The sequence below is a fragment of the Adiantum capillus-veneris genome, chromosome 12 (assembly GCF_014529385.1).
Source record: "Adiantum capillus-veneris isolate H3 chromosome 12, ASM1452938v2, whole genome shotgun sequence".
NCBI lineage: Eukaryota > Viridiplantae > Streptophyta > Polypodiopsida > Polypodiales > Pteridaceae > Adiantum > Adiantum capillus-veneris.
The window spans coordinates 37,279,239-37,415,087 of NC_140942.1; the positions used below are offsets into that span (position 1 = coordinate 37,279,239).

General features: G+C 43.0%; 2 protein-coding genes and 1 pseudogene across 2 annotated transcripts; 1 reads left to right on the forward strand and 2 right to left on the reverse strand.

Annotated features, from left to right (window-relative positions):
- The first annotated feature begins 35,513 nt into the window (after positions 1-35,513).
- Positions 35,514-39,611, forward strand: LOC147445589 (uncharacterized). Its single transcript, XM_086525052.1, has one exon. It carries the CDS (start codon positions 36,002-36,004, stop codon positions 38,930-38,932), a length of 2,931 nt encoding a protein of 976 aa, XP_086381178.1. The 5' UTR covers positions 35,514-36,001; the 3' UTR covers positions 38,933-39,611.
- Positions 39,612-43,305: 3,694 nt separating this feature from the next.
- LOC147445590 (Chaperone DnaJ-domain superfamily protein) lies at positions 43,306-101,411 on the reverse strand. The gene is made up of 6 exons (XM_086525053.1): positions 100,904-101,411; positions 45,146-46,006; positions 44,960-45,045; positions 44,726-44,860; positions 43,863-43,997; positions 43,306-43,743 (listed from the first exon to the last, which is right to left on the reverse strand). Exons 1-6 carry the CDS (start codon positions 101,240-101,242, stop codon positions 43,566-43,568), a joined length of 1,734 nt encoding a protein of 577 aa, XP_086381179.1. The 5' UTR covers positions 101,243-101,411; the 3' UTR covers positions 43,306-43,565.
- A 721-nt stretch (positions 101,412-102,132) lies between these two features.
- Positions 102,133-104,219, reverse strand: LOC147445591 (uncharacterized; annotated as a pseudogene).
- Positions 104,220-135,849: the final 31,630 nt, after the last annotated feature.

Here is a 135,849-nt window from a genome sequence, read left to right on the forward strand (position 1 = left end):
CCATTGAAACGTTGTTCCATACCATTCATTTGGTGGCAACTCTAAAGTAATATACCAATCATATTGCAATGGAAGCTCAGAGACTTGCACAACCTTCTAAACTTGACTCAAGGCCAGAACAAGATTAGTTTGCAGTGGAAGGTTTCTAATGATGTCAATGGCACTCGCCCATGGACATCTTGAGTCATTATTTTTCTCTTTGAGTGTTTCTTCTACCCCCACCCTTCTTATCGATCGGTCTCTTGCTTCTGCCTGTCCTTGTGAGCGCACCTATTGTCCCCGCCCCCCCTCGACCGTCCATTCTCCTTTGCCTTTCCCTGTTGCCTTGATTTTGTTCAAAACAAGAATTTCCTATAATTGTAGGGATATACTGTAGCTGGTAGACTAAATCTTTCATTGTCAATCTGCAAAACTGATTCAGCGCTCAGTATTGTGTATCTTTGACGTCGCCTGGAGCTGCCAAGTTGCCGCCAATTGTGGGTACGTAGGAAATGTCACCAATGCCTCCAACTCTGTTGTCTATGCCTATTGCAACGTGGATGGTTTGCTGCTGCAACCAGTCCGCGCCGATGCGGATTGGTTACAGCAGCAAACCATCCACGTTGCTAGGTGGCCTAAGCACCAGAGTTGGAGGCATTGGGTTTTTTTAAAATAAACTTTTGAAGTTAAATTCGATAGTATTGAGCTGCAAAATGTTTTTTGACGCCGCCAAACTCCAACAAGCTGCCCAAACTTGTCTGTGTTGCTTGGTTTGCTAAGCCCACTACAGTTCCTGCCCTGTTCTCTCACGCGTCCTACACATAGCCCTGGCCTCACCTTCGGCTTTGCCTGCTGCAGCCTACCTTCAACCCGTTTTCACCCCTCCTGATCACCAACCTGGCTGAACCTGCTTGTTTTTTCTCTCTGTGGCCACCCTCCTCCTATGAGATGTTGCCCGCTTGAAGCTGCTACCTGTCTCTTGTCCCTGGCCACCACAAAGCATCGCAGGCAATCCTTTAGCTGCCTTGGCTGGCCTCGCTTGGAACTGATTACCTGCATTGTTGCCACCCTGTCAACCCCGTCATCCATAGGCTTAGGCAACCTCAAACAAGCTGAAGATCAACAAATATCAACCATCTATGATTGTTGCCACTCGTCCTTGTCCCCACATCATCGCCTCTTGTCTAGGTATGCCAAATTAAAAGGCTCCACCTCCTGCTCTTGCGATTTTCCCGCGTCTTGGAACATTATATAATGTTGCTTCTGCAACCAGTCCGCGCAAGAGCAGGAGGTGGAGCCGGCGCGGACTCGTTGCAGAAGCAAACCATATAATGTTCCAAGATGTGGGAAAATCGCAAGAGCAGGAGGTGGAGCTTTTTCTTTAAAAATTTGCTTTGAATTCTTTATGTTTGGTGCGATGGGATTTATACTTAATGGCCAATGCTTCATGAAGTTTCTCCTGCCTTATGTGAGATGTTTTTCATTTTATCTTAATGCCTAAGACTATCAATCCCCAAAAAGAAAGCGGCCCTCCCTTGGCCTTGGTGCTGGACAATTGTCGAAACCGTTCCACCGGCGCGGAAGAGTTTCCACGGCCGTCAAGAAACAAGGGCAAGCCAAGGCCGCTTTTTTCATATATTTTTGTTTTGCTTCTTTAAATTACATTATCTTAATGATTTACTCTATGGAAGGTTTGTCGAATTCCAATACTCCTCAAATGTTTCCAGAATATGAGACACTTATTGCTGTGTGGGTGGGTGCTATGAGGTTGTGATATTAACTGAGTTAATATTAGTGCAGTTCCATGCATTATTATGCTAACTCACAGTTTATAGTAAGATGACATATTAAGATTTAAATGGTGACATTGGATATGGTTTTGTAATAAAAAGAGGCAGTTTAAAGCAATTATTATTCATAATTACTTCATGATCACGAGAATTAGCATTTTGAGAGTTTAGGTTTTTACTCTTGTGCATTGTAAGCACGGTATGGTTTTCTATAAACTGATGCTCGAGGAAATTCAATGCTTTGTTCTGCATTAAGGTGTGACTCATTTGGTGGCATTGGGGAATTTAGAGGGACATGGTTTATATGTGTGTGCGACCTTACCTCAAGGTCATTTTTTAAAAGAAGGTTCTCATTTACTTGTCTTTAACTCAAACAGATACACGTTTGGAGTGATTGATTGGGTGAAGTCATTTGTAGTTTAGTGATATAAGGGGTTATTTATTTCTTGTTTGAAAACTTGTGTGTAATCCTGCAAATGGTAGATGTTCTCGTTGAAAGAGTAGAGGGTTTGTGGCTCCTAATCATATTTGTAGTGATCAAGTGAGCTCTATGATAGTCACAAAGGACTTCAATGACAATTATCTTCATGTTGATGACAGTGAGAGCACAGACATTGGCTTGGGGTCAATGAATGAAGTAGATGCTCAAATAGCTAGACAAGTTAAGAGGTAGCTTTGGAATTGGTTCCATTTCATATTACCCGTGAAGTTGGGACATCTATCGATGATGGGGATGATAGTCATTTGCATATGGATAGAGGAGAGGACATTTTCAAAACTACAAGGGTTTTTAGTTGTTTTGAGTTTCCTCAAGTGCCTTTGTGTAGACTCATTCCATATGCACCCGTACGTGGACTTCAATCGGATGTTTCTGGCTTGAAAGCTGCATTTTCTAGAGAAGGTTATATGACGGAAAAAGGTGCCTTTATAGTTTCACTGCAAACATGTCAAAAGGAAGAGGTGTTAGTGACATGTAATTTGTTGTTTCAAAGTACTTTTGCAAACTTTCAATATTTCTTTTGCTTTCAAGTGTTTATCAATGTTTTGGGGCTTAGCTTGTTCATAAAAATAGACAACTTTGTTGACAGATGGGACCCACTTTGGATGAATGTGCAGTTTTTAAATTTTATTTTTTGCTTCTTTGTAGTGTGACACTTTTATTATGCTCTTGGTCCCTAGACATGGACCACCACTGCCACTTTACATTGCAAGGAGTGCTCCCTTGTTTCATGCACTAGGGATGAGTGCCATGGGTAGCACTATGTGCCACTATTTGCCAAATTCAGGTCGAGCCCTTATGGATTCCGGATTGCCATGAAGAGGGTCTTTACAGAAGATCCATACTTCTATGGAATGTTGTATTGAGTTGTTGTGTTGTTCCAGGGGGTTGTGTCTTGAGTTTGGATAACCACCCTCTTGCACTTTTGCAATTCTCTCTAAGAAGTAAAGATCGTCTTAAGAGACTTGCTCAGTTATTTTAAAGCTCGGAAATACTCCCACGCCAATTTGTAAGACTCTGTGCTTGATGTGTGCTTGTCTCTTGAAGCTCTTGAATTTGATTTTGAAGATCTTGCAACATCGCTCCCAAGATTAAGTGTTGCCTTGCTTGAAGTTGAGCATTACTCTTGCGAAGTTTTTGTAACTGAGCTTGGATGCTTTGCAATGCGTTGATGACACCTTCCATTATCGGCTCCATGATGGCTTGGCAAGATTAAGAGATGGGACTCTTGCCAAACTATTATGAGCACGTCTAGAGCTAGAAGAGAGTAAGAGGAGGTGCTCAGAATGTACAAGAACTTGGGACTTGACTATAAGCTTAATCTTGATTACAAGACTTATTACTTTATCAAGAGAACTTGATACAAGACTTGGATTACATGACTTGAGTACAAGACAGGGCTTGATTGCAAGGACAAGACTTGAACATAAGACAAGGAATAGAAGCGGTATTTCTTCATAGGAGCCTCACAACTGGTGCTGGCAAGACTGAGGGGCTTGTAGCCCAAGACCCCTACTTATACTAGTGCTTGAGGAGGTTGGAACTTTCTAGGTTCTTCTTGAGGAGGTCAGAATCTTTTAGAACCCTCTTGATCGTTCTAGCTACTTCTAGAATCTTCTTGATCCTTTTAGAACCTTCTAGAATCTTTTGGATCCTTCTAGATTTTTTCTAGAACCTTCTAGGATGATGCAGATGATGACATAGGCAATGATGCAGGCAATCATATAAGTGATGATGTGGGCAATGACATAAGTGATGATGTATTCAATGACATAAGTGATGATGCAAGCCATCTTTTAGAACCTTCTAGCACTTTTCTTAATCTTCTACTATCTTCCACACCATTCTTTAAGAAGGCTCTAGAAACTTTTGGAATCTTCTAGTGCTTTCTTGTAGGAGACTCGAGAAGACTGACTCTCAAGCATCCATGGCAGGATCATCATGTTCGGAAGTGGATGTGCTTACTCAGGTTTTCTCGTGCATGTTTAGGGTCCTACCTCTTGGGGACGTGTTTTGTCAACGGCTTTGTTGACACTATGGTCCTTTTCTAGATATGGGTGCATGAGGAGGATCATGCGACTATGGCAGAGTTGTTCCAGTCTATGGTAGCCTTATACACTACTGCCTTGATTTTTGTAGGTGCAAGGCTCACCTCATCAGCTTGGTTTTTGGTGGTTTTTATATTCAGCTTGCTTCTGGTCTGATGGTTTGGGGTGGCTTTTTGTGCTTGTGGCTTCTTGGTTCTTACTAAGGGTGTCTCCATGGCTTCCTCAAGATTTCATTTTGCTTCAATCTGGATGCACCTCTCCTGGGGCATGTGGATGGAAGTGGTAGGGTCATTGGCATGGTGGCACCATAAGGACTATGGGCCCCACTTGCTCGTCGCTATGTATGATATGTTTGTATCTGCGGAGTTGTATTTGGTTTTGTCTTGTTGTATGAAAGGTTGTGGCTCCTTGTAAAAGCCAAGATTTTGGACTCTTGTTGTATTCTTTTGGCCATGGCTAGATTGGAGCATGGTTTTGTTGTAATGGGGTATTTTTATTAATATAACCTCACATCTATTCTATATATATTGGAGCTTAGGAAGGAGAGACCCTCCATGTGTCACACTCTCCGCTTCTCTTCAAAGATTCAAAGAGAACCTTAAAAAACATTTAATTTAAAATCCAAAAGTGAAGGATTAGTACTAAGATGAAAATGAAAAGACTTTTGAATCCTTACAATGTAAAGTTAAAAATTTAGTACTCTTATTCATAGTATTTAAAGTATTTATAGTCTTTGAGAAGGCCATGGAGTCTCACTCTAGCCCTCAAAAATTCAAGGCTTTCAATGTCCGCTCAGTACTTTTTTTTAAGAAAAACAATTCAAAGGGTGCCTTTACTTTGCGTTTTTGAAGGCCATAAAGAGCTTCTCTAAATTTCCCTCCATGTGTCGCCACCCAATGAACCTCCCTTTGAGGTTTCCACAGACTTTCTATATTGTAAATGAAATTTGATCATAATATTTATAATCTATACTAATAGATAAAAGGGGAGGGGATTCCCCCCCCCCCCCCCCCCCCCCCCCCCCCCCCCCAACCACGTGTCACTGTTTAATTGCTTCATCCGGCACCCTCGCGGCAGTGACGTCTGAGCCAAACGCTGAGACAGCGGGATGCGCGCAGGCGGAGAGAGAGAGAGAGAGAGAGAGAGAGGCGGCGAAGCCGTCGGCCACACTAGTATATATAATGGAGCTTAACATTTTTAAAAAAGGAGAGAGCCTCCACGTGGTGAGTTTTTTGTGCATTGCATAGATTGCATCTTTGCCAATTTTGAGCCTTCGTCATTGTGGTGTCGTCCTGCTTCCTTTTTGAAATCCAACATTTGAATCGTCGTTGTGGTCTCATCCTGTCTCCTTTTGTAGGGTTCATTCGAGCACGATGTGCCTTTTGTGTGTGTGTGTGTGTGTGTGTGTGTGTGTGTGTGTGGTTCTGATGAAAATATCCTTTGATATAAAAACTACATAATTAAATTATATTAAACACCAACAAACCACAAAACACTTGTGATGTGTGTCAAACCATTTTTATTAATAATGATTCAAATACAACAATTTGGTAAAAAGGTTGTGGCGATGAATCCTCTAAGGAACAAGACTAAAGTTTATACATGGCACCATCCAGCTAAACAAATGTATTTGAACACACTCTAGCATTGTGGGAAGGCAAGTACGATACAACCTCAATCGCTTGTTATCACTGTCAATCCCCAAAAAAAAAATCGCACACTATATTGACATCACATTTTATTCAGGAAATTGTACATCATTTTTGGAATTTCGGGCAAGATATGATCTGGTCCTAGCCAATGGTACTTTTTGAGTATCTACAAGGGTGTCTTGATCCTGTTTTTTACGCTCTAAGATCAATTTTTCATTGATAGCTTCCCTCTTGGCTGGGTCTGTACAAACATGCATCCTTGCTGTGAGTTTGTAACTGAAATCCGTGGTATTAGCTTTTTCCTGAAACACATACTGCTCATGAGATATTGGTTATCATTGGAAAGTGTTCTAAAGGAAAAAATTACCATAAAGTTACTAACCTATCCTACGTTCATTGCAGACATCAAAAGAAAAATGATTTGTATGATTAAAAGGAAAAAACTGGTGAAATACTTTCATCTTGCTGTTTTTTCACAAAAAATTAGTAACCATGTACATCACTATCAATGCAAGATTACATTCCTCTATTTAAGTCAATATACGGGACCAATTCCATTACCATAAGATGGCATAATATTCCTGGCTTTCGAAGTATGTTATCGCAAAACCCAAACAAATTTTAACAACATTTTGTTTGTATTTAGCATATATTGTAAAAAAAACATGTATCATCGATATGTTCATTTTTCCAATCCAACTTGGACTGTGCTTTAATCCAGTAAAAAGTGTCACTATTCAACTATGATTATAGATCCTTTTTTATATACAATTGTCCACTCACATTGGGAGACATATAGCACTTATTGATATTAATACCAAAAACTATTACATCTCATCCATATATCCAAACATGAGGCTTTTTTTGTGCTGTCGGTAGTATTATCTGAGAGCAAGTAAATATATCACAAATGCATCTTATTTTTACATGCTGCTCTATGTATATTCATTCAGCCTGCAAAACAGTCCATGTAGTGCTTGAAAAAAGACAAAAATTGTCATATCCTACATTGGAATTAAAACTAGTGTTTGATACCATTGTCATCAAGAACATGCAAGTGATAACCATTGTATCCCATTACCATCATCCCCAGTTATTTATTCGTGTAAAAAGACCAGATATATTCACCACATGCTAATCCCAAAGCAAAGGTTAATGTCATTTTATATAAAACATCCGTTTTTTTATGCTGTTATGTGACAATCAGTCAGAGTGAAAATGTTTCAAACAATTCATAAGTCATCTTTTATGCTTCTACATACAAAATGATAATTTGGAGATAGAAACAAGTAGCAAAAAGAACCAACTTTAATTTATTTAGATCTCAATATGCACAAAGACCCACCTTAATGCTTATACCAATCATTTGGTTATACCAATCCATCAGAAATCCAAAATATCTCAATAGGTATAAAAACCTACATGATGATTGAAATCAATATCCATATGTGTGTGTGAAAACGTATGCAGCAGGAGCCAGTAGTTATTACACCAAATACAGCAAGGGATTCCACTGTTCTTGCCAAGTAGATTTGTAGTATGTGCTGAGAACAAACGATGATGGGAACACCTCTGTGTGAGTGTGTGTGTGTGTGTGTGTGTGTGTGTGTGTGTGTGTGTGTGTGTGTGTGTGTGTGTGTGTGTGTGTGTGTGTGTGTGTGTGTGTGTGTGTACTCTCTTGCAGGTGTGTGTGTGTGGGCGTGTGTGAATAGGTGTGTGTGTGTTTACTCTCTCTTGCAGGTGTGTGTGTGTGTGTGGGCGTGTGTGAATAGGTGTGTGTGTGTGTTGCTATCACAATGATGCGGTCAAATCATAAGAGCAAAACCCTCTGCAAAGGTAGGTGTGTGAGTGTGTACCCTTTGCAAGGAGCTGTGCATGCAAAAAACCCCCATTATGCAGGTGTTTAGATAACAAGAACCAGAATACAGGTCTTGAGGTACCATAAGTATCGACGAAATGGGTAGTATTAAACATATTATGCTATATTTAAGTTGGACACCCACTACACACAATAAGCCATCCAACTTAGAAAAACTGAGCACAAGGAGTATGGTAAGCATTAAATAATCCAAGATATATTAAGTTAGAGACCTCCACAAAGGTAAGCCAGCTAAATAGCCAAAGTCCTCTCAAGTAAGTTACAAGCCAAGTAGGGAACAAAAATTTAGGGATGTAATTTAAAACCACTTATTTTATTGGACTGCACACCTTGAACTTTATTTACAAGGTAGGTGCAAATTTGCAAATAAGTAACCACTTCTCGTGATTTATCGTGTCCCCCATCACGGTAATTGTTTGATCATATGCTGCCCAAAGGATTTCTAGTGGACCCAGTACTTCCTGAAGCAATTTTTGTTTGGATTTGCAATTAATCGATCATGTTAGAGTTAGACTCTATTATGAATACAAGGTATCCAAAATAATCCAGCATAATATATTATATTTGTATCTGGGTTGTCATAAAATCTAATATCTAACCAACCCAAATGATTTTCTCATATTAAATTGATCACTTAATGTGGGAGAATAAACGGGAACAAGTGTTAAGATATAGACATGTGCTTATAGATCTATCTCAATACGGGGACAATGGTAAAAGGGCCCAAATGACAGATGGTCTATCAAAGAGCAAGGCTAACAAATGGAGCATAAGACCTTAGGGTTAGCTTCATTGAAGACCTCCAATAATGTGTGTAAAAGGCCTTTGACCATAGTCAAGCTAGGTCTGAGCTTGAGGTGGGAACCCAGCCCAAGCTCGAGGTGCTTGTCCTGCTTGAAGTGCTTGTCGTGCTTGAGGTGCTTGATTAGGGTGCTTGAGGTACTTGACCTATTGCATGATTAAGGTGTTTGAGGTGCTTGACCTGTTGCATGATTAAGGTGCTTGAGGTGCTTTGACATGCTTGCGTGAGATGCTTGTGGGAACACCCCTAGTCCAAGTGCTTAGTCATGCTTGATGACTAAGGTGCTTGAGCACCCAAGGTCAGCAAGATCCCTACAAAGAGGGGGGCGAGCCCTTTTCTTAGGGGCTAGAAAGAGAACACACACACACACACTCTCAATGAAATCCCAAGCTTAAAGAGGCAGCAGGGACACATGGCAAGCCCCTACCCATGTTACCTCCATGAGGTGCTTGAACCCTATTGGCTAGGATTAAAAGGGGTCCAATGATAATTTACAACAATTATCTGATTGTTTTTGCATTTATCAAGTCCTCTCTCTCTCTCTAAGGGGAAAGGGGGACACTTGTCCCAAGACTACACCTATTGCTAGAAATGGCCCAAGCTTGTGATTGGCTAGGCTTGGCATGAGCCAATGAGCTTCAATGATGAGCTAGAAGAGGGGGTCAACCTAGCAAGGAGGGGGGTTGCTTGCAAGTTATAATCACCCACACACACTCACAAACACTCTCATTGTGTGTTATGCAAAGTGCAAGAGCTCCCTCTCCTTCTCCAAGCGAGTAGAGGTTGAGAGCCTACACCAACACTCTTGGATATGGAGTGCAAATCCAACCAAGAGTCATGCTTCAATGCTTAAGCTTGCCATCTCCTTCTTCTTCATTACTATGCTATTATGTATGCTAGCAACAAGAGTTATGATAAGTGAGGAACTAATTCTTTCTCCTACGAAATGTTTCTTCTTCCTCTTCCCTACCCTCGTTCCCTGCTAGCTCTCTCCACCTTCGAAGGTGTTTGAGGTCTTGGGACTGAGGCTTGGGATAGTTAAAGATTTCTTCAAGTTTATGTTATGTTTTGTGATGCATGAAGCTTTCCATCTTCATTGCATCACCTAGGTCACAACGAACACAAAGATTGTATTGTAACAAGTCTCTCTTAATGGGAGAAATCATAATACAAATGCCTTTTGGAGGGGGGACCGGCTCCACATAAATCCGGTCCTCAACTGTTGTCATGTTCTCTAAATTCTCTCTCTTGCAAAAGTATTGTTCATGCCAAGTTAACTAATTGCTATGATTATGTTGCTATCTTCAACTATGTTCACCCGCTATGCTCACAAAGTCATTTCTCAAAAGTACTTTCATTAATTTCCGCTACTAGGCCAATTCCATTACATTGGTATCAGAGCATTTGGTTTCTCTTTTCTTGCTTAAGAAGAGAGGTCCTTAAGTAGCCTATAAATGGTTGATGTTGTTAATTATATTAGGGTAAGTGGAAGTGGGATCTATTATCAGTTTTGTTGAGCCCACTATGTGGGGGATGGTGCACACCTCGGGAGCTTTGGACTTAATAATGGAGTCTTTTTAGACTTGCCTACGGCTTTGCCATTATTGAGCCATAAGAAGTCCGAAAGGAGCTAGCCCTTGGCAACTCTGCTATGTTAGACCTCTCCTCTACTCTCTATAATTAACCACTTCGAGCCGTGGGTGTAGATACTTAAGAGACGATTTTCAAAGGCTAAGAGGAGTGGCAACTAAGGTTTTGAATTGCCAAAGCATACACTAAGTACATACATAAATTTTGTTAACATGGCTGACAATAATCAAGAGAGTAGAATGAACATTGATAGCTTTGATTTTGCACATGAAGGTGCTAATGATGATGCTCCCATGTTTGTGAATTATCTCGTCACTAGGTTACAGCAAGCTATGGGCAACCCTGCTTTGCAAGCCGAAGTTACTCAACAACTTCGTGCTTATGGAATTTCCCTTCCTCTCCAAGAGGAGAGAGAGCTTAGGAGGCCTCTTGAAGAGACCCCCAAAAGAAGACTCTCTCCCATTCAAGAGGAGGAATCCAAAGAGCAAGAAAGCAATGAAAGTTTAAGTTCCTGTGAAGATGTGGCTCCACGAAGACGGCGGTCTAGACGATCGCCCACTCCTCCCAAGAGGAAAAGATCAACACATAGTCCTTCTCCTCATCACTCTGAAAGGCAAGAGAGGAAACAAAGGAAGAAAAGGGCTAGGAAGAGGTCACCCTCTTCTCCTTCTTCTTCAGCTTCCTCCTCTTCTGACGAAAGTTATGGTTATTCTCCTAGAGAATACAAGAGGGGAGGACATCGCAAATCATTTCCTGCATGGCGAAGGTCACAAAAGCTAAAGAAGTTCAAGGAGGGAGGAAAGAGTATCTCTTTTCTCACCTATGATGGCACCTTCGGTGCTACCGACAAAGTGTTGGCCTTCATCCAGCAATTTGATGCGGCCTTTGGAGATGAGGGCTTCACAGAGTCCTATAAGCTACGCCATGTAGCGATGCACTTCCAAAAATCAGCTCGTCAATGGTGGACTAGCCTTCGTGGAAATGGTGAAGCCCCAAAGACGTGGAAAACTCTACGAGTTTCCATCATGAAGCAATTCCTTGCAAGCGATGCAAAGGACAAAGTGCTTACCGAATGGCGTAGCTTGAAGCTCCTCTCCCATGAGTCTATCCACAAATATGTAGACAAGTTTTGGGATTTACATCTCAAGGCTAGTGTCTTTCAAAAGATAGACTTTGTCGAGCAAAGGCAGCAATTCTGTGCGGGATTACCTGAAGAGATGGCCGAATACATCAACTCTCAACGGCCTGGTACAATTAGCGAAGTAATCCATCACACCATGGTTGCTTCACGCATCAATTTCCATCAAGGGGCTAGATGTAATGTCAAGGCCATGGAAAACAAAGACAAAAATGATGCAAAGGGGAAAACCAATGTTCAAAATACTTCCCAAGTCAATCCCAACAACAACAACAATCAGTCCAAGGAGAAGGGAGTTTACAAAGGTAAAAACAAACTCTCTCCTGAAGAGCTTGAAGCTTTTCGCAAGGACCATAAGTGTTTCAAGTGTGGGGAGCAAGGACGTGGCTATCGTTCTTGCCCCAAGAAGAATACTCGCAATGAGACTCCTAGGGCTTCCACCATCAAAGCTCCAAAAGAGGATGCTCATTGCAAAGGATCATCACTTTCCTATGCTTGGGGAAAGGTAAGAGAGCATGATGCGTTCATCTTGTTTGACCCTGGCTCTACTCTTAACTTCATATCAATGGAGTTGGCCACCAAGTTGGGCATTCAAGCTTTTGAGATGGGAGATATAGTAGTGGCTGATACAGCTTTCAAGGGACAACAAGCCTCCGTTACTCCCTTGATTGGGAAGTTGAGGCTTCATGTCCAAAGCTATGTCGACAAAGAAGACTTCTTCATCTCTCCTCTCCAACATGAGGATGTTATCCTAGGGGCACCATGGTTTGATCGCATGGCTGCCAACATGAAGTTCCCTGAAAGGAGAATCTACTTCACCTACAGGGCAAAGAACATGTATATAGATGCTAGTGAGCGGGGTCGCACTATTCCACTTGTAAATCCTCTTGCTTTTGATAAGTCAATGAAGAGCTCAGTTTTTGCGTACATGATTTTTGTAAAAGAGTCTCTAAAAGATACTAATGTTTCATCAAATGTAAGTGGTAGGAATCAAGAAGAGTTAGACTTGTCTAATTTTCTAAAAGGATTCCAAGATGTGTTCATCGATGATATCCCTATGGACTTACCTCTAAAACGAGGGGATGATGACCATCGTATTGAGCTCCTTCCTGGAAGCTCACCACCTAACAAGCCTCCTTATCGAGTCTCACAAGCCCAACAAGAGGAGATCATGAGGCAAGTACAAGAGCTGGTAGACAAAGGGATGGTGAGGCCTAGTTCCTCTCCCTTTTGTTCTCCAGTCCTTTTAGTGCAAAAGAAAGATGGTACATACCGTATGTGTGTGGACTATCGAGCACTAAACCATATCACTATCAAAAAAAGATTTCCCGTACCTCGGGTAGAAGATCTGTTTGATAAGCTACAAGGCTCTATCTACTTCAGTAGGATTGACCTTAAGAGTGGCTATTGAAGGAGTACGAGCGGAAGTGCGACGCAAGAGAGAGTGCGAGAAGAAGAGCACGACAATATGGTGAACTCGCTCTACTGTAATGTGTAGAGCATAGTGAGTTCTTATTAGGTTTTTACAAAAGAATATGTGTACATACCTGGCGGCCCGCCCACTTACCTGGGCGACCACATTGGACTTTATACCCCAACAACCTCCCACTTAAAGTCCAATGTGGTACTTTAAGTGTGAGAGAAGCTACTATACAAGCTAATATACAAGAGATGTAGAGAAGTGATGTACTACCCTACACCTAACTGCTTGCGAAAATGCGCAAAGCTCTCTGAGGGAAGTCCTTTTGTAAGTAGATCAGCAGGATTTTCTGTGGTGTGAACTTTGACAAGCTGAAGTTGCTTATCCTCGAGCATTTCCCTAATGAAATGATACTTCACATCCACATGCTTTGTCTTTGAGTGATAAACTGGATTGCGAGCCAATTGTATAGCACTTTGACTATCACAATATAACACAGGCATCTCTTCTTTGATTCCCAAATCTGTTATTAGTCGATTAAGCCAAATTGATTCTTTGCATGCCTCTGATGCTGCAACATATTCAGCCTCTGTAGTAGACTGAGTAACACAATCTTGTAATCTAGAACGCCATGATACTGCTCCACCAGCCAATGTAAAGACATACCCTGACGTAGACCTTCGGTTGTCTAAGTCACCTGCATAATCTGAGTCTGTAAAACCCTTTACACTTAGCTCCTGACTCCCATAGCATATACGCATACTCTTTGTAGCTTTCAGGTATCTCAATATTCCTTTCACTGCCTCCCAATGTTTCTTGCCTGGGTTTGACATGTATCGACTTACTACTCCCACTGCAAATGCAATGTCTGGGCGAGTAGCAATCATTGCATACATCAAAATACCCACTACAGACGCATATGGAATCTTATCCATTTCAGCCTGTTCTTCCTCAGACACGGGACAATCTTGTTTGCTAAGTTTCACATATGGTGGCAATGGAACACTCAATGCCTTTCCCTTCTCCATATTGAAACGTTGCAAAACCTTGTCAATATACTCTGTTTGAGATAACCAAATCAACTTCTTTGATCTGTCTCTCTCAATGCGCATACCAAGTATATGACTTGCCTCACCCATGTCTTTCATGTCAAACGATTTTGTCATCTTTGACTTCAAAGCTGAAATTTCTTCCAAGTGCTTGCCAGCAATCAACATGTCATCCACATACAAAATAAGGATCAGCCAACTGCCATCCTTAGCCTTCTTTGTATATAGACAGTGATCGAACTCACTACGTTTGTAGCCTTGAGAAAGCATAAACTTGTGGAATTTATGGTACCATGCCCTCGGTGATTGTTTTAAGCCATAAAGACTCTTTAACAACTGGCATACCCAATCTTCCTTGCCTTTCTCAACAAACCCTTCTGGCTGCTGCATGTAAATTTCCACATATAAATCACCATGCAAGAACGCTGTCTTGACATCCATTTGGTGCAACACCAAATCTAATATGGCAACCAATGCAAGAAAGCATCTCAATGTAGTCATCTTGACCACCGGAGAGAAGACTTCATCAAAGTCAATGCCTTGTTCTTGCTTAAAGCCCTTGGCAACAAGCCTTGCTTTGTACTTTGGCTGACTATCATGAGCGGTGATCTTATACCTGTAAACCCATTTACAAGGTAGAGCCTTTTTGCCCTGTGGTAATTTAACTAGCTTCCATGTCTTGTTTTTATGCAGAGCTATCATCTCTGACTGCATGGCCAATTGCCAATTCCCGGAGTCCTTCATTTGCATTGCTTCCTTGTAACATGAAGGCTCATTGCAATCAGTCAACATGACATATTTCATAGATGGAACAAACCTATCAGGAGGTCGCGTGACACGTCCAGATCTATGCACAATAGGTGGCTCAGGCTCAGCCACAACCTATGGTTCCACTCTATCCTGTCCTTGCTCCTCTTGAGCCCTGACATTTTGTCTTGCACGTGCAGGTCCATCTTCTTGGAAGACAACTCTTCTAATCTCCTCAACCCTCTCTGGTTTAGAATGATATTTGGATTCATTAAAGTGAACATCATTGCTGCGGACAACCTTTCTGGATTCGGGATCCCAAAGTCTGTACCCCATCTCACCAGAATTACCATAGCCTAGAAAGATGCACTTCCTACTCTTTGGCTCAAGTTTGTTCCTAAATTCCTTTGGAACGTGAGTATATGCCTCACAGCCAAAGACTCTGAGATGCTTGTATGAGGGCATTTTGCCTGACCATACCATCTCTGGCACTGAATCCTTCTGCAAAACCTTGCTAGGAGATCTATTTACAAGATGAACAGCTGTTGATACAGCTTCAGCCCAAAACCCATTTGGCAGCTGTGCATTAGACAACATACTTCTGACCTTCTCTTGTATGGTCCTATTCATCCTCTCAGCAACACCATTTTGAGGAGGATTGTAAGGAGCAGTAAGTTCATGTTTTATACCTTTTGACTCACAAAAGTCCTGAAAGGCCTTTGAAATATACTCTCCACCATTGTCAGTGCGTAAGCATTTAAGCTTCTTGCCACTCTGATTCTCCACAAGTGTCACAAACGTTTTGAAAACACTAAACGCTTCATCCTTGTGCTTGAGAAAGTAAACCCATACTTTCCTCGAGAAATCATCTATAAACGTCATAAAGTAAGAAGCTCCCCCTAGAGATAGGTTAGGCATAGGTCCACACAAATCACTATGAACAAGTGCCAACTGTGTATCTCTTCTACTGCTTCTATGCTTATGTGGTTGCTGTGTTTGCTTACCATACAGACAATGTTCACAAAATTCAAAATCATTAAATGAAAAGCCACGCAAATAACCAGAACGAGACAAGATTTCCATTCCCTTCTTGGACATATGTCCTAACCGGCTATGCCACAAAGAAACGTTCGGCTGCTCGGTTACATTGATTACATTTTTAGAGACAATTGATACATAAATCATGTAAAGTCCTCCAGACTTTACTCCATGTGCTACTGTCATAGAACCCTTGGATATCTTCCACATGTTCTGTCCAAAAGTGGTGACGTAGCCAGCATCATCAAGTAAACCTGTGCTGATCAAGCTCTTTGTAATTGCGGGAACATATCTCACATTCTTCAGCGTGAAAGAAGAGCCATTCTGAAACTTCAATTGTACATCTCCAACACCTAAGATCTCACATGTCTGCCCATTTCCTAGCCGAACATGATCTTTAGTGGTCACATAAGAGGTAAACCACTCCTTGTTTGGAGACACATGAAGTGATGCCCCTGAGTCTATAATCCAGTCACTCAGTGCATTTCCATCAGATGCTGTAAGAAGAGCTGAGTCCATTGTATTCTTCAAGAAGTAGATGTCTCCTGACACTAGACTGTCATCCTCTGCAACAGTGTTTGTCACATTTATTTCTTGAATCTTCACTGAGGACTTGTTCTTCTCACCATGGTCTTCAGCTTTCTCTTTTCCTTTTTCTGCTTTCCATTCTCTGCAGTCTCTTTTCATGTGACCCTTCTTGCCACAATGGTAGCATTCTATGTCACTCTTGCCTTTAGCACTGCGGGACTTGCTACGAGACTGATTCCTCTTTCCACCTTTGTACTTTTCTTTGGTCCTTCCCCTGACAACTAAGGCTGTTCCTTTGCCTTTGTCCATTGTCTTTCTATTGGTTTCTTCAGTAAGCAAACTTCCTTCTACACCTGCTATGTTCAAACCATCTGGAGGTGCAAAATTACTCAAAGCTGTGCGAAAAGTGTCCCAACTTTTCGGCAATGTGATCAACAGGAACATAGCTCTAACAGGTTCATCAAACTTGACACCTTGAGCTAACAACTGACTATAGATTGTGTTGAATTCATTCAGATGATTGGACATAGGTGTCCCTTCTTTCATCTTCAAGTCAACAAGCTTCTTAAGCCAGTATACTTGTGAAGCTGCACTCTGCTTCTCATAAAGATCGCTCAGCTTTAACCATGCTTGATAAGCCGACATCTCGTCTGCTACATTGAAGTAAACGCTTTCTGCCAAAGTCACCATAATGATAGAAAGTGCCAATCTACCTCATAGTCGAGGACGACTATGATTTCAAGACAGAGGTAATGTCATAAAATCTAATATCTAATATCTAACCAACCCAAATGATTTTCTCATATTAAATTGATCACTTAATGTGGGAGAATAAACGGGAACAAGTGTTAAGATATAGACATGTGCTTATAGATCTATCTCAACACGTGGCCAATGGTAAAGGGGCCCCAAATGAGAGATGGTCTATCAAAGAGCAAGGCTAACAAATGGAGCATAAGACCTTAGGGTTAGCTTCATTGAAGACCTCCAATAATGTGTGTAAAAGGCCTTTGACCATAGCTAGGTCTGAGCTTGAGGTGGGAACCCGGCCCAAGCTCGAGGTGCTTGTCCTGCTTGAAGTGCTTGTCGTGCTTGAGGTGCTTGATTAAGGTGCTTGAGGTACTTGACCTATTGCATGATTAAGGTGTTTGATGTGCTTGACGTGTTGCATGATTAAGGTGCTTGAGGTGCTTTGACATGCTTGCGTGAGATGCTTGTGGAAACACCCCTAGTCCAAGTGCTTAGTCATGCTTGATGACTAAGGTGCTTGAGCACCCAAGGTCAGAAAGATCCCTACAAAGACGCGGGCGAGCCCTTTTCTTAGGGGTTAGAAAGAGAACACACACACTCTCTCTCAAGGAAATCCCAAGCTTGCGTGAGATGCTTGTGGAAACACCCCTAGTCCAAGTGCTTAGTCATGCTTGATGACTAAGGTGCTTGAGCACCCAAGGTCAGAAAGATCCCTACAAAGACGCGGGCGAGCCCTTTTCTTAGGGGTTAGAAAGAGAACACACACACTCTCTCTCAAGGAAATCCCAAGCTTAAAGGGGCAGCAGGGACACATGGCAAGCCCCTACCCATGTTACCTCCATGAGGTGCTTGAACCCTATTGGATAGGATTAAAAGGGGTCCAATGATAATTTACAACAATTATCTAATTGTTTTTGCATTTATCAAGTCCTCTCTCTCTCTCTAAGGGGAAAGGGGGACACTTTTCCCAAGACTACACCTATTGCTAGAAATGGCTCAAGCTTGTGATTGGCTAGGCTTGGCATGAGCCAATGAGCTTCAATGATGAGCTAGAAGAGGGGGTCGACCTAGCAAGGAGGGGGGTTGCTTGCAAGGTATACTCACCCACACACACTCACAAACACTCTCATTGTGTGCTATGCAAAGTGCAAGAGCTCCCTCTCCTTCTCCAAGCAAGTAGAGGTTGAGAGCCTACACCAACACTCTTGGATATGGAGTGCAAATCCAACCAAGAGCCATGCTTCAATGCTTAAGCTTGCCATCTCCTTCTTCTTCATTACTATGCTAGCAACAAGAGTTATGATAAGTGAGGAACTGATTCTTTCTCCTACGAAATGTTAAAGATTATGTTAAACCTACGAAATGTTAAAGATTATGTTAATCCTACGAAATGTTAAAGATTATGTTAAAGCTTTCTTCAAGTTTATGTTATGTTTGTGATGCATGAAGCTTTCCATCTTCATTGCATCACCTAGGTCACAAGGAACACAAAGATTGTATTGTAACAAGTCTCTCTTAATGGGAGAAATCATAATACAAATGTCTATTGGAGGGGGGACCGGCTCCACATGATTCCGGTCCTCAATTGTTGTCATGTTCTCTAAATTCTCTCTCTTGCAAAATTATTGTTCATGCCAAGTTAACTAATTGCTATGATTATGTTGCTATCTTCAACTATGTTCACCCGCTATGCTCACAAAGTCATTTCTCAAAAGTACTTTCATTAATTTCCGCTACTCTCAAGTTAAATAGGCCAATTCCATTACATGGCTTTAAAGGGCAAAACGTGTACGATAATGAGTGCTTAAGGAGTTGTTATTCCTCTAAACATTCAAAATCCACCAACGTTATGAGAGAGAGAGAGAGAGAGAGAGAGAGAGAGAGAGAGTGTGTGTGTGTGTGTGTGTGTGTGTGTGTGTGTGTGTGTGTGTGTGTGGTTGTTTTAACATAAATAATAAGACATAATTGAACTTTTACATTCAAAATGCAGCTGGCTCCAGAGAAAGGGAAATGATAGAGCATGGTCACGCGAGGCTTAGTTCTCACTAAGCTTCGACAACTACTGACAGCAGCGCAGAGCGTCCACCGCCGACAACAGAGGTAGAGAGAGAAAGGGCAAGGCGCAGGTAGGAGAGAGAGACAAAGAGTTGACCGGGAGTACACCAGCATAATTTTGTGACTATGCCTAAATAGGCATAGTTGGCGTACTAAGCCGGTGAGAAGTGTTGGAAGCTGCCATGCGTTAGAGCCTATCGGCTGATCTACAAAGAACTAAGCCTCGCGTGACCATAGCCTAAGTACAAAAACAACTCAGTCTTAGGATAATTTTTGTACAATCGTTATAAGAATGAAGCCTCATTCCAGTATACAGATATCAAAAGTACTTCCCCTGCAGTATGTGTATGTGTAATCATGTGTTGACAACTGCTTTAAGCCAAAAAAACTTCCAAGATAAGATAGAGTCCTTACCTGCATCCATCCAAACAAGACAACAGATATGTTATCCTTGGATGTGTTTTACATGTACCAATGGACTATACCCGTTGTTATCCATGTCCATCTCATAACTTTTTTTAACTTACAAGCTTAGTCCAAAGCATTTATGTTGTATTTCTATACCATTTGTTATCCATGTCCATCTTTTTTAACTTACAAGCTTAGTCCAAAGTATTTATGTAGTATTTCTAAAAAAATATTTTATTACCCCAAATTTTATTTAGTATTTTATTCTTATCAGAAGGCCATAACCCCTGCTAATCCAAGTGGCTTGCTCCCCCTTTTTTAAAAAAACAATTTTTTGAGTTTTTATCTACCAGATTAATGAGGCTCCATCACATGAAAACATACAGAAGCCTAAAAAATTCCATTATGAGTTCAAACTTGTTTTTGTTTATTTAGAACTGATACCCTTTATGTTCATATGGAATTCAATCCTTCCCAAGTTTATATGTCACAATCTCTTAGCAACCCAAGTGGCAGAGAACCTTTGTGGTATCCTAGCCAGTCCAACTGTCAAACCAAAAAAAGGATTATATGTTTATACTGATTTTTTTTACTCGACCATGTGAATGCAAAATAGTGTATTGCATCATCTTGTCCGAAAAACTAATATCAAACAGGTTCAGCAATGGTATGTAATCGGGCCATACTCCCCCAAAGTCCCAAACATTTACTAAAAACATGCAACATGAGCGTGCAAATGAGCAAAAAAGCAATATTCACTAAGCCAACCCAAACGATGGGTTTTACCAGGTTTTTAAAGCTACATTCATCATGATGCCAGGTTTAAGCGATAGTACCAAGTGTAAGAAACAATATACATCCGGGGTAAACCCCCCATCCCAAAGCTCTTTTGATGACCATTATGTATCAACAGGTTACTTACCAATAGAGTTTTGCATTATCAAGCCCAGTGGCAATAACATATATTTCTCTCCAACATCAGTGCACAAATGGGACAAAACCCCTTTAAATATACTTAGCCAACCCAAAATGGCGGGCTTTACCAGGCTTAAAGCTACAATGGTCAAGATGCCATGCTTAAGTGACAGTTCCCAATCAAAAAATCAGTACACACCGGGGGTATACCCCCCATCCCAAAGCTTTTTTATGAACAGTATATGCCATCATGTTACTTACCACCAAAATTTGCCAAGCCAAGCAACTTAAATATATATATATATATATATATTCTATTCAGAAAAACCAGTGAACCAGTTAATGCAAAGTAACTTCGCATCAAAATTTTATTGTGTAAAGCAACCATTATTATTATGCCAAACCCCAAATTTTAAGGATCACCTTCATTCAAACCATATAACTATGCAGCGTTTACTGAAAAAACCAAAACCTAGTAGAGGGGTCAAAGCTTGTCAAAAAATCATTCATCCTAATGTACTGTCATGTATAGAAAACCCATTTGGTGGGCCTTACCAGGCATTCAGTGATATTGATCAAGATACCATAGCCAAGTTAGTTTGCAATTTTTTTTTAAAAGCAAGAAAACCAAGTTCAATAAATAGTGACAAACCTAGGTTGGTTGAGCTACAAGCTCCATGTTTGGTGCAGCAGTGATGAGTAACGAAAACTAACACACAGTCCTAACTCTCAAGTAAAAACACACACAAAGCTAAGTGAGGGGTAGAATGCACCCTCACCTCTTTAAATAGAGGAGGGAAGACCACCATTACCCCTAGCGTGAGCAGAATCTTTTCAAGTACTGAGTATAGCATGCCCCTCTTCTGGGGAATCGATGATATGTAGCCGACTCAGTAGTGGTCCAGCACAGTGGAGCAAATTTACCATAGCGCCTCACGACAGGGTAGGTGAGGTCGAGTAGAGAGACCCATGTTTTTTACTTGCCAGCTAATGCTTAAGCGATAGTTATTAGCCTGTAAGGGCTCCATCCCATGGTAGATTTCAACTTAGTGTATCTTTAAAAAGTGTAGGTTTTAAAGTGTAGCTATCTACCCAGGGTGACAACATTAGGGTTTAGGAAAGAAATTTTTAATATGCTAAAAACCTAAAAGAAAGTAACAAAGTGTGTGTGTGTGTGTGTGTGTGTGTGTGTGTGTGTGTGTGTGTGTGTGTGTGTGTGTGTGTGTGTGTGTGTGTGTGTGTGGCGCCCTCCCCCATCCCAGAGGAAAGGTCCACTTGGTGGGAGATAGGCCACCAAGTGGACCTATCCTCCACCATAAGCTTAACAAGTAGTGATACATCAATTCTAATGTTGGGGAATTGATTAATTTCTAGAAAATGTTTAATATGTCGAGTGATCCTATTTGGACAAGCTGTTGTTTTCAAACATGTTGATAAAATGTGATAGATCAATAAATGCTAACGATGTTTTTGATGCATTGTAAATGATAGGAAGCTGTCAGGCCAAGGGCAGGGCCAAGGGCCAGGACGGACATGCGGTCAAGGGGCGCTATATTTAGGGGCTATGAGTCTATATATGGCACGGTTGGGTGGAGAGTTGCATGGTCCAGTCCCCCGCAGTCTAACATTGGTATCAGAGCAAGGTGGAGAGGAGGAAGGAGGGTGGAGCCATGGCGGAGAAAGATGGCATGGTTCTCTTTTCAAGGCATGTACTCTCTCTCTCTATCCCTCTCTCCCGGAATCTCTCTCTTTCACGATTATGGAGGGCTACTGTCCCAAGCCGGGAAGGAAGAAGGAGATGGGCGTCATGCATGAGGAATGCAAGAGGAGGGCCGTGGAAGTGGCAGCCTGCACAAGCCGGGGACGAGGCACACAGGTGTGCATGAACCCCTGTCAAGCCGAGGCGATGAGGAAGTAGAACCCGTGTGCAGGACCTCTTGAGGCGAGGGGACCGGGTGTGTCGACTGGCTCCAAATCAGCCAAAGTATGGCTTGACAGGAGCGTGTCGGCGAGCCAGGGAGTTTACGTATCTGCAGCAACCTCAAAAACGGACCTCAGCGCGCGCTGGCTCAGCCTTTTTGCTCGCGCAAGGCCGCCATCGCTGTTGCCTGCAGGGAGGTTTTTTTTCGAATTTTTTTTTAAACTTTACTTTAAGGTTATCAACTCATCCCCTTGGGAGGGGCAAGGCCCCACGTCCGCTCAGGCATGCAAAGCTCCGATTGGGCATGCAAAGGAACCATGGCTCCGGACGGACATGCGATTCAAGCTCGCGTGCAGGAAATTTACAAGCTACCTCTCGAAACCTCTCCATGTTGGGATTGAAAGCGGAGTCCAAGGCAAGCAGTGCTTGGGAAGCAGGGCGTTTAATTGGCCATGATGCAAGGTTTCTAACTTTGACATGGATTGGAAATCACATGCAAGGCATCACTAGCGGCGGACGCCGATTGTTTTGAAAGGAATCCGGCCGACTCCCAGATTCAAGCAGTACCAAGTCTAGTACAGATTTGGACTCCAGACTCGAGAATTTATGGATCCCACGGGAGAGATTCAACACCATGCACGACAAGGTCGTGGGTTGGCATCTTGGCAAGGCTTCAAGGTGCATCTGTTAACGCTCCATGTATTTTTGTCTATGTTTCGGCATTACTTTTTGCATTCTTTACAATCATCTGCACTTTGTTTGGTTTTGTGAATTCCGACTGGTGCAATAGTTGCCGCCCAAGAGATAGGTAGAATTTATCAAGCAAGGCTTGAATGCTTCTACGGCAACGCTATGGAAGTTCTCACAAGATTCCAAATTGGTTGCGCATTGGGCAAGGCCCTTGGCAGCAAGAAGTAAAGTAGTATTGAGCATGTGTTTGATAACTCTAGTATGCACTAGCATGGATGATCACGCCTATCATTCATAGAGCCAAGCAGGTATGCGCGGCATAATTTTCACGTGTTCTATTTTTTTTCCATTACATTACACTTTGCCACGGTCAATTGTTTGTGCATGATCGACAAGGTTGACTCTCTTTGCTATGACATCTGTCCTCGTTGATAGCATTTATTGGCAATGAGAGCCGGACATAGTTATCTGAGGCATGGATTCTCTGGAGTACCTTGATAGAGCACGCTCGTCATAGGTTACATGTTGCTTCAAAGGCACGACCAAGGACCAATTTTTCAGTATCTCAAGGAGATCGGCATGGCCTATTATTAGATTTGTTGTGGGCAGCAAGTTGCTCGCCATGGCTGACTCCTTGTCATTGTTTCTACAAACTGACAGAGGATGCTTGCCACACAATACTGGTTAATTTCACTTGAAATTGCTCGACAAGGTTGATTCTTTTTGTTATGATATCTGCAGCCACATTCGTTGACTGTCAGCACAAACATATTTCTATGAAGCAAGGCTTCACATCAGGCTTCTTGCATTGACACTCCCCATGTTTGGCATATGCTATGAGCATACAACTTGGGAAGGATATGGCAAACTGTCTGCATGATATTTCATTCCGTATACTAGTTACAACAACAACCAGGTTCGCCCAGTTTAAGTTTTCCTTGTTTTTTCCATGTTTACACTTTCCTTGGCAATTACTATCATTGTGCAAAGCAAAGTGCTTTGGCAATTTTACACGAAGCAAGGCTTCTCCCTTGTGCCGCGTTACTGCCCATTGACCTCGAATCACGGGCGTTGGCACACAAGTTTGGGAAACTGGTAGGACTAGCAGTTTGCTCCCATTTTAGGTGTGGTGATATCCCATTATGATGTACCACTACCAATGCAGATTGTGCAAGGCACTTTTGGTTTCCGCTCTCACGCTTGAGGCCGTCATATTAGCCAAGGGCTTATGCTTTTTCATGCAAGGCATGCTAAGCAAGTGGCATGGAATCCACCACTTCATAGATTACGCTTCCGCTATCACACTCGCAACTTTGTCAAGGACAGACTAAGTGATGGATTGTTGAACCTGATGGTTGGTTGCTATTACCACCCAACAATACTCAAAGGAACCTCAATCTAGCACTTATTTTCCAGGCAAAGTGCCAAAGCTATTTCGTACTCATACAATCACGACCCCTACACGGTAGGTGAGTTTTGAGTTTTGTGGTTATCACAGCAAGAATAACCATCTACTTAATGGAACCATCTTCCTTCCCCTCATAGGTATGGTTACTTTCTTTTTCCCTTTTTTCAATATGACAACATTTTCTCCCAGTCCTGTCTTACTTTAGCCAATCTGAACCAAGGCCTTCCTAATAGCATTTCATATGCAGCTGCTGAGTCTGACATTCTGAGTACCACAAAATTAACAAAAAAGGATAATCCTGACACCTGAATTTCCTGTGCTTTGAGAATTCCCAAAGGTTGTACCCTAGATTGGTCTGCCATTTTCACCTGAAAAGGTGCTGGAGCCATAGCTCCCAACTCCATTCTTTTGTACACTGCCTCTGGTAAAATATTCACCCCAGAGCCTCCATCCAATAACACATCATCAAAATTTTCTCCAAGAAAGTGTACTTTAATAACTGGTACCACAAAGTCCACATCTGCTGGATCAATTCTATTTGCTACTGCTGGATAAAACTGCCTGTCCATTGTGCCAAGTCCATTCAGGTTCTGCAGCTTTCTGAACAATCTGTCTTTGAAAGCTGGAACCAATTGCAACAACTGATCCAAAGATAATTGAAGAGGTGAGCTAATAAGTATTTCAAACCAATCCTTATCCTGTTTATTTTCCATCTCCTTACTCCCTTTATTCTGCTCTTCCTTTTCTTTTGGGTCATCCTCAATATCCACCTGCTTTGCCTGGTGTTTGGCAATCCTTTTTGTAACCTGGTCTCTTACCCCTTTTTGCTCCTTCCAATCCAAAGGTGCTTTATCCTTAGACCTAGTCACTGCTAGAACTTCAACATTATCCTCCTGCACACATTGGTTGCAGTCACAAGCCCATTGATGTTCCTCTTCATTCCCTTGCTGCTCCTGTTCTTGGTCAGTATCTTGCATCTGCTTATCCTGAGAAAACACATCAAACAAGATTACATTTGCCTGAGCTGCTGGCTGATTTTGCTGCTGCTGCTGTTGCTGATTTTCAGGTTGATTGGGCTGATTATATCTCACAATGGGCATTCCCCTTTCTTCCCTATGCTTCACCCATAAAGCACAATTGGGACCTACCCAGTGATCTGGTGCACCACAGTACACACAGGGTCTCCTATTATTATTGTTCTCCTGCTCTCTCCAAGGAGGTCTAGGAGGTCTTGCCCTCTGAAATGGTGGTCTTCCCCTAAATGGTACTGCTTGATTTGCTCCAATTTCTGGTCTTCCTCTTCCTATGTTAGGTGCTGTCTGCCCTCTATTCTTTGGATTATACCAACAGCTAGCAGTACTATGTCCATCCCTTTCACAAATGTGACAATACAATTTTTCTTTAGGTGCTACAACAGAATAACCAAACTTTTTAAGTTTGCCTACCAAATCTTGCTCAATACTCTACTTTTGCTTGACTTTCTTCTTCTTGCTGCTCTGTTTCTTCTTTCTTTTTTCTGTTTCCTCATCACTGTCTGATGGTGAGTCTGAATCTGAGTTCCCACTGGAATCTGTGTCTTCAGATGCTTCTTCTGAATCTGAGTCACTGTCTTCTTTTCCTTTTGCTTTGGTCATGCCAAGCCTCTTCTCCACCCTTGCAGCAGCAGTAACAAGGTCATCCAGACCTCCAGCAATATCAATGCTAGCTACTGCTCCCTTTAAGCTGCTTCTCAATCCTTTCAAAAAATAACCTGCTAACATTTCATTAGTGGGTCTTTCATTCCCCTGCAATCTTTCTACTAAAATTCTGAACTTCTGTGCATAGTCTTCAACCAGCATCTTATTTTGCTTAATGTCTCTGAGTTTTCTCAGGACATCAGTCGGAGTCTTCTCCTTTCTAAATCTCTGCAGAAATGCCTGCTTCAAAGCATTATAAGTAGCAAAATGTGCAATGCCATATTGGCTGAACCAACTCATGGCCTTTCCTTCCAATGTGGCAGCAAACTGTTCCATCTTTACTCCATCAGCATACATCACCTGATAGCCACTTGCCTGCCACTTAGTTTCAAACTGTGCCACATGACAGTCCCCATCTTCCTTACTCCCTGCTCTAAACTTGGCTGCCTTGACCTTTGGTTTGGGTGGTGGTTGAGCCATTGGAATGGGTTGTGGTGGTCTCCTAGGTCTTTGCCTGGTAGCCCCCTGAAGTGGGTCAAACTGGATCCTTCTCCTGGTGGTTCTTCTTGCCAGGAATAAAGCTCCAATAAATTGCCTCACTCTCTCTTCTCCTGTTGCTCCTGATCCTAGCCCTCCTTGGTCTACAGGTTGCTGCCCCTGAGCATCGGGTGATTGCTGATTGTCATGATCATAGTTAAATGGATCAATGTTTCCAGCCTGTGCTTGAGCCCTTGTGTAGTACACTCTTCCTACTCTCCTGTCTCCCTCTGACATGCATCATTACTTGAAAATAAACGTTAACCCAGCGGATCGCCAAATGTGTTGTGGGTTAGGTCAACACATGAACATCATACACAGCAAGAATAACCATCTACTCCACCATACTTCATTAACAACAATTCAGACACAGTAAACATGACTACTCTAAATATCAGAGTAAGCAGAAAATACACTGAATAGTTGCTGCATTGCACCATCATCATCACATTCATATCAGAGAACAGATACCTCGTGCGCAGATACATTCCCCACTTATATAGATAAATCCGACTTAACTACCCAGTCACAAGACATTCAGCAGACTGCAACTGAAAGACAGTTACATCCGACTTAGCAAAATACCGCTCAGTAAATATCCGATAAGTCAAAATCCGACTTAGCGATTCAGAGTTAGTTTCTAACATGTGCCTCTCAACAGGCAGTATAGATGCAGCAATCAGTTGAGATAGCATGGTTGTCCACTAGAGCTAGGTAGTTCACTTGTGTGGATTTCCTGCTCTCTCTATAGCACTACAGAGTGTCTATGGACATATTGTTTTGGGGTACGACCCGACGGGTGACTGCTACATCACCCCATAGGCATTGAGGATCATAGTTGATCTGCATTGAGGATCACAGTTGATCTGCATTGAGGATCACAGTTTGATCTCTCTCAATTAGACTTTCAAGGAAAGAATTCCGCAATCTACCACGTGGTAGCGGACAAACCCAACTTTTCAAGTTGATTCCAATCATTATGTACACGGTTAAGTATGTTGGTTGCCGTTACCTGCTAGTTGAGCAGTTTCTACAAAGGGTCTTACCAAGGGGTTCGACTACGTAGATTTTAACCAAAGGGGTTGGATTGCGAAGGCAACACCCACGGTTTCCAGTGCAATGCTGTTTGTTTTTCAGGTAGGAGATGTGCTCCTCTCCGTTTGAATACTGGTAAGTGAACATTACGTTCAAACCTCCAGGTACGCATCTATTGATTTGGTGTTATTCCATTTTTTGTATGCTTTGCTTGTTTTTTTTCAAGACGTATAAGTACGCTTGAATGTTGCAGAGCCATGCCAAGGGCATGTCGGCACAAAGTATTTTGGGCCAAGTGTCCAGTCTACCTTTCTGCCTTATGCTGTTACGAACCTACTTGTAGGGTTCGATTTGGCACATGTTGTCACATGGGATACAACATGGTCTAGGAACTCAAGGAGTTTGGTTTAGCCAGTGTGGAGCATGATAATGAGGGTCCCTCTCACTCGCGTCGCAGAGTGTTCGTAGTTACCTCCACACACAAGTACAGCTCGTACTTGATGGATGTCACTTTTCCTGGCATCCTTACTTGAGACATATTCCACATGTGGAGAATATGAGTCTCTGGGACTGACACTGGCGCCCAATTCGAAATGATGTGTCGCAACGAAGTCCCTAGGTGCTAGTCGCATCTGTTCATTAGACCAATTGACGCACACAGTATCAGGAACAATTTCAGTGGCCAAAAATTGTTGGGTACTAAGTACAGACTTGTTGTGATTACAAGTGTTGTGAAACCACCTTAACGGAGGGTTGTTTCTACATATAGCAAAGTATGCTACGTTCATGAGAATGTCTCATGGTTGGTTCCTAGGTGTGACCGGGTTGTCACATTCTATTATGGTCCAACTTTTGCTGCAAAGTATGCTACGTTCATGAGAAGGTCTCATGGTTGGTTCCTAGGTGTGACCGGGTTGTCACATTTTATTTTGTTGCAAGATTTTCACGTAAGTATCGTGGAAAGTCTCGTCATGGAATTGCGGTTTGGATATGTTTGTGTTAAATGCATGCACACTAGGTGTTATGGGCCCTAGTGTTTAACACAAATTTATTTGGAGCGGCATGCAAATCCATGGACTTTATTCTTTCTGCACCCTTTTGCATTGCTAGTGCAATCTCTCTTGCAGATTTCGTATGAGTTTACACCCTGCCATACAAGGTGATGGTTGAGTATGGATGTTAGTGATTGGTTGTTGGAACCTCCAATCTACCTTCAACCTAGTTGGTTGTCTCCATTCCATATCGAGTATATGGCTAGATACTCAATGGTTGAGTCATAGTTTGTCGTCAATCGTGGAAGACTGTCTGTAAGTGGTTGGGGAAAGTACCTCACTCTTACTGCTGTTATTCATCCCATGGGCAGCTTACAAGTATTCTATTTAGTACTAAAGGATATGCTAAGCGCATACGTTAGTAAACCGTGCTAAAGGATCTACTAAGAGCATACGTTAGCACAATGCATTCTGAATAGGTGATTCTCTCCTTATTCTAGAATTTGCTTAGGTTAGGTTTTCAACTTTGAACACCTATTGTGGTGGGGTTGGATACCGATAGTTTCATAAGTCAAGGACTTAGTAGGTGTGCCAAAGTTTTGCATTTGAAACAAATTTTGAATCCACAACTGCATTTGCAAAAAAATTTCCACACTTGTCATACAAAGTGAGCTTATATAGCTAGTGACACAAAATGCTAAATGCGACAATTTCATCACGAGAACTGAGACATGAATTGTACATCTGTCATCCACAAATGTGACAACAAGACTAAGTCTTGCAAGTACATGTACAAACAAAAGATTCTTTTTTACCCTTGGTATATAAAGTGCATCAACAAGTGTGAAAGAAATGTCATTTGCAAGAGTTAACACAATCTTTTTAACTCCCTTTATGAGATAAGAGGCATTGTTGACACAAGTGACCATATTTCCATGAGGGATAGCTTCACAAGAGATGAATAGGTTACGATGATGCTATCAAAATACCAAACATGTGACTCTATAGTAATTGACATACATGCATCATGGATAGAAGGATCATAAGTACACTACATTGAATGCCCATTCTACATCTACATCATTATCACAATCTCTTCTTATAGAATATTCTACAATAGCTGCATTGGTAGAGGATCCGTCCTTTTTGCCTTCACATTGGGAAATTCCTTTATCAAGTGATCATTAGCCTTGCAATAATGGCAATATATCTACTTCTTACCTTTTTCACCAAAATTCCCAAACGAGTTGCTACAAACAGAAGCACTAGACACAGGTGATATGCTACTCATTGAAGAACCATGAGAAATGGCTGCATTGTTGTTATCACCTCTTCTTTGAGCAAAAACAAAAGCCTATTCAATTGCATGTTGTTTAGCTTTGTTCTTTCTTAAAAGTGACTCATGTAACAATAATGCTCATAATACATTAAGCTTGACAACTTGGGGGTTTCCTTGGGTCATAAGTGTCCAAGTACTAGTAAAAGTCTGGTAAGAGTTTGGCAAGCATCTCGAACAGTTTGTACAGAAAAATGTCCATGTCATCTTCCTCTTTGTGCACAACCTTAGACTCCATCTCTTTGCAATTTTGGCCTCATTGTGACTTGCATAAAGACCTGCCAGAGTATCCTAAGCCTGTTTTGTTGACTTTGTTGAGCGAAAGTGAGGAGTAATAGTGTGCTTCACAGATAATGCAATCAATGCATAAGCTTGTGCATCTCTATCATCCCAACAAGATTACTCATCTACATTCAAAATAACTCTAGCAACAATAGATCTACTAGAATCTGCAACATTCTCAACGAAGCATGTATCCATATAAGGCAGACGTACAGCAATGCTATGTATAACATTCTCAGTACCCTTTGAAATAGAAGCATGCATAATCATGTAAGCCCACATTGGGTAACTATTCCCATACAATTTATCCTCACCAACAAAAAGTTTGAAAACATCTGGGTTGTCGTTAGCCATGGCGAGTGACCACACTTGATGTAAACAATGCCCCAAGAGAGGAAAAACAGAGTAGCACTAACACGTGCTATATATAGAACCCGAAGAGGAGTGTAAGAAACCTATTGTGAAAAAAATGCACTGACAAAAATTTTGCACAAAACAATGAAATTGTTTGTGCAATACTACATATAGTGGAAACATAGGCCAGAATGATTTTGAATAAAAAATATGAGCACACCAACCTCTACAAGCTTGCCCAAAGTATTAGTCGACCTACTGATGCTCGCCAAAGCTCACAAAAATTTATGCACATGAGCGAAGGGGTGTTGGCAATAGTCTTAGGAGGACGTGACCTACTTTGATACCAATTATTGGAGTTAGGGTTGCAAGGATGTACACGTAGCTTGGAAAAGATAAAGAAGCCCAAGGCACACGATAGAGAGTATGTTGCTTAGTGTGCAAAATAGAAAGATAAGATAGCCCTAGAGTGATGGGCAACAATGCACAAGGGGAAAAACCTTCTAGTGAGGGAAAAAGAGATTCAACGGTCCTAAGTGTGTTCGCATACATCACTACCACATATATGGTAACAACATTGAAAGTAGAGCATTGCTATTGCCATTTCTTCTTTTTGCAACAACGAAAGCCTAATCAACAACACGTTACTTAGACCTATTTTTCTTAACATAGCCTCTTGCAATAGCAAAGTGACAAATGCATCAAACTTAGCAGTATCATTGCCGTATGCAACAAGCCTCCAAGTAAAAGCAAAAGTCTGATATAACTTTGGTAATGCATCTAGGACTGTGAGCACAAGTGAATGGTAGGGATTGACTTTACTTACATCACCGAGTTGCTCATTGATAACTTTGATTTCAGCAAGAAAAATTTCCATTTCATCTTCCTCATGCATGACCTTTGAATCTAGCTATTTACACAAAAATTATATGTTTGTCTCATTGCTACTTGCATACAAGCCAGCTAGAAATTCCTAAGCATATTTTGTTGTTTTGGCTAAATGAATGTGATGTGATTCACAAACAATGTACTCAATGTCGGTTCTTGTGCATCTGTACTATCCCAACGAGCATGTTTAGCTGTAGGTAAAACAACACTGGCAGTAGGAGCAGAGCTGCTAGAACTTGGAACATCCTCCATAGAAATTGAAGCTAGTGTGTTGGGCATCTAGGAAGGGAGAGAAGAGAAGAGGGTGGTGGGACTTGGGGTACTAGACACCAGGGAAGGAGGAGAATGAGAAGAAGAAAAGGGAGAGAAGAGGAGGATTATGCTATCAAAGAATCCTATAGTGCTCATAAAAAACTTAGGTTTAGTGTAATCCGACCGACAAATTTAGACAATAAGCTCCAAAATTGAAGGTTAGATAACCTACAAAATTTAGCATAATTAATGTTTAAAAAACTCCAAGTATAGTCAATTCACCTCTAAATTTTCTCATTAAAAGGTGTCCTGAGTTTTTGGATAAGAGCTTTTTCCAGCACAAGAAGGTTTACCATTGAAGGTCCTATTGGAAGGATCAATAGCAATCGGATGATTGCTCATGTACGACCAATGAAGAGTCCAATTAGGCTCTACAACCTTTACATCCCCTCTGAATGTGTATTTCCATTATTGTCTATGCCTCCTATGCATGTGTTTAGGTTTATGTAATCCAACCTACAAATTTTAACATTTACCTCAAAATTAAATTTGAATGTGAGAAAACCTATAAAATTTAGTGAAATTCAATGTTAAAATCTTTAGATATATAAATTGGCCTTCGATCTTTTTTTTTTTTTTTTTTTGCAGACCTCATAAATCTCGTGCGGAATGACAAACACGTCCGTGAGCGCTACCAAGGTTGCTTGGCCGCATTTGAACCCATGACCCGAGTCACGGCAATCGAGTGCTCAACCAACCAAGCTAGAGGTTTCCTAAGTTTTTGGATAAATTTTTTTCAGGCTCTCAAAGATTTAACATTGAAGGGTCCTCTTGAAGCTTCCATAGCAATTGATAATTGCTCATGTAAGTGAGATGAGAAGGTAGAAGGATATCAGGCAAGGGCCCAATAAATAGAAGAGGATGAATGAATCAAATATAGGCGGAGAAGATACGAGGATCCAAAAGTAGAGTACAAGAATAGACCAAGGCTTTGGCCATACTCTTTCTTTACCTCTTTTTTTAAATTACTTTTTGGTGGTTTTTTTTGGGTGTTTTGGGTGTGGGGTTGGGGGGGGGGGGGGGGGGGGGAAATACCTCCACCAACGAGTGGAGGTTACAGATAGACTAACAAAAGTATTACAAGTAAACCTATAAACCTTGCACCCACAATAGACATGTACCATCATACAATGACACACAAGACAAAACATATCCAATAAATCACCAAGCTTTACAGGGAGCCCTTACCCATACAAAATCAAGGCTAACAAGGGAGCCACCCTACATAATCGATCAAGTAGACACGGGGCAAACTCTTCCTCAACTGCCACGGAAGAGCTCCCATCTGCCACATGCAAGCTCTTCCTTTGAAGTAGAGTGCCAATGCAAGTTGTAGACTGGGCAAGGCATGAATTTCCCTCATTGGCCCTTGTGGGCCATAAAACTTCAAACACCAACCTCAAAGAAACAAAGCAATAGACTGGAGAGAATTAGGTTATCAAGGTGAGCCAGACACCTTTGAATGGTGGACCCAAGGCTGTCACGAGAGGGGTTAGTGCTACCACCACAACACCCTTCCTCCTTCAGTCCAACACCCCAAGCACAATAGGAAATCGGAATACGGCTGAGCCGCCATTATTGTCCTTCGCAGGGCATGGAGAGGCGACCTCCACCAGCTCCAAAAGAGGGGGACTGGTTCAAGAAGCCCACAAAAGAAAAGGATGGATCCGCCCCATGGCTCACAATAGAGACCACCACCCTCCACAATCTCCATGTCCCCAACCTCGAGCAAGCACCACTAGGCCCTATTGCAACACCATGCTTACGTCTCTCGACGTCATTTTTTTGCAAGTTGCAAAGGGGGTGATGGGGCCACTCATGCTAGCCCTAGGAGTCTCTAATGATCTTTCTTACCTTTATGAAATTTGTTAACATTAAAAGTTCTCTTTAGGTAGCACAAGGTGATATCATTTGTCCTTTGCAAGGTTTCTCACAAGCCACTTAGTTTTTGTTGGCACAATTATGATGTCTGTGATTCACACCTTCAAATTAATAGTGTATTTGAAAAGCCAATTGCACCACTCCCTTCTTAATCGATTTCCCAATTAAGCACACTACAAAAAATGAATCTACGGTGGAAATTTTCACGAGAATCATATTGGACTTTTCTTGAATCGAGGTCTCAGACATTTGGGACCCTATATCAAGCAACCTCATCTCACTCTCTCTCTCTCTCTCTCTCTCTCTCCCTATATATATATATATGTATATATGTATGTATGGAGAGAGAGAGAGAGAGAGAGAGAGAGAGAGAGAATTTATGAGGTAACAATTTTTTTTTCTTGTGTGGTATTCAAGGAGAATGTTTTGTGCTTTCAAGAAAGATGTTGCCTCTAGAAAGTTGTGCAGCCAAGCCCTAAAGAAAAGAATGTGCATGATAACATATAAGAGTGCTCTTTTGGGCTTAGAATTACTAATAAAATAATTGCTAAGTCACAAAGTTTGACAATGTTGTACAAATCCCCACTACTTTTTTTTTGGCATTTCTACCATTCACAACTAGCTTCTTGACAACTTCACCCTTGTGAGATGAAACATCTTTTCTAAGGGTCCCTCCCAAGTAGAAACATAATGGTCCCTCTAGTAGAAACATAAGGCTCCCATAGCTATCTCATCAAAGTTGGTAGAGAATGTTGATCAAAGGGTCCTTTTAGTGCATATACCAAACTAGCATAGGACATTGGCATACTCAAGTTGGTAGCAAGTGTTGCTAGCAAAGGGTCCTTGTATTAAACACACCAAACTTTTCTATGCATATCACATGTTACTATCAAGTGAATGGAAAGGACTCGATTCAACAACATAAAGAGCCACTTCAATCATGGGGTTAAGGTTGATTTTTGACAATGACAAGTGAACATTTTACCATGTTAAACATCGGTATAACTTCTATCGCATGTCAAGATGCAGAGTAGAACAGCTACAAAAACATGACCTTCTTGGAGCTAAGAAAGTACAATAAGAACATACTGTTGAGCCTCGATCCAGGACTTATTACACCATTGATTGCTTGTTTTCTTTTACATGTGTTTCTAGGTTCAAGGTTTGATGATGTGAGGGATTGAGCTTGCGACCTTGCGACCCATCATCAACCCACGACGAACTTTGATTGTTTTTTTTGCACTTTGTTCTTTTCTATGAAACCTAGATAGGGCACACACACACATACCCTTAGCACTATCTCACACAAGCATGGGCAGAAGGGGATTAATGGTCCGCACCTATTTCACGGAGCGCAGCAGGGAGGGGGTACACATACGTGCTCATCCACTCACACATACATCACTTCCTCCCAAGTTGGCATTAATGGAGATAGCATAGTAAGAAGAGTGCTCGAGAACATTCAATGCGAGGAAACAATTCAAGCACCTTGCAAAATGAGAGCTATCCTTTACGTGATTGTTGCTTAGGAGACAATTCAAGCACCTTCCAAAATGAGATCTATCCTTTTCCTGATTGTTTCTTCATTGTCTTGGGTGTTATGGCATGGATGAGATCATGAGAAGACTTTTTGAGAGAATGGAAAAGCTGTTTTGTTTTCTTCCCTTTGAGAAAGCGGAGTTGGAAAAATTAGAAGCCTTTTTTACTCCTTTTTAAGTTTTGGGTGAGACTCTTTCTTTCCATGCAAATAAAGTCTTAATCGCATTTTCAAAATGGGGAATCTTAGGGAGGAGGAGCAAATGTGTGCCTCGTTTTCTTCTTCAAGTCTCTGCGCGGGGCTGCTGTCGTAATTGAGCTTCCTGTTGCCTGCCATAGCCAGAGGTCGACCTGTGGGCGGTTTCTCGACCCTCTACTGCTTCTCCAGAGGTAAGATCGCCCACGTTTTCTTCTTCAACACTGTCCTCGGAGTAGCTCTCTTAATTGTTACTCGTCAGACGAGCTTTTGAACAGTTTCTCGCCCCTCTGCTACTGGCCCCAAGGTAAGATCGCCCATTATTTTGAACGTTTTCTTCTTCAACTCTCTTCTCGGGGGCAGCTGTCGTATTTGAGCATCCTGCTACCCGATATAGCCAGAGTTCGAGCTCTTGTGCAGCTCCTCGTACCTTTGTTCTTGCCCAGAAGTAAGATCGTTCACCATTCCTAAAGTTTTCATTTCTTCGATCACTGTCAATCCTCCCACTTTTTGTATACTCTGTTCCCCCCATCAATGCTTTGCACGGGATCCTCGCTGGACCGACCCCATGCCAGCCACTTTTCAAGCTTTCCATTGAAGCTCCAGAGGCTGTTTCTTCCCTGTCGAGAAGCTGGAGGAGCGCAAGCGAGTTCATATAGCTGGTCTTTTGATGCGCTCCTTCTTGTGCAAGCCTTTGAAGCTCTGTTCTTCTGTATTGTCCGAGGTAAAGGAGGTCTCACCCAAGCAGGAGCAAACTGCCATGCCTTCTCTGCTTACACAGCTTCAAAGAGCTCGGGAAGCAGAGAAATCTGTGGACAAAAAATCAAAGAAGAAGGCTGAGTCGAGCTCTGCACACAGCACCCAAATTGAGAAGGGCACCCTGCAGGAACAGGTAGACTCATCTGTGCTCTCAAACGAGAGAGAAACAGTGAAACCTCATAAAGCTCCACATCGCCAAAAGAAAGCAAGCTCAAGACGACGTCACAATGCTCAGCAGGAGTTTCAACGGGCCATTGCTATGGCGCGAGGCAAGGTGTACACAGACCATGAGAGTCTCCCTAGCTATGAAAATGCCTTTGCATTTTTCAAGGACATGTACCCAAGATACTTAGAAACGGCTGCCATGGACACCTTGAGGTCAGAAGAATACAGACATCTACGTGATAGTGGTCGTGTATGTCTTGATTACTGTGGTTTTGGGCTTTTTTCTCATTTGCAGCAGGTTGAACAATGGGATTCTGCTTCCTTCGCCCTTTCAAACATCTCAGTAAATCTCTGTTCGCATGCTCTTTTCGGCATTGCTGAAGAAGGCACTGTGGAATGCGATATTCGCAAGCGCATCATGAGCTACCTTAACATCAGTGAGTCTGACTACAGCATGGTTTTTACAGCAAGCAGGGGTTCATCATTCAAGCTTCTTGCAGATGCATATCCCTTTGAAACGTGCGGTAGGCTTATCACCATGTATGATTATGAGAGTGAGTCTGTCAGCTGGATGGTCCAAAGAGCCAAGGAAAAAGGTGCAAAAATTTCCAATGTAACCTTCAAGCTGCCTTCTCTTCGCATTCTATCTACAAAGTTCAGAAAACTTTTAGTTTCTAGGAGGAGAAGAGGGGGTCCTGCAAAAGGTCTTTTTGTGTTTCCAGTGCAATCACGAGTGACAGGGGCCAAGTACTCATATCAGTGGATGTCCTTAGCACAACAGAATAAGTGGCACGTGCTCTTAGATGCTTCTGCCATTGGACCTAAGGACATGGCCTCTCTGGGCTTATCACTATTCAAGCCAGATTTTATTATTGCTTCATTTTACAAAGTTTTCGGTGGAGACCCATCAGGATTTGGGTGCCTTTTCATTAAAAATTCAGTAATGCAGAGTATACAAGACGAGTCAGGTGCACCTGCATCGGGAATTGTGAGGATTGTTCCTTTTCCTGTGCAGTGGTCGTGGAGCCAGTCATCTGAAGGTGACCAAGTTGAAAGGATTGAGCTTGATGAGGATGGACTAGAGGGACAAGGACTGACAGATTTTGAATTTCAAGGGGAGAATAATTTATCTCCAATGGTGGCCTCATTCTCAGGTCCAATGCTTGGATTTAACAGGCAATTGTCATCTGAGGAAACATCATCTAGACTTCCTCGCATTGAAGGAGTGATGGAAGAGGATGATGGTTATGACAGTTCTGCGGGTGAATCAGTGGGAGAGGTGACTCGTAGTCCTGTTTTTAGCGAAGATGAAACAGACAATTTGTTCTGCATAGATGTTGGTCGAAGTCCTATCGGGACTGCAAGTCGGACTTCCATGTCTGAAGATACTTTTAGTGGTCCATTCAGCGGTCCTTTTAGTGGACCGTTCAGTGGCCCTGTTCGCAACTCCGTTTATGATGCGCCCAGCACGGCACGAGTTGAGCACTGTACTGATGCTGTGAATGGAGTTAAGAATGCAAATAGTGGGGAGAAGTGGGATAAAAAAGATCAACTTCATGAAAATTGTAATGATGGGGTAAGCTCCCTTGACAATGGAAGTGAGCGTGTGATTTCTGCTATGATGGTTTCTTCCAAACCATCAAAGCATAATCTGAGAGGGGTTGAGCTGCTGGATCCTGGAAAATCACCCTTGGCTTCTGGGCATCAGTGGAGGAGTTGGCCAGTCCATGGAGTTGACAATGTCTGTGTACCGGACACAGAATCTACAGGTATACAAGAGAATCGGATGGAGAGCAGTAGGGAAATAGAGGCATGTGATGCTTTAAATGACCTGGGAAAGGGTAAACCTGGTGTAAAGCACAACTTTAAGGAGCAGGTAGCTCTACAGCAGACTGAGAGTGCCATTCGGAGGGAAACTGAAGGAGAGTTTAGGTTACTAGGCAGGAGGAATGGTGACAGATGGATGGGAGGAAGAAGCTTGTCACCGATTATACAGGAAGCCGAGGAACTTGATTTAGCTGAAGAAAGAGGATCTTATGCCGGTATGGATTTTGCAGGAGAGTTTGGCTCCACCTCTTATCAAGACCATACAGAAGTACGAAGTGGTGATGAGGATGATTGGCAGGGAAGCGAACCTGAAGTGGTGTGTAGGAGTCTTGATCATGCAGATATGTTGGGCCTGAACAAGGCCACTCTGAGGCTCAGATACCTTGTCAATTGGCTAATTAGCTCTCTGCTTCAGCTCCGTCATCCTGGCCCAGAGGACAACTTGTCACTCGTTCAGCTGTATGGTCCACAAATGAAGTATGACAGGGGTGCATCAGTTGCATTCAATGTAAATGACTGCCATGGCAATATGCTACACCCAGAGCTTGTGCAAACACTGGCAGATAAAAACGGTATTTCCTTGAGCATAGGTTTTCTAAGGAACCTACAAGGACCTGACAGTACAGACTCCGCACACTTTGCCACGGTAAACAAGAATATGCATGCCCGGGGGGAGCATCGTAAAGGATTGCCACAAAGGGTCGAGGTAGTGACTGCAGCGTTGAGTATCTTGTCAGATTTTGAGGATGTTTATAGGCTGTGGGTTTTTGTTGCAAAATTTCTTGATGCAGATTTTGTCTCCAAAGAGCTTGGTGGACAGCCATTACATGTAGGAGCTGCCACCACTTGACAGCCATGTCTTGACAGCTTGATTGTGCGGCATGTGCATAGGCTGTGATTAATGTTGCAAAGTTTCTTGATGCAGTGTTTGTTGTCAAAGAGCTTGGTGGGCAGCCAACGCATGTGAAACATGCCACCACTTGAGAGCTTGATGGTGCTACAGGGTTATGGCGTACTACGACATTTTAAAGGGTACAAAGCAAAGTTGACCTTGATTCACTCATCAGGATTGCTTGTCCCTCTTTACATTGATTCTTGAATCTCATCCAGTGCATGCAATTGTGAAATTTGCATTTGTATAGTGACAAAGGAATGAATGGTCCGTGACATTAAGATGTGCGGCCGTCCACCTTGCATCACAGCTCGGTCAGTTGTCCTGGCAGTTCTTTCTCACTATGTAGTGAGACATTTTTCACCTCTTTGGGGTTCACAGAATGTATTGCACCTCAGCTGCCCTGTCAAGTATGATACATTTTTGCTGCAGTGGCAGGGATGCAATATATTCTGTGTTGCCCAAATGATATTGATCTTTTTCTTTGTGCATCTAAAGCCCCTTTCATTCAGGGGTGTCAGAGTGTATTTTTGTATGTTCAGCCTTTCTCACTTTTAAGTTTTTCGAAGGATTTTGTACCAAGAAGATATTTGAACCTGAGCCAATAGTTGCACATAATGTGATTGGTGAAGCATGTGGCAGAATCGTTCACATTTGAGTTCCTAACTATGTCATTTGAAGTCCTGGAGTTTGTTTATTATCTAATGTAGTTTTGATCAGATTGTTTTGTGCAACTTATGTCTAAATGAGGCTTCAAGCATACTTGTGGGTTCCCAAGGGTTTGAAGACCTCACTCAAGGTTTTCAATTCCTTGGTGAAGGCTTTTTTAATCATCTGTACGAAGACTCATCTTTTTTAATATGCCTTCACATTTGGGTGTGATCTAGATGCATATGCATTTAGGTTTGTGGAATGTATGATTGTTTATGTTATGTTACTTCCAACTGGTTGGTTTTCGTTTGCTTTTGGCATGATTAGGTGCTTTTTTGTAAGAGTCAATTTTTCATCTTTATGGGCCAACATATAGATGAAAAACTGACCTGTTAAGGTATTTCAGAGAGCTTGGCAGCTCTGAAGTGATTTCAGAGAATTTTCATGTGATTCATACTGATTAGAGGTGTAAAACCACTTGTTAAATAGTTTGTATTTGTTAAGAATTGTGAGTAGCAATATGCTTTGACCATATAAATGGCTTGTATATGTTGTCTACGGGTCACTAGCGAAATTTGCATGTGTTTGTACATCAAAATTTGTATGTAAGCCGTTATGACTCAAAAGTGATTGAAAAGAGGTGGAGGAATGTGAATAACTCCTAGCATGAGGCCTGCTTCTTCTTGATAAGTTGCTTTGTTAGCTTGAGGGCAACAAGACTTGGAGTCACATTTTGTGCCAAGGTTGCAACAGTTTTGAAAACTTCAATAATGTTTGTTTTCATGGTCATTCTTGCCTTTGTAAGCTGAAGTTTTCATGTTTTGTGGCTTGGCAATGCTTTTGCGCCAATTAACTACTTGTGTTGATTGTAGATTCCAATGTTGTTTTCAAGGTTTTTGCTCTCCGCAAGTAAGGGGAAGGAGATTCCCAAGCTCTTTTTCATGCAAACCTTTGATGAAAAGGGCTTGAGAGGACACTGAAGGTCCAATAGAAGCCACTGGTTTTGTATTGTTTTTCTCACAAGCCAATGTGGTTCTACCTTGATCAACCCCATTTATTGATGGCATGTGGTTCATATTTTATTTTTATTATGCCTTTAATGTTGCAAGGATTGAGGTGGGAAATTGGAACTTAACTCTATGACTTGTGACGCGGGCTCGCACAGCTGACGATATAGCATAGTCGCTTTTCAATGGTTGGTTCCTTCCCTGTCACATGCTAGCATAACTATTAAGGGCTTTATACACTCTATCTGTATCGTCTCTCTTAAATATTTGGTTTGAAAGATTGATATATCCAACCTTTTGCCCTCTTGTTAACCATCCATATGACCAAAGATACTCTGATTGATGCGAGTATATCACATGTGTACAAACCCTTGACAATGAGAAGTTTATAGTCTTGAGCCTACAATTCAATTTTGGTGAGAATGGATGCTACGGTTTGTGTCATTTATAGCTCATTGCCCTCACTTCATGAAATAAAAGGGGAGATCATATCATCTTTGTGTATGATGTTAAACCTTCATAACCAATTCAAAAGTCTACCTATGATGCTTTTGAGGAGAATGACCTCTAGCTACAGCCAATTATTTCACCCAAATCTCATGGCTTTATATGATCTTTTCTCATTATCGTTAACAAACTACAGGTTTTTTTTTGGCACTCGCTCTTGAAAAATGTTTTTATAGCGTCTCTATATTGTTCCTATAGAGTGTGAGCAAGATTTACCAAGGTGACAACATTTACCAAATTGTTGTTGGAAGATTGGATAAGAAAACTTGCAAGCTTATAGCTGCATCATTGCTAATGGACCTTTCAATTGTACCCACATATGACTCAAATTACACAGAGGCGACATCTACAGATGAACAAGAAAGCTTGCGTAGATATGTGTATGTATGTGGGAGATATACTTACCTTGTATGTGTGAAACACAAAAGAAGTTGAATTTGAACATAATATAACGGAGGAGCACTTTTGTGAGAATCTTTAACATCATTGTTCCACCCAATTAGTCTCTACTTCTCATTATAAAATGAGCTTAAGCATGTGATAGATAAAAATGGGTATGGTTACACAATATAGTAGGTGTTCTAGTTTAACTCTTGTAAACCTTGGTGTAATAGGGCAAAAGGGGAGAAGGTGCTAGACGTTAGCTCGTTAGGGTAGGCAAGGTCATCTATGTCCCCCAAAATGCATTATGCCCCTTTCTTTGTCTTTATGGATGGAATATATTTGCATGGATTGACTTTTGGTATGCATTTTACAAGGCATCTGGAGACGAGGCACGCACCGCCTTTCAATGTGTGAATGGAATATCAAACCCATGATTCATACTAATTTGGTCTCTCTCTCTCTCTCTCTCTCTCTCTCTCTCTCTCTCTCTCACAGACACATACGCACACAAGTAGCATTGGTCTTCTCACTTTGGGTGATATTACCAGAAATGTATTATTGTGAAAAAATTTGTGCCTTTTACAAGAAAGCTCTTCTAAATATTGGTTGGACGCATTTTATAAGCCGATTGTGTGAGATGTAATATTTTTGCAAGGATGGGGAATGCATCGAACCCCATGGTACAAATTAAGTAAGAACAAACTATCTCCTCTAACCAGGAAGAAAACAGCGATAGCCGAGTAGAACAAGGCAAAAAGTCACAATGTGTTGGTCACACTCTATGTATGCTCCTTAACCATGTAGGCGAAACCCATACAAAATCAAGGCACCATCTACATGCAAAACCAATCCTACCTATATCTATATCTATACTATTATAAAAGGGGGAGGGATTCCCGCCCCCTACGTGGCAGCCTCTCCTTCCATCAAGCCAAGCCCCCAGCAACTCGCGAAAGAGAGAGAGAGAGAGAGAGAGAGAGAGAGAGAGAGAGAGAGAGAGAGGTGTGCCGCAACGCCTTCATACTCGACTAGAAAAGGCACTAAGTGATAAAAAGTGTTTCCAACCATTCCTTCAAAATGGATAAGCCCTTGCTTTTTCATTCATTCAATTGACGCTTCTTTGTACATCGGGTACATTGAGTCTAGCTGTTCTCTCTCTATACTTTCACTACAATTTACTCTAAGCTATGGTGAGATTTGTACATTCGGTACATTGTGTCTAGCTGTTCTCTCTATACTTTCACTACAATTTACTCTAAGCTATGGTGAGATAACATCCACCTGGCTATCTTACTAACACAATGGCCTACACATAAGAATGGGAGGGTGACCCTCTACTCAATATCCCTCTTTATAGAAATAGGAAAACAAATGTCAAATATTAGACACCTATCTAATGGCTCTCTTGTAAGAAATAGGAAGGAGAAAAGTTTGCATCATTAACTTGCCATGTGGCACTAATCGAAAAGCTTTATCCAACGGTCCACAATTGCTCCCAGCTGTTCAATGGTTTACTAAGGCATTATTATGTAGGCCAACAACTAGAAACCCTTGGCCACAACCACTGCATCTCTTCAGCTTTTCTTCCTTTGCAATCACAAAATTCTCGGTTCAGTGACACAAACTCCTATAAAGACATGGAAGACAGTTTACTAAGTCAAGCAACCCACAGCATTCTACAATTTGCCAAAGCACTATGTAAATGGCATGAGCTTCCACTTTTGCTTACACATACATAAGACTCTGGGGAATGGCCATAACCTCAGACAGAAGGTCAATGAAGGACGCAATATTGTCAAGTCTCAATTGCAATCAACGGCATGACATCTACTTACATGAAAGTTGTCAGAAAGAAGTCTTCCTTAAAATTGCACGTCTCAATATGAGCGCAACAGCTGTTGCTGTTGCCCTGAAGACATTATTTAGCAATTTGTCCAACAAGATCAGTTCTCAATGATATATCGCTCTTTACATTAGTTGTGGACAATTCTCTAACAGATGAGGAGTTCCATTGCTCATATGCCCAAACCAAGCAGATAAAGCTAACCAACCCTGAGTAGCAGTGCAGCTAGCACCTGTCTTGCCTCCCAGTAGACCACATTATCCATTACAAGCTTTTCACCACTCTCAGTAGAACCTCGATATCGGATCTTGATGTCAAATCTACTCAGAAGCTTGCACGTAATCTGTTGACCATCAGGCAGGACATCAATTGCTGGGCTGTGTGATCAACATTCCAGTAGACATGCAATGAACAGGTGAAATGGCCGGTTGGGGAGAGAAATAAAAACCAAAAAAGCACCGGTTAGTGCCTCAGTGCGAGCAACTTGAATCTACACCACTGAAGCACCCTCAAAGCTGCCGTCACAAATAAAGTCTGGTGGCCACCCCAAAGAGATCTCTCCCTTCTTCTAATAAGCTCTGTATCTAGAGTCTTGTAAGCTATACCGAATATATACATTGCTGGATGAAGCCTGAAAACCCACAAACAAACAAACAATTACATATAGCCTCCATAGCCAGTAAACCAACAGCTATTGGATACAATATCATGCAAGGCAAATGTTTTTATCATTGAAAACCCAAAAGAGGAAACATTTGGATGCTGCAACAGTGAAGGGACTAGCAACATCAAACTCTTCGAAATGAAAGAACAATGGCACAAAACATCCAAAAATATTCTTCGATGTGTTATTGATAGATGCCCCCCAAGAATGCATTTTCTCACAATTCATGTAATTGATTTTTCCCGCTAAAAGGATGATATTCTTTCACCCATGCACCAAAAATTCCTGACACTGAAGATGCATTAATAACAAGCTTCCTTAACCGCCCTAACAGTAGGGCAAAGTTCACACAAGGCCGGACATAGCTCAGACACCCATCCTGATGTCTCGGGTCGTAACGCTTCCCCCCTTATTTTTAATTGCTGTCCTCAGCAATATCCTCGGCTATAAAACTGAGAAAATGACTCTTCAATGTGCACAATTACTCCCTAAACAGTGATATGCATCCATGCCGAAGTAGCAAAGCGAACAATGCAAGTACATATAGCAACAGAAAATGGAGACGACTCCTGCCAAAAAAAAAGTGCACGTGTATTAATATGTATGATCACTTGGAACCCAGGGCACTCATGCCTGTTCAAACACCTAGACAGAATCATGAAAACCCTTGACAACATAATGACAAGTCCACTTACAAACCCAGATGTTTGCCTGCCCAGTCAGGTGATGCTCCAGCGTGCTTTGATCCTCTCTGCCACCTACGAAAGAGCGTTTCTATGTACCAACCTCCAATGTCATGCTTCTCACAGCGTGGCTCAAAAAGCCAATACCTGAACCATATCATTACAAAACCGAAACGATTAACAGCCAATCAGAAGCTTCACTAAGAAAATGTGCTTTTGGTAGAGATTATCAGTCATGGCACCTACTTGCTCGATGGCAATCGTGCACGGGTTGATTTACACTCGCACAACATCCTCCGGCCATCAATCTTGAACCAATGCATGTGGTTCACCTGCGTTGTACCACAAAATCCTCAAATACAAGAGACATGGATAGAGATTCAGGACACTGGTTTGCAAAATCAAAAAAGATATGTACATGCTAAAGCATACCCCAGGTGTCCTGAACTGCCAAATGATGTGAGTCTGTTCACCACAACATGAGTAAACCTTTCCTTTTTCTCCAGATTCAGTCATATTGAGGCCAACAATTGTACCTAACATGACCTCCTGAACCTTTGAAGGCCCATGATTTGAGCATTCATCGTGGCATAAATACACAGTAATCTCATCTAGAACCTTAGCATCAGAAACACGAGCACTTGATGCTGTCTTTGACTCCGATCTGGTGGCTCTTGCCACCAAATTACCATACAAATAGAACTCCAAATCCACAAATGCACTTTGATCATGGTCTGCTGTCGTTCTTGCTTGCAGGTCTGTTCTTCTACGTATGCTTTCCGACTTATCAGTGCATGATGTATGAAGAGCCTTTCTCAAAGATGGTGAAGAGCTATGAAGAAGTTGAGAATGTACAGAAGCCTCAAGTTTTGGATTGCTCTCTTCTAAAAGAGCTTTTGGGCCCACCTGCAGAACTGCACCAATGAACTTTTGCCCAGAAACCAAGTGCAGCACTTCCAGTTCTTCAACTTCTGCCCTCTCCTCAGCCTCAAAGCAATCCGGAAGAGCAAAATCATCATTCTCAATATCTGGACCAAAGAAGGCTCTGTGCATAGCTTCTTGTAGATTTTCTCTGAGGTCATCATAAAACCTTCCTCCAGTTCCAATCTCACGTCCATGGACCATGTTCATCACCATTCTTCTATACCATCTCAGCCATTCCACAACATCCCCATCTGTCTTGACATAGTCGACCACAATATCCCTTTCCATGTTATGTGTCATTTTGCCTGATTGTGAAAGCTCTCGAAGATAAGCATCATATTGTGCTCGTCCTGCCGGAGTTGAGAGGATCTGCAGGTGTGAATGGTGGGCGAGGTCACAAATACACACTTCATGCCTGTAGTTTGAAAATACAATGAACAAAACAATTACCAACCTTTAAAGAGACTCAGTTAACATCATTGCCATCTCTCTCTCTCTTTCTCATTGCCAAGTGTGGTAGATTGGTTATGCCATTTCCCTCTTGAATAACAGGTCTTGAGTTCAACTCTCCTCGTCGGATAGATCTTTAACGTCACTTGGAATAGTTTCCTACAACGTTAAAATACTCTTCTTCTCGGGTGTGTGTGTGGGTGGGTGTGTGTGTGCTAATAAAAAGAGGAAAATGGTATAAACTTTCTATCACCCAAGTGTGATAGATTGGTTATGCCATTTCCCTCTTGAATAACAGATCTTGAGTTCAACTCTCCTCGTCGGATAGATCTTTAAGGTCACCTGGGATAGTTTCCTACGACGTTAAAATACTCTTCTTCTCGTCCGGGGGGGGGGGGGGGGGGGGGGGGGGGGGGGTGCACGTGCGCGCACGCTAATAAAAAGAGGAAAACGGTATAAACTTTCCACCACCCAAGTGTGGTAGATTGCTTATGCCATTTTCCTCTTGAATAACAGTTAACATCATTGCCATCTCTCTCTCTTTCTCATTGCCAAGTGTGGTAGATTGGTTATGCCATTTCCCTCTTGAATAACAGGTCTTGAGTTCAACTCTCCTCATCGGATAGATCTTTAACGTCACTTGGAATAGTTTCCTACAACGTTAAAATACTCTTCTTCTCGGGTGTGTGTGTGGGTGGGTGTGTGTGCTAATAAAAAGAGGAAAATGGTATAAACTTTCTATCACCCAAGTGTGATAGATTGGTTATGCCATTTCCCTCTTGAATAACAGATCTTGAGTTCAACTCTCCTCGTCGGATAGATCTTTAAGGTCACTTGGGATAGTTTCCTACGACGTTAAAATACTCTTCTTCTCGTCGGGGGGGGGGGGGGGTGCATGTGCGCGCACGCTAATAAAAAGAGGAAAACGGTATAAACTTTCCACCACCCAAGTGTCGTAGATTGCTTATGCCATTTTCCTCTTGAATAACACTTAACATCATTGCCATCTCTCTCTCTTTCTCATTGCCAAGTGTGGTAGATTGGTTATGCCATTTCCCTCTTGAATAACAAGTCTTGAGTTCAACTCTCCTCGTCGGATAGATCTTTAAGGTCACTTGGAATAGTTTCCTACAACGTTAAAATACTCTTCTTCTTGGGTGTGTGTGTGGGTGTGGGTGTGCTAATAAAAAGAGGAAAATGGTATAAACTTTCTATCACCCAAGTGTGATAGATTGGTTATGCCATTTCTCTCTTGAATAACAGATCTTGAGTTCAAATCTCCTCGTCGGATAGATCTTTAAGGTCACTTGCGGCCTACTTGACACATGAAGAGATCCACCTCGGGGTTTGGAACTGCAACGGGGATCTATGGGACACCCAGAGAGACTTGAGGAGGTGATGAGAGGACATGACATCATTATTTTGACAGACACACATGAGAGTCCAGAGCGGAGTCTACCAAAGATTCCGGGCATTCACTAGGAGTCCTCACATTGAGAGAGCATCCGCCAACACACCACAGGAGGGTCAGGAGGGGTAGCTATACTCTTCAAACAGGGATTCCGAAGCAGGATACGGATTGTTGCACGAGACCCACATGCCCGTTACCTCTCAATCCATTTGAGCTATCACAGGCCAGGACTGTCTACATCGCCCTCTGCTACTTCGCCCCCTCAGGCTCCAAATTTGCTACCACAGAGATAGCAGGGGAGGGGAGGAGAGGCCATCCCCATACACATGCTTGTCATATGAGATTATGGAGTACTCTACACTAGGGGAAGTCTTCCTTACGGGAGACTTCAACGCCAGGACAGGTAGGATAGGACAGGTAGGAATCAACGTGAGACATACGACACAGAGGACCTGGTGGCATTGTTTGCCATACAGGAGGAGGCCACCATGAGAGACTCAGCAGACACAACTCGCACCACAGAGTATGGCCATCATTTGCTCAGATTAGGCTTCCAACACTACCTCGTTATTTATAACAGGATGGCACAATGGCCTACTTCAGGAGGACTGGTGCATACCACATGGAGTTGCAGTCGGGGGCGGAGAAGCACCCAACCCAAACATGGAGTAGGCTCATGTATGCCTCATACATCATAGGAAGAGGCCACCCATCTACTTAGCTCTTTCACCATCCCACCCATACCAATTGGAGGCGACCACACCTATCTTGCACTCTTCTTCACTAGCGATGCCACACCCCACACTGTAACAAATTGCTGACGTGTCAAAGCCCTAAAGAATGGAGCCAACTTGCAGATGTCGACCGAGGGGCCTAAACCCTAAGAAGAACAAGTAATAGAAGAAGAAGTCCTACCAACTTATGGGGAGCCCATCTGATGGGGCCCCAAGTGACAAAAGGATAAAAATAAAGCAGGACTTTCACACACACACACACACACACACAAAAAGAGGCTTGCGGAAGATTTCCGAAAATTGCGCTGGCATGATGACGTGGCAGGTTGTACGGATTTCCGTGTTTTGCGTTGGTTGATTACGTGGCAAGCTGTACGGATTTTCGAAAATTGCGATGGCATGATGACGTGGCAGGTTGTACGGATTTCCGTGTTTTGCGTTGGTTGATTACGTGGCAAGCTGTACGGATTTCCGTAAATTACGCTGGCGGCTTTTTGGCTTTGCTTTTGGACCAGATGCTTTTGAGTTTAAGGGCTTTTTACTGTAAACCGCTTTTGGGGCCTAGGGCCTTCATATGAGGCTAGGGCTCCATCTCTGGCATGCTTCCTGGAGAAGGTGCAAAGTCTGGAGTATCGGCTTGTACTATGTTGATGCAATATAAAGAAATACCGAAAGGGGCGCCAAGGTTTAGGGCCAATACTCTCTGGGGTGGAATTCCGCCACTCCATGTCGCGTGTCGTCTCTCTCTCTCAATTCAGTTGAAGTGTTAAAAGTCTGTGCAGTCTGTTCTTTTCTATTGGCACGTGGTGCCCGTCTTGTGACACACACACCCATGACGCGCACCCCTCACACCACGATCCATTTCACACATGAGCTAGCCCCCTTATACTCGGTAGAGATCAAGAAGGGACTCCTCCTAGCCCGATTTCGGCAACATAACCGCAATAGGAGGCTTCACAGATAAAATCCCCATGCAAAAGGTGACTTCCCCGGAGGATACGAACACTTTCTCAAACCTGGCAAGAATCCGTAGCACACTAAATTCTCTATTTTTCGCCTTGAAAATGCACCAATGATTCCCTCGCTTCCTCGAGGCTACTCGGGGTATCAATTAGGGTCAAAACCCTTAACCTGCAAAACTACATAGTATGCTATAATTTACTATATCGGGCTCCATTTCGCGCGCCAATCGCATTCGTAGCAAGGCCTCAAGCTCCTGCATCTATAGGGCTACTTGCCCTTTGAATCAAACGAGATTTCTCGCGTGAAATCTCTTCAAATTCACCTGTACTACCTATGGGGGATTAACAATTAGCTAATCCAATACCTGTGCAAGAGGCTCTTGCCTCAGCAATCGCGCATGAACCAACACAACTGTATATATAGATGAAAAGCCCTCGAGCGAGGTATCATGTTTTTGTATTCAAAGGGGGAGAGAGATGCACGAGAGCGGAATCATCATGCTACATAGAGCAAGGGAGAAGACAAACTTTCCATTAAAGTTGTGATCACCTGCACCCACTACTCACTCACACACTAGTAGTTCACATTGAATAAATTTCAGCCTCCTCTCTCAGTTTGGGCGCCCCCTCTTCATGCTGAGTCGGGCAAAATGATATGGAGCGGCCAAGTGTCCACTTTGCCTCTTTTGAGTTAATTTCCTAGTACCCGCCAACTTGTAAGTGTCGCGTGAGGCCTAGATGACTTTGAATTGAGACTAGACACCCTTTTATTGCTCGGATTTTACTCTCGACTGGCCTGACCATCTCGTGGCGACTTGCTCTTCCCAACTGCAGGTGAAACTCTCGGTCGTCGGCCGTTTCACACTCGCCACACAATTGTTAGGTTAAAGGCCTGAATAACCCCTTTAGTACATTTTTATACTTTGTCTAGGTTCACATTGTACCTGGACACATTTTTAAAGGTCACTTATAATAAAAGTGGGAAAGCCCAAAAACTCAACAAGTGAGTTTTCCCCAATCGTGCGAGCTCTCCCTCTCTCTGATTTCGATCTGTAGCGCTACCCTCTTGCTGCACTCGCACCTGGCTACATCCGGCCCAGACCTACACTCTTCCACCTCGCGTATCTCCCGGTAGCCTCTCCTTCGCGCTTTCAACTGGTATCAAAGCCCTAGGGTCCGAAACAGGCCCTGCGCAAGCTGCTGGACAGCAAGCTATATTGCTTTCCCACGACGATTTTCACTTCCATCACGAAGCCCCTTGCTTCTAGGGTCAAGAAGGTCACCAAAACTGCCAAAACACGCTGTTTTTAGGTTATTACAGGTTATAACAGCAATACGCAAGTGTACCAAATTTATGAGATCACATGTATTGATGTTTTGTGCGAGGATTTGAGTGAAAAGCTGAGTGCAGGTGATTTAAATCGCATATTCATCTGAAAATTCAGATTTGGACAGTTTCATGTAAAGAAATTGTGGTCTATCGTATGCAAAGTCTTGTGGTTGCTCCTATTTGCTAAAATTTTTAGCCTATTGCATCTCTCTTGTATACACACTTGTGGTTGAGTTAAGATGGCTGCTACCTCTTCCGCATCTGACACTAAAAGTTTCATGGAAATCAAACGGTTCGATGGTCAAGCCTTCGACCTTTGGCAAGAACGCATGCAAGGTATCCTTTTCTTAAAGGATTGTGAAGATGCATTGGAAGAGAATAAGCCGCAAGGTTTGCCTGATTTAGAGTGGGCCAGATTGAATAAGAAGGCCATGGCTTACATCAAAATGGCTATCAATGATGGCATTTTGACGGACATCATGCGTTTGGACTCTGCTTATGCAATATGGCAAAAGCTAAAGTCCAATTATGAGAACACAATGCCTATGAACCAAGTGCATTTGATGCGAAAGTCGGTGAATATGCAACTTGATGACTCGAAGTCAGCTTCTAAGCATTTGAGTGCTTTTACAGGTGTATTGAGTCAGTTGAAGGACAGTGGGCTTCAACAATTTGATGATAAGATGAAAGTTATTTTCTTGCTTATGACATTGCCAGATACTTGGGAAACATTGGTTGTTTCCTTGAGTAACAGTCCCAGCCTCACGTATGACGGTGTGAGAGGGTCTATTCTCAATGAAGAGATTAAACGCAAGTCTAGTGGGGAAGGTGGCAGTTCTGCCTACAATGCAAGAGGTAGAAATCAAAAGCGTGATGCGGGCAACGGGACTCAAAATAGAAGTAAGAGAAAGACAAAGCATAAGGATGTCACTTGCTATCAATGTGGCAGAAAGGGTAACAAGAAACCCGATTACAGGTATTTCAAGAAAGAGCAAGATACGAAGAAGAAAGCGCAAGAAAAGAAGAAGAAAGATGAGAAGAAAGGAGAAAAATCAGCAAGTGATTCCTCCAAGGATGCTAAAAATGCAAATGTATCCTCTAGTGTGGTCATTGAGGAGTTGTCAGACGTTGAGGAAATTTTGGTTGCGGTTTCATGCCCCTCAGATTTGGTGATAGCTAATGCAGAAGACATGCTTATCTCGAAGAAAGATATCATTGATGCATTGCTAAGTTAATGATGGCCTATCCCAGTCTTGGATAGTAGATTCTGCTGCATCTTTCCATGTGACTCCATCTTTGGAGTGTTTTGCTATATATATTGCACGCAATTATGGCAAGGTGTACCTTGGTGATAATTTTGCTTGCAATATTGAGGGAATGGGTACCATGCGCTTGGCTCTTAACAATGGTTAAGAGCTTCTATTGAATGATGTCAGTTTTGTACTAGGCATTAAGAAAAGTTAGCTATCAGTTTGCCAGTTAGATGCGCATGGTTTTACTACCATCTTTGTTGGGGGTTCATGGAAGTTGCTTAAGGGCTCTATGCTTGTTGCAAAAGGGTGTAAAAGAGGTACTTTGCACTATCTTCGATGTAAAGCTTTGCCTAGAAAGTTTCTTGCTATTACTGAAGTTGCTTCACATACGAAATTGTGGCATAAGAGACTTGACCATATGAGCCAAAAGGGTATTGATATACTTTCCTCTTTGAAGAGGGTTGATATAAAAGGCAAAAACTTGGATTTTTGTAACGATTGTCTTTATGGAAAGCAAAAGAAATCTTCTTATTACTATGGTGTCTCTCACAAAGCTAATCCTCTTGATCTTATTCACTCCGATGTATGCACTATGCGTATTAAGTCTTTTGGTGGTGCATTGTATTTGTTACATTCATTGATGACTGTACTAGGAAAGGATGGGTGCATTTGTTGAAAAGTAAGAGTGAGACTTTTAATGCTTTTAAGAAGTTTCATGCTTTTGTCACTACTCAAACGAGTGCTAAGCTTAAAGAGGAGAATATGTATTTGCTGAATTTCAACGTTTCTGTGATGATAATGGGATCAAAAGAAAGTTAACAGCCCCTTATAATCCGTCTTCGAATGGTGTGGCTGAGAGGTACAACCGTACTTTATGTGAGAGAGTGCGTTGCATGTTGTCCATTGCTAATCTTTCCCAAGAGTTTTGGAGAGAGGCATTAAAAACTACAGTTCATATTTGCAATCGCTCTCCGAATAGTACGCTAAAAAATGACATTCCAAAGGAGGTTTGGTCTGGCGAACCTGCCTCTTATGATCATTTAAGAGTATTTCACTGTAAAGCTTTTGTTCATGTACGCAATGACTTGAGAACAAAGCTTGATATGAAGTCCATTAAAGGAGTCTTCCTAGGTTATGGAGAAGAAGGTGAAATGGGCTATAGAGTATGGTTACCACAATTTAGAAAGGTAATTCGCAGGTGAGATGTAGTGTTCAATGAGGCAAAATTGCTTAAGAATGCTACAAAATCTGATTCTGACAAGAAAACGGTCAGATTTCAACCTTTCATGCCACCCATTGATGTTGAAAAAGAGCCTCATGATGCATTACCGCAAGCTGAAATTGATAATCAGCCGGTTAACCTTGAGCCAGAAGAGGTAGGACATGATATTGATACTCCTAACGAGGATGGACAGCCACCTGAATTTGGCTGAAAATGATTTTCAGTAGCATGATAGAGCTGAAAATGAGTTGCCTCATGAGTAGAGCCGTTGCCTGAGAATGTAGATCATTGGGTACGTAGGTCAACTCGTTTGAGAAGACAACCGCAGAGATTTAATCCCTCTTTGCATCATGTGGGAGCTTGCAATGCAAGAGAAAATGAAATCCTTGTATGCAAATGATACTTGGGATCTTGTGCCATTGTCTAAAGGGAGAAAGGCTCTTCCTAACAAATGGGTGTACAAGATTAAGATCATGGATGAAAAACCAAGTACAAGGCAAGGTTAGTTGCCAAAGGATATGCATAGAAGGAAGAAATTGATTTTCAAGAATCTTTTCCCCTGTTGTAAAGCTTACAACGTCACGTGTCCTTTTTGCTCTCGTTGCGGTGCTTGATTTTGAATTGAATCAAATGGATGTAAAGATTGTTGGGTTAAAGGCCTAAATAACCCCTTTTTGTACATTTTTATACTTTGTCCAGGTTCATATGAACCTGGACACATTTTTTTTAAGTCACTTATAAAAAAAGTAGGAAAACCCAAAACTCACTTATTGAGTTTTTCCCAAAAACGTGAGCTCTCTCTCTCTCCCTGCTTCGATCTCTAGCGCTTCCTCTCTATTGCACTCCGCCTCCTCCTTCTAGTCCCAATCCTGCACTACCTCGCGACGCGCACCTACCGGTACCTTCTGCTTTGCGCTTTCAACTGGTATCAGAGTCCTAGGGTTTCAAAACAAACCTGCGCAGTCTGCTGGACAACGAGTTAAAATTTCTCTCACGTGATCAATTTCGCTTCCATCGCCAAGCTCCTTGCTGCCGAGGTTAGAAAGATAACCAAATCTGCTAAAACAACCCAAAACATGTTGTTTTTAGGTCAAAACAAGTGATTTACAGGTTATAACAGGTCAAAACAGCAATACGCAGGTGTACCAAAGTTGTGGGATCACATGTATTGATGTTTGTCGCGACAAATTGAGTGAAAAACTAAGTACAAGTGCTTGAAATTGCACATTTCAGCTGAAATTTCAGATTTGGACAGTTTCATGTAAAGAAATTGTGGTCTATCGTATGCAAAGTCTTGTGGTTGCTCCTATTTGCTTATGACATTGCCAGATACTTGGGAAACATTGGTGGTCTCCTTGAGCAACAGTCCCACCCTCATGTATGACGGTGTGAGAGGGTCTATTCTCAATCAAGAGATTAGACGCAAGTCTAGTGGGGAAGGTGGCAGTTCTGCCTGCTCTGCAAGAGGTAGACATTAAGAGCGTGATGCGGGCAACATGACTCAAAATAGAAGTAAGAGCAAGACAAAGGATAAGGATGTCACTTGTTATCAACGTGGCAGAAAGGGTCAAAAAGAAACCAGATTGCAGGTATTTCAAGAAAGAGCAAGAAAGGAAGAAGGAAACGCAAGAAAAGAAAAAGAAAGATGAGAAGAAAGGGGAAAAATCAGCAAGTGATTCCTCCAAGGATGCTAAAAATGCAAATGTATCCTTGTGGTCATTGAGGAGTTGACAAACGTTGAGGAAATTTTGGTTGCGGATTCATGCCCCTCAAATTTGGTGATAGCTAATGCAAAAGACATGCTTATCTCAAAGAAAGATGTCATTGATGCATTGCTTAGTGCTAATGATGGTCTATCTCAATCTTGCATAGTAGATTCCGGTGCCTCTTTCCATGTGACTCCCTCTTTGGAGTGTTTTGCTACATATGCTGCAGACAATTACAGCAAGGTGTACCTTGGTGATAATTTTGCTTGAAACATTGAGAGAATGGGTATCATGCGTTTGGCTCTTAACAATGGTCAAGAGCTTGTGTTGAATGATGTCAGGTTTGTACCAAGCATTAAGAAAAGTTTGCTATCTGTTGGCCAGTTAGATGCACATGGTTATACGACCATTTTTTTCTCAGGGTTCATGGAAGTTGCTTAAGGGCTCTATGCTTGTTGCAAAAGGGTCTAAAAGAGGTACTTTGTACTATCTTCGATGCAAAGCTTTGCCTGGCAAGTTTCTTGTTGTTACTGAAGTTGCTTCACACACGGAATTGTGGCATAAGAGACTTGGCCATATGAGCCAGAAGGGTATTGATGTGCTTTCCTCTCTGAAGAGGGTTGATGTAAAAGGCAAAAAACTTGGATTTTTGTAACGATTGTCTTTATGGAAAGCAAAAGAAATCTTTTTATTACTTTGGTATCTCTCGCAAAGCTAATCCTCTTGATCTTATTCACTCTGATGTATGCACTATGCCTGTTAAGTCTTTTGGTGGTGCATTATATTTTGTTACATTCATTGATGACTGTACTAGGAAAAGATGGGTGCATTTGTTGAAAAGTAAGAGTGAGACTTTTAATGCTTTTAAGAAGTTTCATGCTTTTGTCACTACGCAAAAGAGTACTAAGCTTAAATGTCTCAGATCTGATAATGGAGAAGAATATATATCTGCTGAATTTCAGCGTTTTTGTGATGAAAATGGGATTAAAAGGGAGTTGACAGTCCTTTATAATCCGTCTTCTAATGGTGTGGCTGAGAGGTATAATCGTACTTTATGCGAGAGAGTGCGTTGCATGTTGTCCGCCGCTAATCTTTTCCAAGAGTTTTGGGGGGAGGCATTGAAAACTGCAGTACATATTTGTAATCGCTCTCCTAATAGTATGCTGAAAAATGACATTCAAGAGGAGGTTTGGTCTGACAAACCTGCCTCTTATGATCATTTGAGAGTATTTGGCTGCAAAGCTTTCGTTCATGTACGAAATGACTTGAGAACAAAGCTTAATATGAAGTCCATTAGTGGAGTCTTCCTAGGTTATGGGAAAGAAGGTGAAATGGGCTATAGAGTGTGGTTACCACAGTTTACAAAGGTAATACGCAGCCAAGATGTAGTGTTCAATGAGGTAAAATTGCTTAAAAATGCAACAAAATCTGATGCTGACAAGAAAACGATCAAATTTCAGCCTTCCGTGCCACCCATTGATGTTGAAAAAGAGCCTCATGATGCATTACCACAAGCTGAAATTGATAATCAGCCGGTTAACCTTGAGCCAGAAGAGGTAGGAGATGATATTGATGCTCCTAATGAGGATGGATAGCCACCTCGATTGGCTGAAGATGATTTTCAACAGCATGATAGAGCTAAAAATGAGTTGCCTTATGATGTAGAACCGTTGCCTGAGAATGTAGATCATTGGGTATGCAAGTCAACTCGTTTGAGAAGGCAACCGCATAGATTTAACCCCTCTTTGAATCATGTAATGTTGACAGATGACGGTGAACCTCTTACATATAAAGAGGCCAAATCATGTGAATCAAGCAGTAAGTGGAAGCTTGCAATGCAAGAGGAAATGAAATCCTTGTATGCAAATGATACTTGGGATATTGTGCCATTGCCTAAAGGGAGAAAGGTTCTTCCTAACAAATGGGTGTACAAGATTAAGATTGTGGATGAAAAACCCAAGTATAAGGCAAGATTGGTTGCAAAAGGATATGCACAGATAGAAGGAATTGATTTTCAAGAAATCTTTTCCCCTGTTGTAAAGCTTACGACTTTACGTGTCCTTTTTGCTCTTGTTGCGGTGCTTGATTTGGAATTGAATCAAATGTATGTAAAGACAACGTTTTTGCATGGTGACATTGAAGAGAACATATACATGAAACAACCTGAAGGTTTTGTAGTTCCTACACGTGAGGAACTAGTATGCAAACTGAAAAGGGTTCTTCTGTATGATTTGAGACAATCATCACGACAGTGGTATAAGAAGTTTGACACTTTTATGCTGTCTCAAGGCTTTAAACACAGCCATGCAGATCATTCTTTGTATACGAAAAGGGATGAAGATGGTAGTCCCATCATACTTGTTCTCTATGTTGATGACATGCATCTTGCCCGGAAACATAAGACTAGTCTTGATGCTCTGAAACGTAAGCTAAATTCAGCATTTGCTATGAAGGATTGTGGTGATGCAGAGCATATTTTGGGCATGCGTATTAAAAGAGATAGAAAGCTGAAATTGTTGTTTTTATCTCAAGAAAGGTACATTGCAAAAGTACTTGACAGGTTTAATATGGCTGATGCTAAGCCTCTTGGAGTACCTTTATCTCCATACACTAAGCTTAGCAAAGCAGATTGCCCAAAGGATGAGGTGACATTGAAAGCAATGAAGGGAATCCCTTATGCATCAGCTTGTGGTTCTCTTATGTATGCTACGGTTGCCACTCGTCCTGACATTGCTTATGCAGTGGGAGTTGTTAGTCGATACATGTCGAATCTTGGCAAAGCGCATTGGGAAGCTATCAAATGAATTCTAAGATATTTGAAAGGTACACAATCAAAGTGTATTTGTTATGGCAAAAGTGACTTAAAGTTGCAGAGATATTGCGATGCAGACATAGCAAGTGACATGGATACCAGGAAATCTACCAGTGGATATGTATTTGCCATTGTTGGTGGTGCAGTCTCTTGGTGTTCTAGGTTATAGAAAATTGTGGCATTGAGTACTACTGAGGCTGAATATATTTCAGCCACAGAGGCTTCAAAGGAGGCCATTTGGTTGAGCAGACTTGCAAAAGAACTTGGCATGCCTGCTCATACACCTGTGTTGGGTTGTGATAGCCAAAGTGCTGTCTATTTAGCCAAAAATGCCATGTTTCATGCGCGTATCAAACACATAGATTTGCGGTACCACTTCGTTCGACAGGTATTGGAGGATGGTCTAGTTACCTTGACTAAAATCCATACAGAGGATAACCCTGCAGATGTTCTCACCAAGAGCCTTGCTAAGGCTCAACATGAGCATTGCATACAGCTGGTGGGAGTTGGTTAACTTAAAGGCGTCATTTATGCCTTTAAATGGGAGGTTATTGGGTTAAAGGCCTAAATAAGCCCTTTTTGTACATTTTTATACTTTGTCCAGGTTCAATATGAACCTGGACACATTTTTTTAAAGTCAGTTATAATAGAAGTGGGAAAACCCAAAACTCACTTATTGAGTTTTCCCCAAAAACGTGAGCTCTCTCTCTCTCCCTGCTTCGATCTCTAGCGGTTCCTCTCTATTGCACTCCGCCTCTGCTTCTTGTCCCAATCCTGCACTACATCGCGACGCGGACCTACCGGTACCTTCTGCTTCGCGCTTTCAAAGACAACGTTTTTGCATGGTGACATTGAAGAGGACATATACATGAAACAACTTGAGGGTTTTGTAGTTTCTACACGTGAGAAACTAGTATGCAAACTGAAAAGGGCTCTGTATGGTTTGAGACAATCATCACGGCAGTGGTATAAGAAGTTTGACAATTTTATGTTGTGTTAAGGCTTTAAACGCAGCCATGCAGATCATTGTTTGTATACAAAAAGAGATAAAGATGGTAGTACCATCATACTTGTTCTCTATATTGATGACATGTTGCTTGCCGGGAGACATAAGACTAGTCTCGATGCTTTGAAACGTAAGCTAAATTCAACTTTTGCTATGAAGGATTTAGGTGATGCAAAGCATATTCTGGGCATGCATATTAAAAGAGATAGAAAGCTAAAATTGCTCTTTTTATCTCAAGAAAAGTACATTGCAAAGTACTTGACAGATTTAATATAGCTGATGTTAAACCTCTTGGAGTACCTTTACCTCCATACACTAAGCTTAGCAAAGCAGATTGCCCAAAGAATGAGGTAGCATTGAAAGCAATGAAGGAAACCCCTTATGCATCAGCTTGTGGTTCTCTTATGTATGTTATGGTTGCCACTCGTCCCGACATTGCTTATGCAGTGGGAGTTGTTTGTCGATACATGTCGAATCCTGGCAAAGTGCATTGGGAAGCTGTCAAATGCATTATGAGATATTTACAAGGTACACAATCAAAGTGTATTTGTTATGGCAAAAGTGACTTAAAGTTGCAAGGATATTGTGATGCAGACATAAAAGGTGACATGGATACCAGGAAATCTACTAGTGGATATGTTTTTGCTATTACTGGTGGTACAGTCTCTTGGTGTTCTAGGTTGCAGAAAATTGTGGCACTGAGTACTACTGAGGCTGAATACATTTCAACCACATAGGCTTCAAACGAGGCCATTTGGTTGGGCAGACTTGCAAAAGAACTTGGCATACCTGCTCATACTCCAGTGTTGGGATGTGATAGCCAGAGTGCTCTCTATTTGGTAAAAAATGCCATGTTCTATGCGCGTACCAAACACATAGATGTGCGGTACCACTTCATACGTCAGGTATTGGAGGATGGTCTAGTCACCTTGACTAAGATCAATACACAGGATAACCATGCAGATGTTCTCACCAAGAGTCTTGCTAAGGCTCAACATGAGCATTGCATACAGCTTGTGGCAGTTGGTTAACTTAAAGGCATCATTTATACCTTTAAGTGGGAGGTTGTTTGGTTAAAGGCCTAAATAACCCCTTTTTAAACTTTGTCCGGGTTCAATATGAACCTGGACACATTTTTTTAAAGTCACTTATAATAAAAGTGGGAAAACCCAATACTCACTTATTGAGTTTTCCCCAAAAACGTGAGCTCTCTCTCTCTCTCCCTGCTTCGATCTCTAGCGCTTCCTCTCTATTGCACTCCGCCTCCTCCTTCTTGTCCCAATCCTGCACTACATCGCAACGCGCACCTACAAGTACCTTCTGCTTCGCGCTTTCAAAGACGACGGTTTTGCATGGTGACATTGAAGAGGACATATACATGAAACAACTTGAGGGTTTTGTAGTTCCTACACGTAAGAAACTAGTATGCAAACTGAAAAGGGCTCTGTATGGTCTGAGACAATCATCACGGCAATGGTATAAGAAGTTTGACACTTTTATGTTGTCTCAAGGCTTTAACGCAGCCATGCAGATCATCGTTTGTATACGAAAAGGGATGAAGATGGTAGTACCATCATACTTGTTCTCTATATTGATGACATGCTACTTGCTGGGAGACATAAGACTAGTCTCGATGCTTTGAAACGTAAGCTAAATTCAACTTTTGCTATGAAGGATTTGGGTGATGCAAAGCATATTCTGGGCATGCGTATTAAAAGAGATAGAAAGCTAAAATTGCTCTTTTTATCTCAAGAAAAGTACATTGCAAAGTACTTGACAGATTTAATATGGTTGATGCTAAGCCTCTTGGAGTACCTTTACCTCCATACACTAAGCTTAGCAACGCAGATTGCCCAAAGAATGAGGTGGCATTGAAAGCAATGAAGGAAACCCCTTATGCATCAGCTTGTGGTTCTCTTATATATGTTATGGTTGCCACTCATCCCGACATTGCTTATGCAATGAGAGTTGTTAGTCAATACATGTCGAATCCCGGCAAAGCGCATTGGGAAGCTGTCAAGTGCATTCTGAGATATTTACAAGGTACACAATCAAAGTGTATTTTTTATGGCAAAAGTGACTTAAAGTTGCAAGGACATTGTGATGCAGACATAAAAGGTGACATGGATACCAGGAAATCTACCAGTGGATATGTATTTGCTATTACTGGTGGTACAGTCTCTTGGTGTTCTAGGTTGCAAAAAATTGTGACACTGAGTACTACTGAGGCTGAATACATTTCAGCCACATAGGCTTCAAAGGAGACCATTTGGTTGGGCAGACTTGCAAAAGAACTTGGCATGCCTGCTCATACTCCAGTGTTGGGATGTGATAACCAGAGTGCTGTCTATTTAGTAAAAATGCCATGTTTCATGCGCGTACCAAACACATAGATGTGCGGTACCACTTCATACGTCAGGTATTGGAGGATGGTCTAGTCACCTTGACTAAGATCAATACACAAGATAACCATGCAAATGTTCTCACCAAGAGTCTTGCTAAGGCTCAACATGAGCATTGCATACAGCTTGTGGAAGTTAGTTAACTTTGAGGCGTCATTTATGCCTTTAAGTGGAAGGTTGTTGGGTTAAAGGCCTAAATAACCCTTTTGTACATTTTTATACTTTATCCAAGTTCAAACACATTTTTAAAGGTCGCTTATAATAAAAGTAAAAAAGCCCAAAAACTCAACAAGTGAGTTTTCCCCAATCGTGCGAGCTCTCTCCCCTTCTCTGATTTCGATCTGTAGCGCTATCCTCTTGCTGCACTCGCACCTGGCTACATCCAGCCCAGACCTGCACTCTTCCACCTCACGCATCTCCCGGAAGCCTTTGCTTCGCGCTTTCGACGATGTCCGGCCATTTGTGACTTCAAAAAGAGGGTCCCAAAAATCAAATAAAATCAAGGGAAAGAAACCAACAACTAAGGTTAGTGGTTGCCACAGCCTAATGACATACCCCCCTCTTAAAATCGCAAAATGTCCTTGATTGCATGCCAGATATACATGCCATAGATGATTTCGTGTGATTAGCACCCTTTCAGTATCACATGTATTCGCAGGAAAGGTCATGAAAATTAGATACAAATGACTTAATGAGACCTTCATACTTTTGTCATTTCATCTACGATAGAAGTGAGAATAATTCCTTTCGCATTTGTAGAGAAGTGTTCACTTCTATTGCGCTAAATCCGTAAGTACATTTGATGTGCTAGCTCCATCATTACCCCTCTTTCGAACACGTTGGGTTGGGACATACGCAGGTAGTGACCCAAAGGCCTCAAGGTAAAGCTACAATACAGTTCACACTCTTCCATCCACTTTGCATCCATAGGTGGATAGTTCTTGAACTTCACCAAACCAGAGTTACCGGGGAACGCGGCCTAGGGGCCCGGTAACGCCGGAACGACATCCGGTCGGAAAAATCTAGAACGTCCCGGAACGGACAGACGTTCCGGCGGGCAGACTGTGATCGGAACGGATAGACGTTCCAGCAGGCAGACTGTGACTGGAACGGGCTGGTCGAAACGTGTCGAAACATCTGGTACGGTCGGAACGTTTCCAACGGCCAGAAACGATCATTTTTAAAGTTGAAAAAACGGCTATTTTTTGGCAGCCAACGGCCAGCATGAGCTTAAGCCTTATATATTGCCCCCTCTTCCTCCATTCTTCAGAAATGCCCTCTCTCCCTTTCTCTCAACTCTCAAGCCATAGGGCCTCAAGGCTCAAGCTCTCAACCTCTCTCTCTTGGGCTAACCCTCAAGGCTCAAGCTCTCTCTCTCTCGATCGCAACTTTCAAGAGGTGAAGCCTCTCTCTCAAGCTCTCTATCTCAAGCTTCTCACAGAATCAAGCCTCTCTCTCTCAAGTCCTCTCTCAAGCTCTCTCTCTCTCTCTCTCAAACCCTCAAAGATCAAGCTCTCTCTTTTTCACGGATAATCCATGGTCTCTTCTTCTCATACAACCCCCTCCGTTCATACGGGCAACACTCAAAAGGCGAAGGAATGGTCGTGGTGGGATGAAGTGACCTCGGAGGGTACCTTGTCGGCGGCGGGAGGTTCTGGTGCAAGCTATGCTCTTACACGCGGAAAGGGGGGCATGAAAAAGTGAGGGCACACTTTCTTCGAGTGCCGGGACATGAGGTGAAATTTTGCACCAACTTAACCATCGAGAAGAGGAAGGAGCTTGAGGAAAAGGATCGGCAATTCAACCATAAAGCCAAGCCCGCACGCAAAGGTATCGATCCAAAGAGCCTCATTTTCCCTTCTTCCTCTCTACCCGGTTTAGGTGCCGGTGCATCTTCATCGGGTCCGATTCGTCGCCAAAGGACCCTTGCCACCTCTTGGGACCCAAAGAAGAAGGAAGAGGTGGATGCAGCCGTGGCCCGATTCTTCTATCGCGACCATATCCCATTTGTCGCGGAGAGGTATGTTTTATGATTTATCAACTTTCTCTCTCATTTCTTCCGTTATCGTCGTTTCCGCCTTTTTGATACTAACCTCTTCTATGTTTGATCCAAATAGGTCGGAGTATTGGAAAGTCGTGGTGCAACGGATAGGAGAGTATGGCACCGGCTATGTGCCGCCATCTTCAGAGGCTCTCCGAACCACTTTGCTCGATCGAGAGAAGGCTATCGTGGAGCAAGCAACCCTCAATATTCAACGTCTTTGGGCAAAACATGGCATTTCCCTCATTGCTGACGGGTGGAGCGATACAAGGAAGAGATCTATCCATGGTCTCGTCACATACTCGAGTGGAGAGATGTAATTTGTGCACTCTCATGATGCCACCAAGAGTGACAAGTCCACCGATGTCCTCTCTGCAGAGTGGACAGCGGCCATAGAAACAATCAGTGAGCAACACATGGTGGCCTTTGTCACAGATGGGGAGGCATCAAACAGGGCAGCAGCAGCTATTGTAGAGGGCCACTACCCGCATGTGACAGTGTGCTTTTGCATGGCACACTGCTTGAACAACCTTCTCAAAGACATCAACAAGTTAGACTGGATTGCTCCAGGTATTGCTGATGCAGTGAAGATTGTTACTTTCATCAACAATCACAACTTGGTTCGGAGTGAGTATCTCAAGAGGTCGGGCAGCAAAGTGCTTTTAAAGTATTCAGACATCCGCTTCGCTTTCAACTTTCTTCTTGTACGCAGGCTGTTTGAATGTCAAAATGCAGTCCGACAGGTCTTCATCAGTGATGAGTTCACCACCTTTCCCTATGCAAAGACAGTTGCAGGGATTTTGTGTGAGGATAAGGCAGAGGATCTTGAGTTCTGGAAGGAGCTCAAGAGTCTAGACGCACAGGTAAAACTGGTGGTTCATTTGCTTCGACTTCTGGATGGCATGGATCCTTTTGCATTGGCAAGATTTATGAGGCAATGGACCGCATGATCGAGCAGTTTGCACAGCTTGAGCCGAAAGTAGAGCGATATAAGGAGATCCATGCGCTTTGCGGCTCGAGGTGGAATTCATATGCCTCTCCTTTACACGGGGCAACGTACATGGTGGATCCAGAGTTCCAAGGTGCAAGGCAAGAGACAGATAGAGAAGTCATGAACCAATTTACAGAGATCTTAAACAAGATGGTTCTAGACAGAGATGGGTGACGCATTGTCAGAGATCAGTTGAGACAGTACAGAGAGATGCGGGGGTCATTTGACAGTCCAGATGCTCAGATTGATCGCAGGAAGATAGGTTCAGTGCTATGGTGGGAGGACTATGGTTATGATGGCCCTGAGCTTCAGAGATTGGCTATCCGTATTCTCAGCCAGTCAGTTAGTACCTCATGCTTGAAGCAACTATGGAGTACCTTTAGCCACATCGCTTCCTAGAAGAGGAATCGGCTTGGAGTGGAGAAGGCTAATGATCTCGTCTTTGTCAGCGCTTTGAAAATGCTTTGCAAGAGTACAGACAAACAAACAGATCCTTTTACACAGTGGGAGATGGAGCAAGAGGCTCCTCAGGCAGGTGGAGATGCACTTCCACCAACACCAGGTACTTCATCCGTGGCTGAGATCGAGCCACGGACCTAGAGCTCGATGATGAGAAATGGGAGGATGTGCATGATTCACAACCGGCTACTACAAATTGGGAGGCCTCTCAGGCTAGTGGCTCTTGAGTCTTGAGTCTTAAGGCTCGAGAGCTGCGACTTTAGGACTTCCATTATCCTTACCTTTTTGTATGGCTACTTGAGCCTTGCCCTCTTTGACATTTGTAGCTACTAGCATCTTTATGGTATTTGTCACCTTCAGTCTTTCGGTATTGTGGTCATTAGTTTGGCCCCCTTGTAGTCTCTACTCTGATTATGATATGTCACCTTTGGTTTTTGTGTAGCGCCTTGGCGGGCCTTGCTAGCCATAATTAAGCGAAAAGTATTATCTCTGACTTCTACTCTTGCAATTATTTGAGAGCTCTAATCTGTAATTACATATGTTATTGACAATTGTGTATCGGCATTGTATTTGTTCAATGTTGTGTATGTGCTATGGCCTCTGGGCGCCGCACATCCCAATCAAGTCATAATAAGGTTGAATGGTCTTCGAATCGTGTTTTTTGTGGGTATTAGAGTCAAAGGACTCTAGTACTACTTGTATTCAAACACATAACGCTAAAAAAAACAATATTTGGGTGTTTTTTTAGCCTCCCATTCAGCGTCGTTCCCGTTTCGGACCCATTCCCGTTCCCCCGTTCCGCAGAGAGGCCCGTCACCGTTCCCGTTCCGCGTACCGGGTAACTCTGCACCAAATACCATCGTGCAACTTTTCCCTTAACTTTTCTTTCCTTATGTGCCAAAATCTGCTCAAGAACCAAGATCTCATCAAGTTCCTCAACTTCTCGTTGATCCTCATCTAGCATATCTTCTGGCACATAACCTGTAAGGTGCAGCGGAAGTGAATGTTGAACTTTGCTCAAGATGAGTGCTTCGAACTGTGCTCAAGGGTTCCTTTTACTTACGGAAGGGAGAGCCTTCCATTCCTTTAGTGAGAGAGTGCAAGTGATCACAAACAAAGTGGATAAACACGGTGAATAAAGGTGCTAAGATTGAGAGATAGAGAGAGAAGAATACGACACCAAAATGTTGGCAAACCCTCCTCCAAGGGCCCCACTCTCTGTGGCGAGAGAGGTCTACTATTGATTGCACAAATCTCTACAATGGTCTAAATGCAATGGACTTGCCGACGATGTCGACAACGAGACGGGCTGAAAACTGAAAACGCTAGGGGCTGAAATCTGCAAATCTTGTATCTGTTGAATTCTAACTCTATGTCGATGACGACAGCCCGACGACGATGCGTTGAAAACACAGATGCTGAAATCTGCGAATAGCGGGCTGAATCTGCAAACTCTGGCTGATCTGATCGTGTGGCAAGGATCTACTGCGTGAAGGTGAGATCTGCAAGGTTTGGGGGCTGTGGTACGGAGTCTAAGTGCTGAAAATGCAAAATGCTGATGCTCTGTGCCGATCTGTCGCCGAGAATCTGCAAAACGCTAGCTTGGGCTTCAATCTGCAAAAACGCTAGGCATGGTCTGTTGTCTGCTGCAAAAATGCTAGGGAATCTGCTACAAACTGCTAACGCCAGGTTGATCTGCAATCTGCAAAACGTTGGGGCTGATCTGCAGTTGCAGAAAATGCTAGGCTGTTCTTGATGGCTGAAAACACTAGGTTGTTCTGTCGGGGGTCTTGCTGAGAAGGTGCATTATCAAACACTAGGTCCCTCCTACCTCTTCTGCCAGAAAGTGCTACCGTTAGGTTTTCTTATATATATCCTTAGCCAAATTGCCCTATCCAGTTTCCCAACAAAGTCACTTAATAATAATAAGTGAAAAATGGCTAAAATAGGGAAAATAGGTTTGTGCATTGTAAAATGCTCATGATGGGTATTGACTGTAATCTGATGATCATGTTGTGTGCAACCAGAGGAAATGCAACTACTAAGTGTCTGGAAATGCACGGTCTGCGAACAGACTCACAAAGGTGTCAGAACACTTCCTAAGCTAACTGAACCCTAGCCATGAAGTAGCTTGTCCACCTGCACATAGGGTTAGATGTGCACGTGATATCCCCTCCTTTTCAAAGTGAGGTACTGGTATCGAACTATATAGCGTCAAGGGAGAGTGCCAACAAGCGTCTGGAATCCTGGGAAGGACTCTTCGCCGGCCCACTCTGATGCGTGGGTCATGCGATACTTGAACTTCATAAAGGTCTGCAACGCCTGCCTCTTTGGGCCGCGCCGAAAGCGACACAAAGTAAAATGTGGCTGCGTCAAAGCTCCAACTTCAGGTATAGTCGTGGATCTACCTTCTTCAAGAATCTTCGAGGAGGAAAATTCATGAAACCACTTCCAACACAAAAACATGAACATACCCATTTCATGTAGTGTGACTTGGAAAAATTCAAGTCTTCTTTAAAGACTGTGCATGCAATGTAGATGAACAAAGAGACGTAGTGTCAAACCGTTCATCAAACACGCGCAAAATTGGAATGGAAACTTGTCTTTTTTATCTAAATCTATCGATTGTGACAAATCACAATGGAAATGCTGATGCTTGAGCTCAATCCTTTTTGTGCTCTTTCAGAGACTGTGGCATGCCAAGGAAGAGACATGGAATGAATTCCTTGAATGCAAACATTTCATCTTTTCATGAGTAATCCGCATACATCTGTGCTCATTCATGAGTGAATCGTATTCATCGTACAATATGGCATGCCTATGAAAAGGAAACACATAAAGACGATGACTAAAATACAGGAAACCGTCAAGAATGAAACGCTCGAACAATGTGTACTGACTAATCATGTGCATACACATTACTTCCTGTGGGGGTTCCTTAGGTCGTGACTCGAGAGCCAAGATCGGTTCTTCGTGATTGATCGAATCTGCAATGAGGTTAGCTTCACTAGAAAAAGCATCAACTAAACCATCATCCTTGTGAACAATAACATCTTTATCTTGCAAATCATCATCATTGTGAATAATCACATCTTTATCATGAAAAAAAAATGTGTCGTGCTTTGGAGAAGACAAGACTGAGAGAGTCTCCTTCTCCTAATTCTTTTCAATCTTCGCCTGCACATTAGAAATGAGAGATGAAGAATGAACAACTTCCTTCCCACGAATGACAATGAGAGAGTCACTTTTGGCATTGAAAGTGAAAGTATTAGCTGCCCAATCAATGAGAGAGTTATGCTCACGAAACCATCGAATGCCTAAAAGCGTATCACATCTTGAGAGAGGAGACACGACAAATTTCCTACGGAAGGACGCTTGTTGAACAATGAACAACACATCAAGGCACTCTTGCGTGATGAGAGAGTCCATACCGGGAGCACAGCCCGACACCTCGAAAGGAGATGTCTTGCTAACCTCCAAGCGGGCTCTTTCAACAAGCAAGTCACTAATCACATCATGCATACAGTCAGGATCAAACAATATGACAAAACGCTAACCCTTCATATAACCATAACACTTGATGAGAGACTCATCAATGGGAGGATCATGAGAAACTTGGGACACATGAGTGTTCTCATTTATGGCATTAACAAAGGATGTGGGTTCTTTAGATTCGTTACATTCAATCTTAGGACATGTTCTTTCATGTGACCCTAATGTGACAATGATAACATCGATCTTCCTTAGAATAAATGCTTTGTTCTTCTGACGTAATGTATCCTCCTAAAATTCCTTGTGCTGCCTTTTCATATGGAGTGAGCTTAGGTTTAGCAATTGTGTTAGCTTTACCCTTAGATTCATTGTGAGTGTTCGTTTCTGAGAGACTAGAGGAAGATTGGTTAAAAGAGATACCCTTCTTACCGTTCTGAGGGTTTTGACGAGTGTTAAGTGCAGCGGAATGAATGTTGTATTTTCTCAAGATTAGTGATCTTTACTGCTCAAGGTTCCTTTAGTTCTTAGGGAAAGAGAGAGCTTTTCGTCTTATAGAGAGTGTGGTGATCACGAACAAAGTGAGTGGATTGTGCGTGCAAGTGAATGAGACTGAGAGAAGGAGAGAGAAGAGATACGTCATCCGAGAGGTTGTAAAACCCTCCTCCGAAGGCCCCACTCTCGTCAACGAGAGTGGTCTATTTCTTGATTGCACAAATGCCTACAATGCAAATGCAATGGACTGATGCAATGGAACTATGCCGGTGACGACGACGGTGATGACGACGGCGACTTGGGCTGAAATCTGGGATCTTCTAGATGCTGAATTTCTGGGACTGTTTCAAGGCTTAAAATGGACTGTTTTGGCTGAAAATGGTTGGTCCTTGTCTGGGGTTCTGCTATAGATTCATAGGCTGAAACTGCCTTTCTTCAAAGGGGCTGAACCAGCGTTTTTGTCACTGCTGAAAACTGATGATCAAGACGCTGATGGCTGGGACTGAAAACGCTGGGATCTGCCGCAGGTTAGCTGGCGTTTTTGGATGAAAAACGCTTGCTGAATCTGGGGGTATGTTCCCTGATGAAAACGCTGGATAGCAGCAATGAGACTATGGCTGAAATCGCTGGTTTATTGCAGGTCTAAGGGGCTGAATCCCTTGCAAGGATTAGGTGCTGAAAACGATGCAAAACTGCAACACTATGCTGGCGTTAGTGAATCTGGGCTGCTGTTGTGGAAGAGCAAAAACGCCAGGCATGAGGGACTGATCTGCTGATGCAATATCGCCAGAAGGGGGAGACTTCACGGCAGTCGATGATGCTGTGGAAAACGCCAAGGGAAGGGAGGTTATGGCGATGGTCTATTGCGGTGAGGGGGGTACTGCTGAGAAGTTGCCTGTTGAGCGGGGAGCTCCTGCTGCCTCTTCTGCCATTTAGTGTGAACTTTGGTTTGCTTATATATTAACTTAGCAAAATTGCCCTACCTACTTTTGTAGGAAAGTCACTTAAAAATAATAAGTGAAAATCCCAATAAATAGGAAAATAAGCTAAATGCACTGGAAAATTCCCCTAACAAATGCTAATGGATTCTGATGGGAATTCCGATGATCATGCTGTGTGCAACCGGAGGATATGCATCTATGCTAAGTGACTGGGCATGCACGGTCTACGAATAGACTCACAAAAGTGCTAATCTAATATGACTAAACTGACTGAACCCTGTTGTGGTGTAGCTTGTCCACGGACACATAGGGTTGGGATGTGTCACGTGACATCCTCTCCTTTTCAAAGTGAGGTACTGGTACCGAGTTGTATGGCGTCGAGGGAGATTGCCAACAGCATCCGGAATCCTGGAAGGGACTCTTCGCCGGCCCACTCTGATGTGTGGGTCGTGCGGTACTTGAACTTCATAAAGGTCTGCAACACTTGCTTCTTTGGGCCGCGCCGAAAGCGACACAAAGTCTTCTAAATCTCCTTTCTTGCTTCAACTTCGTCTAGAGTCCTGCTTCTTTCGTCTTCAAGAATCTCCATGGCTGAAAATTCCTGAAACAATCTCCAACACAAAACCATGAACATATCCATTCCATGTATAGTGAAGGAAAAAAATCTTGTCTTCTCTAAAGACTGTGTATGCAATGTAGATGAACATAGAGACAGAGTGACAACCCGTTCATCAAACACATGCAAACAATGAGGTCGAATCTTTTCTGTTTAATCGAAATCAATCAACTGTGGCAAATCATAATGGAAATGCCCATCCTTGATGCTCATACTATCATGTGCTCTTTCAGAAACTGTGTCATGCCAAGGAAGAGACATGTACTGCGACTTCCTTACATACAAACTTTTCAACTTTTCCTCAACAATCCGCATACATTCGTGCTCATCCATGATAGAAACGTGCTCAACATACAATATGTCATGCCTAGGAAAAGGGATCACATAATGATGTTGACTAAAATACAGAAAACCTTCACGAATGAAACACTCGAACAATGCGTACGTATCAATCATGCAAACACATAATACTTCCTGTGATGGTTATTTGGACCAAGGCTCGAGAGGCAAGATCGGTTCTTCCTGAAGGGGTTCTGTGGACCTAGGCTCGAGAGCCAAGATCTCTTCGTCTTGAATGATCGAATCGTCCTGTGGGGGTTCTTTGGACCTCGACTCGAAAGCCAATATCGCTTCTTCATGATTGATCGAATCTACAACGAGGTTAGTTTCGCTAGGAAAAGCATCCACTAACTCATCATCCTTGTGAACAATCACATCATCTTCATGCAATTCATCATGGTTGTGAGAAATCACATCTTGACCATGCAAATCATCATGCTTGTCATTGTCATCCAAATCATTATGCAAATCATTAGCATCCAAATCATCATGCAAATCATTGTCATTCAAATCATCATGCTTAGCAATATCATTCAAATCATCATCATGCTTCAAACAATCATGCAAATCCTATGTATCCTGCTTTGGAGAAGAAGAGACTGAGAGAGTCTCCTTTTCCCGAATCCTTTCAATCTTGTCCTGCATATTAGCAATGAGAGATGGAGAAGGAGAAGTATCCACTCCATGAAAGACAGTAGGAGAATCACTTTTGGCATTGAGAGTTAAAGTGCTAGCCTCCCAATCAACGAGAGGGTTGATTTCACGAAACCATTTCATGCCTAAAATCATATCACATCCTGAGAGAGGAGAAACAACAAATCTTCTAGTGAAGGCAGTCTGTTGAATTGCAAACAATACATCAAGGCACTCCTTTGTGATGAGAGTGTCCATACCAGGACGAAAGCCAGAGACCTCGATAGGAGACCTCGGACTAACTTCAAGGTGGCTCTCTCAACAAGAGAGGGACTCATCACATCATGCATACTACCTGGGTCAAACAATATGACAAAACGGTGCCCTGACGTACGACCGTAACATTTGATGAGAGAATCATCAATAGGAGGGTCCTGAGAAACTGTGGGCACAATCATGTTATCATACATTGCATTGACAGATGTAGTGGGTGCTGTGGGTTCTTTAGATTCATTCGATTCAAGCTTAGGACATGTTCTTTTTATGTGACCCTTAATGTGACAATGAAAACAACGACCTTCCTTAGAATACGTGCTTTGTTCTTCCGAAGTGATGTAACCTCCTACAATTCCTTGTGCTACCTTTTCATATGGAGTAAGCTTAGGTTTACCAATTGCGTTAGCCTTACCCTTAGATTCATTGGAAGAATTCTTTGATGAGAGACTGTTGGTAGAGTGGTTAGAAGAGTTATCATTCTTACCGTTCTGAGGAGTCTGCGAGGTACTTGTGGAAGTCTTGTTCTCCTTAGGCTTTTCTTTGTTGTGCTTCATCTCCTGTGCGAGGGCAATCGCTACCGCCTTGTTGAGATTGATTGGATCGAATACCTCGACATCGTACTTGATATACTCGTCCAATCCAAAGAGAAAAGCCTCTTTGCGTTCATCATCCGACATGCGTAATTGGGTACCTAGCTGCAAAACACGATTAGAAAAAAACATAACTGGCATACCATTTTGCTTGAGAGCGCACCAATCGTCTTTCAACCGTGCGAGGTACTGAGGTGGCATAAACCGCGCCTTGAGCTTGTCTTGGAAATCAGCCCAACTAAAAGAGAGGGGCGTGAAATCGTCGGCTGCCTCTAGGTGCGCGGCTAGCTGTGCCTCTTGCCATGCGTGGTACCAATTGATGGCATCACCGGCAAGGTACATAGATGCCGTCAATACTTTGTTATTCCCTGTCTTCTTAGTTGTCGCAAAATAAGCATTAAATTGATGCAACCAAGAATGAATCACTGTAGCATTCATCTTACCGTCATACTTACTGAAAGTCAACTTTTCTGTAACTGGATGGTTAGAACTCGCGTCGTGGCTTGCGCCACTTGACGAACTTCCACGATCTTTGGGTGGTTCGGTCTTCGAGGCTAAGATGTGGAAAATAAACTCTTGATGACGAATCTCCCTTTGAGCCTCGCGTTCATCACGCTCGCGTTCGAAAGCAAGTCGATTTTCTTCTTGTTTTGCGGCAAGAGCAATGCGCTCACGCTCCTGAGCAAGGCGCTTATCGTCCTGTCCATCCATCATGGCCATCATTTGCTTCATCATTGCCTCCATAAGGTCTGGCGTAGATGGCGAAGGGGGAGAGTTGGAAAAACCTCCTGGTGGGGAGAATCCTTCGTCGCCTCTCTCATGCTCATCACCTGAAGGCAAAGTATCCATGCCGCTTCGGGTGACGACCATGCACTATGATCTTGGGGTCTTAAGCTCGCAAGGAACTTCGATCTTGAGGGTCTTGAGGTTCTTGAGGTCCTTGATTCGTGAGAATCTTGGGTTCTTGAGGTCCTTAATTCGTGAGAATCTTGGGTTCTTGAGGTTCTTGAGGGTTTCTTTTGCTTGCAAATCGCGTTGAAGAAGGATCTTCTCTTCACCCGAGTTCTACTCCTTTCTGCGGGCCCACCCCTTGGCGGCCTTGCGCTCACACCAAGGTTGCTTTTTCCCACCTCACGTCAATTGGCCGGCCACTAAGTGCACGGTCCGCTCTCAATGAGTGAAAAGAGACACAAGGGGAGGCTGGACAAGCCCTTCTTTCTTGGGATTCCTGTCACTCTTCAACAAAACACGATTAGGAATCGCCACGCCCAAGTAAACTTGGGTTCGTGCGATCGCAACAAGCAAAAAAAAATTCTTGTGGTCTTGTGGTTCTTTCCTTGAGTAATGCAGAACACTTCCAAAGCTCTGATACCAATGTTAGGTGCAGCGGAATGAATGTTGTATTTTCTCAAGATTAGTGATCTTTACTGCTCAAGGTTCCTTTAGTTCTTAGGGAAAGAGAGAGCTTTCCCTCTTATAGAGAGTGTGGTGATCACGAACAAAGTGAGTGGATTGTGCGTGCAAGTGAATGAGACTGAGAGAAGGAGAGAGAAGAGATACGACACCCGAGAGGTTGTAAAACCCTCCTCCGAAGGCCCCACTCTCGTCGGCGAGAGTGGTCTATTTCTTGATTGCACAAATGCGTACAATGCAAATGCAATGGACTGATGCAATGGGACTATGCCGGTGACGACGACGGTGATGACGACGGCGACTTGGGCTGAAATCTGGGATCTTCTAGATGCTGAATTTCTGGGACTGTTTCAAGGCTGAAAATGGACTGTTTTGGCTGAAAATGGTTGGTCCTTGTCTGGGGTTCTGCTATAGATTCATAGGCTGAAACTGCCTTTCTTCAAAGGGGCTGAACCAGCGTTTTTGTCACTGCTGAAAACTGATGATCAAGACGCTGATGGCTGGGACTGAAAACGCTGGGATCTGCCGCAGGTTAGCTGGCGTTTTTGGATGAAAAACGCTTGCTGAATCTGGGGGTATGTTCCCTGATGAAAACACTGGATAGCAGCAATCAGACTATGGCTGAAATCGCTGGTTTATTGCAGGTCTAAGGGGCTGAATCCCTTGCAAGGATTAGGTGCTGAAAACGATGCAAAACTGCAACACTATGCTGGCGATAGTAAATCTGGGCTGCTGTTGTGGAAGAGCAAAAACGCCAGGCATGAGGGACTGATCTGCTGATGTTGCTAATTGGACTATTTTCTTATTTTTAATGATTAAATCTCTTTTTTAGGATATTTTATTATGTGCACTAAGAACTGTTAAAAAGATTGTAGCTACAGGAACTGCCTTCAGGAACGGACAACTCTGATGTGTCATTTGATGGGTGACGGTAAACATCGCGAAGGAGTTTCCGTAAGTTCGGTGGAAAGGGCCGGGTTACGAGTGCCTCTGATGCGTCACATGATGGGTGACGGGTGCATCAGTAAGGGGGCATCCTGTAGGCTAAGGAGGAAATCCGAACTGAGTAAGAAAATACGCGTAAGAACGCAAGCACAAGAATAAAGATGGTTCAATGAAGCTTTTTACGAAAAGCAGGAACAGTCGCGGGAGGACAGATGTTTTCCCGCGAGGAGTCTGTGTCTGCATTGCATCTGTGTCGTGTCCTGCACTCGGGGACGCCTAGAATGTGTTCGTATAGCATTGTTTTCACTAACTAAATGAGTTTTTAAAGTTTGAACAGGTTCACACTTTTATTAAAGTGGCCAGTCACTTTTAAGTGACCAAGCTTTTATTAATAAAATAAAGCAAACAAGGCCCTTAAAAAAAAAAGCCAGCGCTAAAACCTACGCAGGGGGGCTGAATTGCGATCTCTCTCTCTCTCCTCTCTCTAAAAAACACGATTTTCTCTCTCCTCTCTCTAGAAAACGCGATTTTCTCTCTCCTCTCTAGGAGCGCCAAGCTCTGCTTTTTGGGCCGCTATTCCCGCCAGGTGCCAGAGCCTATAAAAGGGCAGCAAGCGTTCCAATTTTTATACACCGAAAGCAGCAGAAAAACACCAATGCTAGGATTCTGGAGCAGAGTCTACTGGCGACGGAAACTGCGAGTGTTCGCGTGACGACTAAGTACGGAGGTCGATTCTCCGAGCAAGAAGCGACAGGTATAAGGTGTTGATACGCATTGAGAATTGTTGCTCTGTGTGGTTTGTTTTGCAGGAATCTCCCGTCTTACGGGAAGGCCCTTCATGGGAAGGTACGGCTTTACGCCTAAGTCCCTTACGGGAAAGTACGGCTTCACGCCTAGGTCCCTTACGGGAAAGTACGGCTTCACGCCTAAGTCCCTTACGGGAAAGTACGGCTTCCTAAGTCCCTTGCGGGAAGGAACGGCCTTGTGTCCAAGCCCTTCACGGGAAAGCACGACCTTCGGGTCTAAGACTACAGAACGGAGGGGTTTCCTCGGGTTCTCGTGCTTGTATAAGAATTCTCCCTGGATAAAAGAATACTCTTAACGGGGGGGGGGGAGCAGCCGATCTTCTGGTCCCCAATACTATGTCGATCTTCTCCCTTCTCTCATGTTTTCAAAGAATTATAATTTTCAGATTTTCTAAGTGCTCGTGTACGCTCCCGTTTTGGGACAGTGGTATCAGAGCTCGGACTCCTCTCTTTCTCTGCAAAGAAAGACGATTCCGGGAAGAACGGGAAGAACCATGTCGAGCCAAGGGAGAAGCGTTGAAGAGGAACTTCAACAAGTGCAAGCTCAGCTTGCAGAGTTGCAACAAATTTTACTGTTGCCGGACGTCCAAAAGCTTTTGGGCGGAATGAAGAAAACGAATGGAACTGATGCAGCCAAGCATCCAGACAACACTGTTGGCGTGAGACCACAGGAGGCAAGAGAAGAAGCACGTGCCGAGGTGCACAAAGGATCTTCGGATCGGAATGAACGGCCTACTTCAAGGAAAGGCCAGGAAAAAGCGCTCTCTCTGCTAGACGAGAGCAAGGACATCTCTATCTCATCTCCATCTTACTCTCCTGATTATACTTCTACTTCTCGATCATCTCGTCAGAAGAAGGAAGCAGCTACTACCGCCACTACCATACATCAACCTAAAGATAAGCCTCGATTCAAGAAGCAAGGTCGCAAGTCTCAACATCGCATGAGAGTCTTCAAATCAGGCGACAAGGACATCAAGTTCGAAACCTACAACGGACGGAGAGACATCTCCAAAGCACTGTCCTTCATCAGACAGTTTGAAGTCGCCTTTACCAATGGGCACTTTACAGAAAAATCCAAATTACGCCATGTGGGGATGCACCTCAAGGAAACGGCAAGTAATTGGTGGTTAGCCAAGATTCTGGAAGGTTCTCAAGCCAGAACTTGGGAGAGATTCAAATCTGAATTTTATGAACAATTTCTTCCGCCTGACTTCGAGCAGGACATACGGAAAGAATGGGACTGGCTTGCCCAAAAGGAACATGAAAGAGTAACGACTTATGTGGACAAGTATTGGTCGGTTCTTCTGAAGGTCACTCCCTTCATGAAGATTGCCGACGAGGAAAAGAAAAGAAAGTTCGAAGCGGGTCTCCGACCGCAGCTTCGAAAGAGTATGAAGGTGTATCCGCATGATAGTCTTCAGAGGATGATGGAGTCAGCAATCATTGCTGAGGATTTGCACTCAACTGGGACGCCCAGAAAGACGGAGCATAGCACTTACCGTGCAAGACAAAGAGGGGTCTACGATGACCAACGGGGCCAAGGAAGAAAACGTCCTCCATCGAGGGACGATGATCATTCTAAGAAGCCAGAGGGCACTGGCAAGCGAACTAAGTATCTTTCTCCTACTCAACTTCAAACTTTCTGAGAGGAAGGAAGATGCTTCTACTGTGGCGAGAAAGGACATATGAAACCGGACTGCCCGCTAAAGCAGCAACGGCAAGAACAGGCCTCTACGAGGCAAGAGAAAGCAAGGAAGGAACCCGCACCACCAAGCTCGAACTCAATTCCAGATGTTCAAGGAAACACAGAAACAGAGAAAGGTAAGCGTCAACTTCTGAAGGGCTGGGGGTCTTTGAACAACCAGCGAGTACTGATTCTTTATGATCCAGGATCCACGGATAACTTCATCTCCCTGGATACTGCAGAACGTTTGTGCCTTACACTGGCTCAGCTTGGCACACCGGTTACATCCGGATCGGCATTCGAGGGGTTGACAACCAATGCAACTCCTGTGCAAGGACAGCTCAATCTTCGGATTGGCGAGTACAAGGACCGCGAATCATTTTTGATGGCACCCATCGAGGGATGTGATATCATCTTGGGTATGCCATGGCACTTTCACATGACACCTATTCCCGATTATGTGGAAAAGACCCTCACTTTTGATCATGGGGGTAAGAAAATAAAGATTCAAGCTGATGCAGGAGATTGGCAGTTCCCAATTGTAAGCCATATCTCCATTAAGAAAGAAATGAAGAAGTGTGTCTCTGCTTACTTGATTTTTGCAAAGGATAAAACTAGTAGGGACTCTCTCTCTAGTCTGGAAATTAAGCGTCTTCAATTTATTGAAAAGTACAAGGATTGTTTCACGGAAACACTTCCTGATGAACTCCCTCCGGTACGCCCGGAAGATCACCGCATAGATCTCATACCAGGTAGCTCGCCTCCCAATCAACCCCCTTATCGGGTAAGTCTTGTTCAGCAAGAGGAAATTTTGAAGCAAGTCAACAAGCTTCTAGAGAAAGGGTTAGTACGGCCAAGTGCTTCACCCTACTGCTCTCCAGTTCTACTGGTGCAGAAGAAAGATGGCACGTTTCGAATGTGCATAGACTATCGGTCTTTAAACAAGATCACAATCAAGAATCGCTTTCTGATCCCTCGGATTGCTGATATACTTGATAAGTTGCAGGGTGCAAGTGTCTTTAGTCGCATAGACTTAAAGAGTGGGTATCATCAGATACGGATCGCCCCTGAGGATGTCCATAAGACTGCTTTCCGCACAACCTTTGGACTATATGAATTCTTGGTAATGCCTTTCGGCTTGACCAATGCTCCTGCGACGTTCAATCGCATGATGGACCGCATTTTCAGCCCGTATCGAGCTTTTACGGGAGTATTCTTTGACGACATACTCATCTTCTCTAAGTCAGAAGAGGAACATCGGAAGCACTTGGACTTAGTGTTTCAAGAATTGCGAAAGCATGAGTTGCATGTGAATGCAAAGAAGAGCGAGTTCTTTCTCTCTGAGATACACTATCTCAGCCATATAGTCTCCCACAATAAAGTGAGTATGGATCCTGCCAAGATCCGAGTGGTAGAAGATTGGCCTATTCCCACTACGGTACATGATGTACGTAGCTTTCTGGGATTATGTTCATATTATCGAAGGTTTGTCCGAGGATTTGCTCATGTAGCAGGACCACTTCATGACTTGACAAAGAAGAAGATTCCTTTCAGATGGGGATCGAGACAACAAGGAGCTTTTGATCGGCTCAAGTACTTGCTAAACCATGGATCTCTTTTGATAGTGTCTGACTTAAGGAAACCATTTGAGGTTCACTGCGATGCTTCAGGTGATTGCATCGGAGCAGTGTTAAACCAAGAAGGCCATGCAGTGGCTTATGAAAGCAGACGGCTTAAGGATGCAGAGTTGCATGCATCAATCTACGAAAAGGAACTCACGGCTGCGATTCACGCCTTATCCAACTGGAAGCACTATCTTCTAGGAGCAGATTTTGTGATCAAGACTGATCACCAGAGTTTGCGGTATTTTCTTACGCAAAGGAAACTATCTGAGAAGCAGATGAGGTGGGCAAACTTTTTGTCTATGTTTCACTTACAGATCCTTCACACGGCTGGGAGTAAGAATGTGGTCGTAGACGCATTGTCTAGGCGGCCAAGGGTGAACGCTCACTTCGGTGTATCACCAAGAATTAGAAGCACTACCGGATTTGTATCCGAATGATCCAGACTTCTCCACCATTTGGGGAAAGCTACATCGTGGAGAGAATGAGTTTCCCTATTCCATTCAGGACGGTTATCTCTACCACCATCAGGCTATATGTGTGGCGGAACCATTAAGAAAGAAGATCATGGATGAAGCACACGCTTCGCCTTATGCGGGTCATCGGGGTATTCTCCCTACGACCTTAGCAATGGAAAGATATTTCTTTTGGGCCTAGCCTTAAAGCAGACATTGATAAGTATGTCAGGGAATGTTTGGTTTGCCAAAAAGTGAAGTATGATCGGCATAAGACGCCTGGGTTGCTACAACCTTTGCCTGTGCCTAATGAACCTTGGGAAAGTATTGCCATGGACTTCATCATGGACCTCCCTAGAACTCAGACTGGAAATGACGCGATCTGGACCATTGTGGACAGGTTTAGCAAGCAAGCACACTTTATACCAGTCAAGAAAACGATCAAAGCAGATCATATGGCTAGGGTCTTCCTAGCACAGATCTTTAAGCATCATGGAATGCCTAAGTCAATTGTGAGTGATCGAGATCCTCGCATGACAGGAAATTTTTGGCGTGCCTTGATGGATAATCTTGGTACAAAGCAAATATTTTTCATCTGCCTACCATCCTCAAACGAACGGGCAAAGTGAGATAGCCAATTCCACAGTATTGGATATGTTAAAAGCTTATGTGTCAGACCGGCAATCTGATTGGGAGAAATATTTGCCTCTTGTCGAGTATGCGTATAACAATACCATACACTCATCGACGGGGAAAGCACCTTTTGAGATTCTTTATGGTAAGCCTTTGCTTCCACCCATCCTTTTAACTAAGGATAAGATCTTTGCAGCAGATGAATTTGTTCGGGATTTGGACACCGCCTCTACGGGCAAGTTAGGAGAGCTATTCTACACTCTAAGGAAAAGCATAAGAAAGCTGCAGACAAGCACAGAAGGAATCTAGACTTAACAGTCGGACAGTTAGTCTTACTCAAGTTTGAGAAGGCAAGACTTAAGAAACAAGCGTCTCATAAGGGGAAAGTGGTAAAACTTTCTACCCGTTATTATGGGCCGTTTAAGATCACTGAGCGAGTGAATGATGTCGCTTTCCGATTAGAGCTACCGCCTAATTGGAAGATCCATAATGCTTTCCATGTCAGTTTACTCCGGCCGTATGTAGGATCGCCTCCGAGCCAGCCTAGCGTTGAGGAACCTCTAGAGGTTGAGGAAACAGAAGAAATACTCCAACCGGAGCAGATAGTAAGTCATCAGGAGCGGTCTCTCAAATCCGAAAAGATAACACGGAAGTATTTGGTTAAGTTTAAGAACTATTCGAATCTAGATGCTCGGTGGATGACGCAGGAGGAATTAGCAGCTTATCCCGAGATACTGGAGGTATATGTCCAAGCACTACAGTTGAGGTCAACTGTTTAGAAGCCAGAGAGATGTTGCTAATTGGACTATTTTCTTATTTTTAATGATTAAATCTCTTTTTTAGGATATTTTATTATGTGCACTAAGAACCGTTAAAAAGATTGTAGCTACAGGAACTGCCATCAAGAACGGACAACTCTGATGTGTCATTTGATGGGTGACGGTAAACATCGCGAAGGAGTTTCTGTAAGTTCGGTGGAAAGGGCCGGGTTACGAGTGCCTCTGATGCGTCACATGATGGGTGACGGGTGCATCAGTAAGGGGGCATCCCGTAGGCTAAGGAGGAAATCCGAACTAAGTAAGAAAATACGCGTAAGAACGCAAGCACAAGAATAAAGATGGGTTCAATGAAGCTTTTCACGAAAAGCAGGAACAGTCGCGGGAGGACAGATGCTTTCCCGCGAGGAGTCTGTGTCTGCATTGCATCTGTGTCGTGTCCTGCACCCAGGGACGCCTGGAATGTATTCGTATAGCATTGTTTTCACTAACTAAGTGAGTTTTTAAAGTTTGAACAGGTTCACACTTTATTTTATTAAAGTGGCCAGTCACTTTTAAGTGACCAAGCTTTTATTAATAAAATAAAGCAAGCAAGGCCCTTAAAAAAAAAAAGCCAGCGCTAAAACCTACGCAGGGGGGCTGAATTGCGATCTCTCTCTCTCTCTCCTCTCTCTAAAAAACACGATTTTCTCTCCTCTCTCTAGAAAACGCGATTTTCTCTCTCCTCTCTCTAGGAGCGCCAAGCTCTGCTTTTTGGGCCGCTATTCCCGCCAGGTGCCAAAGCCTATAAAAGGACAGCAAGCGTTCCAGTTTTTATACACCGGAAGCAGCAGAAAAACACCAGCGCTAGGATTCTGGAGCAGAGTCTGCTGGCGACGGAAACTGCGAGTGTTCGCGTGACGACTAAGTACGGAGGTCGATTCTCCGAGCAAGAAGCGATAGGTATAAGGTGTTGATACGCATTGAGAATTGTTGCTCTGTGTGGTTTGTTTTGAAGGAATCTCCCGTCTTACGGGAAGGTACGGCTTCATGCCTAAGTCCCTTACGGGAAAGTACGGCTTCACGCCTAGGTCCCTTACGGGAAAGTACAGCTTCACGCCTAAGTCCCTTACGGGAAAGTACGGCTTCGCGCCTAAGTCCCTTACGGGAATGAACGGCCTTGTGTCCAAGCCCTTCACGGGAAAGCACGACCTTCGGGTCTAAGACTACAGAACGGAGGGGTTTCCTCGGGTTCTCGTGCTTGTATAAGAATTCTCCCTGAATAAAAGAATACTCTTGAGGGGGGGGGGGGGGACCAGCTCATCTTCTGGTCCCCAATACTGTGTCGATCTTCTCCCTTCTCTCATGTTTTCAAAGAATTATAATTTTCATATTTTCTAAGTGCTCGTGTACGCTCCCGTTTTGTGACAGCTGATGCAATATCGCCAGAAGGGGGAGACTTCACGGCGGTCGATGATGCTGTGGAAAACGCCAAGGGAAGGGAGGTTATGGCGATGGTCTACTGCGGCGAGGGGGGGGTACTGTTGAGAAGTTGCCTGTTGAGCGGGGAGCTCCTGCTGCCTCTTCTGCCATTTAGTGTGAACTTTGGTTTGCTTATATATTAACTTAGCAAAATTGCCCTACCTACTTTTGTAGGAAAGTCAACTTAAAAATAATAAGTGAAAATCCCAATAAATAGGAAAATAAGCTAAATGCAGTGGAAAATTTCCCTAACAAATGCTAATGGATTCTGATGGGAATTCCGATGATCATGTTGTGTGCAACCGGAGGATATGCATCTATGCTAAGTGACTAGGCATGCACGGTCTACGAATAGACTCACAAAAGTGCCAGATCACTGCTAATCTAATCTGACTGAACTGACTGATCCCTGCTGTGGTGTAGCTTGTCCACGGACACATAGGTTGGGATGTGTCACGTGACAACGAGTCTGAGAGGTACTTTGAGAAGTCTTGTTCTCCTTCGGCTTTTCCTTATTGTGCTTCATCTCCTGCACGAGAGCAATTGCGACCACCTTGTAAGATCTATGGGGTCGAGTACTTCGACATCAAACCTGATATAGTCGTCCAACCCGAAAATAAAAGCCTCCTTGCGCTCATCATCCGATTTGCGTAATTGGGTGCCGAGCTGCAAAACACGATTAGAGAAAAACATAACTAGCAAACCATTTTGCTTGAGACTGCGCCAATCGTCTTTCAACCGTGCTAGGTACTGAGTTGGCATAAACCACGCCTTGAGCTTGTCTTGGAAGTCGGCCCAATTGAAGGAAAGAGGCGCGCCTTCGTCGGCTTCCTCTAGATACGCGGCCAACTGTGTCTCTTGCCATTGACCATGAGTTAGACAATTGCAATTTCATTAAAACCTCATTTATCTTTTTGATGATAGGAAATGGACCATACATTCTGAAAGACAACATTGGACACTTCTTTCCAACTTGCTTAAGACGTTGCTTCATGATTCTTAAATACACCCAATCCCCTTCCTTGATCGAAACATCCTGACGATGCTTATTAGCCTGCTGTGAGTAAGACTCCTGAGCCTTGCTTAGCCGAAGCTTCACTCTCTCAAAAATCTCATCCAACGACTGACTTTCAACATTGGAATCAGGCATTTGACTAACCGAGCGAGTCAAAAGTGACTGGAACGGACGGCCAAAAGCTGCCTCATACGGAGTTTGATCAATGGCAGAGGAAAAGGAGTCATGCCTCCAATGCGAGATAGAGCTCCCAATGAGACTGTTGATCATGCACATATGACTTTAAAACATCAAAAGCCACCTGATTGTAAATCTCTATCTCACCATCTGACTGTCGATGAAAAGCCGATGAAAAATAAGCTTAGTGCCAAAATTTTCAAAGAGGACGCGCCAAAAATTGGACATAAACTTAACATCCCTATCTGAAACAATCGATTTTGGCAAACCACAGAGGGGGTACTAATGCTTAATGAACAACCGTGCTACATCTTATACGGTGACTATGGCCTTACAAGGAATCAACTGCAAAACTTGTTGAAACGATCAACAATTGTCAAAACATTGAGTATTCCTTGAATGCAAACTAGGTGGAAGGTTAGTCACAAAACCCATGAAAATATCTTGAAAAGGTCCATCGGGAATAGACAATGGAAGCACGAGGCCTTGCTGCTTATCCCGAGGAGCTTTTACCTTTTGACAAATAGTGCACTATGTGACATAACGAAACACATCTTTTCGTATTTTAGGTCAATAAAAGAATCTTTCTATTTTTTCCAGAGTGGTGTTCATTCCCTTGTGCCTCCCCGTGAGAGAGTCGTACATCATGCAATATAGTTGTCCTGAGAGAGGGCAACACACATAGACGTTGATGAAAATACAACAAACTATCACGAATGAGATAGTGGCTTGGCCCTTGGGAAGCAAGAGCCTGCAACCATTGCTTACCAAACTCGGAAAACGCATACTGGTTCTTCATGCTGTTGAAAGAAACACCCTGAAGAGAAATTGTGGATCTTGACTCAAGAGCCAAGAACTGTCCTTTGTGACTTAACGCAAACAGGGTTAGCTTTTCTAGGCACATACTCAATCAAACCTCCAAATTGCTCAAAAAATTGTGACCACCGTGGTTGGCGATCACTCTAATCTGCACTAGGCATACACTGGAGCCACTTGAGGGCTTGGTAATCTGTGCGAACTGTAAACTCTCTACCATAAAGAAAATACTTCCAATGCTTAAGAGAGTGAATGACAGACAAAAGTTCTTTATCATAAACTGAATAGGTCTTTTCTGCACTACTGAGCTTTCGACTAAGGAAAGCTACGGGACAACTGTGCTGCTGAAGCACAGCGCCTATGGCGACATTGCTTGCATCCGTCCATACCTCAAAGGGGTCATCCCAAGAGGCAAGGATAAGACACGGCGCTTCTGTCACCGCAACCTTGAGAGCTATGAAAGCCTCAACGGCTTCCTCAAGTAAGTCCACGCCCTGTCGACGAGTTTTACCCCTTTCAAAACATCTGTCATAGGTGCGGCAATGCAAATTCTCTATGTACGAACTATATACTTGGCGTAAACCAAGAAAAGAACGCACATCATATGCGGTTTTGGGCAAATCCCAATTACGTACGTGTTTCACCTTCACGGAGTCTAGCTTGACACCTTCTGCATAAATGATATAACCCAGATAAGTAACTTCAGTGAGAAAAAACTCAGATTTCTTAGCTGCAATGTACAGCTGACACTCATCCAAACGAATTAATACGCTTTCTACATCCTTTTCATGTTGTTCCCACGATGCAGAAAAAATGAGAATATCATCAAGAAAGATGAAAACACCTTCTGCATAAATGATATAACCCAGATAAGTAACTTCAGCGAGAAAAAACTCAGATTTCTTAGCTGCAATGTATAGCCGACACTCATCCAAACGGGTTAAAACCCTTTCTACATCCTTTTCATGTTGTTCCCACGATGCAGAAAAAATGAGAATATCATCAAGAAAGATGACCACACATACACCAACCATATCGCCAAAACGGCCTACCATGAGACGGTTAAAGCACCTGTCAATCCAAAAGGCATGACTACATACTCCCATTGCCCTCGCTCTGTGCAAAAAGCAGTCTTGAAGATGTTGCCTTTGAATACCCTTACCTGATGGTATCCACTTTTGAGATTGACCTTACTGAAAACCCTTGCCCCATTGAGCCTATCAAGGATATACTCAATGCGAGGCATCGGAAACTTGTTCTTGACAGTCATCTTGTTCAATGCCCTGTAAACAACACACAAACGAGACGAACCATCCTTCTTGCAGCCAAACAAAATAGGAACAAAAGGACTTACACTAGGATGTATGAATCCTCTAGCTACCAACTCCGTGAGTTGCCGCTCTAACTCATCTTCCTGTGTCTTGTTCAAACAGTAGGGAGCCTTACTGACAGGCTGTGCCCCTTCGTAAGCTCGATGCGATGGTCCTCCGGCCGCTCGGGTGGGAGAGGGGTGGAAGATCATCTTGCAAAATGAGATGCTTAAACTTGGTAAACAAAGTTGAATACCTGTCTAGAGCTTGAATGCTCTGTGTAACTAGAGAGGCATAGATGAATGCCGCTTGTACTCCTCGTTGTAATTCACGCTTTACCTGCACATGAGAAACGAGAGGCAAAGAATGCAGACCCTCCTCAGCACGAATGATCATGGGAGAGTCACTCTTGGCATTTAATGTGAGAGTGTTGCCCTCCCAATCAATGAGAGGGTTATGCTCACGGAACCATCTAATGCCCAAAAGCATATCAGATCCTGAGAGAGGAGACACGACAAACTTCCTACGGAAAGAAGCTTGTTGAATTGTAAACAACACATCAAGGCACTCTTGTGTGATGAGAGAGTCCATACAGGGAGCGAAGCCAAACATCTCGAGAGGGGATGTCTGACTAACCTCTAGGCACGCTCTCTCTACAAGAGAGGCACTAATCACATCATGCATACTACCTGGATCAAACAATATGACAAAACTTTGACCCTTCACATGACCATAACACTTCATGAGAGACTCATCAATGTGTGTGTCAGAGACATGAGAAGATTCAGCTTGGTTCATTAAAGTGCTTGTGGTTGTTGCGGATACCTTAGGTTCTTTAGGTGGGGCTATCTTAGAACAAGCCGCTTTAATGTGACCCTTGACGCGACATTGATAACAACGACCTTCCTTAGTATAAATGACTTGTTCTTCTGCCGTTATGTATCCTCCAATAATTCCTTTTGCGGCTTTTTCATCAGGGGTTAGTGTAACAAACTGCTGACGTGTCAAAGCCTAAAGAATGGAGACAACTTACAGATGTGGCCGAGGAGCCTATACTGTCACAAAGTGATGACGTGGCTGTCCAAGAGCAGAAACCCTAACTGCTGAAACCCAAATTCTGGAAACCCTAACCCTAAAACCTGCAAACCCTAATTCTGAAAACCCTAACCCTAAAACTGCAAAAACCCTAACCCAAACCCTAAGGGCAGCAAGCAAATTTCCGAAATTTGCGTTGGCTGATGACGTGGCAAGCTGTACGGATTTCCGTGATTTATGCTGGCAACTTTTTGGCTTTGCTTTTGGACCAGAAGCTTTTGAGTTTTGAAGGCCTTTCACTATAATTGCTTTTTACGCCAAGGGCCTTTAAATATGAGGTTAGGGCTCATTCTGGCATGCTTCCTGGAGAAGGTGCAGAGTCTCGAGTACCGGCTTGTACTGTGTTGATGCAATATAAAGAAATACCGAAAGGGACGCCAAGGTTTGGGGCCAATACTCTCTGGGGTGGAATTCCGTCACTCCGTGTCGCGTGTTATCTCTCTCTATTTCAGTTCAGTTGTTATTAAAGTGCTAAAAGTCTGTTCAGTCTGTTCTTTTCTATTGGCACGTGGTGCCCGTCTTGTGACAGTTAGCTTAGGTTTAGCAGGTGCTTTAGCTTTACCCTTAGATTCATTTTGTGAGTTTTTTTTCGAAGGATTAGAGGAAGATTGGCTAGAAGAGTTACCGTTCTTACCATTCTTACCATTCTGAGGGTTCTGAGAAGTCTGAGTGGTACTTTGAGAGGACTTGTTCTCCTTAGGCTTTCCCTTGTTGTGCTTCATCTCTTGGGGGAGAGCAATTGCTACCGCCTTGTTGAGATCCGCAGCGTCAAAGACTTCTACATCAAACTTGATATATTCGTCCAACCCAAAAAGGAAAGCTTCTTTGCGCTCATCATCCGATTCGGGTAATTGGGTGCCAAGCTGCAAAACACGGTTAGAAAAAGACATGGCTTGCATAACATTCTGCTTGAGATTGCGCCGATCTTCTTTCAACCACGCTAGGTATTGAGGAGGCAGAAACCATACCTTGAGCTTGTCTTGGAAGTCGGCCCAATTGAAGGAAAGGGACGCGTCTTCGTCGGCTGCCTCTAGGTACGCGGCCAACTGTACCTCTTGCCATGCATGGTACCAATTAATGGCATCACCGGCAAGGTACATGGCTGCCGTCAAAACCTTGCTATTTACTATCTTCTTAGTTGTCGCAAAATAAGCATTAAATTGATGCAACCAAGAATGAATAACACTAGCATCCATCTTACCGTCATACTTACTGAATGTCACCTTCTCGGTGACGGGGTTGTTGTACTTCGAATCTCGGCTTGCGCCATTTGATGAACCACCAGCATCTTTGGCCGCCGGCTCGGGTTTCGAGGTGAGTACCTGTAGGACCAGCTCTTGCATGCGTTGGTCTCTCTGCGCCTCACGCTCTAACTCCAAGGCCGCTCGTCTGTCTTCGCCCGCTACTCGTTGGGCTTCGCGTGCTTGCTCGCACTCCAACTTAATAGCTGCCTTTCTTTCTTCGGCCGCATGCTTGCTCACGCTCACGCTCCAGGCTACCCTTTTCTCTATGGCTACCAAGCGCGCTTGCTCGCGCTCACGCTCCAAGGCTGCCCTTTTCTCTTCGGCCACCTAGTGTGCTTGCTCGCGCTCACGCTCCAACGCTGCCCTTTTCTCTTCGGCCGCCAAGCGCGCTTGCTTACGCTCACGCTCCAAGTCGGCCTTTCTTTCTGCTTTTCTTTCTTCGCGTTCGTGATCCAATTCTGTTTTTCTTTCTTCGAGCTCGCGATCAAAGATTGCCTTTCTTTCTTCGCACTCGCGCTCCAAGGCAGCGCGTTGCGCTTCTTGTTGTAACATCATGTCCATCATCGTCTTGACCAAAGCCTCCATAGGATTTGGTGCAATCCTTGGCATGGATGGGGAAGGGGGAGGGTCGGAAAAACCTCCTGGTGGGGAAAATTCTTCTTCGCCACTTCCATGCTCATCATCTTCATGCGAAGTATCCATTCCGCTTCGGGTGATGACCATACACTGAAGTCTTGGGTTCACGAGGAACTTGGGTTCTTGTGATTCTTGGGTGCTTGGGTTCTTGAGGTTCTTGAGACTTGAGGTTTTTCTTTCACTTGCAATCTGTGTTAGAGAAGGATCTTCTCTTACCCGAGCTCTTCTCTTTCCCGCGGGCGCACCCCTTGGCGGCCTTGCGCTCACACCAAGGTTGCTTTTTCCCACCTCGCGTCGATTGGCCGGCCGCTAAGTGCACGGTCCGCTCTCAATGAGTGAAAAGAGAAACAAGGGGAGGCTTGACAAGCCCTTCTTTCTTGGGTTTCCTATCACTCTTCAAAAACACGATTAGGAATCGACACGCCCAAGTAGACTTGGGTTACGTGCGACCGCAACAAGCAAAAAAAAAATATGTGGTTCTTTCCTTGAGTGATACAAAAGACTGCCAACGCTCTGATACCAATGTAAGGTGCAGCGGATGTGAATGTTGAATTTTGCTCAAGATGAGTGCTCCGAAGTGCTCAAGGGTTCCTTTTAATTACGGAAGGGAGAGCCTTCCGTTCCTTTAGTGAGAGTGCAAATGATCACGAACAAAGTGAAAGACACTGTGAATGTAACAAACTTAGGACACTCCAAGTCGAGAATCTACAGCGACGCGACAAATAAATACTTCAAAACAGTTCACAGTTCACAATTGATTCGACACTGGCCCGGTGGAGTTCCGTGCCTAGAGATATTGGCCCCAAAGACTGGCGCGCCTTTCGGTATTTCATTTATACTAATCTGCAACTCAAAGTACAAGCGAGTCTTCGGGACTCACTCTCAGACTCTGCGTCCAGATGCTCTGAGAAGTGAGAGCCCAGAGACTCTTATAAAGGTTTACAAGGGATGCCAAAAGCAGAGCCCCAAAAGCTTATAAGTTAAAAGCTTTCAAAAATAAAAGCCACTTGTCCTCTCAAAGGCTTGGTAAAATAAATCAACTTCCCAAAAAGCTTTAGCGCAAGAAATTTTCCCAGCCTTGCGTAGCCAAAAACTGTTGTAAGATCTCCACGCAAAAAGGCTGCCACGAGCTGTACGGAATTCCATGTTATGCGCCACGTTTTGCGGGTTGTCCGTACACAACAGTGCCCCGTCAGCAACAGCCACATTGCATTTCCGCAAGCTCAGAGAAAGGGTATGTATGTGTGAAATCCACTACTCCCCTGCACGCTGCCACGTCACAGATTTGTGACATACCCCCCTCTTGAAAGCATTGTGATCGCCCTCGATTACGCCTGCAAAACAGACAGAAGCCATAAACTGTCTTAGCAAACACTGACTGTTAGTACCGACGCACTAGGAACACACATCTAGCACATGTACCAGTCGACAGTCACATCACTTGACATCACATGCCAATCACATTCAACATTCATTCGGATCTTAGACCATGATTTATCGACAATGCAATTAGCAATCGCATCTAGATCCACTCAAGACCTCATAGATGCCCAATTGACTAATCCCTATTGCAACCATGTCTATCAAGATCATTCATACCAAAATGCTGCAGTCATTTCGTCTATCAGTTCCTGCACTTAAACAAGTCAAGAACAAATCAGTTTCATATTATCCGGAATTCCATTTCATAAAGTCATACAGCAGAATATTGTCAGCTCTCAGTATCTCTGAAGCTCAAAGAGACATCAGTGACTCTAGTATTCAAAAATCGAGGCATCTGTTGACAAAAGAGCGGAGTAACTCCCCTCTTGTGCAAACCACTGCACCAGATCTCCGTCCAAGCTGGATTCGAGGTTCCATTTGGAGTAAACTATGCTAAACCTAAAGCTTCGAGGTAAAGTTTCACAATCTGAGGAGTATCTGCTAGGTCCTCCTCCTCCATCCACTTCACATCCAATGCAGGATAGTTCTTGAATTTAACCAAGAACCGCCTTCGGACTTTACTCTTATTCTTTGTGTCCTTATGTGTCAAAATCTGTTCAGGAACAAGGATCTCCTCGTTTTCTTCTACTTCGGGTTGCTCATCAGGCTCCCCATCTTCAAGAACATCACCTTTAAAAGGTTTCAAGAGACTCACATAAAATGCATTGTGAATCCTCCAAATGTCAGGCAATTTCAGCCGGAAGGAGACATCATTGATCTTTTCGGAGACCTGGAAAGGTCCATAGTATCGCATACTAAGCTTTGGAAAAAGCCGCCTCTCCTTTCCCTTTTTCTTTCTCACGCGTGCCTTCTCAAAACGCAAGCACCCAATCATTCTCCTTCAATTTCAAATCGCGACGATGGCGATCCGCTGCCTTTTTCTGTCTTTCTTGAGATTTCTGCAAAGCCTCATGGACCTTGGCAAAAGCCGCGTCGAAGTCGCGCGTGTACCCATCGGCTTCCAAAATCTTATCTTCCATGCTTAGGAATGGTGGAACCTGTGCAACATCTTCAATAATCTCAAATGGCGCCTTCCCCGTCGAAGAGTGTATCGTGTTATTGTAGGTAAATTCCACCAAAGGTAGATATTTTTCCCATTGAGTCTTCTGATTAGAGATATAAGACTTCAATAAATCTAAAACGATTGAATTGGCAATCTCAGATTGCCCGTCAGTCTGCAGGTGGAAAGACGACGAGAACTGCAACCGCGTGCCAATGTTGTCCCAAATTGCCTTCCAAAACAAACTCGTGAATCCGGGGTCCCTGTCGGTGACAATCGTCTCGGGCATGCCATGTAATTTGAAGATTTGGGCCACAATTAGTCTCGCTAAGTGATCGGCTTGACTGTTTTCTTCATTGGAATGAAATGAGCCTGCTTGCTAAATCTGTCAATAACATCCCAGATACCAACGTGACCACTCTTAAGTTCTCGAGAGATCAAACATGAAATCCATTGCAATACTTTCCCAAGGGCAGGTGGCTATGGGCAAAGGCAGTAACAATCCCTATGCTTTATGCCTGTCAAACTTGACCTTCTGGCATACCAAGCAACTGCGCACAAACTCGTCCACATCCTTCTTGAGTCTCGGCCGAAAGAAGTATTTCTCTACCCCTTTCAAGGTGGTAGCAATGCCGCGGTGACCCGTAAAAGGCGGACAATGGCATTCGGTCATAACCTTTTCCCTCAAGGGCAGTGTAACGCACAACATGGTTTTTCTCATCAAGTAGCCATCCCGAATGGAATATCCCGCTACTGTCTCCCCATCCCGTATCCGTATAAAGATATCTGCAAAATCTGTATCTGTGGCATACTGATTGACCATATCCTCGAAGCTCCTATGATGTATCGCGGAAATAGCCAGAACCAACGGCTTCCGAGACAAAGCATCTGCTGTCACAAACGAATAACCAACAAGATGAAAATAAATAATCTTTCAACTAAACAAAGTTGAGGGAGAAGTTCGACACAGTACTTGGGACTAGAAGATGGGCTGGTCCCCCCCCTTAAAGAGAATCTTTTATTAGGGAGAATCTTTTTACAAGCACAAGAACCGAAGAAAACCCCTCCGTTCTAAATCTCTGACTCGATGGTCGTTCCTTCCCGTAAGGGAAATCCGAGAGACGAGCTCTCAATCCTTTTTCCGTCTATACTCGGAGTCGAGACTCCGCAGACAATTTCCGAATTCCGTTCCCAGAATTCCCAACCGTAGGCCGAAGCCTTCTCGCTTCTCCTTCGCGATAAAGTACCTGCAAACACACACACACAAACACGCAACAACAATTCGTATGTCGAATCCACAATAGATATCTGTCGCTCTTGCGCGGGAAAAGTGACTTTCGTGCTTCGTAGTCTCGCGATCTCTTGCGTTATCTGGCGGCAGAGTCTTCTCTTGCTGACGTTGGTAACCTTCCTTCAGTGAGGGCATGTGGTGCTTTTATAGCTCCTTGGCCACGGCACGAATAGCTGCTCGCGTAGAGATCGCAACCGGTTTTTTTTTTTTTTTTTCGCGTTGTTCTACCCTGAAGTAGGGAGAGAGAATTAGTTGGCTGGTTTTGTTGCTTTATTTTCTAAGTGGCTGCCCACTTATTAAGTGGGCGGCCGGCATATTTTAAAATTGGTCTGAACCTGCCCAAAAACTCAATAAAACCTTATAAGTTAAAAACAATGCCTTTCACAACACTTCCCAGGCGTCCCTAGATGCAACCACATGTACGAATGCAATGCAAACATAGATTCCTCGCGGGAAAGCGTTTGCTCTTCCCGGAAAACTCGTTAAAATATTCCGCTTTTTAAGAAAAGCTTTTCAAAACCCATCTTTATTCTTGTGCTTGCGTCTTTACACGTATTCCTCTTTCCAGCTCTGGTTTCCTATCAAACCAACGAGATATTCCCTTTCCGATGCTCCCGTCACCCCATCACGTGACGCATCAGGAATATTCGTTTCCCGGTCTCTCCCACCGAACTAATGGTAAAACCCTTTCACGATGCTTAATGTCACCCATCATATGATGCATCAGAGTTTTCCATTCCTGATGGCTTTTAATAATTCCAATAGATCTACAGTTCCTAACCTTACGGTTCAAGTGCACATCTTTAAATATCATAATTTCAATGAAAAGAAATTACTCGAGAAAATAAGAAAATAGTCCATTTAGCAACACCCTCTGGCTTCTAAACAGTTGTCCTCAACTGTAGTGCTTGTACATATCCTTCCAGAATCTCGGGATAGGATGCTAATTCCTGCTCGATCATCCACTAAGCATCTAGAGTGAAATCTTTCCAGACTGAAGTGTCCGGTCCTAATGATGGATAGTCTGCTCCGATTGGAGTATCTCTTCTGTAGTTAGAATGTAGGTCCTCACGAATGATTGCTCACTCCATCATCCTCTGAAGGGTATTATGAGGATACACCTTCACGCTCTTTCGAAGCTGTGGTAGGAGACCTGCTTCGAATTTTTGCATCTTTTCCTCGTCGGAGATCTTCATGAAAGGAGTAACCTTTAGAAGAACCGACCAATACTTATCAACATAAGTGGTGACTTTCTCATGTTCCTTCTGGGCGAGCCAGTCCCATTCCTTCTGAATGTCCTTCTCAAAATCCGGTGGAAGAAATTGTTCATAGAATTCAGCTTTGAATTGAGTCCAAGTTCTGGCTTGAGTACCTTCCAGAATTTTGGCTAGCCACCAGTTGCTTGCAGTCTCCTTGAGATGCATCCCAACATGGCGCAACTTGGCTTTTTCAGTGAAGTTTCCGTTGGCAAAAGCAACTTCAAACTGCCTGATGAAAGACAGTGCCTTGGAGATATCTCTCCGTCCTGTGTAGTTATCAAACTTCATATCCTTGTCACCGGATTTGAAAATCCGCATCTTGCGGTGACGTCTGCGGTTATCCCTCTTGAACTGGGGCTTCTCTTTAGTAGCATGTAGGGAAGTAGTAGGAGTTTTCTTCTTGGGAGAAGATTTAGATACTGTATGAGAAGTAGATATAGTAGTATAGTCAGGAGAGTATGATGGAGAAGAGATTGAGACATCCTTGCTTTCATTAAGCAGAGAAAGTTCTTTTTCCTGGCCCTTGCTCTTGGAAGACCGTTTGTCCTGATCCGTAGATCCCTTGTGCGTTTCGACACCTATTTCCGCACCATCCACCTGCGGATTACTTCCATTAACAGGATTTTCCTGACGCCCATGGGCATCCATTCCTTGCGGCTTCTTGATTCCGTCCATTCTTCCGTGGCTTGTCATGGTTCTTCCCGTTCCTTCCCGGAATCGCCCTTCTTTGCAGAGAAAGAGAGGATCCGAGCTCTAATACCACTGTCACAAACGGGAGCGCACACGAATAACCAACAAGATAAAAATAAATAATCTTTTAACTAAACAGAGTTGAGGGAGAAGTTCGACACAGTACTTGGGACCAGAAGATGGGCTGGTCCCCCCCTTAAAGAGAATCCTTTATTAGGAAGAATCTTTTTACAAGCATAAGAACTGGAGAAAACCCCTCAATTCTAAATCTCTGACTCGATGGTCGTTCCTTCCCGTAAGGGAAATCCGAGAGACGAGCTCTCAATCCTTTTTCCGTCCGTACTCGGAGTCGAGACTCCGCAGACAATTTCTGAATTCCGTTCTCGGAATTCCCAAGCGTAGGCCAAAGCCTTCTCGCTTCTCCTTCGTGATGAAGTATCTGCAAACACACACACAAACACGCAACAACAATTCGTATGGCGAATCCACAATAGATACCTGTCGCTCTTGCGCGGGAAAAGTGACTTCCATGCTTCATAGTCTCGCGATCTCTTGCGTTATCTGACAGCATAGTCTTCTCTTGTTGACGTTGGTAACCTTTCTTCAGTGAGGGCATGTGGTGCTTTTATAGCTCCTTGGCCACGGCACGAATAGCTGCTCGCATAGAGATCGCGGCCGTTTTTTTTTTGTTTTTTTTTTTGGCGTTGTTCTACCCAAAGTAGGGAGAGAGAATTCGCTAACTGGTTTTGTTGCTTAATTTCTAAGTGGCTGCCCACTTATTAAGTGGGCGGCCGGCATATTTTAGAATTGGTCTGAACCTGCCCAAAAACTCAATAAAACCTTATAAGTTAAAAACAATGCCTTTCACAACACTTCCCAGGAGTCCCTGGATGCAACCACATGCACGAATGCAATGCAAACATAGATTCCTCGCGGGAAAGCGTCTGCTCTTCCCGGAAAACTCGTTAAAATATTCCGCTTTTTAAGAAAAGCTTCTTAGAACCCATCTTTATTCTTGTGCTTGCGTCTTTACGCGTATTCCTCTTTCCAGCTCGGGTTTCCTGCCAGACCAACGAGATATTCCCTTTCCGATGCTCCCGTCACCCTAGGAATATTCGTTTCCCGGTCTCTCCCACCGAACTAACGGTAAAACCCTTTCACGATGCTTAATGTCACCCATCATATGACGCATCGGAGTTTTCCGTTCCTAATGGCTTTTAATAATTCCAGTAGATCTACAGTTCCTAACCTTACGGTTCAAGTGCACATCTTTAAATATCCTAATTTCAATGAAAAGAAATCACTCGAGAAAATAAGAAAATAGTTCATTTAGCAACATCTGCCACCAAATTCTTTTGTCCCTGCACATGGACAATCTGGAAGTGAAACTGTGACAAGATGTTCGCCCAACGCATCTGCTTTTCCGATAGCTGCTTCTGTGACAAGACGTAGCGTAAACTCTGATGGTCTGTAAAGACTGTAAAATCCGCTCCGAGTAGGTAATGCCGCCACTGAGTAAGAGCATGGATAACCGCTAAAAGCTCTTGCTCATAAATCTGTGCTGTCAATTCCGGCCTTGAGAACAATCGGCTCTCGTACGCAATGACATGGCCTTCTTGCATTAAGACCACACCCAGACTACGACCACAAGCATCACAATATACTTCAAATGACTTCTGCAAATCCGGCAAAGTCAAAACTGGTCCCGTAGTCAATTTCTCTTTCAATGTCTGAAAGGCAGTCACCTTTGTGGGTCCCCACGAGAAAGGGACTCTTTTCTGTGTCAAGATATGCAAAGGAGAAGCAACCCTCTGCAAACTTTCTAATGAACCGCCTGTAGTATGAACACAATCCCAAGAAGCTTCTAACTTCATGGACATTCTTCAAATAGGGCCAATCACGGATAGTCTCTATCTTGGCCGGATCCATCTGCACTCCTGCTGTGTTGACACAATGTGTCCCAAAAAGTGTATCTCTGGTAGGAAAAAATCACTTTTCTTCGCATTAATCACCAACTTGTGATCTCGTAATGCCTGAAAGACCTGAAGCAGATATTCTCTATGTTCTGCCTCGTCCTTGAGAAAACAACGCTGGGCTGATCTACAAATGCTAAAAACGCAAGGCTGTTCTTAATGGCTGAAAACGCTAGGTGTTACGCCAGGGGTCTTGCTGAGAAGGTGCACTTCAGATGGTGTCTGCTACCTCTTCTACCAGAAAGTGCTAGTGATAGCTTTTCTTATATAGTTCCTTAGCCAATTTGCCCTACCCAGTTTCCCAACAAAGTCACTTATTAATAAGTGAAAAATGGCTAAAATAGGGAAAATAGGTTTTCTGCACTGTAAAATGCTCCTGATGGATTCTGATGGTACTGCTAATGATTATGTTGTGTGCAACCAGAGGATATGCATCTACTCTAAGTGCCTGGACATGCACGGTCTGCGAACAGACTCACAAAGGTGCCAAAACACTTCCTAAGCTAAGCTAACTGAACCCTTGTCATAAAGTAGCTTGTCCACATGCACATAGGGGTAGATGTGCACGTGACATCACGGGCTGAATTTGTGTCAGAATCATGGGCATGTGACGAGGCTAGGTCGAAGTAGAAGAGAGAGGATCTGCCAATGTGCCCACTACAGCCGAAATCAGCCCCAAATGAGTGAAAAATGCAGAAAAAACAGCAAACCGTCTCTTTTCGTCGCAAAAATTCAGCACCAAAAACTCACACAAATCACCGCTCCGATTCAAGAGCACACAATGGCTATGATACCACATCAAAGGTGCAGCGGAAAAGGGTGAATCGGGTGATGAACTTGCCTGCAACCGCAAGTAAACCTCCTCTCCGGATATCGCAGCCAATAGATCTCGGATCTATTGGGATGGATCTCCTCGTACTCAAGCTCCTAGCGCAAGCCGCCCACCGTACGAGCACAGAAACTCCCTGCAAGCAATGACACACTGAGAGGGTGTGCACTCAGAAAGGCAAGGGGAGCACTACCAAGAGGAAGAGGGTAAAAACACTAGCAATAAGAAAACGCTAGAGAGAGAGTGTGTGTTAGGTGCAGCGAAATGAATGTTTGCGCTTTGCTCAAGATGAGTGCTCCGAACTGTGCTCAAGGTTCCTTTTGTTCTTATGGAAGGTAGAGCCTTCCGTTCTTAATGAGAGAATGCTATGATCACAAACAAAGTAAATGGACACTGTGCGTGCAAGTGAATGAGACTGAGAGATAGAGAGAGGAGAGATACGACACCAAAGACGTTGTAAAACCCTCCTCCGAAGGCCCCACTCTCGTCGGCGAGAGTGGTCTACTTATGATTGCACGAACGGGTACAATGATGATGCATGAAACTGATGCAGGTCTAGGCTATGTCGACGACGACAACCGGGATGGCGATGACGACAATAGGGCTGAAAATGGAATGCTTCTAACTGCTGTCCAAAAACGCTAACTGCTGAAAACTGGTGCGGGTGAATTGCTGATTTTTCGGGGCTGTTTTGGGCTACTGAAAAACGCTGCAATAGCCTGATAAAAACGCTGAGGACTGCTGTGTTTTATGGCTGAAAACGCTGCTGTCCTGCTGCGAGTTAAGGCTGAAAATCTGCAGCTACTCTGTCCTGGACCAAAAACGCTAGGCATGCAAAGTCTGTTGGCGATGGGACTTGCAAAAATGCTAGGCTTGGAAACAGTCCTTGCTGTGGAATCTTGCAGAAAACGCCAAGGCTGAGATTTGATGAAAAACGCTAGGGAATGGATCTTGCGCACGGGAATCGGCCCCAAGGGGTTCTTGCTTGAGAAGTTGGCTGTTGAGCGGTGGAGCTCCTGCTGCCTCTTCTGCCATTTAGTGCTAACTTTGGTTTGCTTATATATTTTCTTACCCAAATTGCCCTACCTACTTTTGTTGGAAAGTTGCTTAAATTAATAAGTGAAAAATGCCAAAAATAGGTCAAATAGGCTAAATGCACTAGAAAATTCCCCTAATGGAATCTGATGGGAATACTGATGATCATGTTGTGTGCAACCAGAGGATATGCATCTATACTACGTGACTGGGCATGCACGGTCTACGAATAGACTCACAAAAGTGTCAGATCACTTCTAATCTAGACTGACTGGACTGACTGAACCCTAATCATGATGTAGCTTGTCCACGGACACATAGGGTTGGATGTGTCACGTGACAGTGTGTGCCCAACGTTGGAGCTCTGCAATGATCACAGCATGCCAAAAGTAAAAGGGGGTGGGTTGCATACATAGGCAAATAGGAAATTTGCCCTACCTATTGCAGAAAATCCACAGTCCTGATAAATGGCCCTGAAATGCTAATAAATATGTAGACTCACTAGAAGTGACCTAACACACATGTTTAGTAGCAAATCCGCAAAACACTTGAGACTCTGACCCCAGGAAACCCTATGAACGGAGCTCCCACCTCATGCCAACCTACTGAGTGAGCTACATCGTGGAGTGCATTGTCGAGAACAAGCACAACTACCTCAGATACCGTTGGGCACACACACAAAACAACCCTCACTCCCTATCTGCTCCCGAGAGATATTGGAGCCACCATCAGATAGGAATCTGAACTCTAACAGAGTCTCCTCCTCCGAACTGCTACATGGCTCCTGTGGCTTCTAGGCTTTGTGCTCTTCTTGCTTTTATTGCTTTTTCTCCTCCTCTTCCGCTTTTTCTTATCTTGTCTGGAACTAGAGTACAACGAACTATCGAAACTGTCTGAAGACGAAGAAAAATCTGAATCATCCTCGAAACGAACACACTTCTTAGATCACACTTCTTAGATACGCTTACCACTTCAAGAGTCGACTTCCGACCCAGATAACCAAGGAAATCCGCAAATTTCTTCTTCTTCAAAAAGTGCTTTAAGCCTTTTATTAAATGGTTCATCTTCTTTTCAAGAGCTTTATCAAACTCTTTCTGCGAGTTCAGATTCCACTTCTCTGCAGTCAGTGTTTCTTTCAACTTCCTTACCCTCTTGAGAGGAGAATCAATGGCCTTTCACCATCTCCAGTGAATCTTATCAATCGGGTAATACGTCAAATCTTTGGCGTACTTGATCACTCTTTTCACACACATGTCAACCCCCAATTGACGTTTGTACTCCTTTCTATCGAGATTCCCCACAAGAAATTTTCCCAAATCTCCAAAGGTTTCTTCTGTTCCCACCCTGAGATTCAATTTTTGTCATCTCCGACAACCAAAAGTCTAAGGGGTGTCGTCTCTGTCGAATTTCTTGCGACAACCCATGTGTGCCGCAGAAGGGATAGAATCCTCCATAGTAGAAGAATCGGATTGTGCTTTGATACCACTGTTACAAGCTTGGACACTCCAAGCGAGAAATCAATAGCAATACATAAACAAAAAATACAAAATCATTGAACTTGAAGAGAGAGAGAGAGAGGAGGAGGAGAGTCGACACGGCACGACAAACTTCCGAGCCAAGACACACCAGCCCCAAAGATTGACACCCCTTTCAATTATTTCTCTTTGCAAAATACAACTCCCGAGGGTCCAACTCTCTCCGAGACTCTACGTCCAGATGCTCTACAAAAGAGTGGCCCTCTGGACCCTATTAAACTTACAAGGGATGCCCACAAGCAGGGTCCCAAAAAGCTTCAATTCTAAAAGCATCTGCTCCAAAAGCACGACGTAAAAACTACCAAAATCTGTCAGTGCAGTCTACAAAAATCTGTACATCCTTCCACATCAGCAGCGTAGCACAAATCACAGGCTTCTATATAGCTGCCATGTCACCATGCCAGCGCATTTTACAAAAATCGATCCCAAATGCCAAGCTTCACGTACTTTTGGGTTAGGCCGCTCGTGCAGAGCTCAAAAGTTCTTTAGGTTGGTAGGCTTAAGATTTTTAATCCCTAACCCCCGTTAGGTCCCTCGGCACATCTTCTGGGTTTAGTTTCTCTTGTCCACTCCGCCATCTCTATTCCAATTAAGCATGCCATCACTTTGTGACACCTCTTGTTGTCGCTTCTCATCCTGAGAGTCATCGACAGCCGCTACTTATTGAATATTCAGGCTTCCCTCTAATATTGCCCTCCTCATGAGCCCCTTGTTCTTCATATATACTAAAGCTTCTTCCTTGGCTTCAATTTCTTCCTCTACTTCTAATTCATCTTCCATATACTTGTACTCTTCCTCCACATCACAAGATATTGTTGCCACATCCATGGCGATTGTACTCTTCCTCGGAACCATGAATTACTGTTGCTGCATCCTTGGCGGTTGTAGAAAATAGATTCAGGCACTTTGTAGAAGTAAAGTCAATTGGTGCTTTCATACCATAGTCGAGGCCCGACAAGTCATTAAAGAGGCAGGAAATAGACCACACCATGACTGAATGAAAGTTGAATAGGCAAGTACTGAGATTGGAAAGAGAAATCGAAAACTGTAGACAAGAGACGCAGTGGAAACTAGTTCACACTCAAATTCCGTGGTCCCCCAAGGTAGGCGCCCCTTACGGTGCTTCTTTATTCATTGCTCTACGGAATACAATAGCGGGGAAGGGCTACGGTTTGCAACTAGCTGCCACGAGCTCTCTCGAGGCAAATATTTAAAGGCACTAAGCCTAAACCCAATTGCTTTCAAAGACTAGTGTCTCGAAAAGCAATGACACCCACCTAGAAAAGTCAATTAATTTCATGACTAGACCGAAAATCACCCACGTGCCACGTCAACAGCCATGCACGGCTTGCCACATCAACATCCCGCAAATGGCTCTACAATTTCCGCACTGTTGGGCTTAGATTTGGGTCCTCTCATCCCATCCAGCTCAACTCACTCTCTCCTTTACTAGTGTAGTACGGTCATGCACATCATTACCTTGTATCAAGGTCCCTTTCCATGATACTGCAGAGTAACCACTACGGGAGTGGAATCCACAGGACCATGGCATAGTGAGGACATCATAAAATGCAGGGGAGGTGAAGGATTACAGGATGATTTTTCTAGAGATGGGGGCTGCATATGGTTTGACAAATCTGAAATAAGAATCGCTAAAGAAGATTGATGCCTTTATATTCATCAAGCATATCAAAAACCGCTCACAATATCAAAAAGCATTCTCTTTGAATGCCTGACATGGCAAAATTGCAAAAAGAATGTGTCATTCTTCCATCATCTCATGTTTTTCTTCGATTGCTCACTGTATGAGCGGACATTTAGCATTGTGTGTTTGCGAGAATTGATCACTCGACATGTAGGATCCGCAAGTTTCTACTCACACAGTCTATAATAGCTTAGAAACAAAATAAGAGATTGAGGAGCTACCTGGTAAGCAGAAAGAACAAGAATGAACTGGGCAGAGGTGGAGGGGCCCGGCTGCAAATCAGGGTGAGTCAATTTAGCTAGTTTGGTAAAGGCTTCACGCAGATGCTCAGGGCTGCAAGAGGGAGATACACCCAACACTTGATAAGCGTTTGTGCCGGCTTCCAAACGAATGCCCTGTGAACCCCATTTTCTGTCGTGATCCTCTCCTCCTTTTCCTTCTCCTGCTTCTTCGTCTTTTCTCTCTTCCTGTGCATTGTGCCGGCTCGCAAATGCTCTCCTTGCTCTGAGCGCAAATGAAGCAGAAGATCGGCCCATCCCCCTGCAAAGCATCATTCTCATCGGGCTCGTCGAGAGGGCGTAGCGCACGGGCCCGGAGTCCCAATGTTCTCAAAGAACATTTTTCCAAACAAATAGAAACTAGTATGCCTTGATTGCGAAGCTTTGGAGGAGAAGGGATGAAGTTGGAGTCTGCTGGAACGAGGAAATACTATTAATTTGCTGAAGGCAAGATGCATTTTTGCAGAAGTATTAGACATGGGGTTGCGTGAATGGATTGTCTGTTTCTCTTTTTATGTTATTGCAAGACATCTAGGTAATGTGGACGGACTAGTATCTTGATCAATCATTGAGTTGCAGTACATGTAGCGGTTGAATCCTAAAGTTTGAAAGTTGAATGATGTTCTTGTAGAGAAAAGCAAGAACATAAGCTAAACATAATATGACATCAAGAAAAAAATTACAGAACATAACCTGAACAGAACATAACTTAAAGAAACTCTCATAGATAATAGAGAAACATAACATAAAAATTATCACAGATATTAGAGGAGAAGACTCTTAAGAAGTAATTGAATATAGAAGAGAAAACTGAATGAGAATTGCTACCTTAGAACAAAGATTAAGTTTCAATGCACGCTATATTTTTCTATGATGTTTTAAATAATAGTATTTCTTGCAGTTTGGAGGATGTCCCTTCAAATTATTGTATCCTTTGGTGGACGTTGCATCTTGAGTAATTATCTCTTGTGCTTCCAGGGCAATAGCAGTGCTCCTATCATGTGTATTGTGCAGTACATGGAACTCAAAGTTTTGACAAAATGGGGGAAAGGACGACACATCATGTTTCATCCGTTTTGGTGGATTTGTCATGTGTGCTCTTTTCCTAGCTTCAAAATCGGATGTCATGCCTATGTAAACACGGTTATTGACTTTGCACCTAATAGAGTAAACTATGTAGTTCTCTTCGTCTGTCGTGGTCTTTTGGGAGTTGGAGCAGCGTCGGAACGTGCTGCTTCCTCTTGTGAACTTGTTATGTTGGTGGGGATCTCCTTGTTGTTTTCGGTGTCGATGTCCTGCACTGAAGTGATGTGCTCAATTAGTATGTAATCAGATAACAATCAGATAATTATATTCTGTAAGGGGTGCATATGGTTACCATGTAGTGGTTCAAACTTTCGAAATGGATCAGTTGTCTCACCAAATCGGGCATCGAAAAGGTCTCTATTAAAATGCCACGTGAATTTCTCATCAGTTAAGATTGCTCTCTCGTCCCTTTGAATTCGTTCCCAAACTCTTTCACCATGCTGGAAAGTGCCTGGCTTGCTGTATTCTTGTCGAGAATGACTAATTTTTCGAGGACAATTTTGTAGCCGTAGTGCAGCATCTCAATTGCATAGGTGGTGATTCCAGCAGTCTTTGTGTTCTGTATTTCTTGGGCTTCTGTGTCTAGCAGTAGTTTGTTTGACTCATGAAAGTCAATGCCCAACGATAGTAGTATCTCTTTTTGTAACCCTGTAGAAAAAGAAGGGTAGATGTTGTAGAAGCAACGAAATTTGTTAATGTTTAGTGTTTGCAATACAAGAATATGAAGAGTTCGAAGTACATGTTGCCAACTTTAGCTCGTTATTTCTATATTCTTTGTTTCGATTGCTGCATGTATTGATGTATGAGTGGAGGAGTTGAGTCGTGCGGAACCCTTCAATGAATGCAGTCGGGGACTTGCCAGCCATATTTGCTAGTCGCATTTGGTTTGAAGATGGGTATACAGAATAATTGTTTTTTGGTTTTGAGGTAGCTGCGATGTTGATGAATTTATCAAATATCTGAATGATAGAGAAAGAGAAATATGATGGTTGAGTTTTCTACATATTGAATGGCATAAAATGTAGCTACAAAATACATTAATTCAAGGAATGGATACCTGATCGGTGTCCATGAGGAGATGCTGGAGGTTGTTACTTGCTACAAGAAAATATGCAGTCAAGAAAACCTGTTGTCAAAGAGTTGATTGTGTAGTCCATGCACCTTACGAGATGAAAGACCGGAAGAGCTAGAGGACTTGTTTGTGAAAATAAGCGAGGAAATGTCTAAAATGTCTAACCATTGGGGGAGTGTTCTACTGGCCAGCCAGAACATCCTTGGGGTTGGGATGTTCAATACTTTGAGATGGCGTCTTTCTGTCACACGAGAGAACATGACGTATGCCAATCCTGGGGCGAAAGCTTGTTTTATAATGAGGATGGCTTTCTTTGATATCGTAGCTCCTTGAGATTTGTGTCCAGTGATTGTGTACGCGAGTGACAAAGGGAATGTGCTTTGTGTGGAACCATTTGCAATTGATTGCTCTTGTAGCATGTTTAGTCCTTCGTATTGTCATGGTGGTATTAGTAGAAAGTAACATTACTTCTATAGCAGCAATTTGACCGGTACAGTCGTATGAATAGGAAAGTGTACGACAAGTGGATCCATTCGCCGCACCCATAGCCAAGTTAATGTTTTCTGTAATCATACATCTAGCCCCAATTGCAGTATTGTCCATCTCATGGAATGCCTTGTCTTGGAGCCATTCTTGCAGCAATGGTTCGTCGAGAGCATTGGTCTTCAGTGGAATGGCAACAATGTCAGATGCCGAGAAGGACTTTTGCAGAATCAAGTTGTTGTACCTATATACATCCTCCCTATGAGTACATATCAGTGTAGTAGCGTCATCGATTACTCGCAGGAGTTCAGTTTCATTAATTACACATTGTGAAAGTGTTTCTGCTATCTGTTGTTTTGTCGGTTACTTGACACGGATCGTATCCAAGAATTGGACGTAAGCGGGGTCTGCAGCATGGCGAATTGAGAAGGTCATGTTGTGGGTAGTGGTTGCAGCGATGTAAGCTGAGTTTTGTATGTTGCAAACATGGCATAATGGCTCCTGGTGATGGCAAACTGGAGGAAGTTGCGCCAAATCCCCAAAGAGCAAGATGAGCTTCTGACTGAATGGGTCAAGAAGTGTTTTGTTGTTAATGTTAACTATCTGGCGAACGACCATATTGAAGATTGTGCTCGTTAGCATTGACATCTCGTCTATGATAATGACGTTTGCACCATGTATAGCGACAAATCTTTCATCTGTGGGATGAATTGCTTGTGGAAAATGTTGTTTGGAATAAGGAATCCTGAATTGATAGTGGGCTGTAGTTGCAAGGCTGCTAAGGCGAGCAGCCCCCGCTGCTCTTGTTGATGCAGTCAGGATAACGGTCTTATTATTTTTTATGAAGCTTGAGGTGAAGAATTTTATGAGGAATGTTTTTCCACATCCTGGAATGCCTGTAATGACATGGAGGCCATTACTTAGGCCTGATATACGATCAAAGATTTCTTGCTGTTGAGAGGTCAGAACTGCATTGTTGGTCTCAGCAAACTCTTGCAGTAGCTTCAGCATTCTAGCACGACTTTGAGATACTCCTGGTTCAACTATGTCATTCACTGTACAAGTGAGTGGATCTTCACGGTTGAGGATGAACTTTTGTTTTATGAGGTTTAAAGTGTGTCCTGTATTTTCAGAGACGAGCATATTGCGTTGGGTGTGCTCATTTATGTACATCTCCAAGTCTTCATCATCAAGAATCATCCGACGGATTTTGCACTCCAAGAAGTAAAAAGAGGATGTGTTGGTTGGTGATAGAAGCTCCATCTCATTCCTAAAGGGAAGTTTTTGCAACAAGACATTGAAGAAGAATCCCTTTGTTTGATGGTCGGGATCATACTCTGTAAATCTGACGAGGCGTTGTTTCTCTATGATGCTGTTGTTGTACGCATCGCGAAAACTGACTACAGGAATATGTTCGTGTGGCTTTAGAATTTTGTATCTTCTGTGGTAGTCATAGAATGTAATCTTTTCAAAATGAAGGAGCCTTGCACAATATAAATCAATTGGATGCATGACTATAGTCTGGCTATGAGATAGCAACCGTTGCCGTAGTGATGGTGGAGAGGAGTCGATGTATTCAACCCGTTCACTCCTTGTGATGATTGTAATCTTCAAACAGTTGATTGCTGCCTCTGTTGCAGATATTGGCTTTGATAATACGGAGGCTGCAATTAGTTGAAGCTTTACTTTGTCCAAGCCGTGAAGTCCAAGCCTTGCTGCATCATCTGTGGAGAGGTTCATTTTTCCAAGGGGTTCTGGTTTCATTGCATATTTGAGAAGGTAATGCGATATAGATGAATTTGTGACTCTTTGAATATTCATGTGTGCCTTCCATAGGAGCAAGATTGTAGGATGGTATGAGACAACATTTCGATGGTCATACCCAGGACGATAGTAAAGCCATCTAGCAATACAGGCATCCATTAGGTGAAATTTGGACTCACAAAGGGACCCTTTAAGAAGTTTGACTTTACCTCTCTCTACCAAAACGGGCGCATGGATAAATTTTTGCAAACAAACTTCAAAGTTGGCGGAGGTTTGACAGTTAGAATGTCTTCTTCAAGCTCTATCTACTGATATATAGCACGCCATGATATTCCTCATATTTTAGAAGATTCTTTTTTTTTATTCACTTAGATTTCGACAGAGTTGTCACATCATAGGTGAATCAAAAAAAGAATCTTCTAAAATATGAGGAATCTCATGGCGTGCTATATATTAGTAGAGAGAGCTTGAAGTGGACATTCTAACTGTCAAACCTCCGCCAACTTTGGAGTTTGTTTGCAAAAATTTATCCACGCACCCGTTTTGGTAGAGAGACGTAAAGTCAAACTCCTTAAAGGGCCCCTTTGTGAGTCCAAATTTCACCTAATGCATAGTTGAAGTTGTGATGTATTGTGGTTCAAATGGGAAGCCGTATTTGCACATTGAAGCTGATCCCATGACTTTGCAAGAGTCTCTGCATCTGTGTATCTGTTTTGTGGTAACGAGGGTCCGCAGCTCGGTGGTGAAGATGTCTTGTGATTCAGTTGGTATGTATGCAGCAATCTCGTTTGTAACTCGGCACAAATCTTCGTTAGAGATCCACAGTATGACATGTGCATGCAGTGAGCCTCGATTTTGCACTTTGTAGCGGACCATGTGATGCTCTACATGGCCAATTATGTTGCTTTCATTGATGATGTATTTATTCAGGAAAGCGTGCAAGCGAAGGTGAAACAGTGTTGCACACTCTACAGGGCAATCGTTCCACTTGAAGTCTTGGTTGTAGCCTTGAGCAAGTTTTTCAATTGTGATGACTTCTTGCCATCTTTTTTGGGAAACCTCATCATCAGTGAATGTCAAGAACAGATGTGGTAGTCCCCATGTGTCCACCATTGTTATGAGGTCTCTCAAGTTTCGTCGATGCCATGGTGGAGTACCTGGCATTGTGGTTGGGAGATTGTATCGGATAATATGCTTTATTGCATCATGTGTAGATGCCACGTTGTGTGCTCATTTGTAGTTATCAATATCCCTTTGAAGAAATGTACTATTTGTGGAGTTTGCAATCCTGATAGCTTGTTTCAATTGGTACATCATGAGCAAATATGGCTTGTACAATGTGTATACAGAGAAGGAAGTTCCGATTCTCATTCTAATGTATTTACGAAAGTCAAATTCTCCTTGGTAGTTTCCTTTTCCTGTGGGAAAGAGGAAAGGGAATATCCCTGATTCTAATGTAATATCCTGTACTTCAGATTCATGAGACGGGAGTCCATTGTGTTGAAAAATGACTATCCGCTCGCTTAGAGAAGTGGTATCGCGTATTTTTATGGAACCAAACTCGTGTTTGTCTTTAGCAGTAAATGTAGTTCTCTTTGTTGTGCTGAACAAATTTTGCAATATGCTAATTTCACATTGTGCTTCTACTTGTTGCATAAGTTCAAATGGATTGTTCTCTGAGTGGTCCCTTACGATATTCTGTATAGCTGATGCTGATAGAATACAGATAGATGTCCTTTTGTTTGGCTGCTCAGTGATGCACTGGTACTTCTTGAGAATTGGATTATTCTTTATGTTGTATGCTAACACTGCTGCTAGTGGCGTGTTTGCAAGTAACGATGGTAGTCGAGACATGTTTTGCTTTGTCGACCAACAGATTAGTGGATTATTGAGTAGCGACCTTCTGTCAAGCAGGCCTCTTGCAACCGTAGTTGCTGTTTTTATGACGCTGATTGTGACATCGACGACACTAAGGAGTTGCACAATTAGTTGATTTGTGTTTAGGATGGCTTGTATGTAGTCGGGTTGCAAGATGACAACGCTGCTTGCTCTTGATTTTTTCAGGCAAGCAGAGCAGCAAGTCCAATTCACTTTGACATTATGCATTGCAGTTGTTTGCAGCAAGGTTGTGTTTGCTAGCTTCGTACATGTGGTATTAAGACCATCATTCTGGGTATCTTTTTTTGATAGACTGCAAATGCCACACCTTCCGCAGATGGAAATGTTGTGAGCTGTGATGTTGCATTCCTCTTGCCAAGTGTCATAAATATGCTGCACACTAAACCATGAAGAAGCAACAGGACAGAGTAGGACTTTTCGTCTATTCATAGTTTGAAAAGTAGCGTATTCCCGGCGTCTTTTGCGGGTAGCACGTAGCGTAGTAGCAATTGCCATTGAGAAGGCCTACACTTAAATGCAACTGTGAACACAACAGATATAAATTAGCCCAATTCAAATTAGAAGGTACTATTATAATGAAATTCGACGACCAAAAAAAAAGTACAAGGGATGAATATAATAGAAGTAGGCAACAAATCAATGTTCAAAGAACTATTGCAAACCGTAATGGAACTTTTAGCTAATACTAAAGAAGAGCATGCTAATATTGGAGACAAGTTGGAAGAAAAGAAAAGAATCTCTATAAATAAAAAGAGCTTGGTAGTTGCGATAAATTTCCTAGGCTCAATGGAAAAAAGAAATACACATTTCAGAGATGGAACGCAAGCATTGTTCGTGGTGCATATGCAGATGTTCCATATCTTTATCTAAATCAGCGAGCGTCTTTCTTTCAGACGGGTTCTCCAAAAGGTAGGCATTGTTGATTATATTATGTATGGCTTGAACCTCGATAGCAGTGCTTGTTTGCATCAAGTCAAGTTTGTAGTAGACAAAAAACTGGTTGCAAAAAATATTGAGCTGATTGATGACCAAAGCAAGTGCATACACATCAGTTGATTTTCTCCAAGGGCATGTAGATCTGGTATTCAGTAGTTCAGCTGCTCGCCAAGGCCTTTTGGCATACTCTATTGGCTTGCGAATATTTGTTGGCCTTCTCTCATACGGTGGTCGAAGGGCAAGACCCCAATCTATAATGCCTACTCTTGGTATTCCCTCTCTAGTGAAGTCTAGCATAATGTTCCAAGGGTGAAGGTCGTTGTGAATAACTCCATTGTCATGTGCAAATGCCAAAGCTTTTATTAGTGCATGAATCAAAGACGAAGCATGATTGATGATACAGTTTTCTGAATATGCAAACTAGACATGGATCCTCTGGTATCGCGAAGGGTCTGCTTCCGAAATTTCTTGCTAAAGGTGTTCTGTGTGTCAATATTCCTTGCGCGAGTGGATTTTTCTTTCTCAAGCTTCCAACAGTTATACCAATGTTGCAATTTCTCCATTTCTATGTCTTCTGGTAAGTCAGCTCGCAGGTCGATAGCACATTTTGGCATGTTCCCAACAATACTGAAGAGAAGGTGCTGCACGTGACTAATATCTACACCCTCAAACTTCAAGGAAACATGTTGAGTGAACCACTTCAGAGAGCAAGGCTTGCAAGTGCCGCTCATCCCGGAAGGTTGTTGTTATCTCGTCCAATGTGAGGGCATCCACTACACGCACTAATTGTGTGCGTAATCTCTTTTTCAATTGCACTGCTTGGTCGGGAAGCATTTTACCTACAAGCACTGAAATGATATTATGATGTATTGGCGAGAGTATTCATCACTTCAGACCTCAAAAGGGGAGATAGATTTCTTGCAGCAATGACAAGTACTATATTGACAAGAATGAAGAAATGGAAATTAATAAATTAGGGTATATAAATAAATTTTTTACATGACATCAAATATTTGATAAAGCAGTGCAATATGTTTGGTCAAGATCCATGCTTGTAACATAGGAGGGGCCCTCCACGTACAAGCTAATAGGGAGTGCAATTGTTTCAGATTGGATGGCGTACTAAGGGTAACAACTAATGAGAATTGTGCCCCTACAATGGGAAATAGCAGTAAGTGGGTCAGTTAGGCAAAACGACATGGGGGTCTAAAGTGATAGCCAATGTTGCAGTACGGGCTCCGATCTTTGTAGTCGATCGACAGGTTTAAACAATGAAATTCTATGACTAAATTCAACTTTATAGTTTAAAATGGGGGTTTCTACAAACGAGTCAATCACCACAGTGCGTCTAGATGGGAGACAACGACATTTGCTATCGAGAAGACGATTGGTGTCGAAGTAATCATGCTTTTGGTGTGCGATAAATTTTACAGTTTAAGACGGGGACGTACACAAATGAGAGATGACGACATTTGCAATCGAGAGGACGATTGGTGTCGAAGTAATCATGCTTTTTGGTGGGCGATAAATTGTACAGTTTTAGGCTTTTGAAGTGTCATATAGGTCACTATATTTACGCCACAACATAAGTAAATTCAATTTTATAGTTTAAGATGGGGGCGTGCACAAATAAGATGATGACTACAGTGTGTGAATGGGAGAGCACAACATTTGCAATCGAGAGGACGATTGATGTCGAAGTGATCAGGCTTATGGAGAGGGATACAGTCCTTCACATCTACCCAACACAGAAGTAAAATTCAGTTTTCTTCTTAATACCCTAAATTGAAATGTATACAGAAACAACCTCTAAACTTCGAAGAATGATGAATTGATAATACTGAACAATATACTAGCAATCAATTGATCCCTAGATTTTCAACAGCAACATCATAGTACTGCATAATAGATGAGCAACCTTGATCAGTAGATCACCAAATAATGACAGAGTGGTAAGGAAATATGGATTCTTAATAATAAAAAAGACAATGCAGAAGTTTTGCGTTAATTGACAACATGGAATTATTTGTTGCAGTAAACCGTAAAATATAGCAACATGCACGTGCAAAATGCTAGTGTCTTTTGTGCAAACATCGTGCATAGAATGCTGGTGTGTTGTGGGAAAAAAAAAACCATACGTAAGTATGGTGTGGAGTTGGCACAATTCTCGACATTTTTTATAATACCGTAAGGAATGTGCCTTTCCCTCGCCACTTTTATCCCCTCCAGTGTTGAAGGGGGACTTATGCTTTTCCTCTAGTGTTAGAGGGGCTAGTTTTTTTAGTAAAATAAAAAAATGTAATAGTTTGTTGTCTTCGCTTTCTTGCATCTGATTCAAGGAGCAAGCACGCATGCAGTACTGTAGATATGCAGCGTACGTAAATTTGAAGTAGGGATTCTATTAAACAACTTTTTTAAATGAAAATCTAAACATTGGCTTAGACAAAGATTGTAGTGGTTAAGTTCTCTCTCTCTCCCTCTCTCTCGCTCTCTCCCTCTCTCTCTATAATTAAAAAAAAAAAGTCTTAGACGAACAATATCATTCTGAATTTTTTCGCCTTAATTACTTTTATGGCTATATTAGCATCTTGCATACACCTTAAGATGTACGCATACATCTCCCCGCCTTGAAGTCAACCAAGATGCACGCGTAGGTGAGTATGTCTCTCTCTGTCTCTGTCTCTCTCTCTCTCTCTTTCTCTCTCCCCCATTAAGCCCACCACCATGCTTTTTCTATAGGTCATGTTTCACCATTTCTATTTTAAATTATCTCCCTCCAATGACGTGCTACCAAAGTGACGAGAGAGAGAGAGAGAGAGAGAGAGAGAGAGAGAGAGAGAGAGAGAGAGAGAGAGAGATAAGTTACATTCTGTCACGTCTTCTTGACCTAAGCTAAGAAGAAGCATAGTGCTTCTGTTGTACCTTGCACATAGCGGGGCCATCGTGTAGGTGATTCTCTCTCTCTCTCTCTCTCTCTCTCTCTCTCTCTCTCTCTCTCTCTCTCTCTCTCTCTCTCTAAGCCTTAGAATAACAATATCACTGTGAATTTTTTTGCCTTCATTATTTTTTGTGTTTACATTAGCGTTTTGCGTTCAGTGTAAGGAGTCAGCCAAGATGTACGCATACGCACCATTGGTTCCAAGGAAGGAAGAGCAAAGAGACATGGATTTGTAAAGTGACATTCTCAACCCCAACTTGCTTGTATGCACCGTTACACAATGCGCAATGCACATCCGCTTGTTGTGCAACATTGCGACGATCATCGACAGGCAAGGCCTTCATGAGCTCATAGGCCGGACCTTCTTTACGCGCTTGTGGCCAGCTGTGCTGGCGAGAGGTATCGGCAAGCAAGGCCTTCATGAGTTCATAGTCCTTGTCATACTTCTTAATGTAGGCGGTATCGACATGGGGGGTAGCCCGCTCCTGAATTTCATCGCAACTTGCAAGGCCTTCATGAGCTCATAGGCCGGACCTTCTTGACGCGCTTGTGGCCAGCTGCGAGAGGCATGGGCAGGCAAGGCCTTCATGAGTTCATAGCCCTTGTCATACTTCTTCATGTAGGCGGTATCGACATGGTGGGCAGCCCGCTCCTGAATTTCATTGCAACTTGCTTGTATGCACCGTCACAGAATGTGCAATGCACGTCCGCTTGTTATGCAAAACTGCGAGGGAACCTCGGAGGGTCATCGGCAGGCAATGCCTTCTTGAGCTCGTAGGCCGGACCTTCTTGACGCGCTTTTGTCCACCCCTCGCCTTTTGCAGCAAGTTAGCGCTAAAAATCATCAGATCACAAGAGAGTGGCCTAGAATCGGCTTCAGCACCTCATGCCTAACCCACATGTAGATAGAAATCTTAATTTTTTTTTAAAAAAGGCTTGTTCTCTCTCTCTGAATACTTTGCTGGTTTAGCACCTCAATGCTATTGCTGTGGAGGCTGCTATGTCTCGGTCTCTTAGATGCATGCGTACATCTCTCTAGCTTGGAATCAGCCAACATGCACGAGTAGGTGATTATGTCTCTCTCTCTCAGACGCACGCGTAGGTGCTTTTTCTGTCTCCCCCTCTCTCTCTCTCTAAGCCTTAGACTAACAATATCATTGTGAATAGCCACTTCTGCAGATGTCTCCACACATCTATGCCTCCTCTCCTCTCTAACATCGGCTGCCACACCATCTATACTTGATATGTCCTTCACACTCTCCATCTACATTTATTCAGGCTCAGTCATCTATGGAGGTGCCATTGTTTGGACTGCCAATCGCCTTCATCCGGTCTCTACAAGCTCCATTTCGCTCCAACTCCTTGCTGATGGAAATCTTGTGCTTCTCGGGGAAGGGGAAATCGGCCATCTGGTCATCTAACACTGCTAACAAAGGAGTCACCACAATGGAGGTCATGGAAAACCCAGTAAGTTTGGTTCTGCGCAATTCCAGCGGGTATGTCATATGGCAAAGTGCAGATTACCCTACAGACACGCTCACCAGCACTCAATTCCTCCTTCCAGGACAAAACCTCACTAGTTGGAGCTCCTCAACTGACCCGTCTCCTGGTGCCTACACACTTGTGATGGAGCCAAGTGGTCTTGCTCTTTACACCGGCCGTCACAATCCTGAACCCTACTGGATATGGAGCTATTATGGATTCAACGACTCCCTCTCTGTCAAGAGCACATGTGAGCCGAGCCTCTCAGGGTGAATGTACTTCCTCAGGGTGAAGGGAAGTCATCTCTCTCTCTCTCTCTCTCTCTCTCTCTCTCTCCCGAAAGTAGCATGCCTCTCTCTCTCTCTCTCTCTCTCTCTCTCTCTCTCTCTCTCTCTCTCTCTCTCTCTCTCTCTCTCTCTCTCTCTCTCTCCCCCCCCCCCCCCCCACCTTCATGGAAAGAATTACCTCTCTTCTGCTGTCTTCTGCTTTGCGTCGTCAATTTCTCTCTCTCTCTCTCTCTCTCTCTCTCTCTCTCTCTCTCTCTCTCTCTCTCTCTCTCTCTCTCTCTCTCTCTCTCTCTTTCTGTGTGTGCGCGCGCTGCTTAGTTTACTGCACGGTAAGAAGGACGCGTTGCTGCTATATAAGATGGTGGCTGCTTTTCTAAGGTGGTGGCTGCGCCTGCTTTTCGGCATATTTTTAGCAAAGCAATGTGCTGCACGCATGCCCTTTTTTTTATTACCTGGCAATACCAGCGTCATATCCTCCAATGAGGTATTGCCAATTGGCCTACTTCTCCTTGCAGGATTCTCAAAACCCATATTACATAATCAAGGTAAAAATTGGGCTTTTGAAATTCTCTCTGAAATTTTGCCTGTTTTTTCTAACTAAACTAGGAACTAGTTTGCCTAATTGCTTCACTATGTCTATGGTAAGAAATAAAATAGTGATAATGGTGTGGATTTTACCGCATGGCATAGCTCGTGATGATGGCTCCATAGCATCTCTCCTTGAAGATTTTGCCAAAAGCTCTATGACCTCGCATCACAAATGAGATTTTGCATGAAAAGATGTATGAATGTAAACATTTTCACATTATAATAAAAATGAAACGAGATGCATTTCATGCATTTGTGATGCTTGTGCCCGTTTTTTAAAAAAAAAACCATACATACGTATGGTGTGGAGTTGGCACCATTCTCCACATTTATAAAGATACCGTAGGGAACGTGCCTTTCCCCCGCCACTTTTATCCCCTCCAATGTTGAAGGGGGGCTTATGCTTCTCCTCCAGTATTGAAGAGGATTTTTATTGTAAAAATAGTATAATTGTACAAGGAGAAACTCATTACCAATGTTTTATAGAGACATGTATCATTCCACATTGCCATGTCTTGGTATATTATCCGTGTGTCCCCTTGTTAGGCATAACAGTTCCTTGTCACCTTCATGTGAAATCTTTTCAATAAAAATGATATAAATTCATTGTTTTAATCAAAACACGAAATACAAGTGTACCTTTGCTATTGGTCGTCTCCATTGAAGCACAATGTTGGATGGATCGGCCGCTATATACCTCCCTTGCATTGTTGCATCATCTTCTTATCAGTATGTGTTGTGTCATCGTCATCCCTTCTGCGACTTTTGCCAACATGTCGACTGTCATATTTACTTTTTCTATCATGCCTACCATTACCTGCATTGGTAGGTTGAATTGAGTGGATTGTCAGTCCGTAAGCTCACATACACATACATAAACTGCCCCACCTGCCATACATATCAATCAAAGCACGGTAAAGCACGACATCTTTCTCCAAGAGCCCCAAGCACGGTATCTTTCTCCAAGAGCCCTCGATTCACATTTGCTAAAAACAACCTAGAGGTTTCTCGCGATGCCCTTGTGGAGAAAATCCTGCAATCAGAAGAGAGGCCATCCTTTCGCATCTTCCAAAAACTATCCCTATGGGACAAATCCTGCAATCAACGCATTCTAGCGTTTCAAGATGCATGTGTATGTGATTGCATCAGGAAAGAGGCCATCGCTTTGCATCCGCTAAAAACAGCCTAGAGATTTTTGGTCCTGCTCATGTGGCGCATATTCCTTAATCAATGTACTCTAGGAGACGACATTACAGACAGGAATGTCCTCAAGCACTTTCTGTGCTCCCTAAAGTACACCAGATTTAGCCTACACATCGATCAAGGCATTACGAAGCACGATAGTTTTTTACAACAACCTGAGACTAACCATACCAGAGTGAATTTTGAAGCCCATATCAACATCCTGCATAGAGCCACATGCCTTCAAGATGCACACGTAGGTGATTTCATCCGGACAAAGGCCCTCACTTTGCATCGACGGAGCCTCCATTGGAGGATGAGGACTACTCTAGCACGATATGGGAGACACCAAGTATGGCTATTTACAATGGCGGACATTGACGAAGCTCTTTGATGACATTGGATTAGATCCACAAGGATTGTTTTAGTTAGGTTCCCCAAATGTAATTTTAACTTTTAAAGACGTTTAATAGAACATTTGATTTCAACCTACTAAAACAGCGCACAGCTTCCTTTTGTGTTTTAGTTTAGTGCTTCATTTTACTTTTTTTTTTCTTTCTACCCACACTAATTGTATTACTTTGGTCTCATAGGTCATTTTGGCCTTTTCGAAGCGTTTATTATATCATTACCTTGATTGCCTTGATAGCTTTTCAATAGCTAATAATAGCTTAAAGCTTTCTGCCCACCGCAGCTGTAAACAGTGCAGAGCTACCTAAAATCAGTGCAGTGCTTCTTGTTCGGAGTGCAATGCTTTCTGCCTGCTCTCTCTCGCTCTCTCTCTCTCTCTCTCTCTCTCTCTCTCTTCGGCCTGCAGTGAGCCCAGGAAAAGAGAATAGATGATGGCAAAGTATTAAAAAAAAACAAAATTACATGTGCTTCCTCTGCAAGTGCTCTCAGCTATTTGCAACAATAGATGCTCTCTCTCTCTCTCTCTCTCTCTCTCTCTCTCTCTCTCTCTCTCTCTCTCTCTCTCTCACACACACACACACACACACACACACACACACAAACTCACACAAACAATGTTTGCGCAGCCGACCACTTACTTTTCTCACTCTATTTCTGCACGTTCACCCGCTTTATTTTCAAAATTTAACTTAACAAAAAATTACTTCCCTACCTTTTCTCACTCTATTTTTGTGCCTTCCCTTTTCCAAGTTCTCTGTCCAATTAAACCCACCGAAGTGGACTACCTCTCCTTTCATAGTTTCAAAAATTGCTCTTACATAATCAAGGTAAAAAATTTACAATTCTTTCAAATTGTAAATTTTTTATATTAAAGGTAGAAACCAAAATCTAGCAAGTGCATTGTAATTGTTTACAGGTTTTCTGTGAACACTAGCCCGGACGTTGGAGTGTTCCAGGTGTAGAGTGAGTAGAAGCCACTACCATTTGAGCATGAAAAATGAAACATCGACCGAGAACTAAACAAGGCAAGAGAGAGTCTAAAAGACTTTGAATTTGACATTTTACTACAAAACGAACATAATTTGAGTTGAAAAGAGAGACACAACATTGAAATTATACTACTAGATTATTTGATGTTAACGTGAAACAAATTGTTGTGCTAGTTGAAGATGAATGGAGATCACATTAGAATAATTAATTTCTATAATCTCAATTAATCCAAGTATGTCTACAATCTATACGATGTCTTTGAGTTTATTTCTCACGAAAGTGTGATATCTTGCTTTTGATCAATTGAGATGTATCCTATGTTTTCTAGTTTGATCCATTGAAGGCTTATTTTAAATTCAAATTGTATACATTTAGTTTCACTAGAATGAGAAAGTTGTGATATTCACTCGCTAGTCGTGTGCAAGCAACAAACAATGGAAGTGTTGGGCTGCGAGCATTGTTGCCCCCTCATGTGTGAAACTCCTCTCCATGTAAGCAATCTTATGTGTCAGCCATTTAAGCTAAAACGGTGTGAATGTAATGTGGACAACGCCTAGTCATGTATCCATGTGTGCAGCTTAGTTGGCAATACTTATGTCATAATCAGTGATGTATGCTAATATGCCTAGATCAAGGCTTTAAAAGAGCTTGTATATTCATTCCAGATTAATCAATCCATCTACTCTACTTGTGTCCACACTTTGTCCAAGTTTCTATTATCATTCTAATTAGCATGTCATTACCATGAATGCATCTCTTGATTATCCTCCCTAACCCTTTCAAATGGTATCAGAGCTTGGAGCTAGATTAGGTCTTAATCTAGCACTAGATCCTACTAGTTTTTTACATTTGCGCCTTCTAAGCTAGGCCATTCTCTCTCTCTCTCTCTCTCTCTCTCTCTCTCTCTCTCTCTCTCTCTCTCTCTCTCTCTCTCGTTCGCAATGGTTGCTACTCATACCTCCTTGCATTGCATCTAGCATAGAAACAAGATTCTTGGATTGATTAAATTGTGTGTGTAAAATAAGGTCCTAGCAAGAGCTTTCTATTGCGTCTATTTATGCCCATCTTGGCTCAAGCATTGAGAGTTGTTTGCTCGATTAATCTCTTCTAGAATTTCATAATTTTCTGTTGGAGTAGTTCAATAACTCTATGTGTGTATGTGTCGTTGTGTGGAGTTTTGAGCATTTAAAGATTTCACTCTAAGTTGACAGTTCCATCAGGTTTCTCAAGGCCGGTCATTTGCTTTAGGCCAAAAAAATTCAAGAAAGATAGAGTCTTCACCTGCATCCATTCAAACAAGATAACATATATGTTAGCCTTGAATGCCTTTTACAGGTGTTATCGGACTATATCAGTTGTTATCCATGTCCAACTTACAACTTTTTAACCTAAAAAAAACTTCCAGAGTGCAAATGTATAAGGTGTCAATAATTTCTAATTTATTTTTAAAAGTGTGTGGTAAAAGACATACCTCTTTAAACCTATGATAGTTATATAATGGTCCTATATAACCATACCATAATTAGCTCATAAATTAACATATAAATCATTTAAATAAAAAAGACTACCACCCTTTTTGAAGTGTTTCACAACCATAATCATCCCCAAGTTCTTTCTATAGTACTTTGCAAGGTATATATCTAGAGTCGCCATACTGTCTTCCCCACAAAAAATCATAGTAGTTCACCCAAAAACTACTTTTTTAATTTGGTGTAGGCGTTACATCCGGCTTAGTAAGTCAAAACAAAATACCAAGAACAAATCGAGTAAGCAATTTTGCAAACCATCATTGACTATGTCATGTTAAAAAAAATAAACCACTATAAGAGCCAAGTATCTACATTATATGGTTGCTCCCCCCTTTTTCTTTTGAAAAAAATACATGTAGTCAAACAAATGAAGCCCCGAATAGTTTATTTTAAGAGACCCACACCAATATCTCGCATAAAGTTTGAGCATCTCACCACGAGAATGTAAATGGGGTGGTCCTTCAGATAGAACTTAATTTTTTCTAAAATTCTTGCATGCTTCTTCAGGTCCTGGATTACTCGCATATGAGCAGTCAACTTAAAGTGTGTGGGATCCTAAAAGATTTGTACAAAGTACAAGTTAGTACTGTAGGATGGCCCTGCAACCCTTAAATCGACATAGTAAAAAAGACTACGATAGCCGTGAGCAGGCAACCAAAATTACAGTCTAAGAGGGACCAACTAACACCAGCCAACCTAAACAGGAATTATAGACAGTGGGTCCAACTTAGCACTATAATTCAAACAAATCCCTAAAGCTAGTGTTCTGGATTTCCTAGAGATCTAGGAAAGCCTTATGTATAGGATGTGTGTGTAGTTGTTTACCTAAATAATAAAACATAAATGAACATTTAAGTTCAAAGGACAACTTGCTTTAGACAAGTGACAATGACAAGCACAAAAACAACTCAGTCTTAGAATTATTTTCCCTAGATGCATGGAAGCATTATTTCCTAGGCACTCCATTTAGTACAGATCATCAAAGTCTTAAATACTTTTTGATGCAAACTAAATTAAGTGATAATCAGATGAGGTGGTAAAACACTCTCTCACAAATTAACTTTCTTATTGCTCATATAGCTATTAAGGACAACCAAGTGGCCGATGCACTTTCATAAAAACTCAAGGTGAATGTTGTATTAATAGCTGCATACAATGATCTATCCTTTATGATAGATGAGTACTCTATGGATCCAAAATTCAAAGATGTAATGGTAGCCATTGTACAAGGAAAGAAAGAGGAGCCATACAACTTTCACGATGATCGTCTATATAAGAAAAGGTTATGAGTTACAAATAGTTCACGTGAAAAGTTTATGTACAAATATCGTGTTCCACCATATGCGGGACATTGAGGGATTCAAGCTACTTTCAAGGGAGTATAGATGTACTTTTATTTCGTTGATGAGTATAATAGAGACCTTAAATAATCTTTCTAGAATAATAAGGAAACTATATCCATCACACAATCGAAGCAAAAGACTATTGCTAATAAGAGTATTGCTCAAGTTTCCAAAAGCACGCCTAAGCCACACTATGGGCAAGGGAACGCAAGGACCCCAACGGGTCTCCTTAAATATTATGCTAAATTAGCAAAAAGATATTATGGCCCATTTCAAATTCTTAAGCCTATCAATGAAATAGCTTACAAGTTAAGGTTACCAAGTGCTTGGCTCATTCATAACAACTTCATCTAAGCCTCTTGAAACCTTATAAGGGCAAGCCACCAAAAGAACCAATAATTGAAGAACCACCTAAGTTTTAGGGCCAAGAAGAAATTTTGCAACCAAGAGCATCTTGTGACATGAAGACAAGGTTTAAAGAAGTGATAAGACTATCCAATGATATCTTGTCAAATTTAAGAACTATCATTTTGAAGATGCAAAGTGGATGCAAGATATCCAGCTAAAGGATAATGTAAACCTTTTAAATACAATGAATCCTATCAATGGTAAGAACCACATATGAATAACTATGCTTAATAAAGAATTTTGTCTTGTTTTGACTCTAAGATTTCTTTCAAATGTTCATAAATTTTAAGTGTATGCATACCATAAATCAAGCTTGTAGAGCAGCTTAGTAGACCTTGCCAATCTATTGTGAAAGATTATTAGGGTTAATTAAATACATGCTTGCGATATCTAAGCCTTCCAAGAACCAAGTGGAGTTAGTCACCACTATGGAAGAATGTCGACATCTAAAAAGAGATCCTCTACTCAAAGCAACATGACTAGCTATGACTGTATTTTACCTACCCCATAGTCAAGGACAACTATGATGTCAAGGGATAGGTAATTTCATGAATATTAATTTCTAGTCTTCTAAAAGTATTTTCCATCTTAATTTGGCCACATAAGTCCAAGGAAATAAAAAGAGACCAATTGAAATTGATTAAGTGCTTATGGGATGACCCGATCAAAGGCTTATAACCAAAAGAGGAGAAGTCCATAAAAGAGCAAGGGTAGTTGGTATTTAATTCTCTGAATCATAAGTACACGTCAAGGAAGAATGAGCAAATGACCTAAAGCAATTATAGGAGTCTAAAAATAGAAAATAGATGTGCTAAGTTCAAGTCATTAGACAAACTCTTTAGACAAAGTATGAAGTCCCAAAAGCCTTAGGGTAAATTTCTAACTTGCCACAAGTTGTTTAAATTTAGTAGGTTTTGGGAGCAGCTTGGTGGCTCCTCTAAAGCACTATGTTCAGTGTTAGCAAAGGAGGTGAAGCTTTAAAGCCCAAGGATGAGTTTTATTTTTATCAAAGTCCATCTTAATTTAGCAAGTCCTAAATTAGCAGGTAAGGCTATAGCCTAGCTCCGCTTCATAAAGTCTTCAAGGTTAAAGGATGAGTTTATGGTTTTTAATAAATGAAAGAGAAAAGCTAAAATTTAAGGTTAGATCAACCCTTCCTTATTTAGAAAGTTTACTCTAGTCCTTCTTTACTAAGCTTGGCTAGACCACATGTCCAAAGTAGCAATAGCTTGATTTATGTGAAGTTAGCAAGTGTGTGTGAGTATGTGGTGTGTACACATGCCAAGAGAAATCCTAGAGAAGTCGGAGCAAGTTTTGTCATGCATAGCAAGTTGAACCAAGTGTGTGATCATGAATGAGTTGCATTATGAAGTGTTCACTTCTCATTGGTCAAGTGGTATGCATTCCAATTGAAGACTAGTTGCAAATTTGCATGAGCATCTAAGAAAGGGCTTGTTGGGATTTTTTCTCTCTTGCTCTCTTAGACACTCTCAATTACCCAAGTTGGCAAAGCTCTCTCTCTCTCTCTCTCTCTCTCTCTCTCTCTCTCATGGGAGCTCAAGAGGAGACCATCATGCTCAAGCGCCTGTCTATGGATGTAAATCCAAGCAAACAATCTCTCCTACTTTACCATGCTAAGCTATGCTAAGAGCTTTCCCTTGAATAAGCATAAATGAAATATAAATTATCTTGCTTGAAAAATACTTTTATCACCCTCATCTACCTCTTATGCCACAATTCTTTCTCCCCATTATGGTGTTTAATGCTTAGGAAGGAGGATTATACCATGAAATATTGAAGAACGCCATCTTCTTGGTTCAAGGAAAGCTCCACAAGAGCACAAGTTGTGTTGTAATCAAAGCTCTCTTTGAGAGAGTATTATAATACAAAGACCTTTTGGAGGGTAGACCAACTCCAAGAAAATCCCCGATCTTCATCAAGTTGTCAATATTGATTGTGGAATTATCTTTGAAATATATGCATGATTTTAGTGTTTTAGTGGTAGAATGCTAGAACAAGATTCTAAAAGTGACACAAAAGTGACTGCATTAAGGGAGTCCATTACGATGTATCTTTGCGTAGGAACTTAAAGCATCTTGATCTATTCCATGATGGGCATACCCCACAATAAGTGCAAAACAAGGGACCACATCACAATTGGGCAGCTCCTCGAATTGTTGTTGAAATTTGATTAGAGCACCACATCTGGTATACATACCCACTAAAATGTTGCCAAGTGTAGTAGATTTTTCCCAGCAATCCTTGTATGGAAAATATTCATGAACTTATTCCCCCAAGTCGATGAATTCTAAATTTCCACATGCTTTTAATTAGCTGACAAAAGTCACCTTGTTCAAGTAAAATCCCTCTCTCTGCATCCAATCTAAAGATACAAAGCATTGAACCTAGCCATTTTGGGCACATTCTACTAGAAGTGCATTCCAAAAAAGATTATATTTTGTCACCAAAAGTGTTAGGTGCTTTGTCAAGGGCATGGCAATTGATGCACATATTGTTAAGTATGGAGCCTGATTTACCCCTTGTAATTTTCTATGGTAAAAATGTACATTTGTAAGGCCCCCATTATGAGGAGAAGCCATCGTGCGTGAAGAAAAATAACTCATCGGAAAATAAAGTCACTCACCGGAAACCAAAATTTTCACGCCCAGTCTCGAGCCTAAGCTCGAGTCTGGCTTCGTTGGAATATTCCTTTTTGTTGGAATATTATGGCCGAACAGCGGGGCTGAAAAGTGGTCGGAAAACGACCGATCAGTTGGCCGATTGGCTAGTGGCCGGTAGTCAATGGCCAGTGATTGATGGTTGGAAGTCAATGGCCGGTGGCCGAATTCAAAAGCGGACTTGTTTACACAAGGGTGGCCACACATGGGCAGATTGGAGGGTCTGATTTGGACTTATCTACACAAGGGCGGCTACACATAGCTGCCTCTCATGAGAGAGGGTAACCCTTTTGGCCTATAAAAGGAGGCCATTTCTACACACATTTTATAGTGTGAAGTTGATGCAACAAGGTGGGTGTGAGGTGGTGAGAGTGAAGCAAGGCAGGAGCTCTATTAAGGGTATAATCCCTTTGTAAACTACTTCTTGTTTTGAAGTACTAAAGCCATTGAGTGGCTGCTTTCCCGTGGACGTAGAACACATTGGGTGAACCACATATATCGTGCGTCCTCTCTCTCTCTCTCTCTCTCTAATCTATAATATCTTGTGTGTGAAATCTATCTCTCTCCATTAAGTAATCTACTCAAATATCTATTTAGCTACATCATATTTCCTAACAACTGGTATCAGAGCAAAGTTTGCTCGTAGCTAAATTATCTCAAGGAAAGGATTCCTTGAATTGAGTGGGAGTTATGGCGGAGGAAGGGAATCTCAAGATTGAGAAGTTCAACGGCAAAAACTACCAACATTGGAAGATGCAGATTGAAGACTATCTCTACCAGAAGGACCTCTATTTGCCACTAAGTGGTCTTGCAAAGAAGCCCGCAAAAATGGCAGATGAAGCATGGATTGTCCTTGATCGAAAGGCACTAGGAACAATCCGGTTAAGCTTGGCGTCAATGGTGGCCTTCAACGTTTCGGAGATGAAGACCACGGAGGACTTGATGAAGTCACTTGACGACTTCACCATTTGCATCCAATAAGGTATTTCTCATAAAGCGCTTGTTCAATCTAAAGATGGCAGAGAATGGTTCAGTTGGCAGAACACCTAAATGACTTTAACACAAACATAAGTCAAATTCGATCGGTGAAAATCAATTTCGATGAAGAAGTGCGAGCTCTCCTTATATTATCATCTCTACCGGATAGTTGGGACAACCTTATGATGGTTGTAAGTAATTCTATTTTTGGCAATAATACTCTTAAGTTTGATGATGTTGTGGGTGTTCTCCTAAGTGAGGAAATATGAAGGAGAAGCACATGAGAATCATCAAGTGTTGCACTGACAGTGGAAACAAGAGGAAGGCCTAAGGAGAGGTTCAAAAACCAAAAGGGTTGTGATCGCTCAAGCCGGAGCAAGCCACGCACAAAGTCAGTTCTTGAATGTTGGAACTGTGGCAAGAAGGTCCACGTCAAGAAGGATTGCTGGTCTAAGAAGAAAAAGGAGACTGAGTCTCAAGACAACAAGCTAACACCGAAGGCCAATGTGGCAGGTAAAGTAGAGCAAGATGCTCTAATTCTCTCATTAGACAATGTGTCTATTTCATGGATAGTAGACTCTGGGGCTTCATTCCATGCTACACCACACAAGCAACATTTCCAAGATTACACCAAAGGTAATTTTGGGTATGTATACTTGGGAGATGATGAAGCTTGTGAAATTGTCATCAAAGGTACAGTTTGTGTCAAAGCTGCTAACGGAAATGAATGGAAGCTTAAAGATGTTAGGCATGTTCCTTCTCTTCGCAAAATTTTGATCTCTATAGGACAATTGCACGATGAAGGTCACAACATTGCATTCGGAAGCAAACGGTGGAAGATCTCAAAGGGATCTTTGGTGGTTGCCAAGGGAGAAAAGGTTGGTACACTTTACTTGTGTACTGTTAGCACACAACCTTCAACTTGTGTAGCAACTACAGAAGTCGACAATGCAGTGTGGCACTATTGGCTTGGGCATATGAGTGCCAAAGGAATGCAAATCCTTCAAACAAAGAAGCTTCTACTAGGTTTGAAAGAAGTGGACTTAGAGTTCTGTGAAGATTGTGTTTATGGTAAACAAAAGAGGGTAAAATTTCAAAAATCTGGAAATGAAAGAAAAAATAAAAAACTTGAGTTGGTTCATTCTGACGTTTGGGGTCCTGCAAATACACCATCACTTGGTGGCTCATTGTACTATGTAACATTCATAGACGATGCAACTAGAAAAACATGGGTTTATGTCATGAAGAATAAGTCCGATGTGTTTTATATTTCAAAGGTGGAAAGCCTTTGTGGAAAATGAAGTAGGTACCAAGGTTAAGTGCCTCAGATTCGACAATGGAGGCGAATATTGTAGCCAAGCTTTTGAAAGCTTTTGTGCTAGCAATGGTATTCTGAGGCAAAGTACAACCCCAAGAACACCTCAACAAAATGGGATTTCGGAAAGGATGAACAAGACAATCATGGAGCGAGCACGAAGCATGCGGCTACATGCAGGCCTACCGCTTGAGCTTTGGCTGGAAGCAGTAAGTACATCTGTGTACTTAATCAACCGGTCATCCTGAACGGCATTGGATGGGGGAGTTCCAGAGGAGGCATGGACAGGTAAACCGGTGAACTATTAATTTCTCAAAGTGTTTGGCTGCGAGGCTTTCATGCACATAGATAGAAGTCTAAGGTCGAAGCTAGATGCAAAGTCCAAAAAGTGTTTCTTCATCGGCTATGGAGAAGGTGACTTTGGGTATCGCCTATGGAATCCTGAAGATGGTAAAATCTTTAGAAGTAGGGATGTAATTTTTAACAAATAAAATATGTACAAAGATTACTTGGAAAGAAAACAAACAAAAGAAACAGGTGATGAGTACATGGAGCTTGAGGACGTTGAAGACTCAAGGACTGCAAACGGTGACAATGTGCAACAATGTCAACCAAATGAGAAGCCTCAACCTATTCCCCGAAGATCTACAAGAGAAAGTAGACCTCCAGAAAGGTTCATTCCTTCCTTCAACCATCTCTTGATTTCAGATTCTGGAGATCCAGAATCATACGAAGAAGCTATGCATCATAAATCCAAAGAAGAATGGATGAAGAGCATGCAAGTGGAGATGGACTCACTACATCGCAACCAAACATGGGAGTTGGTTGAGTTGCCTAAAGGTAAGCGGGCACTGCAGAACAAATGGGTGTATAAGGTGAAGTAAAAAGAAGGTGGGAAGAAAAGGTATAAGTTTAGGCTTGTGGTAAAAGGGTTTTCTCAAAAGAAAGGTATTGACTTCAATGAAATATTTTTTCCTGTTGTAAAAATGAACTCAATTAGGCTTGTCTTAAGCCTTGTGGCTGCTCATGATTTAACTCTCAAGCAAATGGATGTAAATATGGCATTCCCTCACGGTGACTTAGAGGAGGAAATCTACATGCTTCAACCAAAAGGGTATGAAGTAAGGGGTAAGGAGAAAATGGTTTGCAGATTAAAGAAGAGCTTGTATGGTTTAAAACAAGTATCAAGACAATGGTACTTGAAGTTTTATTGATGGATGTTGGATCATGGATTCACAAGATGCAACTCGGATCACTGTGTCTACACGAAGAATTTCGGAGATGGCAAGTTCATCATCCTAATGTTGTATGTTGATGACAGGCTGATTGCAAGTGCTAACATGCAAGACATCAAAGACCTATCAGAGGAGCTGTCTAGATCTTTTTCAATGAAAGATTTAGGTGCTGCAAAGAGGATCTTTGGTATGAAAATATCAAGGGATAGGACGAAGAAGACAATAAAGCTATCTCAAGAGGATTATATCAAGAAGATACTGGAAAGGGTTGCAATGCAAAATACAAAAACGGTTTCTACACCTTTGGCTAGTCACTTTAAACTAACCAAGGATATGTGTCCAAAGACACAAGAGGAGATAGCCTATATGTCTAAAGTTCCATATGCTGCAGCGGTAGGTTCTCTAATGTATGCTATGGTCTGGACAAGGCCAGATATTGTACATGCAGTGGGAGTTGTGAGTAGGTTCATGGACAACCCACGTAAAGAGCATTGGCAAGATGTGAAGTGGATACTTAGGTATCTAAAAGGGACAACGACAAATGCTTTGTATTTTGGAGGAACTGATATTTTTTCTTCAAGGGTACCCTGATGCAGATATGGCAAGTGACAAAGATACTCGAAGGAGCACTACTGGCTATGTCTTCATGGTTGGAGGCACAGCAATAAGCTGGGCTTCAAAGCTGCAGAAAGTGGTCTCACTTTCTACCACGGAGGCAGATTATGTCGCAATGACGGAGGCAAGCAAAGAAATTTTGTGGCTTCACAGATTCTTAGAAGAGCTTGGATTCAAACAGGACAATTGTGTCTTTTATAGTGATAGCCAAAGCACTATCCATCTTGCAAAGAACTCAGCCTTTCTTTCAAGGACAAAGCACATTGAGGTGAGATATCACTTCATACGCACTCTTTTGGAAGAGGGACAACTAAAGTTAGGAAAGGTGCATACAAGTGAAAATCCTGCAGACATGTTTACAAAGGTGGTCAACAAGGAGAAGTTGAGCTTTTGTTCACCTTCAATCGGCATTCAAGGATAAGAAGCCAGGATGGAAAGCAGTCTAATAGGTTTGGTTTGGAGATCAGTCTCCAAGTGGGAGATTGTTAAGTATGGAGCCTAATTTACCCCTTGTAATTTTCTATGGTAAGGCCCCAATTATGAGGAGAAGAGGGTCTGATTTGGACTTATTTACACAAGGGCGACTACACATGGATGCCTCTCATGAGAGAGGGCAGCCCTTTTGGCCTATAAAAGGAGGCCATTTCTACACACATTTTATAGTGTGAATTTGATGCAACAAGGTGAGTGTGAGGTGGTGAGACTGAAGCAAGGTGGGAGCTCTATTAAGGGTATAATCCCATTTGTAAACTACTTCTTGTTTTGAAGTACTAAAGTGATTGAGTGGCTGCTTTCCCGTGGACGTAGCCCACATTGGGTGAACCACGTATATCGTGTGTAATCTCTCTCTCTCTCTCTATTCTATAATCTCTTGTGTGTGAAATCTATCTCTCTCCATTAAGTAATCTACTTAAATATCTATTTAGCTACGTCATATTTCCTAACACATATCAACTAACAAAAGTGCCCAACATTGACATTGCTTCCAAGTAGCCCTTGTGTATGGCTTCCTATGCCTCTGAGACACCTCAATATGATTGGTGTAGGATTTTTTTCTGAAAGACATAACTTTAAGAATATGAAAGTGAAAACTTACATCACATGGCCCCCTCCCTAATTTGTACACGAGTTGTGGACATGCTATTTCTAGAGACTTGAATATTGTTTTGCTTTTGCTCCCCCTTGACTGATAGGGTATACAAGACCATCAACCTTTGTAGGCAGAAACCCCTTTTCCCTCCATCTATAATGACCCCTTTCCATACCATATGGCCATATCCAAAACTTGTTGCTCATGACACTCATCTTTCAATAAACCACAACAAGGGAAATGCTTCATGGCAAAATCCTAAATGTCGTAGCTAGCAGCTTCTTCTTGAAACATTTCCATGCATTCATACTGTCCCTTTGGAACATCTAATGCACATTTGAAACCTTGTAGTTCACAAAAACATTTTGTATTCATCTTTGATCAGACACACACAAATAAAGCTAAGCGAGGGCTTCTCTGCAGAGTGCCCTCTTTGCCCTCATACCTCCCCCCTACAAGCTCTCTCCTCCCTCTTCTTAATTGACCTACCTTCCCCTATGACTTTAAACTCTCAATTTACTTCCATCCCCTCTTTTTGAAAAAATACAAAGCATGATATTCAATCAAAATACTCAAAAGTACTCCTTCCCATCAATCTCCATTTACTTGCATTCCTTAGATTTCCTTCATACAATCATCATCCTCTCTATAATGGACTTGAAATGTGGATTTAATCGATGAAGGCTAGCCAAAGCCAATACTATAATAATCTCCATGCAAGATGACCAAATTTGGAATGTCACACTTACACCATATATATACCATTCATAAGCTTCATATAAAAGCTTTAATAGAGAGTGATGGCCGATTTTTGAAAAAAAAGAATTTTTTTTTTTTTTGCTTTGCTGGACCCTTGGCGACACTATTGGAAGGCTCGGCACCGCCTGGTAAACCCCACGACCACCCTACGGGCATGGGCACCCCCCCCCCCCCACTTCGATTGGCTGGCCTTATGGCCCCTAGGGCCTTATCAATGGCCCCCACTTGTTGCCCAGCAGATTTTCAGATTTCCCCTGTTCTTTCTTCCCTCGTAGTTTATTCCCCCCCTCCGGCTCTCTTTTCCCTAAATACAACCCCCCCCCCCCCTCTCTCTCTCATTTTCCATCTCTACATCTCTCTCTATCTCTCTCTTCTCTCTCTCTCTCTCTCTCTCTCTCTTCCTCTCTCTCTCTCTCTCTCTCTCTCTCTCTCCATTCCCTCTCTCTCTCTCCTCTCTCTTTCACTCATACCTCTCAATATCTCTCTCTCTCTCTTCTCCTCCTCTCTCCTCTCTCCTCTCTCTCTCTCTCTCTCTCCATCCACCCCCCCCTCCCCCTCGACTAGGCGCAAGCCTCGAGCATCTCACCCGACCCCTCTCCCGTTTCCCCTCTCGCGCTCCCTCTGTGTCGAACTGCATGTGAACTCCCGCTCTCCCGTATCCTTATCCTCACCCTCTCCCTCTCTCACACTCTCCCCCCCCCCTTGGCCCGCTAATATTCTCCCCTCCCCCTCATCCCCGCCCGCTCACTCACCCTCCCTTGGCCCACTACCCCCACCCTTTTCCCCCCCCCACACACCATTGATTTCTCCCCCCTCCTCTTATCCTTGAGATGCCATGCAAGACAAAGAATAGGACAAACCCCCCCCTCACACACTCTCTCTCCCCCCCCCCCCCCCCCCCATGGTGGGCACCCGCCATAGAGCCCCCTCTCTCTCCCATCCACGCCACCCCAATCCCCTCTCCCTCTCTCGCCCTCTGTTTCGGCACCAGCCCGCCCCGCCATCTCTCTCTCTCTCTCTCTCTCTCTCTCTCTCTCTCTCTCTCTCTCTCTCTCTCTCTCTCTCTCTCTCCCCCTCTCGGCCTGTACAGGCGCAGCGCACGGTTTCTCTCGCTCTCTCTCTCTCTCTCTCTCTCTCTCTATGTACACACCACACACACACACACACCCCATGCACGCGCGCGTGCACACACACACAACCCACACACACACACACACACACACACACACACACACACACACACACACACACACACACACACACACACACACACCATCCCCCCCCCAACCCCCCCAAGCACGCGTAGCTGCTGTCGCTGGCCGCCAAACACAGAGAAAAAAATAAAAATAAAAACATATGTATAATATATACATTATGCAGATAAGCCCTCGTTCCCACCGCACGCTTGCGTACACATACAAATACACACACACGCACTCACGCACACACACCCATATACATATATGTATACACATCCGCCCGCACACACACGTGCACACACACGCATATGCGCACTACAAATACAAAGAAAACGAAGGACTCCACGACTACAACGACCACGAAAAAGAAGAAGGACCCAAAGCTCGCGCCGCCAACAACAAAAAGAGGAAATGCGCCGAAGGCATGCCCCGACCGACCCCGAAAAGAAGTACGCTCTACACCGATGCACCGGCAACACACCATTCGCTGGCAACACGCAACCACGACGCCATCTTCAGTAATTTATAGGGTATTTTCATTATTTCTTCAGTTTTTCACCCAAGCCATTGTAAAATCCCACTTTGTAAATTTCCTCTCTCTAGGTGATGGTCACAAAGGCCCACCTAGAGATTCTCATCTTTTAATAACCTCCCAAAACAAAGCAAGGGTCAACCACACCGGGCCCACCACTTGCTTTGTCTCCCCGATTAAGCTTACCCTAATCACACCGGGATTACCATAATCCAAGCAGTCAACACCTATAAATTGGCACTGAGAGATCACTATCGGGGGGGGGGGCAGTCCATGAGAAGTCAGCACTTGGTAGAGATTAGTGGGAAGAGTTGACACTATCACCATCACGGGGAGGGGGCTTGTGTGTTGGGTTTGCCTTGGGAATTGCACCACGCGAAGGGAGCCACGTCCATCTCTCAACTCCAATGGTCGATGCACACACGTATACACGCTCTTGGTAGCAAGCTTCACAATCATTGAGTCGTCTTAGAGAACGCACCAAGTAGTTTGCACCACCTCCTCTCCCTACCTCTCTACCACCACGGCGTGCCATTTGTAAATACTGCAGAAATAATTCTCCCTCACACCCCCAAGGGTTTTCATCATTTGCAAATATCTCTCCCTCTCTCTCTCTCTCTCTCTCTCTCTCTCTTTCCGTGTGTAAGTTCGCGGTGTTCATATCATTGTGGTTAGCATCCTAGCCGCTTTAAGCTAGGTGGTGCCCCCTGTTCGCTTTACCGTGAGACAGGCTCGAGGCGCGCCATTCGGCCCCCGGCGTTTTAGAGGCCGTCGGGGTTCGGGGTTCGCTTTGCTCCCGTCATTTGGTGCCCCACTGAGGAGGGATTTCTAAGGCCCTTCAGTTTACAATGCTGAAAGTGACGCCCACTATCAATCATGGACGAATGGCTGAAGGAATTTTCTAACTGGAGGATGGAAGAAGAGGAGAAGAAGGAGGCACTAGCCGCCTTCATTGAAGTTCTACTGCCAGGCTGCAGTGTCGTCAGTATTCAGGAGGTAAATTCTCCATCTCCTGTTGCTCGTTCTAACCATAAGTTGAAAGCATCAGGTGGGAGGTTGGTGAAGTGCCATCACTGTTGTCAACCAAGACACACTGTCAATGAGTGCCAGCAACAAAGGCAGCGAAAGGGTCGAAATCATCTACATCGACATTCATCACGAAGAAGTCATTCACATCAAAGAAGGGAAGAAAACGGTGAGGCCTCTTTTCCCTAAAGAAACTACGTCAAAGTTATAACTCCAAAGTGGCCTAAAGGGGCTGCTCAAGCCAAAGGTAAGGAGAAGATAAGCCAGTATGGAAACACATGACCCCGAAGGGAGAAGCATCTCGCCAAGCAAGTGCTTCAAGCTCAAAAAGCCGGGTTGTACCCAGCTTGCCAAAGAGGAAGTCATCCGAAGCTAAGCGGCAGAAGGTCGGCTACCGATTTGCACGACGCATGTGAGTGCTACCAATCCACTTCGACAATCCTGAAGAAGAAGTGGTAAGAAGATTCCCATGTCCTAGAGAAGATTGGTTCGGCTACTGCTCTCGCTGTTTTGGGAAGCGAGTGGAGGATCTTTCTCCTCTCCATGTATAACTTATCCTGAAGAAGCTCTCTACCACAGGTGAAACCCAGTGGGCCGGGGATGAGTTGCAACTGAATGGAGTAGAATTCATGCAACACGCCGACTATGGAAATTACCTGCAATTACTATTAGCCAAGAGGCTGGGAGTGGTCAGATGCGTCGCCATCACCCCGTACGTGCTGAGCACCGAAGGAAAGGTAGAGCCCATGAAAGGCAACGACCTCTTGTGGATGTGCCGACTCATCAACACTAGCACGGTAAGAGTATAAGTAGGTATTCCACCCTCTGTGCATGATGGAAAACGGGCCGACGGGATTCTCGTTTAGATTCCCGTAGCATATGCATGTGAATATCTATGTAGATAGGAAAGTCTTCTACCAACAGAAGATCGTATACCTATTCGGTGCGGCGGTACTAGGAGAAATCCTCAATTCCCCGAACCCTATCATTCTTCCTATATTAGATTACCATCATTCCTTTAATGTCTCTATCTTTATCCTGTTTTAACCTATCCACCCTCCCCTGTAAAAAGCCGCTACTGTTGTTAATGTAAAAAAAAAGAAAAAAAAGAAAAGAGAGTCACTACCATGTCAAGTGTTTCTTTTCCCACGTTCAGTGGAAAGAAGGGAGAGGATCTCACCACCGACTTTTTGGATGATTTCGACATTGCTTGTGTCGTCTCCAACAAAGATGACGACGCTTCACGACTTAGAATTTTTCCTCTACTGATGAAAGTAGAGGCCAAGTCGTGGTATAATGCATTACCCTAGGCCACCAAGAATGCATGGGAGGTGTTAAGGGCTGCTGTTGTAAAGAGGTTTGGTGGAGGCACAACCTCGGAGAAGCTGTGGCAGCTACTGACAGAATTAAAGGAGGGAGGTCTGCTGGAGTATGCCACCTACGAGTCCAAATTTGTGGACTTATGGGAGAGATGGGTTGCCTCACTGGAGGAAGGCGAAGGAGCGCCTAATTTCCTAAAGAAGGACCGTTTCATTGCTGGTTTATGGTCGCCGCTTAGAGAGAAGGTGAAGGGAAGGTTTCCTGCAACATATGAGTTGGCAGTCGAAGTAGCCCGCCTTAAAGACAAGAAGCTACGCATGCAAGCAAGAGTAAACGAGTTAGAGGAAACAAGCTCAGCCCGACCAACCCCAGTGATTGCAACAACCAATCATAGAGTCCAACCGCAGGAGGCATCAGAAGAGCAGCAAGACCTGCTGAGTCGCATCACCACCCAACTAGAGAGTTTATCTGTGCATCTGGTGCAACAAGGACATGCACCTGGCAGGAATCCAGAACAAGGAAGAGGACAACGAAGGCAGAACCAAGAGTACCATTGTTACAACTGCGGGGAAGATGGCCATGGAATGTACTACTGCCCACACCCGAGGAGACAGAATTTCAATAGAGGGGGGAGACAGAATCAGATCTCTCCGCCAAGAGCAAGACCACCGCCACCTAGGCAACCAGGACCGATCCCACCGATCCAAATCCTTTGACCACCTGTACAACAACAACCATCGCCCCAACCTCTCATTCCTCCACTACCCCCACCACCTGCTGTGAACCAAGTGGTGAGTGTTATTAGCTTGGAGGCTAAAGAGAAGGAAAAGGTAGAAGAATCAGTTCGAGGGAAGCACAAAGGGAAAGCGAAGGTAGAAGAAGTGGATGCTATGGGAGTGAAGCGTGCCAGGCACGAAGAAGCATCTCAAAAAGAAGAGAAGATGAAAGGGAAGGCTGAGTCTAGCAAGCAAGCAGCTAAACCGCGGCGGAAGATAGACATCGTGGACTTCTCACTAGGTGAGTATGCAAAACCCTATGACTTATTCAGGATGTGTTAATGCAGGGCCCGAAGATAACTTGGCCCCAATTACTCCACCTTGCACCCAGAATGAGGAGGCAATGGACAAAAATGGTAAGTACCAGGAAATGAAGGCCCATAATAGCTGGGGCTATCTCTGGAAGGGATCTCGACGACATCCTACCAACCATGGACGCCCACATCAAGGGGCAATGAATCTCAACAATATACATAGATGGTGGCGTGCATATATGCTTCATGAGTGAAAAGATGATGCACCATCTAGGTCTAGAGGTAAGTAGGCCGGCACCCTGCCGAGTCAAGATGGCAAACAATGTAAGAGTAAAATGCGTGGGCATTGTAAATGCGGTCAAAGTAAAATCATTCAATACGGAAGTGGAGGTAGACATCTTCGTCATGCCACACAAAGGGGAGGGCTACCCCATCATTCTTGGGAGGCCTTGACTTATGGCTATGGAAGCTAAACAAGACTGGAGCACCGGGATGATTCAGATGAAGGACACTAAAGGGAAGTCCATATTCTACGACATGAGGACTGGAAGCAACACAACATGATCTTGGAGGCTTCAGAAGATGAGTCCACCAACGACTACTCGTCTACCTCAGGAGAAGAGCCATCGATGGAAGTGATAGTAGCATCGAAGTGATGGGGGTCATTCTTAAAGACCCAAGTAGATTAACACAATCTGAAATACCCTTGAAAAACCAAGAGGGATCATCAAGTATGCAGTCCTTGGAGGATGCAGATAAGTTACAAAAAATGCTCTCAAATGAGTTAACCAATGAAGAAAGGAAGGAGTATGTCTCCATGCTAGGTAACTTCACTACTTTGTTCATTGATGGCTATGATAAGATCACATGAATTACAGTAGTGCAACACCGCATAAAGCTCAAGGAAGGCAGTAAACCCGTAGTACAAATGCTCAGAAGACTTGGAGTAATCCAACAAGAGGCACTGCTTAAAGAAGTGAGAAGTTTGCTACAAGCAGGTTTCATCTACCCTGTCGAAACTCAGAATGGGTCTCCCCAGTAGTAGTCACACCAAAAAAAAAAAGGTAAGTGGAGAGTCTGTGTGGATTATAAGCCTCTCAATGCAGCCACGAAGAGGGACCACTTTCCTCTCCCATTCCAAGATGAAATACTCAATGAAGTGGCAGGTCACGAATGATACACAGTGTGCGATGGCTACTCAGGATACTTCCAGATTAGCACTGCGGAGGAAGATAAGAAGAAGACAACCTTCATCACACCTTGGAGATGTTTTGCCTACAGAGTGATGCCGTTTGGCCTCACTAACGCCCCGGCCACATTTCAACGCTATGTGACTTTTGTTTTCCAACCCTAGTTTGGAACATCAATACGGGTTTTCATAGAAGATTTTTGCATTTATAGCTCACGAGTCCCTTCATTTAAGCAAAGTCTATGATGGCTTAACCAGGCTGTAAACCTTGGGTGGCCAGCTCAACGTGGATAAGTGTCACATTGGTGAAAGCAAAGTCACTCTTCTTGGTCATGTAATTTCAGCAAAAGGGATCGAGGTTGACCCTAGCAAGATTCAAGCCCTCGTATCTTTGTCGTCACCCACCACCGCTAAACAGCTGGTTTCTTTCCTTCAGAAGGTAAGATACTTAAGCAGGTTCATTCACTTGCTATCTCAAGTGGTCCTTCCCCTACAACAACTCACCCTGAGGGATGTCTTCTCATGGAGTGAAGAGAATGAGCAGCAGTTCATTGAGGTAAAGCAAATCCTAGCTAAGCTTCCCACTATTTCACCTCCTAAGTGGGACGAGCCATTTTATGTGAACCCTAGTGTAGGAAGTGATACACTGGGAGCCGTGCTAATGCAAAAGGACCCCAAAACTTCTTTCATGCGTCCCATTTATTTCTCTAGTCGTGTCATGACCCCGTCAGAAAAGGGATTTACCGAAGTAGAACACATGGTTCTGGCACTAATGTTTGCTACCACAAAGTTTCGCTCCTATCTGCTACCTAGAGCCTTTGTAATCCTGACAATGGAAGAGGTTTTCCCATATGTAATGCGACACATGGATGTCTCATCTAGGATCTCAAAGTGGTTGATTAGATTACAAGAGTTTGACTACACCATGCAAGTAGAAAACTCCACCAGGGCTAGTTTAGCGGGAATTCTCACTCATCGCCATTATGAGAAGAAGCTGAAGCTCAACACGGAAGCAAAGGAAGAAACACCAATGGTAGAAAGTCCTAAGCTAGAAAGAGCTCACTCTCTTTTCTTTGACAGAGCATACAAGAGAACAATGGATCAGTCTGCAGGCAGGCATAGTCATTTTCAATGAGCAGCAAGAAAGAGTATTCTCCATCGGGTAGTTATTACACTTCCACTCCAACAAAGAAGCAGAATATGCAGCCCTAATTCTTGGGTTGGAACAATGTATTTCACAAGGAATTCAGTGGCTAAATGTGTTTGGCGATGCTTTGCTTTTGATAAGGTAGATAAATGGCACCTGGGATTGTAAGAATCAGGTTTTACTAGGTCAACTCCGCCAAGTTAAGGACCTTCTAAAGAAGTTTGAAGCAGTGAAACTATTTCATGTCCCCAGAGCAAAAAATCAGGAGGTAGATGCTCTAGCCAAAGAAAGAATACAAGACGCTTCCGTAGGAGCAATCAAACTAAAGCTACCCCTCTTCCAAGGTAGTGATGCTATGCCTGACGTCATCGGTTTTTT

Coding starts and splice junctions, on each gene's coding strand:
- LOC147445589 (XM_086525052.1), top strand. CDS start 36,002: ATGCGCTCCTTCTTGTGCAAGCCTTTGAAGCTCTGTTCTTCTGTATTG.
- LOC147445590 (XM_086525053.1), bottom strand. CDS start 101,242: ATGAGAATGATGCTTTGCAGGGGGATGGGCCGATCTTCTGCTTCATTT. Junction 43,998..44,725: donor GCAGGCAAACATCTGGGTTT/GTAAGTGGACTT, acceptor GTGGGTTTTCAG/GCTTCATCCAGCAATGTATA. Junction 43,744..43,862: donor GCTTTGAGGGTGCTTCAGTG/GTGTAGATTCAA, acceptor TTGATCACACAG/CCCAGCAATTGATGTCCTGC.